At 44.2% G+C, this 144179-nt stretch overlaps 2 protein-coding genes across 2 annotated transcripts; both read left to right on the plus strand.

Moving 5' to 3' along the window:
* The first annotated feature begins 4594 nt into the window (after nt 1–4594).
* LONRF1 (LON peptidase N-terminal domain and ring finger 1) lies at nt 4595–31158 on the plus strand. The gene is made up of 12 exons (XM_073608350.1): nt 4595–5143; nt 10079–10197; nt 18325–18447; nt 19088–19243; nt 20317–20560; nt 21252–21342; nt 21490–21604; nt 21734–21855; nt 22370–22528; nt 23916–24078; nt 24617–24766; nt 27396–31158. The coding sequence occupies exons 1-12, from the start codon at nt 4711–4713 to the stop codon at nt 27552–27554; spliced, it is 2034 nt and encodes a 677-aa protein (XP_073464451.1). The 5' UTR covers nt 4595–4710; the 3' UTR covers nt 27555–31158.
* A 17192-nt stretch (nt 31159–48350) lies between these two features.
* PPAT (phosphoribosyl pyrophosphate amidotransferase) lies at nt 48351–108613 on the plus strand. The gene is made up of 11 exons (XM_073608360.1): nt 48351–48563; nt 54353–54419; nt 60433–60639; nt 77999–78111; nt 81707–81849; nt 90832–90904; nt 93329–93483; nt 94500–94627; nt 94713–94934; nt 103502–103622; nt 108151–108613. Exons 1-11 carry the CDS (start codon nt 48436–48438, stop codon nt 108324–108326), a joined length of 1533 nt encoding a protein of 510 aa, XP_073464461.1. The 5' UTR covers nt 48351–48435; the 3' UTR covers nt 108327–108613.
* The last annotated feature ends 35566 nt before the right edge of the window (nt 108614–144179 follow it).

The following is a 144179-nucleotide window of genomic DNA, read 5'->3' on the forward strand; positions in this document are numbered from 1 at the left end:
CATTCAGGAGAGGAGTTGAGAGCAGGGAACATACTCAACGTGCCTAAATATATGTAAACGTGCCTAAATGCTAGATGCGTTTAGACACATTTGAGCGATAATGCATTCCAATGGGCAAAATAAATATTCTGCCCAATGGAATCAATTGATGCTCAAACTCTTGACGTGCCTAAATGTACCAAAATGCCCCTGTTCACACCGGTGTGACTTGTCATGCGATTTAACAGTTCCAAATGACAAGTCGCACCCTTTTGTCGGCAATGAAAGTGTTCAAATCAGTGCGACTCCAGCTTTGAGGTGTCGCACTGATTTGAGGCTCGGACTTGCATCGACATCTGTGCAACTTCATGCAGGCAAGTCGCACCTGAAATCGCACTGACCTGCAGCTTTGAAATGGTGCTACTTCAAGTGAAGTAGCAAGATTTAAAAATCACATTCAGCATGAGCATGAACTGAAAGCTTGTGAAATTTACAGCTTTAGGAGCATTTTTTTCTGCAGCTTTTCTTCTGTCAGAAGCTCTGGCATTCAGAGGAGAAAAGCAAACGCTCGGTGCCCATGAGCCCATATTGTGAGACTATTGAAAACATTCTGGTGTGCATTCAGTCACAGAATGTTGCAAATAATTGACTTTCCTGAGCTGCAGAACATTTCCATATTGATACATTTTTTATTTACATTTTCTGGCCACTGCAGAGTCCTCCTCATTGTTATTTTGTACATTCCTAAAATATTGACTGCCTCCTAAGATAAATGTGTTTTTTTTTCTTGTGTGAATTGACTTTAAGGCTCCATTCACACTTGTGTGACTTGTCATGTGGCATTGAACAAATAAAGTCTCATGACAAGTTGCAGCCCATGTATTTCAATGGAAGCCTTTAAAATCCATGTGACTTAAACCACTTTCTGCGAGTAGGATGTCATATGATGTCATGGACTTTCTTTCAGTGGTTGTACCGGGATGATGTCTGCAGCTACAGGCATCATGCCGGTATCTTTTTTTTTTTCCAGCCAGTGAGTCCCTATCTGGGAAAAGCCATCCAGCGGCTGATTAGCCACTGGATGGCTTTTACAGGCCCCCATCGCCCACCGGCACCTCTCTGGACTCTCCTGTGCAATCAGGAGCCAGGTATCTAATCCGATGTTTCATCAGATTAGGCAACCCATCAGAATGTGTGATGGAAGTGACATTCCGTCGCCGCCATCTTGCTACACCCCACACTCCTCCATAATAAGGATACACTAAGAAGGGGGCAAGCAGACATCTTGTTACACCCATCGGAGTTTTGCATTTTACACTTATTTTTAAAAGTAAACTGAGTTTATGTACTAAAATACAGTACTTAGAACTCCGTCTGACTGTTTAGATGTTGAACTTTAAAAGCAGCAGCAAGCCTGCTCCTCTCATAGGTTTGCTAATCTGACAGAACACTGCTGCTTTTAAAATTCAACATCTAAACCTTTACACGGAGTACTAACTACTGTATTTCACTATATAAACTCTGTTTACTGTTAAAAAAAGTGTAAAATGCAAAACTCCGGTGGGTGTAAAAGAGATGTCCGCTTGCCCCCTTCCCAGTGTATCCTTATTGTGGAGGAGTGCGGGGTGTAGCAAGACGGCGGCGACACATTCTGACAGGTCACCTAATCTGATGGAACACCGACAGGGCCACCGGGTTACCATAGAGCTGGCTGTGGACCACCATCTCTATGGTCCTGGGAGGCTGGAAGCGACGTCATGGTTCTGGAAGATGTAAACGCTGCCATTTTATTTCTCCTGAAAAGCAGAGATCAATGTTTTGTTTAGTTTTTTTGTATCTCATGATCTCCTGCTTTCCAGGGTAGAGGAGAGGTCTGGGTTCTTCTAGACCCCAAATGTCTCCATAAAGAGGACCTGTCATGCCTTATTTCTATCGCTGCATAAATACCGTTTGACATAAAAAAATTGCGACACTCACCAATTTATTCTCTAGGACCTCTGCTTAAAAAATATATAATGTTTGGGGGTTCTGAGTAATTTTCAGGTAAAAAAAAATATGATTTTTACATGTAGGAGAGAAATGTCAGAATTGGCCTAGGTGAGAAGTACTTAAAGTATAACTAAAGGCAAAACTTTTGTGGAGATGGATCAGAATACCTGTCAGTTTTAATTACTGTCTGTGCCCCTGTTAGACCCCTTTTACACTGGGGCCGTGGCCGCGTTAGCATTTTAGCGGCGCTCAACAGCTGTTTATGCGGCGCATTTGCGATGCTTTTTGGTCGTTAGCGGGGTGCTTTTAATAAAGGGGTTAAAAACTCCTGTTTAGTGGCGCTTTCAAAGCGCTGCCTATTAATTCCAATGGGCAGTGCTCCCAACCCACCCCAAAGATTCTGCTTGCGGGTCTTTTTTTCCTGTCCCATAAGAGCACCGCCCCAGTGTGAAAAGGCACACTGGAATGAATGAGAGGCAGATTTCAGGCGCTTAGCAGAGGCTATTTCTAGCTCTAAAGCACCTGAAAACCACCCCAGTGTGAAAGGGGTCTTAAGAAGATTCCACCTCTCTATTTGTTCTGTTTACCATTATCATTAAAAGTGAAAATAAAAGAAAAACCCAAAGTTCATCAATATGACAGTTGTCTAACATCCAAGTTGCACCCATCCAAAGTCCCAATGTAAAGTCGGAGTGAAAATCGCATGTGTGAATGGTGCCTAAAGTGGAAGTCTCGGCTTTTCTTAACTAAGCTTGGGCTTGGTTCACACTCCTGCGACTTAAGATCCGACTTGTGAGACCCAAAGTCGCAGGACATGTGAAATGGCATTGATCTCTATGGGAGCTGTTTCAATTGACATTACTGGAGTCGCTCCGACCTCAGAAAAGGTTCCTGCACTACTGTGATGTGACTTTGATACGGCTTCAGTGCCAGAGAGTGTGAAAGTTGTATCAAAGTCACATCGAAGTCGGACTGAAAGTCACGTGACTTTGGAGCCGGCTAGTGGGAACCGAGCCTTCAAGTGCTAGTAAACCCCCTTTTTCATCTTTTACCTACTGGTAAGCCTATAATAAGGCTTACCTGTAGGTCCTGTGAATATCTCTTAAACTTGCACTGTTTAGGAGATATTCAGAGTGAATGCAATCGGTGACATCACTGGTGCATGCGTTCTGAAGGTCCGGTATACTGTGCGGGCTCAAGGGGCAGCTGCTTCGGGTCACACAACAATGACTGGGCCCGGGGCAGCTGCCCCTTTTGCCCTGTGTTAAAGAAGGCCCTGCCCATTGGAAGATTTCCCCTCTATTAAGCCCCGTACACACGAGCAGAATGTCAGGGACAAAAAAAAAAAAAACAGCCGACATTTGGCCCATGTGTATGTCGGTCTGTCAGATGTGCATGGTGGAAAACCAGCAGCCGACTGCCTCCTGATCAGCACTCGCAACCAATGGCAGAGAGCGCTGATCAGAGTGTTCTGTCGCGGGGCCGCCCCACCTGTCACAACACAACAGGAGGAGATCGCTGGACTAACCTTGCATGGTTAGTACAGCGGCTCTGGGTTGCACGAAAAAAAAACTGTAGTGTGTATTTGGCTTTACTTTTCTGGGGACAACCCAAAATTTGGGCTTTTCTTTTACTGTCACTTTCGATGATAATAATAAACAGGACAAATAGAGCGGGTGAATCTCCCTAACAGGGGCACAGACAGCAATAAAAACTGACAGGGGTTCTGATCCATCTCCACTCTATCCAAAACTAAAAAAAAAAGTTTTGCCTTCAGTTATACTTTAAACCACCCTTCTAACACCCTGAAGAAGGTAGATGCCTATACTCACCTATTATGGGAGTGCTCCAATCCCGCCACATCATCTCCCCAGCAACGGCTTCAGGGGAGAGGAGAGATCACCAACAACGGATGGAATGCCTTCCAATTCATTTAGACTTTAGGTTTAGATCATTTTCAATCAAACTGAGTCAGCCAGCCAGAACAGAGAATTATGGATTGTTTGCATCAATCAACAGCACTGAGCGAACTGAGCCATGAATTTATCATATTTCCACCAGTCAGATTATGAGGTTGCATGGTCGTAACTTCTGTTGATTGAATTCCACTTCCCTGTTTGTGGTACTATCAGTTGATTTCATTGTTGACTATAAATCAGTTATTGATGAGAAAAGAATTTGATCATTTATTAAAGTGTGTGTGATTACTGTTCCCATTGATGGTGCGGTGATCAGAACAGGAACACAGAGGGATACCTTCCAATAGGGACACTAGTTTTGATGACAACCAGGGATCCATCCCCCACTTCCTGTTTTGGCTATGGGACAGGAAGTGAAAGGAAATCTCCCCAGTGGGACACAGATGGTAACAAAACGTGACAGGGGTTAGAAGTTTATCCAACATGAAAGAGAAAGGTTCGCTCTGTGCCAGGCTATTCTTGTGTTATATGAGGGTGTGAGTGACACTGTGACAGAGGCCGTTCTATAAGTAGTGAGTGTTGTCACCGGGCGGGGCGGGGAGGTGTAGACAGACAGACTGTTATATGAGTGACGTGAACTCCTGTGTTATGAAAGCGGTTGGCAGCCGCGCTCTGTTTTATAACCTTCTGTGCGCCGCAGCCAATGAGAAGTGTCGGGGCGGGTCACATGACGCGGCGGCCGTGTTGGTCTTTATGTAAGGAGTGTGTGGAGGAAGGAGACAAGGGAGTTCCGGGCTGGTATGAGCGGAGGGTATAGATAGTCATGTCCTCTCCGGATGGAGCTGTGTGCGGGGTGACCCCCGCTGTGAAGGAGGCCCGGGACATGGCGCGCCCATTACAGCTGGACGGACTGTTGGAGTGCTTGTTGCGGCAGTACCGGGGCGGTGTGGACGGGGGCGGCGGCGGCGGGACCAGGCTGCTGTGTCCGGGCTGTGACGGCTTCCTGAGGGAACCGGTGACCGTGCAGTGCGGACACACCTATTGCTGGCACTGCCTGAAGGGGGAGCACCGGAGACGTTGCCGCCTGTGTCACGGAGAGCTCGGCCGCCCGCCCCACCGGAGCTGTGTGCTCCTCCGACAGATAACCGACAAGTATTACCCGGGGGGGAGCCGGCTACACCGAGACATCACCCGGAGGATGGAGGAAGGAGACCACCGGGGGGCGCTACACACACTCCGCCTGGCCATCCACTCAGGTATGGGGAGGAGGGGGGGTGTCATGTCTGTCCTCGTGTATGGGGGGGAGGGGGTGTCATATCTGTCCTCGTGTATGGGGGGGAGGGGGTGTCATATCTGTCCTCGTATATGGGGGGAGGGGGGGTGTCATGTCTGTCCTCGTATATGGGGAGGAGGGGGGGTGTCATATCTGTCCTCGTATATGGGGGGTGTCATGTCTGTCCTCGTATATGGGGAGGAGGGGGGGGTGTCATGTCTGTCCTCGTATATGGGGAGGAGGGGGGGGTGTCATGTCTGTCCTCGTATATGGGGAGGAGGGGGGGGGTGTCATATCTGTCCTCGTGTATGGGGAGGGGGGGGTGTCATATCTGTCCTCGTGTATGGGGAGGGGGGGGTGTCATATCTGTCCTCGTATATGGGGAGGGGGGGGTGTCATATCTGTCCTCGTATATGGGGAGGGGGGGGTGTCATATCTGTCCTCGTATATGGGGAGGAGGGGGGGGGTGTCATGTCTGTCCTCGTATATGGGGGGAGGGGGGGTGTCATGTCTGTCCTCGTATATGGGGGGGGGTGTCATGTCTGTCCTCGTATATGGGGGGAGGGGGTGTCATGTCTGTCCTCGTATATGGGGGGAGGGGGTGTCATGTCTGTCCTCGTATATGGGGGGAGGGGGTGTCATGTCTGTCCTCGTATATGGGGGGAGGGGGTGTCATGTCTGTCCTCGTATATGGGGGGAGGGGGTGTCATGTCTGTCCTCGTGTATGGGGGGGAGGGGGTGTCATATCTGTCCTCGTGTATGGGGGGGAGGGGGTGTCATATCTGTCCTCGTGTATGGGGGGGAGGGGGTGTCATATCTGTCCTCGTGTATGGGGGGGAGGGGGTGTCATATCTGTCCTCGTGTATGGGGGGGAGGGGGTGTCATATCTGTCCTCGTGTATGGGGGGGAGGGGGTGTCATATCTGTCCTCGTGTATGGGGGGGAGGGGGTGTCATATCTGTCCTCGTGTATGGGGGGGAGGGGGTGTCATATCTGTCCTCGTGTATGGGGGGGAGGGGGTGTCATATCTGTCCTCGTGTATGGGGGGGAGGGGGTGTCATATCTGTCCTCGTGTATGGGGGGGGAGGGGGTGTCATGGCTGTCCTCGTATGTGGGGAGGAGGGGGGGTGTCATGGCTGTCCTCGTGTGTGGGGAGGAGGGGGGGTGTCATGGCTGTCCTCGTGTGTGGGGAGGAGGGGGGGTGTCATGGCTGTCCTCGTGTGTGGGGAGGAGGGGGGGTGTCATGGCTGTCCTCGTGTGTGGGGAGGAGGGGGGGTGTCATGGCTGTCCTCGTGTGTGTGTGTGTGGGGGGGGGGCGGCGCGTCATGGCTGTCCTCGTGTGTGAGGGGGAGGGGCTGTCATGTCTGTCATCTCGGCTTCTGATTGGTCTATGGCAGTGTTAGTATTGGGGTATGATGGGGGCACAGGTTGGGTATGTAGTGATTACAGGAGGCCAGTTGGTTATGTCACCTCTGATGTCATTGGAGTTATTTCTCCCAGTCTGAAGTTCTACCTTTCTTTGTGTATCCTGGTCACATGTCTGCACGTCCCCATTAGGGATGAATGGATGATGTAAGGGGGGGTAGGTCTTATAAAATCGATGATTTAAAGGGGGGGTACATCTTGTATAATGATGTAAGGGGGGGCATGTCTTATATCTATCGGGGTTGGGTGGATGGTAATTGAGGGAACATCCCACTACACTACAAACTAGGCTTCTGCTGTGAGAGGAATACAGAAATACCTCAGCTTCTGAAATTGCTAGTTCCCTGGCAATGTGGGGTAGAAAAGTGTTTTTTTTTTTTTTTTTTTTTTTGTTTTTTTTGTTTATGGTGCGGTGTGCTGACTTCATTCCAGAAGTATTGCTGCCAGATAGTGATTATTTCCGGAAAGTATTTCTCTGTGGTTAAAGTGGACCTTCACCCGTGGAGTGAGCTTCCTATCCTCCCTCCTATTCCTTCTTGCACATCTGTAAACCTTGTTTTGGTGTTAAATCCCTTTATTCTGTGCAGCCCAAGACTTCTGATTGCCTAGGCAAGGATGACGTAGCGGTTGGCCACCTGCTGCCTCCTGGAATGTTTGTCAACTCCCCCAGGAGGCAGTGCTTCAAAGGGCATGAAGCATCACGCAGTTCCCATGCATGTGTAGACCCACCGTGTGTGTCTGCACATACATGGGACCAAAACCAGGCTAGAACAGGACTTTCAACCTATCAGTGCAAGGAAGACAACACTGGACTCCATGGGCTAGTATGTATGTTTTGTATAGACGGATCAAAATGTGTCTGGTCCACCTATGTGTGGCCAGCCCTGTTCAACAGAAGCTGGAAAACTTGTTGATCTGCAGTCGCTGATCAGTGTTTTCTGGCAGTAGAGTCCCCTTCTGTTAGAATACAATATCCTGGGGGGGAATCCTCCACTCCATCCTCCTCGCTTGTGTTGATGGTGGAATGTGTTTGGTGGTGGTGGTGGTTTTTTTTTTTTTTTTTTTTTTTTTTTTTTTTTTCTTCCCCATTCAGCCCGCCTCACTGAGATAGGGCAGCCATGACATCAATGACAGTTGGGTCAGAAGAAGCTGCTAGGTGTGTTTGAATGTTTGACAGTTGAGGCAAATTTTAAAGCGGAGTTCCACCCAAATTTTGAACAATATCTGTATGTATTCTCTTCCTTGCCTAGATGCTGACATGCCGTTTAAAAAAATTTAAATCGCCGTAATTACCTTTTATTTTTCTATTCTTCTTTGCACTTCCTGGTTCTCCTCCCGTGGGAGTAGGCGTGTTTCTAGCCTCTCCCAGACTCCTGGGAGCTAGTCTCAGGCTTCCCAGGATGCCACTGAGCATGTGCGGGAACGAGCGGTGAATGCTGGGAGCACAGCATTCACCACATCCAGGAAATAAATGCTTGTGGGCTTCAAATGCCCACAATGAAGATGGAAACCGCCTGCAGTGAATAATATAAGTCATTCTTTCCAACGAAATCTGACACAGGCGGACATATTACACACAATATGTGAGTATGTAATGCTGAGAAGAAAAGTTTGTGAATGAACTCAAAAAAAAAAAAAAAAAAAAAAAAATAGATAGGTGGACCCCCGCTTTAAGTCTTCCATATATGGTAATTTTGTATGGGGATGATCTGGTTGTTTTTGGAACAGGGTGGACTTGATTTAAATAATAATTTTTTTTAAAGAGTAACTGTCATGTCTGACCCGCTGTTGACTCATCAACAGTCCCCTTCACTTTAATGGGCCAGCGGGTAATGTGGTAGTGACACAGCAAGGTGAGGGAGTTGGCAGCAGGTGAGTGGATGCCCGCTAGCAGGTGCTGCCATGATGGATCTGTAATGACAGGAGCTCTTTAAATGTAAGGACTTAATCTTGCTGGTAGTTAGTCTTTTATATTTGCAAACAAAATTGTTTCCTATTTAGAATAATTAGTGGTCAGGTAAGTAAAACAGCGATATCGGAATCAATTCAATCATACAGTTTGTAGTGTACATAGATTTGCAAAACGATGGGGATAAAGGAATATTCCTGAACTTTGGCTTATCTCATGGTTACTGTGAGATTGTGTGAATGCATCAATGCAATGCATTTTATCTCAGCTTGTAGAGCTTGGATTAATTGAATGCGTTTACCAAAAATGTAAATATTGCAGAATATAAAGCCTCGTGCTACATAACTAAACTCCATGTTATGCTGAAAAAAACAAATTATTAATGTATCTTAAATAGAAAACTATAGGTAGATTTTTACTCAAAGCATTTTATTAAAATTTAATAAAGATGAAAAAAACGATTTAAATCAAAAATCCTTTTGGGGTGTTTTTTTTTTTTTCTTCCCCCTCCATAGATCTTGTCCACTTCCTGCTTAGGCCAATGATGTCAAACATCTGCTCATGTTGACTCCTGGGATATTTTAATCAGAAATCCCAGGTTTCTTCAGTTGTGTGTGTGTGTGTTGGGGTTTTATTTTTTTGTCTTGGTGACACCTGTAATCTAAACGGGAAGCGAGTGGAAATCTTCCCACAGGTTAAATAGCAGTAATACACTTTCAATGAGGTTTCAATGTTTGCTACTGCATCAAAAATGAAAGGAAAATTTGATGGACTTCAACTTGACATTTGCTAGCCTCTGGAATGTGAGTACCTATCTTGTCACAGGTTTAATGTGCCAGATGAAAAGAATCCTTCATTTATTTCATTGCATTTTTTATGAGTTTTACAACTTCATAATGTTTCCAGTTTTGGTCAGATTTCCTTTAGTCTAGAAATAGAATATAATGGGGAATAGACAGATCAAATGCAAGCTTTCAGTGCAGTCATAGTAGCTTGTTCATTCACTTTCCTGCGTGTCTGTTTAGCTTTGTTTCCCTGGTTTGTGAATCGGAATGCTCTGTTTGCAGTGATAAGGAATCAGATAAAGTGATTGAAAAACATTCTCATTATTCTGCAATTGAAAGGCTACGCCCCTTTATGGTCACATGACTTGTGGTTATGAAACGAGCCACTTCTGATGTCATGAGTTACACAACGAGCATGCATACCTAACTGTTATGGAACGGGTAGAGGGGGAGGGAGCAGCCTACACTGCTGTGTGTTTGTCATGGGTGGTAAAAATGTTCTTGGTAGGAAACAAATCTATATATGTGCCCTCTGCTGAAATTTGCAGATCTCTTAAGGATAATGCAGTGTTAGAACTGTAATCTGAGGTCACATACAGGCAGAGAAAAATCTTAAAGCTGTCGCCTACTGTTTTCCTTTTTCTTTTTACACCAGGGTAATACAGTGTGTTTGTGTGGTGTGGTTTTTTTTTTTTTTTTTTTTTTTTTTGTCTATTTTGAATGAGAACTGACCACTAAAGCAAATACATGGCAAATGTCTGAATAATTTTATTGAAGTTTATACATGTTTCACCTTGCAGATCCTAATGATTTGATACTGCGTGTTTACAGAGCGGAGTCCTTGGCTGCACTGTTCGAATTTGGGAAAGCTCTTGAGGAACTGGACTCTGTCCTTTCAAAACAGCACAACTGGCCGGAGGTGACTATCCTATTTGTTCTGTTTTTATCAGTACTAATGTCATCCAAAAGTGAGCCTTAACTTGCAATTCCAGGCTCTTAACTAAGCCTAAAAGGACTCACACCCACCTTCTAACTCCTGTACGAACTACCCTGTAGAAGGAAGATGCTTATACTTATTCTCAGGGCGCTCTGGTCTGCTTATGTGATCGTCTCTCAGTGGCGGTTTTAGGGGAGAGAAGAGATGTTACTCTCCTCTCCCCAGAAGCCAACCGTTGGAGAAATCACATGACCAGATTGGAGTGCACTGAGAATAGGTAAGTATAAGCATCTTCCTTCTGGGAGCAGTGACTGTTAGTGACTGCTCTCCACTCTGCCCCTCCAGCATTTACTGGCGTGCCAGGCTGAAAGAGTGGGTGGAGCTGGATGTGGCTGAGAGCCAGAGTCAGCTGTGCCTGCCCCCTCTCCAGCCCTCTAACAGTTGGAGCCAACTGTCAAACTGGCAGCAGAGTGGACAATATGGTCAGGATCCTTCCAGAGCCTGCAGCAGCTCTGTGACGTCAACTGACAGTGGGGTTTAGCTTATTCATTTAGGGCCAGTTCACACCATAGAAACGCAGTCTGGATGCTTTTCTGCATGCTTGTTTTTGGTGCGGGTTTTTATGCATTCCTGTGCATTTATATATAATTATATTTTTTTAAAAATGTTTTTTTTTTTTTTTTTATTAAAGTGGATGTAAACACGATTCATGAAATTTGAACTTGGCACATATATCTTTTAGTGTTTTATCGCTCTTCAAAGCACTATGTCCCGTAGCTGTCTCCTGCTTCATTCTTCTGTTATCAGCCTGATAACTTCTCACAAGTTCTCCGTCAGATATGATAAAAGCAGCCAGAGTTTTTTTGTGTTGGGGAGGATGCTATAAATTAGCAGAGCCCTGAACCATTCAACAATCAGAGCTGAAAGCCTCTACCCATGAGAAGGGGCGGTGTGTGCCTTTCCTCCAATCAGCTGTCTTGGCTGCATGCTCAGGCTTCACTGCAGTGTTGAGCAGGAAGAGAATCTCCTAACGCAATGTGCACTTTCTAAACCGTATAAAAAGATGAATGCAACAGATATACATGTAAAACATATGTAGGGAGATTTGTTTCATCCCTGTGTATCATCTGAGGCTGATCACTTCACTGGGTATATGTTAGGGTTTAAATCCATTTTATACTTTAATAAGAACGTGTGTTTTTGGTCTTTTTTTTTTTTTTTTTTTTCTCTGGAACGCACTGAAACTGCAAGCACCAGTGTGAATTATGCGATTGAAAACCATATCGACTACTTTTCATGCATTTTTGATGCAGAGAAAGAAACACACTGGACTGCATGTGGTGTGAACTGGCCCTTAAATTTAACTTTTTTTTTGTAGGTGTTGCAAAGTACAGTTAGCCCCGGTTCACACAGGGGCGGCACGACTTGCAGGTCGCCTCACCGAGGCGACCTGCACACGACTGTCACGGCGACTTGCAAAACGACTTCTGCATAGAAGTCTATGCAAGTCGCCCCCAAAGTAGTACAGGAACCTTTTTCTAAGTCGGAGCGACTTGCGTCGCTCTTATTAGAACGGTTCCATTGTACAGAACGGGAGGCGACTTGTCAGGCGGCTAGGTCGCCTGGCAAGTTGCCCCTGTGTGAACCGGCACTTATAGATCATGCCAGTATATTATCTGAGCTCCCAGGATGTCTGACAGTCTTAATTACTATTTTTTACTTTTTTTTTTTTTTTTTTTGTAGGGAACATACTATTTTTCAGCCTCTTGTTTTAAGAGGATGAGGTACCAGTAAAACCTTAGAACAAGTTGATACTCATTTGCTGACATCTCCTTCCCACTTTTCTTCTTTCATATAAAGCAAAATACATTTTTTAGATTTCAATAGAACAGTGAAGGATAAGAACCCCTGACAGGTGTGAACTGCAATCTGTTATTGTTAGGAGGATTTACTTCCTAATTGTCCTGATCACCACTGTCACCAGAAGTAAAAGTGAGGGTAAATTTAAATGGAGCTGCCAACTGAACAAGAATAATGAAAATCCTTCTCCAACTGGGTATCTTCTTCCTGTGACCTCCAGTGTGCCAAGATTTCACCGGTCGAAATAGATGGATTGGTGTCTTTATTGAACCTTAAACTGAGATGTGATCAGTATATATCTCTGAACTCCAGGCAAACCAATAAAAACTTAGTTTATATACTGTAAACTTGTACTCCACCCCCCCCCCCTTACCACAAAAGCTTTATTTAAGTTTAGCATATCTAAAAAGTACTCAAGCAGATGTGTTGACAGCAAGGTGACAAACGTATTCCAGCATATATACACTCCACTCAGGATGCATTGAGATAAGAATGCAAAACCAAGTATTAACAATCAACTGTGTAAGGTTCAGCAGTGAGAATAGTGTTGCCAAAACAAGTCGCCCCAATGGGACGAGGAAGAGCAATAATTGTCGGGTTCCATGAATTATCAGCTAATTGCAAGGATTGGGCCAGGGCTAACCCTTCAAAGTGTTAAGCAGGCCACTGTTGAGTAGGTCAGGTTGTAAGGAGGTCCTTCACAGCCTGCAGGTCAGAAGAACAAGTGCTCGGCTAGAGGAAGGGTGGGGGAAGAGGTGCAAAAGGAGAAGAGAGAAGGGGGGTGCAGAGTTAAAAGATCCCAGCAAGAAGGCATACTGCCATAACACTTGAGGTATGTGTCATAAACATTGCTTCAAATGAGGCTGTTCACATCTGCATTGTAAAAACTAAAACCTGTCGTCCGTGGTGTGTGTGGGTTTTTTTTTTTTTTTGTTTGTTTTTTAATCCTATGCTCTGATTCCCAATAGAATAAGAGAAAATCACATATAACGCATCTTTAAAAAATAAAAAAAAAATGCTAGTGGATGCAGACAGGTGTGAGTTAAGCCTAAAGGTGAACTAACTCCAAATATCCTGGACACCCCTCCTGATCCCATTGAACTTAGTGCTGGTTTACACTTGTGAGACCTCAAGTTGCCCCAAGTCGCTGGACATAAGAAATTCCATTGAAGTGAATGAGAGCCATCTTAATGTACGCTACTGAAGTTGCTCTGACTTCAGAAAAGGTTCCTGTATTACTTCAAGGTGACTTCTCAGCAACTTGTACCCATAGATTTCAATGGCAGTTGTCTCCAAGTTGGATCTCAAACTATATTGAAGCGACTTTACAGGAAAAAGAAAATAATTTACCCAGGTACTTCCCACGTTTACCCAGGCAACCCGTTCTCTCCCACAGAGCTGATCATTCTGTGATTTGGCCACAGCCAAAGTCGCCTGTCCTGGAGGCAACTTTAAGTTGCGCAAAGTCACGCTAAAGTCTCCTCCAAATCGCCTTGCAAAGTTGCGCTGTAAGTCGGGTTGCCCCTGTATGAACCAAGCCTTAGCAGCCGCGATGCCCTGTTCTGCTGGTGTAGTGGTTTGTATGCTGCAATACATGCCGCAATGGCAGGCAGTCACTGGTCAGCGCAGCCATGTGACTGCACTGACCAATAAGTTGGAAGGCTGGCTGCAGGCTAGCCTGAATTTGTAGGAGTCTGAGGGAGAGATAGATTCCCCCCCTCCATCAGATCCTTCGTCTGCTCATTTCTGGGTCCTTGCTGAGCGATGATCGTCTGCAACAGTGGTTGCGGTTCCTCTCTCGGTGCTCACGCCTGGGAGATCGCCCACCCACCTTATCACCCCAGGGTATATCCGGCATCACGAAGATGCCCTGTGCAGATCCGGCTTCATGAGGGGGTGATCCGCCTACTTCTCCCGGGGAGGGGAAATGCCTGCCCGCTTCTCCTGGTGCCATGGAGGACCGCCTGCCCACGTTTACATGCTCTATCCAGCATCTTCGAGGGGACACCCGCCTGCCTTCCCCGGTGCTCATGTCGGGGGGGGGCCTTCCGTTCTGCCTAGTCATGCCAGCCTTAACTGAACTCGACATGCCATGTACATATTTTTCAATGCAGTATTTTTTTTTTTTTAAATGTGATATGTACAGTGGTAGACCTCATGGTAGACTATAGGGGCTGAGTTTCTGAGAGCAACAAACCATTTACCTAATTATTATACTCCACTTGGAAAGTTTCTTAGTAGTTGATGGGTAGACGCATCTATTTATTATAGGCTTTGTTTTATTGCCCCCAGGTTTGGATACAACAATATACCCAATTTAATCAGATTTTTTTTTTTTTTTTAAATACATCAACGTGTAATATATCAGAATTATGCAGGACGTGTATGTAATGGCAACAAGTGTGTGCGCCCCCCTCCCCTTTTTCAAGTTGCGGGGGGGGGGGGTCACTACCAGGATAGGGGGGCTGGTTGGTGGGTTGGCTCCACTGCCATGGTCGGTTCATAGGATTCCTTGCCCGTGTGCCTGTCTTGGCGTGTTCTGTCAGTGTTTTTGTCAGCAGGTCTGCCTTAGCAGGTGGTCATAACGGTCAGCGGTTCTATCGCACAGTTCCACCTCAGCAGGTCCTGTCACAGCATTTTCAGTCAGCTTTCAGTCTTAGTGGTTCTGTCACAGTATTTTCAGTCATAGCATTTTTACTCATAGGGGTGAAACTGCGTTTTCAGTAGGGGTGCAACGGATCAAAAAACTCAGGGTTCGGATCGTACCTCGGATCAGAGTCACGGATCTGATCATTTTTCGGATCAGCCAAAAAAAAAGACAAAAACATAACCCCCACTGTAATAGCTACGATCTCTCCCTCCCCCCACTGTAATATCTACAATCTCACCGCCGCCGGGTGTACCAAGATGGCCGCTGCTCCAGAGCTAGGCCAAAGTCACAGCCTTTCCTAAGGCCGAGGCAGCGGAGCGCTCCGCGGAGCGCGTGTGTTCCGAACAGGGTGACCCGTTCGGATCACGGATCGGTGACGATCCATTGCACCCCTAGTTTTCAGTCATAGTGGTTCTGTTACAGTGTGTTCGGTTTCAGCATTTTCAAGTCTTGGCGGTTATGTCTAGCGTTTTTCAGTCACAGCGTTTTCAGTCATATTGTTTTTGGTTTAGCTTTTCAGTCACAGCATTTCGGTCATAGGGGGTTCAGTCGTAGCGTTTCCAGTCACAGCGAGTGCTGTCATGTGTTCAGTCCTAGCTTCCTGTCATAGCGGGGCTGTCAGTGTGTCACTATCATAGCGGGTGCTGTCACACTTGTTCAGTCATGACGTTCCAGTCTAGCGGGTGCGTCCTAGAGCGGTCAGTCAGCGCATCTAGCCTCAGCGTCTTGATCAAAACGCGTCCAGTCATAGCGTTCCTGTCCAGCAGGTTCTGTCTGAGGGGGGCTGTCATAGCGTGTCACAGCGGGTACTGTCGTTCAGGTGCTGTCATAGTGTTCTTGTCTGTCATGTCTACGACTCCATACGGGCTGAGGTTTCATTTTTAATTGATTGTCGTCCCACAATCTTCTCGCCCGTATACCATATGTCATACTAGCACATTCACCATTACACCTTTACTACTACCAACCACGGTCTGTGGGTACCTCAGCCCTGAGTGTTCATTTTTAATTACCTGTCTTGGCGCTGCAGGTTGTTCGGACTCGCTTACTGCATACACTAGGGTGGTATTGTCACATTCACGCGCTGTTGGCTTGTCATTTCTGCACCTACATCCTCATACTTATCAGGTACCATGGGGTGGTGTTTTTCATGGGTTGGTTCTTCTCTCCACCGCCGCATGGGGGTTCAGTGCATGGTAGCACCCCATCATTAAGGGGTGGGACCATAGCAAACTCATAGTTGAGTTTTATCGCTGGTGTACCCCTTTCCTGGCCTCAGCTTGGAGTGGGCAGTACTTTTTAGGTTGTTATTCCCAACCTCTTCCATCCACCAGCGCAGAACATGTTTCTATGCATGATTCTTCAACCCAGATTCATGCGGTACTTAATGCGCTCTTGTGTCCATGCTACAATTGTTAAAAAGGATGGAGGCTAGAGCGGAGGTATCAACTGCGACCCCGGCTCCTGCTCTTCTCAGTACGCCTGCAGGTGATGTTGGAATTTCTTTACAGTGGCATGTAGAACTGGGGGCAAGCTTGGTCACAGGTGATTGATCTGGCCAATGGCTCTTTATCCAGAGTATTCTGAGGGCTTCTACCAAGGGTGGGAAGGTTTCATAGGTTTGTGTCTCCAGCTTTCGCTGCATATTTGGCCTCATCTGCCAACACTATGTATCTATCAGGTGACCAGCATTTCAGGCCCCTACAAACTACTGTCAGTCTGTCCGTTTTTTGCAGCTCACCCTCTCTAAGCCATCATAAGGGTATTCAGAGAAGTCAGGGATGTTCTCTTTGGCACGGCTACCAGTTACCGGCCAGATTTTCGTGGTGTTTCAGACTTCCTGTCTCCTACCCTTGGCGCAGATCCCAGTTAGTGCTCTAGGCAGTTCTTTTACTACGCTTACAACTTCCCCATCATTAGAATAGATGGATAAGCCAGGGGTTTGTGGTTATTTTACTGTACCACAGTAACCGTGTTGGATTAGTATTTGTCCTTCTCTGCAATATTCCTTGGGTCTGCTCGTTCTCCCTCTCCCCATGCATCCTCTCACTACAAACAGTTCATTCTCACTTCCAAGTTTACTTGCCAAACTAGGCTCGAATCCTAAAACCCTTTTCTGGATATTAGTCTGGATCGGAGGCAACTTTCGTAGGTCCCGCAAAGGGGGTCCCTTCTTTATCATCACGTACATGGGGCGCTGGAGATCTTATGTTTTAGCAGCTACATACGTAAACCCCTTTTCTGTAGTCATCCGGGCATATTTTCTGGACTGATGGTTGTTGCTGGCCCTTCATTGAAGCTTTCACATCACACCTACTTCATGTCTATCTTCCCTCTTTTAGGCATACTGACCAGCTGGGCCAAGGCACACCTCAGGTCTTGGTAGTTAGGATTATCGCATTTCCAAGTGAAGACTATGACTACAAGTTGGCAGGCTAGCCTGAATTTGTAGGAGGAGTCTGAAGGCTATATATCCCTCCTCCTCCATCAGATCCTTTTGACTCATTTCCGGGTTCCCACCCCCCCCCCCCCCCCCCTTATTTTCATAATTTCATTTACTTTTCATATATATTCATTCAGGGTATGCCCTCTTTTAGGCATACTGACCAGCTAGACCAAGGCACACCTCAGATCTTGGTAGTTAAGATTATCGCATTTCCAAGTGAAGACACTGACTACAAGTGATTCTTTTTTCTGAAGCACCTTACTGAGGGGGGAGCATCAAACGCACCTCTTAGTCGTCACCCCAGACACGTGGCTGTTCTGGTCAATGGGCACTTGCCATTGTGAACATTATGGTGGCTACTCACTCCAGGGCTGTGTATTGCAGTGCGCGGCCCGCTACACTGGAAAAGCGTGCCTCACGGATGCAGGGCCGGGAGGGGTGGCCAGGATATTTGAGGTTAGTTAGTTAGACTTTTTGTTTGTGTGTGGTGTTTGTTTTTTGTTTTGTTTTTTTTCATCTAAAAGGTGAATTTCCCCTTTTTAAAACAGAGTATGCTGTATGTCCTTAAACTGCATTTTGTGCAATCTAAAAACCCCATTCCCAGGAGCGCAGTCTGAGTGAGCCTTAAGGCTTTGGTGTTGATTGTTTTAATAGCGGTACGTGAATGAGACAGTACTTGGTACTCAAATTCAACTTGGTGCTATGAATACAGTGCATTTGGGTTTAAAGGGTGCACTAAGTCAGTGGTCATCAACCCTGTCCTCAGGGCCCACTAACAGGCCAGGTTTTATGTATTACCTTGGGGAGATGCAGACTAGAATACTGCAATCACTGAGCAGCAAATGAGATCACCTGTCATGTATTTCAGTTATCTTGCAAACCTGGCCTGTTAGTGGTCCCTGAGGACAGGGTTGATGACCACTGCGCAGTGGTTTGGAGATTTTCTTTATTAGCAAGATGATCTGCCAGCTCCAAAAGGGCCATGTTTTTTTCCTTTTTCGGCAACCCTTTGCTTAACACATTCACAGTGCAAAGCATACATTTTGTTATTTGGAAATGTTGGAAAGTGAAGACCTCTGTTGTCAAATATGCTTTAAAGGGTTTTTATATATTATATTTTATAATAATTTTATTTTTATTTATTTTTTTTTAGGTGCACTACAGAAAAGCCAAAATACTACAAGACACGGGAAATCTATATGAGTCTTTAAGATGTTATCTTCAGTGCTTGGGACTAGATGAGGAGTTTCTATCTGCTAGAACAGAGATCGAAAAGGTACTGTTCCTGACTGAGTCTATTCCATTTATAGGTAAACTCCTGCAGACTTTCATGTAGTGGTTTCCTGAGTACAAATTTGATCTCAGTTTAAATTTTAAACTGTGTCTTTATACCTGTGGAGGGGGTGGATAGATTAGGACAGTCTTCCCACTCATGTGACCACTGATTGGCTGTCACAATTGGTCATGCTTTCGGGAGTCAGTTCTGCTGGCTCCTATTAATGACTAGGGGCAGAGAGCTGCCTATGACAGCTCAGTCAGTGCTGGGAGTGTGTAGTGAGCACACTTTAAGCTCAGAAACCACGTCTGTCCGTGTGCTGCCATTAAAGCCCACCCTCTTTTGCCGCACATATGCTTTACGTGGACCGCACAAGGATCATGTAGATGAATTGTGGGTCAATAGTAGGAGTCCTGTGAATGGTGCCGAAGGGGGTGGGGGTACATACCATTACACACAACTGTTTGGTGCTCTATCCCAAGAACAAAGTTCAGCTTTGTGTTTAAAAAAATAATAAAAATAAATACATAGTGAGAATTGTAAATATTAAAAAAAATCATCTTTAGTGTATATGTACTATTGTAGATGCTTTAAAAAAACTGAGGTGGGCCTTTATCTTTGTATATTATTCACTATGCAGATTCTATGTGACTTCCTCTCACCTGGACAAGAGACAGTTGAAGGTATACTAAAGGATCTTGAAATGACAACTTTGCCAAATTTACCATTGAAACCTTTTGTGTTGGGATCAGACAAGAGTGAAACTACATATCATATACAGCCAAGTCTGGAGCAGGTATTATGAGAATTCTTTTTACAAATATTCCCCTTTAGCAATTGTAGTTTGGCATCCCCTTTAAGTGTCTCTGTCTCTGTCTCTGTCTGCTTTTTCTCTTTCTGCTTTTTCTCTGTCTGCTTTTTCTCTGTCTGCTTTTTCTCTGTCTGCTTTTTCTCTGTCTGCTTTTTCTCTGTCTGCTTTTTCTCTGTCTGCTTTTTCTCTGTCTGCTTTTTCTCTGTCTGCTTTTTCTCTGTCTGCTTTTTCTCTTTCTCTGTCTGCTTTTTCTCTTTCTCTTTCTGCTTTTTCTCTTTCTCTTTCTGCTTTTTCTCTTTCTCTTTCTGCTTTTTCTCTTTCTCTTTCTGCTTTTTCTCTTTCTCTTTCTGCTTTTTCTCTTTCTCTTTCTGCTTTTTCTCTTTTTCTTTCTCTTTCTGCTTTTTTCTCTTTTTCTTTCTTTCTTTTTCTTAAAAGCCCTTAAAATATTAAACCTAAATCTAAAAAAAAAAAAAAAATGTGCACTAGACCTCAGCTTACACCTTGTTTGAGGTGTGTGGCTCCCCCCCTCAACTTATTGCAAGTCCTGCAACCACGCTGTCGGGTTTTCCTTGCTCGGTTAGCTCCGCAGGCTATAGCCAGCACAATGTATCCACATAGTGTGGATGGGTGAATCAAGACAGTGTTTGGGGTTGTGGTTTTTTATTTATTTTTTTTTTTTTCTTTGTTTTAGGCCATTGGTTGAGCTAAAAGAAACTGACTCGTGTGTGGAATGCTTTAAGTCCACAGAAGCTTATAGCACCAATGGCTCTCACCAGCTGCTGATTAACAATGGCTGGATCCTGTGCCTCCCTGCTGTACTCTGCCTATGGAGGGCACAGGGAGCAGCACGCACCACTACCCTGAACTTCAGGTTGGAGGGGAGTGACACTGAAAACCTAGAGCTGGCAGGTGTGGGTGGATGCATTGTTTTTGCACAGATATTAAGAAAAAATGTACTGGGTGATGTTGCACTGATTGATATTACTCAGTTCATCAAAAGAAAAAATTGGGTTTAATGCTGCTTTTTAGGTCAAGGACTTAATCTATTTTCTTTTCAGAATGAAGGCACAGAAAGATCAGTGAAATGCACCAGCACATCCAGTAGAAATTTACACCGTGCACAATCTGTGCACATCCTGCACTTTCATGAAACTGCCAGCGAAGATGGCTTAAAAAGGGTGTCTTCAGAGCCTTTCCTATCCAGCAAGGAGAATGGCATATTACTTAAAAGAAAGTTCTCTCTTTCTGAGCAAGACACAAACGTGTGTGAAGATGGTCCAAAGAAATGCATAAAGCAAGGAGGTAAGAACCTGGATGACCGACCAAGACCATTAATGCAGATCAGAAAAGTGGGTGTAAGGGCTCTTTCACACTGAATTTTTAAAGTTTTTCATAAAAAATGCATCCCTTTAAATCCTGTGGAACTCTTCACACCGGTCAGTTGCATTTTTTTTAAAAGTCCTGCTTACGTAATTTTTGGTGCGCTTTTTTTAAAACCAATTCTCATTAATGAATTGAACTCGTCAAAAAAACGCACTGTGATCATGTTTTTGGCACGTTTGAGCCACATGTGCATGCTGGAAGTCGTGCAACCAGTACAATGAGGTCATCAGTCTCGCCTTCTATTAGTGTTGGTTACAGCACTGTGCAGTACAAGAGAGCCCAGAGTGGCTTTCTCTGCTGGCCCTTACTCTACTTGGACCTGCTGTTAGGCGATTTACAGAAAACTGAAATCAGAGCGTGTGTTTTCCTGGAATTCGCCTTTAAAGGGTAAGTTCACCTTTTTGTAGCATGTTGCACCCATATTCAGTGTGTACCATGTTACAAATGTACCGTCCCCCTTTTATTCAACTTCTGCTTTTAAAGAGCACCTCTTATTAAAATCAAGTGACCTAACTGTACAGTGAACTGTATTAAAAAAAAAAAAAAATCTATCATCCATTTTAATGTTAGTTTAGAGGGGAAAAAAACTTTTTTATTTTTCTCCCTCTAGAAATGTCCGATCCAGCCATTTCATTAGCCGACAACACTATCCTAAATGCCTTGATTGATGGAAGTGATTTTGAATGCTCCCTTTGTATGAGGTTAGTAACATACAGATTTATTTATCTTACACAAGGAATACAGGGACATTATGTTGGACAATCTCTATTATGTCTCTGCACCAGTTGATTATTGCGCGTGTGTATGTATTGACATAGTTCTCTTTTTTTTTTACAATATGCTTTCAGGTTGTTTTATGAACCTGTTACTACGCCTTGTGGACATTCCTTCTGTAAAAAGTGTTTGGAGCGCTGTCTGGATCACACACCTCAGTGTCCCTTATGTAAACAGAGCTTGACAGAGGTGAGATTCAATGAGACGGTATGTTTCATTTCAGTAAATATAGTACGGTCTTGTAATGGTGTAAGTAATGTAGTCTTGTTAAGTGGTGTGAAGAGAAAATATACTTATATATTCATTTATTTTATTTAGTATCTAGCATGTAGAAGCTACAATGTGACCTACTTGCTGGAAGAATTAATCAAGCAGTATCTTCCGGAACAGCTGTCAGAGAGAAAAAGAATGCATGAAGAAGAAACACTTGAACTATCAAAGTAAATATCATGTGCTGTTTATTTGATTTTCAAGCTGTCAATATGTCTAATTGAGACATGAGGGCAATCAGATTTCCCCCTTTAACGTATGGCTTTCATAAAAATGAATACTAGGCTCTGTCATGATTGCACTGGTGTCTAGACTGATGAGGGAAGACAAAACTAGGATAAAGCAAGACACCATAACCATACACTGAAATTTTGTAGGAGTTAATAGCTGTTGTTGGAACATGTTTTCTGACTGGTTTCGTTTTCCCCACAGAACAGCTAGTAGAGGTTTGCATGTCCCATAAGCAAGACGTTTGGTTGTTAGTTTCAAGTGTTTTTAACAGTTAAAATTTATTTTTATATCTTGTCACACCTTTTCTTAGACCTGTTCATTTTGGTTACCAACAGTTGGTTTATGGATTCATGCTGGGGTGTGTTTTTTTTTTTTTTTTTTATTTATATTTTGACCTGTTATTTAACATTTGTTAATGGTGCATTAAATTTCATTTTCTCTTTCTTCATTTAGTTTAACTCAAAATGTGCCTGTGTTTGTATGCACAATGGCATATCCTACTGTGCCTTGCCCACTGCATGTTTTTGAACCTCGGTATCGGCTGATGATTCGAAGGTGTATGGAAACTGGTACAAGGCAGTTTGGAATGTGCATCAGTGATCCAGAAAAAGGGTATGTGGCTTTAGTTAGAAATGTTAGTGTTTTACATAAAATATGATCTTTAAGCTTGTATGAAGGCAGAAAATACATTCAACACTTTGTGCTAAATTGTGATTTATGTTCTACAAATGTTTATTAGTTAAATCCAGTGTCTGGACCTAAACTGAGTTGAAAAGTGACAGGTTGGCTTTATAGAGGGCACCATAGGCAGGCTGTATGCTCAATACCCACGTTCCCCTGCTGTCCTGAGCTGTTGGGGCTCTGAGATATAGTTTGCTCTTCTGGTTGTGAGAGAACACATGTGCTCTCTACCACCTCTGGTATAATCCAGTGCTGCATGTCTGAATAGCCAGGCCTAAGCACTGTTATGCATGGGCAGAGGTGCTAGCTAGGGCTTTTGTCTGTAGTAAAGCCTGGCTATGGAGCTTATTTTAAAACACAAATACAGACAAATGGTAAGTAAACATTTGAGGGGTAATTTATTTTTTGTGTGCAGATGTAGTTTCTCTCTTTGGTAATTGCTCCATTATCCTCATCGCGCCACCTATAGGTGAATGGACACGGACAGAAAAGATACAGGATGCTCCTCCGAGTTTTTTCACCTATGTCTGAAGGCTCTGGTCATTGAGTGCAGCTCTCTGCATGGTAGTACCAAGTTCTCAATTGATTTCAGGAGACATCAGGAGATTGGTCATCTGCATCCATTCCTGCAGCTGTGATGCTAAGATGGATAGTACCTGGGCCCCGCTACCATTGGATTGGCCATTTTAAGCCGGGATTGCCTAAATCGTGGCCAGATGGCACTGGACCCTGCGGATGCAAACTTTGTGCAGTTATTACTGACCAAAGTGTTTTTAGGTACGGTGCTGTACAGTCCCAGGGCAGTGAAACCCAGGAAGGATAGTGTCCCTTAGGGTGCAAAGGGGCATAGCCCACCATGATGGGTGAAGTTTGGGTCCTAGGTCTGTTGACCAGATCCTGCTGCAAGATTGCTGAGTGTCCCTGCAGTAGTAAGGCTCTTTTAAGAGTGGGTTGCTGTTAGGCTGCCATGGGTGTCATCCCGGTGTTCTCCATTTAAGGAGCAGTGGTGTACATTGTTACAGGTCTTGTAATGCTGCAGCCTGTGTAACTAACACCTGGGGCGCGTATGTTATATATTTTTACAATTGCCTTAAATCCAGGAAAAATATCCTGCCTCAAGTTGCACTATATTTTTACCTGATAAGACTCCTCCTAAACCCTCTTTTGTGGTCTCCAAGTTGAGCTCTACACTTCAAATGTGTGTTTTGTTTTTTTAAGGATTTGTTAATGTTCAAGAGCTGTATTAAATCACTAGTTGTTCATCTTTGAAAAAAAATTCTCCTGGAATAAATTTTTGTCTTTTTTTTTCACTATTTAGTTTTGCAGACTATGGTTGCATGCTGCAGATCCGTAATGTCCATTTCTTGCCTGATGGACGTTCTGTAGTTGACACTATTGGTGGAAAAAGATTTCGTGTTTTAAAAAGAGGAATGCGAGATGGTTATTGCACTGCGGACATTGAATATCTAATCGACATTCAGGTACTTTTTTTAAACAGCTGTTTTCACCATAATCTCAGTGATAACGGTTAGTCAGATTTAATGTCTGGAAACCCCAGACAAATTGGGAGAGCTGCTAGTCTTCTAGTAAAACAGCCCTGCTTTTCAAAGACTATGCTTTGGAGGATTTTGATTGCTGTGCAGCAGAGTGCCAGTGTTCAACTCACTCATTAAAGCTGAACTCCAGGTATGGTCTTAATGGCATACTTGCTTTGACCAATGAAAGTGTGCATATTTCATACCCAAGGGACTGCTGTGGAAGCTGGCAGCACATGGCTGCTCCATTGCATGCTGACTGTTGCTGCCATTCACAGAAAGCCATGTGTGTGGGGTGGGGTGTTTTTTTTTTTTGTTTTTTTTTTGTGTGTGGGTGTATACAGGGCATTTCTATGATTTGTCATGGTAGAAAGAACTATAGTAGTAATGGGCTTGACAGTAATCAGTTAGTTTGGAAATCTGATGTATTGTATAATGCGGTCCACTGTATTGTATTAATGTGTTGTATTTATTTATAATTCAGGTTGGTATGGAGGAAATCCAGCAGCTCCAGGAGCTCCATAATGCAGTCTACACTCAGGCCTGTCACTGGTTCCAGAATCTGAGATACAGGTTCCGGAGCCAGATCCTGCATCATTTTGGCTCCATGCCGGAGAGGGAGGACAACATACAGGTTTGTCTTTGACTTGAATGTCCCACACTATAGTCTTAGCTGCCTCCTTTAGAGCTGATAGCCCTTTCATTTGGACCAGGTAGACCGAGTTGCATTAAAAAGATGTTGTAAAGGTGACTTTTTTTAATGACTGTACAGGCTGCTTCATACAAGGAAAAGTCATTGCAATAGATAAAAAGCTTGCTCTACCAGAGAACCTTGAGAGTACAAATAAGATATTTCTTTGTGTCAGCCATGCAACATCATACGTGTGTGTGTGTGGTTTTTTTTTTTTTTTTTTTTTTTTTCTTTATACTGCAGCTCCACTATTACATTAACCACTTCAATACCAGGCACTTAGACACCTTCCCGCCCAGGCCAATTTTCAGCTTTCAGCGCTGTCGCAATTTGAATGACAATTGCGCGGTCATGCTACACTGTACCCAAACAAATTTTTTTATCATTTTGTTCCCACAAATAGAGCTTTCTTTTGGTGGTATTTGATCACCTCGGCGGTTTTTATTTTTTGCGCAACAAATAAAAAAAGACCGAAAATTTTGAAAAAAAACAAGTTTTTCTTTGTTTCTGTTAAAACTTTTTGTAAATAAGTACGTTTTCTTCTTCAATGACGGGCACTGATAGGGTGGCACTGATGACACTGGTTGTTTGCAGTGATGCCCCTAAGGGTGGCATTGCTGGGCATCACTGCAACATAATGGTGCCAATCAGTGCCTATATGTGGGCACTGATTGGGCACATGTGGATGGCCATGGGGTACATACCTGGCCATCTGCATGTTGCCCCTTCCCTGGTGGTCCAGTGTGGTGATCTGCGGGGGGGCTGCGCTGATAAACAATCAGCGCAGACCCCCCCTGCCAGGAGAGCCGCCGATCGGCTCTCCTCTACTCGTGTCTGTCATACGCGAGTGAGGAAGAGCCGATCAACGGCTCTTCCTATTGACAGCGTGATCAGCCACGGCTGATCATGTGGTAAAAAGCCTGCGCCGCAGGCTCTTTACCAAGATCGGTGGATCGGTGTGTCAGACTGACACACCGATCCACCGATCGCCGCGATGCGTGCCCCCGTGGGCGCGCGGTGGCATGTTGTCCTGCTGGACGTCATATGACGCCCAGTCAGGATAACTGAACCACTTCCCGGATGTCAATTCGCTATAGGGCGGGCGGGAAGTGGTTAAAATTGGTGTATGTCCAGACCGAGGGATTTTTGCCTACTCTCAGCTTGTGATTTATCCTCACTTGTCTGGTAACACCATTATTGGCAGATCAGGCAGTGAAGGAAAATCTCTAGAGTGTCCCAGATAGCAATAATCCTCAACAATGTGTTCTATCCCTTTTTCACTCTATAGAGAGTAGAGCTGCACGATTCTGGCTAAAATGAGAATCACGTTTTTTTGCTTAGAATAAAAGATACGATTCTTGCGGCGTAAAATCTTTCACGTTATACAAAAAAAAAAATTGGGCTAACTTTTACTGTTAGTGTGTGGGTTTTTTTTTTTTTTTTTTTCCCCTTTCTTTTAATGGCTGTCTTAGCAGAGCAGAGAGAATTCTCTACATAGAATCGGGAAATACTTTTTTCAAGATCTCTATAACAATTATTAATGGTTAATCGTGCAGCTCTAATAGAGAGAGAAATATTAGGAGCTTGGTTTTGGACAGGTTGAGTTTGAAGAAGTGGTGTGGCATCCAGACTGATATGTCTGTTAGTAAATTAGTGATGTGTGAGGAGACTGAAGTGAGCTGAGGGGTAAAGAGTGCATCCCATGGCTTTCGATATAATTTCTACTCTGACAACACCCAAATCTATCAGCTGACTCAAGGAGGAGGTGTAGATTGAGAATAGAAGTCCAAGAACAGAACATTCAGCAGCGCACTGGGTTTCAGAAAATAACCATCCATTTATGTGCAGTAAATGGACTCCAGTATGCATGCTGCAGGGTGGCACTCGGGGACAGAAGGCGTACCCAAGGATGCAGGCTGCCAACATTTACAACAGATTATCTTTGCACTTTACCCCTTTTAGGGAAAGTGTCATGTGCTTCTTTCTGCTTTGCTCTTTTTTGATTCATAGAACATATTTGTATAAGACGTGATGTTCAGACTGCAAAGATTGTGGTGGAAATGCAGAATATAGCGAAATTTGGGGGGAAAAAATGTTTACCAGCCATTAAAGCTGCATTCTGGGCTAAATAAATTTCTAAATACAAGAGGCATATGTATACAGACATGTGCAGTAATCCAGTGTGAACTGTTGCCTCTGTACAGAATCCCAATGAAGAACATTTACTGCTTCTCTCCCTCTTTGCAGAGTAACTGCTCTTTTATCTGTCCCTCTTGTAGTTTCTGCAGGCAGCCTGTAGTGGGCAGAGGCTGCTGGGTCCCTCCCAGGACCCTGCTCTCTGCATAAGCTTAGAACAGCACAGTGATGTCACTACTACTTTTTTAGAAGATATTATATTTAGCAAAGATATTTGATTTTTTTTTTTCTCCTCATTGAGAAATGGTTTCTGTGCTCAGTTGAGATTTAAATAAATGATGCAATTTAAATTATAAGTATACAAATACCATTATCTAATATCAAAGCTTGTAATGCAGTTATATATATTTTTTTTTTTTCTCTATTATATTTGCAGGTAGCCCCAAATGGACCAGCCTGGTGCTGGTGGCTTCTAGCTGTATTGCCTGTGGATCCCCGGTATCAGCTCTCAGTTCTGTCCATGAGCTCGCTACAGGATCGTCTCCTGAAAATCCAGCATATATTGACTTATTTTTCCAGAGACCAATCCAAATGACTAACCGCCTGGAGCTTCCTGAAAACTTACCCAGCCCTGACTGTGATCACAGCTGCATTTTTTGCTGTCTTTGCACATTTGACATTTGCTTGAGCAAATTGGACTATTGTGGATCTCCACCAGCTGGAACTACACCTTGTAAATAAGAAAAGTGTGAAAAAACTTAAGGCTTTTTTTTTTTTTTGAGTTACAAAACTTGTTTTGCACTATGTATAAAGGTTTTTTAATATGTAAATTAACTTTATTTTGAATTGATACTTCCAAGTGTCGTCTTTGCTGCTTTCAGTCCATGATTTTTGTGAATGGAGAAATTTCCCTACATGGCTGTGTTTTCTGATTTTATCTATGCAGTATTTGTGTCTTAGCTGTTGGTTGTTAACATCTCTTAAAGGATATTGCACATATTTGATTTTACATTTGTGTGGCAATTTAAAAAAAAAAAAAGTATTAGAAACTTAAAGTAGAGTTCCACCTATTTTGACATGTTTGTTCGCAGGGCCTACCCGCACTGCAGTTCTTTTTTTTTTAAATGTATGTAGGCGGCACTTCCAGTCCCGGCTACCTAGGTGATTCCCAAGGACTTGATTGGGTTATCCATGTCATGTATCCCAGGAGTTTTTGTAAATCAAAATTTTAGTTATTGGACTTCCCAGGTTGCCACAACAACTGGCTGGGAACTTCTGCTGATGGTGCCATTACTATGGCAACCTATAATCAACAAAGTGTGTGGCACAGTGTCTTTGCTGCACAGGTTTGGTATATGCTCCATATCCTGGAAATGGGAGTAGGCTGCTGCTGCCTGCTGGGATCATGCAAGTAAATTAAGATTTAGAACTACAGCACATGAAGGCACTTATTACAATATCCAAATTATACAGTAGGAATAAGAATCGAGGGGTTGCTTTTATTTAAAAAAAAAAAAAAAATTTGCATAGACCGGAGTGCTGCTTTAATGGGTATGTACATGTTCACAATTTAAGTAGACCCCATTTGTTGGTTTACACAAAGTTGCAATTAATTGTGTGGTAAAAAGGAATCGTGTTATTTACACACAAATTAATATAACTGGGTTGATTTCTACTTCTCAGGTTGAATTGCACTAAGTGATTTGTTTATCAGGTCTGAGCCTGTATTACAAATTTTGTCTCTTTTTTTTTTTTTTTTTTTTTTTATGGTCACTAGCAATATGACTGACTTAAATTTAAGCCTATTTACTCTGCAATGTCTCCTCTGAATTGCTAAATAATCAGAATAAAGATCCCTCTTACATGCCTCCTGCTATGTGTTGCATTAGGCAAATACATTCACTTTGAATGTACAGCAGTGATTTTTGGGATTGCGGCAGACAGACTTTTTTTTTAATTTTTTTTTTTTTTTTTTTTTTGTGACCATTGACATTCATACAGTGATCAGTGCTATAAAAATGCACTGATTACTGTGTAAATGTCACTGGCAGGGAAGGAGTTAAATTTAGGGGGCGATCAAGGGGTTAAATGTATTCCCTTGTGTGTTTCTGACTGGAGGAGGAGACCTCCTGCGCTGATTGTTTATCAGTGAAGCACCCCCCCCCCGCTCAGATGACCACACTGGACCACCAGGGAAGGGGGCAACATGTGGATGGCCAGGTATGTACCCCATGGCCATCCACATGTTCAAATGAATGCCCAATCTGTGCCCACAAATGGGCACTGATTGGTACCAGTATGTACTAACACATCAGTGATGCACAGCAGTGCCACCTCATTGGTGCCCATCAGTGCAGCCATATCAGTGCCCATCATTGAAGGAGAAAACTTACTTTACAAAAATTTTTAACAGAAACAAAGAAAAACTTTTCTTTTTTTCTCAAAATTTTCGTTTTTTTTTTTTTTGCGCAAGAAATAAAAAAAAAAAACCACAGAGGTGATCAAATACCACCAAAAGAAAGCTCTATTTGTGGGAACAAAATGATAAAAAAAAATTTTGGGTACAGTGTTGTATGACCGCGCAATTGTCATTCAAATTGCGACAGCGCTGAAAGGTGAAAATTAGCTTGGGCAGGAAGTTGTCTTAAGTGCCTGGTATTGACGTGGTTAAAGGGTACCAGTATGACAATTCACAGGAACGAGCCAACCTGCTGCAGTATAATGATAGTGGCTGGTCGGCAAGTGGTTAAACCAATTGTCCCTACATTAATACCTGGTGATCCTTCCATGATTCTTGTTCAGGTACTTCTTTGTATGGGCATCAACTTATTCCAAATTTGTGTTTTTACATCACACATCCTCCAGTGATTACATGTGGCCATTCTGTCATGCATAGTACAGGCATGGTCCACCATTGTTGCTTTCAGAAAACCTGTCCCAGTGCTGAAGCAAGTGAATGGGGACAGGAAGTGGCTGAAAGATCCTACAGGAAATTGGTGGCAAGGAAAAAAGGTCATCAATCTGAAAGATGTGCTGTTAAGGTTTAGATCTAATTTCAACTAGACATGTGGGGAGCTACAAAACTGACCTGTTTGTGAAGGTGTATGTTTTGGGACTCCCAGCGTTATCCTTTCTTCCCTACCTGGTGAGTCAGTGACTGATAATTAGTTGTATCTTCTTGATTTGCATATATCACTAAATACGAAGCCAGGATAATGATAAACCTGGAACATTCACCTTTAGACTAGGTTTCCACTATTGTGGCCCCAAAGTCATGTGACTTTGCAATGGTGATTTTTGATGCGATGTCATGTGACTGGTGAACCATGGGAGAACAAGTTGCACCAAAGTCGGAAAAAAGTAGTACAAAAACCTTTTCTGGAGTGCTGCGACTTGAGTTGCACCAATTATAACGGGGACCATTGAAATACATGGATTTTGACTTGTCATGCGGCTTCACATGTCAAGTCGCACAACAAATTGTGGAAACAGCCATAAAAATGGTCAACAATAGTAGCTGCAATATTTTAAACCTGACCGGTTCCATTTTAATGGTGATTTTTGCATGATCATAATCTCATGCTAACGTAGCACTTCTGTGAGGATCACACCATTATTTTGGCTTCTGTAGACGTTGATGATAAGTACTTCTAATAGGAGAGGAGCGCTTTGATGCACAGATTTTTAACAAGCTGGAAAATTTGTGTACCAGGGAGCTAATCATTTCCTTTGCTGTGGAGGAAAGAAAAAGGTTATGTGCAACAATTCTGTATGTTAAAAGGTAAGCTTGTGCTGGGCTCACACGGGTCATCTGCAATCAAGACAAATGTTTTTATACCCTAATTTTTTTTCTTTATATGTTCAGGGAATAAAATCAGATTTATTCAAAGGGACATGCACTTGTTAGGTATAGTTATACACCTGAATTCAAGAGGCTCATGCAGTTAGAGAAACCACTGTGCACTTTTTTTTTTTCTACAACTTCAACATGTTGTGAATGTTTATTTAGTACAGGTCCTAGTTCATTTTTAAATTCAGGGTTTTATTTGTAATCCTGTAATTCAGAAAGCAGCCGTCTCAGTTATTTGTAAAGACTCTTAACAATTTATCCATACAGTATGGGTAGTGTGGAATTCTGTATTTCAAATTAAAGCGAAGCACAGTTTTGATTGTTTTCCATTAATAAAGTGTTAACAGTACCTACTGGTTGCTTTTTTTTTTTTTTTTTTTTTTTTTTTTTTTTTTTTTCTTTTCCCCCCTATTTTTGTTTTGATATTTCGTTCTGCCAGTGTTATGAGCACTAAAATCATAATTTGTAACTGGCACAGTCCAGTACTATGCACAAAAGAAATAGTAAAGATGGTTGGTAATGTCTTCTGGCATCCTCTTAGGCTTTTCTCTCCACTTCTCTACCGAGACAGGATTTGTTGAAGTTGATGCACACTCAGGACCTTACAAAGAAACAGTTTATTGTATGTCTGATATTTCAGTGGGCTTCAGCCCACCTTTATCAAGGCTGCGCCACCAAAACGGGCACGCAATAAAGTGCGTCTTTGCAAGTTGTACTCTTCTGGTTAAGTCCCAATTCTACCTCAGCTCCAACAAATCTTGTCTACACATCCGACCCAGCCAGTCGTTTGTAGATGTGTGCAGTGCCCACCAATTTTTTTTTTTTCTTTTTCTTTTTCTGTATTTTTTAATTATATATAAGGCTCAGCATAAATGAGTACCCCCCCAACAGATTTGTCAGAAAACCTTTACTTTCCTTTCAGAATCAACATTTTCTATGGGACACTATACTCCCACAAATGTGGGCCATTGATTGCAACCAAGATTTGTTAATTTGCACACAGTTATTTCTTTTCATACATCAGGTGACACAGAGCCATAGTAATTACTATATGGGTTATAGGCCACCTTTAGGTAATGGACACTGGCACACCCTAAATTAAAAAGTACACTCCCCATAGAACCCCTCCCACTGGTGGGAGTACCTCAGTTTTTTCGCCAGTGTCTAAAGTGTTGGTCATGAGTAAAGATGTGCTGTGCTGAGCTCCACTGGAGCAATCCTTGCTGGGGCTAGCCATGCTGACTGGATCCATTCAAAGTGTCTTTTTTTGGGGGGCAAATTGAATGGTTCCCAGGCCTCGTATCCAAAGAAACGAGGTTTTGCCTGTGAATGCTTCTCTTTTTAGAGAGCTGGACCCTGGGATTCAGTACTTTTGGTAGTAAGGCCATAAGTAAGTTTTACTGGCAGGGTGCTTTTGCAGGTCCAGAATAGCGGGTTCCCTCTAGGGTCCCCAGCTCCTGAAGGTTTAACGGAACCCACCGTGAAGGGTGAAGTTTGAAGTTTGGGTCTGTTGGTTTACCACAAAAAACCCTGTGGCGGGGAAAGGTAAGTGCAGTTTTCTAAGAAATCCCTTTGAATTTTCTTATGAATGTCTCCTTTAAGAAAAAAAAAAAAAAAATTGGGCAATCAGCATGCCGCTAGGCGGCTTACAAGACCCCCCTGCGCCATGCTGCTTCATACTGTGGGACTGTGGGTCCCAGGGACCGGGAGCACACCGCTCGCGCGGGAAATGCTTCTTTTTGAAAAAAAAAATAGTGGGAAAGCCATGGCTAACGCGGTGGGGGGTTGGGGGGCGGGGCTAGGCGGTTTTGGCATCCTCAGACGTGCAAACACGAGGAGGCATGGTGTAAAGCAGGAATCTTCAAACTACGGCCCTCCAGCTGTTGCAGAACTACACATCCCATGAGGCATTGTAAAACTCTGACATTCACAGACATGACTAGGCATGATGGGAATTGTAGTTCCTGAACAACTGGAGGGCCATAGTTTGAGGACCCATGGTGTAAAGGCACCATATCTATTGTTGCCGCTGTGGAGGGACACAGGAGCAAAGTGGCATTAGAGGTTGGTGACACAGGCATTCCTTTGACACATTTACTATTGCATCAGGCTGGGCATTGATAAACAGCAGCAGAGCTGGACTATCACTCAAGCAGTGCATGCCATTTCTTCTGGTGGTACCTCTGCTGTGTGGCTATGGTCAGAAAGGGGGGGGGGGGGGTGTAAAACACCCCCAGAAATAGCGCTAAAGGAGTCCCCCTCTAGCTCTGGTAAGCCTACTCATCTCTACAGATGGCATCCTCCCCTGAGAGGGAGTGACTGGTTAGAGTGAGCATCAGGGGCATGAAATATTTACAATTGTTTTCAACACTGCAGCCCCTGTGTTTTTTACCAAAGGTTCTTTTTTCCCCTCAGCCATGATGATGGGTTTTAAAAAATAAAATAAAAGTTTAGCGACTTTAATCGCACAGATTCTCTTTCATTGCCCAGGACCCTCAAACAGGGGGAATAGGGGTGGGAGAAGACGAATCCCCTCAGGGGACCGTGGTGAGGCTGATGGCTCCTCTTCTGAGGTGTCTTGCTGAATGGTCCACTCCACATTTATGCTCCCTTAACTAAGTGTTTGGGTTCATTACAGCCTCCTCAGACTGTGCATGATTTTTTCCTGTCCTTTTTATTGTTTGAAAAGCCTTTTTTGTTTCTGAGAAGATTTCCCAGGTAAATGTTGTTATTTTCCTCCTAGTTAAGTTTTTACACTTTATCCTATGGTGGAGGAAATTCACTAAGTGCAGCATACCAGCAATTAACGCAGTATATCCTCTGTGAATAAGAACTGTTATTTGGCAGACAATATTCATATGCTTAGGCATCCGACGAATAAAGTTGGAATTACTGTTAAAAAAAAAAAAAAAAAACTTTTTTTCAGATTCAGATTTTTTGGCAGATTGAGCAGCCTGGCTGACAGTAATTGCTTAATCCTTGTGAGTAGGGATGAGTTTCGTGTTCGATCTGGGCCGTTCGCGCCAAATTCGAGTAGCACGTCACGGCCCATATTTCACTGCGGCATCGCAGTGCATTGCTGGCTGATGATTGACCAAGCATGCACTATGACCCGCATGCTTGGCCAATCACAGTGCCGTCTGTACAGAGAGCTGTAATTGGCCAAAGCCAGGGTGGCTTTGGCCAGTTATGGCTCAGGGGGTTTAGTACACGCCCCACACTATATAAGGCCGCCTGCACGTCGGCCCTGTGTAGTGTGTTTCGGCGTTCAGAGACAGAGAGACAGTGTCATTTGATTTAAGTTAGATAGATTAGGCAGGACAGTCAGTCAGTTAGCTGCACTTACAGTGTATTGTGTATATATATGCATCCCAGGTGTGTGTGTGTGTGTGTGTGTGTATATATATATATATATATATATATATATATATATATATATATATATATATATACACACTGTATTCAGTTTAGCTAGATCCGTTCCTGTTGTTATCTTCCTACTGACAGGCAGGTGTTGTTACAGTATTTGAAGAAAATTGCTGGTGTTCTTCTGATCCTAGTAGTCCTATTAGCTACAGTATTTACAGCTAGTGTAGAGCGACCTCTGCACAGTGTGCACCTAAAGCTACCTGTAGAAGATTGGTGGTGTTTTTCTGATCCTATCACTACCGCAGGCAGCTACATTATTTTTTAGTGTAGTGCGACCTCTGCACAGTGTTCAGCTAAAGCTCCAAGTTAGTGTAGTGCGACCTCTGCACAGTGTTCAGCTAAAGCTACCTGTAGAAGATTGGTGGTGTACTAATAACACTACAGGCAGGCAGTTGATTTTGCTAGCTGCAGTATCCAATAAATAAATAAATATATATATATATATATATATATATATATATATATATATATATATATATATATATATATATATATATATATATATATATATATATATATATCCCAGCTTAGTGCAGCTACATCTCACTGCAGGCCATTAGTATGTATGGAAGGCCAGCAAGGAGAGGCAGACAGTCACAAGCCAATAAAAGAGGGCAAGCAGGCTCTGTGTCTAGAGGCAACAGTGCTGGTCGTGGACACGGTGCATCCTCATCAGCATGTGGCCGTGGGACACACTTGGCCTTTTTTTCGGCAGCTGGCCGTGTTGAGCCGCAACATGCAGAAGACTTGGTCGAGTGGATGACCAAGCCGTCATCCTCCTCCTCATCTTCTCTCACCCATGCTCAGGGTACTTTGGCAAAGCAGCTACCAACGCGGCCTTTTCCCTCGGCTCAATGGCATCAGTGACTCCTTCCCTAGCACCACCATGTCCTCCTGAGGATTCCCGCAAACTGTTTGACCACAGTGTTGGGTACGTGCTCCAGGAGGATGCCCAGCGTTTAGAAGACTCTGATGATGATGATACTGAGCTAGATGAAGGCAGTAACATGAGCACGGACAGAGGGGGTGCCCAAGAAGGACAGCAATCTGGCAGTCATGTTCCCCCTGCTGCAGCATACTGCCAGGTTTGCTCCAGTGATGAGGAGGGAGGGGATGATGAGGTCACTGACTCAATGTGGGTGCCTGATAGGAGAGAGGAGGAGGAGGAGGAGGCACATCACAGACGAGGCAGGATGCCCCCCAGGGGCCAGCCTAAGGGCAGCACACTGACTGCATCACACCTCAGAGCTCCGCATGTGCAGGGCGCTGCTGTCTCTGCACGTTATTCCAAAAGTTCTTTGGTGTGGGCCTTTTTTGAGACGAGTGCATCAGATGGCACCGCTGCTATTTGCAACATATGTCTCCAGCGTATCTCGAGTGGCCAAAACATCTCCCACTTGGGCACCACATGCTTGACCAGACATATGTTGACCTGCCATGCAGTTCGTTGGCAAGCGTACATAAAAGACCCACACCAAAAAACAAGGAGGACCTCTCCTTACTCCTCATCAGCTGGGATCTCCAACCCCACTATGCCTTCAGTCCTCTCTGAGACCTGCACTGAGAGGAATGAAGGTATAGAATTAGGTGTGTCACAGCCAAGTACTTGCGGGCAATCTTCTATCGGTACACCGACGTCAGATTGTACCAGGCACATTCCTCTGCCCCAGCTGCTGCACCACAAAAAGAAGTTCACTCCCAGCCATCCACATGCCCAGCGGTTGAATGCTAGCTTGGCAAAATTGTTAGCACTTCAACTGCTACCTTTTCAGTTGGCAGACTCTGCCCCCTTCCGTGCGTTTGTGGAATGTGCGATTCCTCAGTGGCAGGTTCCCAAACGCCACTTTTTCTCACGGAAGGCGATTCCTGCTCTCTACCGGCATGTGGAAGGCAATGTCTTGGCCTCGTTGGACAGGGGGGTCAGTGGTAAGGTGCATATTACCGCTGACTCATGGTCCAGCAGGCATGGACAGGGACGTTACCTAAGTTTCACGGCGCATTGGGTGACACTTCTGGCAGCTGGGAAGGATGCAGGACAAGGGGCAGTAGTGTTGGAGGTTGTTCCGCCACCACGCCTCCAAAATGCCACTACTAGTGATTCTGACACACCTCTATCCTCCACCCCCTCCTCTTCTTCTTCCTCCATGACCTCTTCCTGTGCTTTGTCCTCTGAACCAGCGGTGCTCCGTAGGCGTTCAAGGGGCTACGCAAGTACGCAGGCCAAAAGATGCCATGCGGTGCTTGAGCTGGTGTGCTTGGGGGACAGGAGCCACACTGGGGCAGAGGTTCTGTCAGCTCTGCAGGGGCATGTTTAGAGGTGGTTGACGCCACGCCAACTTAAGACAGGAATGGTGGTTTGCGACAATGGCACCAACCTCCTCTACGCCCTCCGACAGGGACAAATGACCCATGTGCCCTGTTTGGCTCACGTCCTTAACTTGGTGGTGCAGCGGTTCTTGGGCAGGTACCCAGACTTACAGGATGTCCTGAGGCAGGCCAGGAAAGTCTGTGTGCATTTCCATCAGTCATATAATGCCAGTGCTTGGCTGGCAGACCTCCAAAAGGAATTTAACCTGCCCAAGAACCGCCTAATCTGTGACATGCCCACCAGGTGGAACTCAACATTTGCCATGCTGCAGCGGCTGCACACGCAGCAGAGGGCCATCAATGAGTACCTGTGCGACTATGGCACCAGGACAGGGTTAGGGGAGCTTGTTTTTTTTTCCCCACGCCAGTGGGCCATGATCAGGGATGCATGCACTGTCCTGTCACTATTTGAGGAGGCCACGAGGATGGTGAGCAGTGACAGTGTATGCATCAGTGAAACTGTCCCCCTTGTCCACCTGTTGAAGCACACTCTGCGTGGAATAATGGACAGGGCACTTCGCTTGGCAGAACATATTAACAACATTAAAAAGGGCCTGAAAACTCACAATGTATCCCGCCATTTCAAACAGTTTCATCAACAAAACCCTAAGACCCCTTTCACACTGGGGCACTTTGCAGGCGCTACAGCGCTAAAAATATCGCCTGCAAAGCACCCTGAAAGAGCCGCTGCTGTGTCTCCAGTGTGAAAGTCCCGAGGGCTTTCACACTGGATCGGTGTGTTGGCAGGACGGTAAAAAAAGTCCTGCTTTGTATAGACCGCTCCTTCACCGCTCCTGCCCATTGAAATCAATGAGGCAGTGTGGCTATACCGCCGGCATATTTGCGTTGGTTTCAACCCTTTCTCGGCTGCTAGCAGGAGAGTAAAATCGCCCCGCTAGCGGGCGAGTACCGCTGCTAAAACGGCACTAAAGCGGTGCTAAAAATAGCACCGTTTTACCGCCGATGCCGCCCCCGCCCCAGTGTGAAAGGGGCCTAAGGGTCTTAAATTTTGGGGGATAGAAAGAGTAACCAAACATTGGAGGGGTGGTAATTTTATTCGTCAGTTGAGTCATAGGGAATCCTACTGGATATATGAAACCAATGTATTAATTCCAGGAGGATTGAATGTTGATTTTGATATTAGTTGTTTTATCACAGATCGATGATTGTAATGTTTTTTTTTTTTTTTTTTTTTTAATTATTTATTTATAACAGGAAAGAGGCCCACATGGACCAACATAATACAGAGTAATACATAAAGCAAAATACAAAGTATCATCGTATAAACAGGATTCATGGTACAGTTGTATGTTGTAGTTTGACAATACTGCTGATATTCAATTTATATCATGGTAGGCACATTTGGTACATTGAGTCTAAGACTCTTCTCTCATTCGTCTTGTGTCGATCCTGTGGTTACCCCTGTGAGGAGTGTTTGGTGCTGTTATAGAGTCCTCCACTGTGGAGGGAATTAAATGTGCGCTTAAGGTGCGATGTGGTTAGGTTATGTTGTCCCACTGGCTCAGTCCCTTCTTTTTCCTTCTTCTAAATTAGCGTAGGAGAGTCCTACTGTAAGGAGGTGGGAAGTATAGTAGAAGAGGAGATAGCGAAGTAGATAGAAGATGATAGAGGGGTGGAAGGAGAGGACTGGGAGGTGGGGGGGGGGGGTTAAGGGGGGGGTTGTTCCCCCCGAGCATAGAGTGCTGCGGAGTTCTGATTTGAAGTACTTCTGTGAGTTTCTGTGTCTCTGCAATCAGAGATTGGGGGCGATGCATCATATTATGTGTGTTCATGTATCAGTTGTGGGCTCTCTCAGAGCCTGACCCTCAGCTGAATAAATGAACATATTCCACAGCTGCCAGGTTCTGGAGAACGTCTCTCGTCTGTTTTGCCCTATGAGGATCAGGTCTTCCATTTTTTTGATATCCTCCACTTTTTGGAGCCATAGGTCAATGGTTGGTGGGAGTGGGGATTTCCAGTGCAGCGGGATGCAGGCTTTTGCTGCATCTAGTAGGTGACGGATCACAGATTTCTTGTATATTCTCGTGGTAATGTTTGTCGCATGTAGAAGGAAGAATGCTGGGTCATCTGTAATGTTACGGTCTGTGAATCGTTGTACTGTTTCTCTGACTATTCGCCAGAAGTGTGTTAGTCTAGGGCATGACCAGAAGATATCTAAAGGTACCTTTATCTTCCCGGCATCGCCAACAAAGGTCAGACGTTGTCGGGAAGAATTTAGTAGTACTGGGGTTATGTACCATCTTGATAGAATTTTGTAGTTGGTCTGAGTTTTGGTGCATATGGAGGATTTGTGTGTAAGACTAATGATGTGTTGTCTCTTGGTGGTGTTAAATCTTCTGTCCAGGTCTTTTTCCCACTTAAGTAGGCCCGGGGGAATGTAGTCTGCTGGGGGCGTATTTAAGAGGTTGTAAGTCAGGGAGAGCGTGTGTGGCACAACTCTCGAGGTAGTACAGATGTCTTCTAAAGTGGTGAGTGGTTGGTTACTGTCCATGGGGGATTGGATGGAGTTAAGAAAATGGCTCAGCTGGAGCGATCTCATGAAGTCCAGGCGGAACGAGGCCGTGGGGTCAAAAAGTTCTGTGATTGTTTTCCAACACCCTCCTGAGCTAAAGTGGGAGGCTTGGTGTAGGCCCACGTTGTCTAGACCCTGAAAAAACCCATCCTGCACTCCTGGTGTAAACTGGGGGTTTCCCAGTATTGTGTACAATGGGGAGTTCTGGGAGGATAGGGATGCCTGGGAGATGAGCTTGGCACAGATTTGTGTCATGTTGCCAATGAGCGGATGGCGTTTGACTTCTGCTGGTAGGGCCGAGTGGCACCACGGAGCTCTACGAAGGGGTATAATACTTTGTGTCTGCTCCAGTTGAGTCCAGAGCTTTGTCTCTTTGTGACGACACCAATCTATAAGCCTCCCCAAATGTACTGCGTGGTGATTGTAATGTTTTTATCTGATGGCCGCGAGTGACGTCACGTTTATTTAATATATTTAGTTTTGATTTTTTTAATATGAGTAATTTTTACTGTTTGTAAATATTTTTATAATATTGTTATATATATTTTAATATTCACTTATATCATTGTGTACGTTGTATCCCCTCGTAATGTATTATGAGGTTATTGCACATATATATTTTTTATGCATAATATTTTATTATGAGGGATGTTTTTCAAGTGCCGGTGTGGCTGCATCCCTTTTTTTTGCTCCTAAATCGCCTACTAGACAATTCCGGGATTCGTCTTGGTTTCCCCCGTCTTGTGCTGTGTCATGAGATGCGGCACTGTGTCATGTGACTCAGCTCTGCGTTTTGTGATGCGGCACTGTGTTACGTGACGGGGCGTTCGTAACCATGGTGATTGCTTATACACTATTTAAAGCGGGTGCTCACGTCACTTCCATATCCGCTGACGAAGTCCCGCCTACAGGAATGTAACGTGTACGGACAGACGGAAGTCACATGACGTCACCCGCGGCTTTCGTTGATCTTGTACACATGCTGTTTTACCAGGCACTTGGTTTGAAGTGCCACCTTTGTTAGTTTTTTTTTTGTTTTTTTATCATTAAAATTCCATTTTCTGCGGAGAGCACTATGTATTGCATTTTACTTGCATGATTCATGCGGCTTTGGAGTGGAGATTGCTGATCTTAAATTCGATCCAAGAGGGGATCTTCCTGGATTGGCTTGCTGATACATCATTTTACACCCCGAGTGGGAAAGTGTGTTTGACCCTCCATAACCAAAGGGTCCACGCAGTGAAGTGAGCTGCCATTCTTACCACTGGTGGGGGTTCCGTTTTTCCACCGTTATCATTTGCACGATAAGAGGGACATACCTAAAAGGTTAATTTAAACATGCAAGAACTGACAAATTTCTACTTTTCCATCCCCCCCTAAAAAGAAACCTTCCAGAAAAGGTTTGAAGCATACTGCTTCATTTAGACCTGGAAAACATGTGGCTTTTAAATTATACTGTATATCCATCTTAATTCCAATTGTAGAAGGACTTTGTTCCAGTCCCCCCCCCCCCCTCTTGGATCAGGATGGATGCGATGCAAAATCAAAAATTTAGATTTTTGGAAATTTACCTCCATGTACTACCTTTGTATGCCCACCAAGTGGCAAATCTGGATTAGAAATTTGCATACTTCTGACATGTCTATACCCACGTCTCCAAAATTGTAATTTGGTTTTTCCCACATAAAAGCACCCGCATTCACAGGACAGGAGGTAAATCACCCCAAGGGTCTTCCAATTGGTGAAGTGCTTAGGGCGGAAAATTCTTCCATTGAGGAGAATTGGATCCTTCTGGGTAAGCATGTATTTACAGTAGTTGCACGCTCCGCGAATAAAGGTACCTTTGGATCCCTTTCACACTGGGGCGCTTTGCAGGCACTACAGCGCAAAAAATAGCGCCCGCAAAGTGCCCTGAAAGAGCCGCTGCTGTGTCTCCATTGTGAAAGCCCCGAGGGCTTTCACACTGGAGCGGTGCGCTGGCAGGACGCTAAAAAAAGTCCTGCTAGTAGCATCTTTGGAGCAGTGTATACACCGCTCCTAAACCGCTCCTGCCCATTGAAATCAACCGCAGCGCTTTGCTGTGGTTTTAACCCTTTCTCGGCCGCTAGCAGGGGGGGAAAAACGCCCTGCTAGCGGCCAAATACCGCCGCTAAAACGACGGTAAAGCGGTGCTATAAATAGCGCGTTTTACCGCCAACGCGGCGCGTTGTGATCACCCAGTCACTGAGACTCGGCTGATCACCGATCTGTGTAAGGGGCCGGTCCCGGCCCCTTACCATGTGATCAGCTGTCAGCCAATGACAGCTGATCACATGATGTAAACAAAAGATCGGTAATTGTTTTTTTTTTTTTTACTCACGCTGACAGCGCGAGTAGAAAAAAAAGCCGATCACCGGATCGGATGTGAGGGACATCGGTCCCCAAGTGGAAGAGGCACATCTGCCTCATCAGTGCCCAATAAAAGTGCCACCTAACAGTGCCCACAGTGCCACCTAACAGTGCCCACAATGCCACCTAACAGTGCCCACAAGTACCACCTATCAATGCCCACCTGTAGTGCCAATCAGTGCCACCTGCCAGTGCTGCCCATCACTGCCACCCATCAGTGCCCATCACTGCCGCCTATCAGTGCCCATCACTGCCACCCATCAGTGCCCATCACTGCCGCCTATCAGTGCCCATCACTGCCGCCTCATCAGCGTACATCAATGAAGGAGAAAAATTACCCGTTTAAAATTTTTTAAAACAAAATATAAAAAAAAACTTTTTTTTAAAAAAAAAATCAGTTTTTTACATTTTTTTAATAAAAAGTAAAAACCGCAGAGGTGATCAAATACCACCAAAAGAAAGCTCTATTTGTGGTGAAAAAATGATAAAAATTTCATTTGGGTACAGTGTTGTATGACCACGCAATTGTCATTCAAAGTGCGTCAGCGCCGAAAGCTGAAAATTGGTCTGGATAGGAGGGGGGTTTAAGTGCCCAGTAAGCAAGTGGTTAAATTTGCAGGGGTCATTGCCGAATTCGCCCTTAAACTCACTACAGACAAGTTGATCCTTAATAGATTGAGCTCATTCTATTAGGATCGACCTGCTGATCAACACGTCTGACATCGCTCAGCTGTGTTGATTCAGCAATTAGTAAACAGCTATAAAAACACAGCAGTCCCACAATGGCATCCACTCCATTGCAGATGGATGTTAGGATGCTGTTCGAGATAAATAATGTTATCAATATTGCTACCAATGCCACAATGTCTATAATCTTTTTCAAAAAAACTTCCTATACTTAGACTGAATCATTCTTTAAGGTAAAATTAATTTTAATTAACTGCCTCTATTATACAGATATTGGCCATCCTTGTGGCTTTGATGTTTTCCACTGGGGTTTAATACTATAATCAGGTATACATGCCTCTATATCTATATCTCCCATTATTAGGCTTAATATTTAATATATATTTGTACACAGATATTAATTATCATCATTTTTTACATCTAGGCTGACCCTTCATTCCTTGGCCTCAGTGCTCATGTTTGCCGTGTCCTGGGCGGCTCTCAATGTATGCGTGTGTGGGGGGAGAAAGGGCCCGCCATCTTTGACTGCCAGACACAAGTTCCATCCAGAGGCATTGTCCTCACTGGGGTGACTAGGATCGTTTCACGAAAGCACAATCCTTTCTTATGTTTTTATTTTGGAATGGTCGTTCTGTGACACCATTTCAGCCCATGTAAGTACATTGATTATATGAAAAAATCTCTATATATGACTATGGTCTTACTTGTATTCTATGTACTCCTATTGTATATTTAATAATATTATAGATGCACAGTTGTGAGTTCTTGAAGAACACCCCTGAGGAAAGAATGTAACTGAAACACGTCGGGTGAAGAACCACATTCAGTCATGTGCTGTAATTTTTTTGGGTTCTGTACTACAGATCTGTATACATCTTTTTCAAAAAAAATTTTTGTTATGTAGATATATATGCCTTTAAGCGCTTGCCGACCGGCTCACACCGATATACATTGGCAGAAGGGCACGTACAAGCAGATTAACGTACCTGTACGATGCCCTTTAAGAAGCGGTTTGCGCACGCCGCAAGCTCCGTGAGTGTGATCGCGGGTCCATGGGGATACCTGCAATCGTCTCACGGTGAGGAAGAACGGGGAAATGCTGATGTAAACAAGCATTTCCCCATTCTGCCTAATGACAGGACACTGATCACTGCTCCCTGTAATCGGGAGCGGTGATCAGTGTCACGTCACACATAGCCACGCCCCCCCACAGTTAGAATCACTCCCTAGGACACACTTAACCCCTTCACTGCCAGTCACATTTACACAGTAATCAATGCATTTTTAATTGCACTGATTGCTGTATAAATGTGAATGGTCCCAAAATCGCACCAAAAGTGTTCGATCTGTCCGCCATAATGTTGCAGTCATGATAAAAATTGCTGATCGCCACCATTACTAGTAAAAAAAAAGAAAAAGATTAATAAAAATGCCATAATACTATCCCCTATTTTGTAGATGCTATAACTTTAGCGCAAACCGATCAATAAACTCTTATTGCGCTATATATATATATATATATATATATATATATATAATCCTTTTTTTTCACCAAAAATATGTAGAAGAATACGTATCGGCCTAAACTGAGGAAAAAAAACTTTTTTTTTATACGTATTTTTTTGGGGGATATTTATTATAGCAAAAAGTAAAGTCTTTATCACTATCTAGACAACCTTCTCTCTCAAGAACTTCTTCTGAATCACAGGGGCCAGGTTCTTCAAACACTTCAAAAGTCTGGCATATAAATCAGGAAAAGTTCTACCTGAAGCATACGCAATCCCTGGTATATCTCTGAGCTCATTTTGACAGTTGACACAGTCCACAACACAATAGCATTCCCTCTGACACCAACAATGGGGTACTCATTCCTCCCACTGACATCAACAGTGAGGCTTAGACCCCTTTCACACTGGGGCGGTTTGCAGACGCTATTGCGCTAAAAATAGCGCCTGCAAACCGACCCGAAACAGCCACTGCTGTGTCTCCAGTGTGAAAGCCCGAGGGGCTTTCACACTAGAGCGGTGCGCTGGCAGGATGGGAAAAAAAGTCCTGCTAGCAGCATCTTCGGAGCAGTGTATACACCGCTCCTGCCCACTGAAATCAATGGGGCAGAACGGCTATACCACCGGCAAAGCGCCTCTGCATAGGCGCTTTGCGTTGACTTTTAACCCTTTCTCGGCTGCTAGCGGGGGGTAAAACCGCCCACTAGTGGCTGAATACTGCCGCTAAAACAATGGTAAAATGCTGCTAATAATAGCGGTGCTTTGCCGCCGATGCACCTCCTGCCTCAGTGTGAAAGGGGCCTTAAAGTGTTTGTTGCCTCAGCATTTCAAATGTGCCTGCTGTACCATGTACTTGTATGAGAAAGTCTCCTGTTCTCTTTGTATTGCTTTCTTTATGTGAAATCCCTGGTGTTCCTATCAGTCCCTCTGCTTTCCTAGTAAAAACTGACTACACTAAGCAGGAGAACACACTATGGTCAGTTCTCTAACTATACTGGGAATTCAGTGTGCTCTCCAATAATTAAACTTGTCCTGACACGCCCCTGCTGCACAACCATTCACTGGGAAGCTCAGTGTGCTGCTGCTGCTGCTTCTCCTCTCTGCAGCTCTTATGCAGCTGAGAACAGAAGGAATGTGATTACTTATAAAAAAAGGTATTTATAATGTATTTTTTTATATCTATACAAAAATGTTTTGCCTTTCACTGACACCAATGATGGGGCACTATTCCTCCCACTGACACCATTAATGGGGCACTATTCCTCCCACTAAAATCAATGATGAGGCATTATTCCTCCCACTGACATCAAAGATAAGGCACTATTCCACCCACTGACACCAACGATGGGGCCCTATTCCTGCCACTGATACCAACGATGGTGCACTATTCCTCCCGCTGATCCCAATTATTGGACACTATTACTCCCACCGATAACAATGATGGAGCACTAGTCCTCCCACTGACACCAACAAAGGGGCAGTGTTCTATTAAGGGATTCCCCATTATTGGACACTATTCCTGCCACTGACACCAAGGATGGGGCACTATTCCTGCCACTGACACCAAGGATGGGGCACTATTCCTGCCACTGACACCAAGGATGGGGCACTATTCCTGCCACTGACACCAAGGATGGGGCACTATTCCTGCCACTGACACCAAGGATGGGACACTATTCCTCCCACTGATAACAATGATGGGGCACTATTCCTCCCTCTGACACCAACTATTGTTCATTATTCCTCCCACTGATATCAATGATGGGGCACTATTCCTGCCTCTGACACCAAGGATGGGGCACTATTCCTGCCACTGACACCAAGGATGGGGCACTATTCCTGCCACTGACACCAAGGATGGGGCACTATTCCTGCCACTGACACCAAGGATGGGGCACTATTCCTGCCACTGACACCAAGGATGGGACACTATTCCTCCCACTGATAACAATGATGGGGCACTATTCCTCCCTCTGACACCAACTATTGTTCATTATTCCTCCCACTGATATCAATGATGGGGCACTATTCCTGCCTCTGACACCAAGGATGGGGCACTATCCCATTCAAGTATGGCAATTATGGGACACTATTCCTCCTACTGACCACAGGCTATATGTAATATAGTTACTCCCACTGACCATCAAGCCTGAGACATTTTCTAAAGTATGGCTCCACCAAATTTTGAAAGACAATAAACCGACTCTTGCTTTAAAAAGTTTGGAGAGACCCCTGATGTAAAGTAAGGTGAACTCCAAGATACAAGAATCGTATGTATTCTTCCTTGTGTCTTGGTGTGCTTTGTGTCATTCTTCCAGGTGTGTGCAGTAATCCAGTGTGTAGGAACTTCCTGTAAATAAAGACCAGTCATGGCTGCTCTCTCTCCTCATGCAGGATGACTGGTCTCGTCTCCGCCCCTTCCTGCAGACAGTAGTGGGTGGAGCTTATGGGGCACCTCCCACAGCTCAGTCCTCGGCATTGGCTTTGTACAGCATAGGGATGATGTCACAGTGGGTTTTATAGAGTCGTATCTGGTTTTGTAAAGGTGTTTGGTGCACACAGAGTAGATTTCTATGGGGGAATCTATGTAGATTATTATTATTCAGGATTTATACAGCGCCAACAGTTTACGCAGCGCTTTACAATATAAAAGGGTGACAATACAGTTATAATACAATAAAATACAAGAGGATTAAGAGGGCCCTGCTCAGAAGAGCTTACAATCTAATAGGGTGGGGCAGGTGGTACAAAAGGTTGTAACTGTGGGGAATGAGCTGGTGGAAGTGGTAGGAGATTAGTTGGAGACGTGATAGGCTTTCCTGAAGAGATGAGTTTTCAGGTATTGCCTGAAGGTAGCAAGAGTAGGGGATAGCCGGATAGATGGAGGTAGTGAGTTCCAGAGGATGGGAGAGGCTCTGGAGAAATCCTGGAGACGAGCATGGGAGGAGGAGATGAGAGAGCTTGAAAGCAGGAGGTCTTGAGAGGAGCGAAGAGGTCGATTTGGGTGATATTTGGAGACAAGATTAGTGATGTAGCTCGGGGCAGAGTTGTGAATGGCTTTGTATGTTGTGGTTAGTATTTTGAATTTAATTCGCTGGGTGATTGGGAGCCAGTGTAGGGATTGGAGGAGAGGGTTGTCAGACACTGAGCGGTTGGTAAGGTGGATAAGTCTGGCAGCAGCATTCATGATAGACTGAAGAGGGGATAGCCTATGAAGAAGTAAGCCAATGAGAAGGGAGTTGCAATAGTCAAGGCGAGAGATAACAAGTGAGTGAATGAGGAGCTTGGAGGTTTCATTTGGTAAAAATGGGTGAATTTTAGAGATGTTACGGAGGTGAATTCTACAAACTTTTGACAACGATTGGATTTGAGGCAGAAATGACAAGTCAGAGTCTAGGATTACACCGAGTACCCTGGCGTGAGGGGAGAGACTGATGGTTGCATTGTTGATTTTGATGGAAAAGTCATGGAGGGGGGCACGGGCGGGGGGGAATATTAATAGCTCAGTTTTAGAGAGATTTAGTTTAAGGAAGTGGAGCGACACCCATACTGATATGTCAGTTAGTAAGTTAGTAATGCGAGAGGAGACTGAAGGAGTGAGGTGAGGAGCAGACAGATAGATTTGGGTGTCATCAGCGTATAAGTGGTATTGGAAGCCGTGGGCAGTTATTAAGTGACCAAGGGAGGAGGTGTAGATAGAGAAGAGAAGGGGTCCAAGAACCGAGCCTTGGGGGACCCCCACAGAAAGGGGCAATGGAGAGGAGGAGACAGAGTTGTAGGTGACACTGAAGGAGCGCTGTAATAAATAGGCAGAGAACCAGGATAGAGCAGAATCTGGGAGGCCAAGGGAATATAGTTTGAGAAGGAGCGGGTGGTCAACAGTATCAAAGGCCGCAGAGAGGTCAAGTAGTAGGAGTATGGAGTACTGGCTGCTGGTTTTAGCAGTTAGTAAATCGTTAGTGAGTTTTAGTAAAGCAGTTTCCGTGGAGTGCTGCGAGCGAAAGCCAGACTGTAAGACCCCATTCACACAGGGGCAACACGACTTGCAGGTCGCCTCAGCGAGGCGACCTGCAAACGACTGCCCCGGCGACTTGCAAAACGACTTCTGTATAGAAGTCTATGCAAGTCGCCCCCGAAGTCGTACAGGAACCTTTTTCTAAGTCGGAGCGACTTGCATCGCTCCTATTAGAACGGTTCCATAGCACAGAACGGGAGGCGACTTGTCAGGCGACTAGGTAGCCTGACAAGTCGTCCCTGTGTGAATGGGCTCTTAAGGGTCAAGAAGGTTATTTTCATTGAGGTAGGAGCTAAGATGGTTGTAGACTAAGCGTTCTAGAAGTTTAGAGGTGAATGGGAGCAATGAGATGGGTCTTAAGTTGTTCAGGTCGGTGGGGTCCAGTGAGGGCTTTTTAAGAATGGGAGTTATCTGCGCATGTTTTAAGATGATAGTCGCCCGCCCCCCTCTTCTATATGGGGGTTCACCGCTCCTATCACTGTGCGGATCTGATGTTTATTAATAGTCAGCATTGTGGGAGTTTTGCTCCTCCCTGTACTCCGATCCCCCCTCCTTCCCTCCAGGGAGGAGCCTCCCCCTCTCCTCTCCTCTCCTCTCCTCCCCTCCCCTCCCCTCCCCTCCCCTCCACATTTAAATATCCCGGCTCGGGCCCCCGCCGCTGCCCAGGAAGTATTTGTGTGCTGAGAACCACGTGTGTTTGGCATGGAGTTGGAGGAGCTCGGGATCGGTGAGGAGTGCGGGGTGTTCGGCTGTATCGCCTCCGATTCATGGCCCACCCAGCTGGATGTACCCCATATCATCACCCTGGGGCTGGTGGGGCTGCAGCACAGGTAACCGATCACCGTACACTTGTGTGTGATGGGGGGCGGGGAGCATGTGGATCTGTGATCTATATAGGGAGCTGCTGCAGAACCTCATTGCCTGGCTTGTGCATTGGCTGCTTGCTGGATGTGAACTCTGATCATCCTGTACATGTACTGCTGAACCTCACTGAGACTCTGGAGGGCTCCGGCTTGTCATAGGCTCGTCTTCAGATGTACACACAACTCTACATGTTGTATGGGGGGCCTGGTCACTATGCATAGACCTTAGAGAGGATCTATAATGTGAACTGTGCATGTGTGTGACTTCTTATGGCATGCATAGGATTGTTTAGAATGATCACTGATGAAGTGCTTGGATCTTTCAAAAACTGATTGCAACTGAAAGTGAGAATAAACAATAATAATCTCATGGAAAAAATCTATTACTTTTTATATAATACAATTTATATAATAAAAATTGGACCCTTGGTTCACACATTCTAAATACTTTTTGAACCTGTGGTCAATAACACCATTTGATGCCATTATCAGCTGTTCGCTACCTTTCAATGATATTAGATTTGGTGCTGGTCAACCTCAACGATATGTCTAATGCTTAATGTAACACATTGTGGTGTGTGTTTGTTTTTTTTTTTTTGTTTTTTTTTCCAAGCTAAAAAAAATTGTGGTTGTAAGCCCACAAAACAAAGAAAATTGCAAGACAAAGCATACTAGCTCATTCTGAAATGATCACCTTAGATCGAAGTCCCCGTACACCGCTCCGGCCGGTGACATTGCTCCCAGAGTTACTTCTGGGTATCGCAGGCTCTAGCGCTATGATGTTGCTCCCATGCATGCATGCGGGAGCCTTCAGTAATGGCACGAATGTGCCATTGCTTCAGTGCACATGTGCGGTACATGCTGATACAGGGGATATCTCCTAAATCCTGCAGGTTTAGGAGATGGCTGGGATAGCTACAGGTAAGCCTTATTATAGGCTTACCTGTAGTAAAAAGTGGTCTATAAGGGTTTACAACCACTTTAATGTATGATACTCTACTGTTTGTACCACCATTTTGTACCAGATCAAAGTTTGTAAACAAAATAAAGGTGACTGATATGACCAATAGGATGATACAGCCCTTGTAGCTCATCCATAATGCTAATATGCATGTACTGGGGTTATTTTTAATATGAAATTCTGCATCCATAGGTTTCATGCATTTGGCAATTCGGTATAGTGGTCACTTGGATGAAGTGGTTGTACTGAAAAGGTGGTGCACTCAGAGGATACAGCCGTATAGCTGATCTATAATGCTAGCCATACATTGTTGGCATTTTTTTTAATTAAAATATATCATGCATGCCTAGGATTGCTCAGTATAATCACTTTGATGAAGTGGTTGGCTCTTTAAAACATGAATTGAATTAGAAAGGTGATATGATCAGTAAGATACAGCCCTTATAGCTCATTCATAATACTAGCATGCATTAGGGTTATTTATTAATCTAGATTGTGCATGCATAGTTTTTCAGTATAGTGATCGCTTTGAAGTGGTTGTATCTTTCAAAAATTGATTGCACTGAAAAGCTATGATCAAAAGGATGGTACAGCCCTTATAGCTGATCTGTAATGCTAGCAAGCATGCACTGGGGCTTTTCTAAATATTGTGTAATGCGTGTATAGGATTATTCAGTATATAGCTATCGCTTGATGAAGTTGTTGTAGCTTTCCAAAATTGCACTGAAAAGGTGATATGATCAATACGATACGACCCTTATACTATTCCATAATGCTAGCATGTATGTGTGTGTGTGTATATATATTTATTTGATGAAGTACAGTAGTTGTATCTTTCAAAATTAGATTGTTTTGAAAAAGGTGATGTGATCAATGGCACCCCTTTCACACTGGGGTGGTTTGCAGGTGCTATTGCGCTAAAAATAGCGCCTGCAACCCGACCCGAAACAGCCGCTGCTGTCTCTCCTCTTTCACACTGGAACGGTGCGCTAGCAGGATGGGGAAAAGAGTCCTAGCAGCATCTTCGGAGCGCTGTATAACACCGCTCCTTCACATTGAAATCAATGGGGCAGCGCGGCAATACCACCAAAGCGCCTCTGCAGAGGCGCTTTGCGGTGGTCTTTAACCCTTTCTCGGCTGCTAGCTGGGGGTAAAACCGCCCTGCTAGCAGCCGAATACCGCTGCTAAATGTGGCGCTTTACCGCCAACGCACCTCCCACCCCAGCCCCTGGCTATGCATGTATTCTTCTTTTTGAAGTTGTTGCATTTTTCAATTGACTCCACTGGAAAACTGATACAGTCAATCCAATTTTGCTGAAAATGTAACTATTGCTCCTGGTCAAGTCAATCTGGACCATATTAAATGGGTTGGTTCTGTTGTGGTGTCAAACAATTGGGAATGTTTGTAGACATATCTCCGATGGCCCACTTGATGTGTACAATGCTGTTGGCTGTTTCCTCTGTTATTTCTCCTAAGGCAAAGTTTGTTTTTTTTTTTTGTTTCTACTAGTTCTACCAGTTCTACCTGATTTGGTGCACTGTACTGACCACTGCTTTTGTTTGATGGTATTTTAGCAGGACAGGAAAGCTCCTCACACAACAGCCCTACTGTCCTTTTCAATGACTTGTCATCCAGTACTGGCCGATGGCTGAATTACCATTACAATCACCCTGTTACCAAAAACAGGAGCAAAGTATGCCTGTATACTTCTGAAGGCTTGGGTTTAACCCAGGGTGTTTCCATCCCGTCCATTGATTTAGAAATATCTCCATGACTGTGTGTGTATATATACAGTGGATCAGGTTGCTAGCATAGACACTTCATGATCTTTGCTGACAACCTTCTGTGACAAACAAAATGGTGCTGACTATGAAAACCACATGACCTTCCCAAGATAGACTGCTATCTTGATACTGGTCAGAGGTCAGCTCCGAGTCCTAGGCCTGTGAAGAGGTCCTGAAAGTGGCTCACCCATCAAATATGGCTGGGCTAGTGGTGGTAAAAGGAGAGATTCATCCAGCTTGCTCCAATATCAGTATGCGTGTGCCATACTATTCAGAGAATGCCTTGCACTTTCTCAATGCACATCGTTCTCTGGATGAGTTGCAGAAAAAAGGTGGTGATGTCACAATCACCAGCTCGTCAGAAAATGCTTTGGGTTCATTTGAGAAAAAAAGTAAGGTGTCTTTGGTGTTAACACCTGGTGTTCAGTATGCCGCAGGATAGCTGCTGGACACAGGACTAAGAGCGCGAGTATCACTGTACCCAAAATTTAGATTTAACCTACCAGCATGTCTTGGGGGTGTGGGAGGAAAGAACATGGAAACACTACGCAGATAGGGTCTTGGATTGGATTTGAATAGAGGACCCTAGTGCAAGAACTTTGCCTAGCCCCACTGGAACTTGAATTGAAATGCAGGTCCATGAGATTGTATGCCGAAGATCATTAGGCTTATTAAATGAGCAGGAGGCACTCAAATGATGTCAATGTCCACCTTGGTGCATTTCTCAAGTCACTTACTATCTCGCAGACTACCGTCCTGATTCATATATGTAAATCTGATAGGTTGTTTGTTAAAATGGTTTACAAATATTGTTTTAGGGTTTTTATGAATGTGATTGTGGGCAGCCATATTTGCTTATTACACAGATTGTGTTTTCTGCCTCCGTGGTGGCCCTTTACTCACAATGCAAATCTATGGGTCAGTGGACTCATTACACTCCTGCGTCATTGATTTATCTTAAAATGTGTTTAGAAGAAAGGCAGGGTGATAAATCTAAGCTGCCTTCTCTAGTCACTGATCTACATACGGTAGTTCTACATTTAATGCAACAATAAAAATATGGAATAGCAAGAATATTACAATGTAAAAGGAAATTGTAAACACTTAGGCCCATAAAAAATGTAAAGGCCTACCCAGATGGGGTGCCGGGGATTGGAGATGGCGCCTACACTCATCAAACTACAACCTAAAGATTATGTATTCGCTACATATATTTGTTACAGAATGACATTAGTTACCGCACTGTATACTAATCTATGTAACCCTGCTAATACATCAACCGTCTGTACTGATACCCTGTGAAAAATTCAATAAACATATGGATAAAAAAAAAAATGTAAAGGCCATTAAAGTTGACATTAAAGACAATAACTCAAACATTTTTTCTTTATTCCTTTCCATTTGTTTTTATATTATGTGCTGTAATAGGGTATCTTAAATAAAATGCTTAGCTTAAAGGAGAAGTTCTCCTTTTTAGAAATGCTAATTTTTTTGCATGTAAAAAAAAATGAATTTTTTTCTGTAATGGATCTGTAAAGCATTTCACCCATGATCAGTAGATCATGGGTGTAATGCCACAGTCCTTCAGACTGTCTGTGTAGCTGTCTGGCCATACCTCCTGATACAGCCAGGCAGTTGCACTCTGACAGGAAGCATGAATGAACTACCACATTGAGAACTACAAGCCGACTGCTGCAAAGGCTGCAACACTGTGCATTGAACATTGTGAATGGCTGACACGGCCTTGTCTATTGCAGGTTGTTACAGCTAGCAAGGGGGGGGGGGTCGTTGTCTCCTGCTAGCTATCGAAGCGGGTAACCGGGGGGCCGGTACATCTGTAACATGTTGCACTCTGAATATGGGTGTAACATTTTACAAAAGGTGAGCTTATCCTGTTAAACTGAACTTGGGGAAAACAAAGTCCTTCCTTGCAGTGGGACTGCACCCTTGCTGCTAAGGCTAACTACTTGTTTTATGCCTAGGAGACCATGAAAAGAGGTTTTGCTTCTACAGGGTCCTTCACATTGCTAGATCAGGCCCTGCAGCGTCTCCTTCCCTGCACTCTCCTATGGAAGGGTCCTTTGATGTCAAGACTGATGCAGCCCCTATAGCCCTGCATTAGACCTGAGGACACCAAAGGACAGCCCACTGCTGGGTGGAAACACTGTTTGCCCCGGGAGCAGAGATTGGGTTTGTAAAAAATGTTCTTAGAATCCTATAGATTAAACGGGCAGTTCACTTTTGCAGTGTGGGCACAGCCCCACTGCAAAGGAGGATTTCAGTTTTCCAGTAACAAACAAATGGCCCCTGCCCCCACCTACAACTGGCCTTCACAGCAAGGAGCAGATGGAAGGGCAAACGCATAAAAGACAAACGGAACATTCCATAGTTCAACTCACCAACCAGTTTGCTGACAAACCGAATTAACCTGTCCAACAGTCTGCGTTAAAAAAAGGGGTTTAGTTAGCACGCATTTGCAAACGCATGCGTAAGCTGCAAGGCCTCCTCACGGCACCCTGTGTATGCTTGCAGTCCTAACACTACTGAATTTATGAGCATCTCCACAGTGGGAGCACATGCATTCAGTGGATAGATGAGGGACCAAGTGGGCCTGGAGGCAGCCCAATCCCCCTTAAAGGAACAGGAGCACACTGGACATCCAGCATGTAACACAGTGGCAGCAAAGGTGTTTTCCAGCATTCAGCTTTAAAGAACTGTAGGCTGATAAAGCATGGAAATACCTATTAAAATCTTGTAAAAAAAAAATCTGAGTGCATCAAGGCTCATATCTATGTTTATGATAAAATGGGGGGGAGAGGCAGCAGTCCAATTTTGAGTTTCCCTAAAATTTGCATCTGTTTGACATCCTGTCACCTTTTTTATCTGATACATTTTTGTGTATTATCAGAAAACTGATCATGTACAAGTGTGCAAGGACATGAAATGCAGAGAATTATACAAATATTTAAATATCTAATTTGTTAATGCTTGTTTAATTTAATCTTCACAGGGGACAGGAAAGTGCTGGCATTGTGACAAGTGATGGAGGTGCTGCTCCAACATACAGAATGCACAAGGTAAAATTGATCATCTTTATGCTTTTGAAGAATAGACAAGTCCTAGAAGCCGTGTCTGCGAGGCCTATGAGACCTCCCAAAGTCTAAAAGCCAACCCCAAAAACTTAACCTGCTGTAATGTCTGTGGTTTGACTTGGGCAGTCCCAATTTAATTCTCCCTAGATTCTCCCTAGAAGCCATAGGTTTACATTGACTGTCTCATTAGCATTGCGTACCTGGGTTTCCCACTGACACCCATGATTGCCAAGGAACTTTCTAAAATGATCTCTTCATTCAGTGAAGCAAAGTGATGTACCTGATACATTTAGGTATTTTAAGAGCATGTGATTTGCTCCCTGCCTTCCACATGACAGTGCAGGCAATTGGCTGACCTGGTACCCAGTCATTTCCCATGGGGTTTCAGCATTGTGTTGCACCAAATCCCAAGGGTTTCTGTAGACCAGGGATCCTCAAACTACGGCCCTCCAGCTGTTATGGAACTACACATCCCATGAGGCATTGTAAAACTCTGACATTCACACACATGACTAGGCATGATGGGAATTGTAGTTCCTGAACAACTGGAGGGCCATAGTTTGAAGACCCCTGCTGTAGACCATACTGGCACATGATTTCTATATGCCTGTAAATGTCTTTTGCACCGAAGAGTCAATTTTTATACTAAATTACACATAAAGGTGGTCCCTATGAAATTCTGGAAGTACATACAGAAGTTTGACAAGTATTTTGAGAAGATTGAAAGCTGCATTGTCGCAAAGAAAATTCAGCCTGCTGGAGATGTTGCCAAAAGCGAGTTGTGTTTTGCCCATGCAGAGCAAAGTTATGCATTCATTTCAATGAGCTGCTTATACCTGCCTGTTCTTTACTCCCCTTGCATCCTGTTCACACATGGAAGTGAATGCTTCTATAGTTTTTGAGACTAGACAATTTTTGCTTTAATTTTCCCTAAGGCAAACCTGCACCCCTTTTGGCACTTTTGTGGCCCTCTGGGCCCCTGCAGACAGTCTGTTTACCCTACGTGGGTGCTTACTCGGACCACTAAAGAAAAATGTCTGTAGACCTAGGTTTCAGTAGCTAAAGGGTTTGCTTTATTTCATACTATATTTTTTTTTTTTTTTTTTATTGAAAAGCATGCAAGGCAAACATAGGCAAATGTACATTTGCAAAATGGAATGTCAATCATACAGAAGATGCAGACAAAGGTTAGCGCATAATACATATGGGCACCACAGGACTTGTATCCCAGTAAAGTAATAGAGGACAAACGGGACATGACCCAAAAGAGCATCTCAAATACATTATTAAATTTTGATAAAGTGCAAGGTGAAGAGAAGAAAAAATGGGGGAAACAGAACTCTGAACAGTGCAGGAACTTGCCTGAATGTATAAACCTCTACTTGGACAATATAGTGTATACACTTTCATTCACCCAGCGACTTGTACAGATCTAGGAAATAATGTGGTGGCCATGGAGCTCTTTGTGCTCAGAAATATCAAGGTCCTGTAATCATCCCTTCGCTAAATGGGGTCTGAAATTGGACAGCATAGAATCGCTAGTATCCTGAGTGTCGAACCATGGACCCCATACCTTATAAAACGTTTGAGGACATCCTCTTGCCTAATATGTTAATTTATAGAGTGGCAGGGCCTGATTAATTAACTTTTTTTTCATGACCCAAGGCGCAGGACCTTTTGTATGGGTCCAGCCTAGAAAAATTGTTTTCCTGGCAAAGAAAATGTTTGTAAAAAAAGAGACCTTGCGCCAAGATATATATATACCTTTGTGTACAAAGCTGCTCCCCCAAAAACAGTGAACCTATCACTGTGCAAGTAAAACCAAATTAAGTGATAGGGGGCGCCAAGTGATTGTATTGTTGCTTATATGTCATATAACATAAATTAACGTGAGCGTGTGCATAAAGTGCAATATTTCCTTATATCAAACAAGAAGGAATTCCATATATAGATATATTTCTCTATCTCTCTCCACCGAATGTGCTCTAAATTGAAAGTGGTTTACCAGATGGATGTGACCTCTACTTATTTAAAAAGGTCTAATGCGCTTTTGGGAGATCCTAGGTTACCAGATGAATCCTCTGTAATATGACCTCCTCTTCACCAAAATATCCCATATGGAAGCAACAAAGGGACACTACATAGCGTAATACTGTTGGTTTATTTAAAATCGTACATGAAGGTTGTCTGCTTACATTTAGGTGTGCCATAGCCTGCAGAAATTGTATTATGGAACCGCTTGCTGCTGGGCTCACGTCCAGAGCCGTTGTGCGGTCCACACGTGCATGGACGTACGTTTCGTAAATAATACGTCATCAGGAAGCGTACAGATCACTGAGCATGCTCAACTTCAATGGCTAGGAAGTTGCGATTGGAGCATCAAATCTCCACCCCCACAATGTATCTTGCATGGCTATCCATGCAAAACAACCCACTCTGCATTGCCTACTCATGCCAGTAAACAAATATTGCCTCTTGGAAAACCACAATATTATAATGCATAATAAATAAAAGGTTAATTAAATTAAAATGGTCAATCACTATAGCATGAACTCTGATAGATATTATAAACTGTAGCACATTACCATGATCATATTAAGAGAATGAAATTGTAAGCAAACCTAAATTGTTAAATGGAACGGTCTTCATTCGTTGGTCAGAAAGCAGTTAAGGTCCATATTGGATATTTTGGTGGAGAGGTCATATTAGAGGATTAATCTGGTAACCTAGGGTATCCAATCCAGGATCTCCCAAAAGCGCATTAGACCTTTTTAAATAGAGAAACAAAATATTTTGGGGGGCAAACCCTAAAAGATGCATTAAAGATGGTGTAGCCATAAGACCATACAGCAGAACAAAAATATTACAGCGCACATATGCAAAAAAGATTTACCTCCAGCAAGGCTAGTTTAAAACGCTTAAACATTTTCAAAAAACATTATCAAAAATATGGGGATTTGGTCACACCATATTGCTATATGGTGCCAAGCCCACTTAACTGCAAAGTACCCCATGATTGGTGGGTCCCACACTATCCATAGATTGGGAGATCCTGCTTCTCTGAACCATGAGAGCAATACACTCTTCTATATGGGAGAACTTTGAGGTCTCCACCCATGACACAAGTGGACACTAATGAGAGGTACTTAATGAGGGAGTGGGGAGCTCCTCCTAACAAACATAACAAGACAATACTTGTTTGGTTGCTGAACATGGACTGTTTGTGGAAAACACAAGTAATACTCTGGACAATTCCACCCCATACCCCCCCCCCCCCCCCCCCCACCTTTGCATTCCGGGCAGGGTAGATTGTCCAATCAGCAGTGAGAGCTGTTGGAGGAATTTGCCCCCACCAATCTCACAGCTAATCTACATGCACATATTATAATATCCAAGGCAGACACACAATAGAACATTGAAATACAGCCACACCCCAAACGACCCAGCAAAGAGTACACAACAAAATGAGACAATATACCAACCACCCCAAGGTGGCAGAGACCATCATGGCCTCCTTAATAACGTCCTTTTGCATTATATAACAGAATATCTTCCTAAATTCTTGTAGCTCCCTCAAATGCCAGGGCCCATAGTCGGTAGGCAAGAGGCTAGCATTCAGTCCCTCCAAAGCCTCTGTCCTGGGTGAGTCTGTCAGTTTGGTTACAGCGGAGGCTTCCAGCTGCTCAGATATACCAAGAAGGCACCACTTAGGGCAGAAGATGTTGGAGAGCAAATGTATCTGCGATATGCTGTAACCCGTGGCCAGTTCAGTCTCCCTGCTCAGTCACATTTATGACCTGTTGGGGTGGGTTTCTTGCACATATGAAACAGATGTGTTGGTGTATAGTATAATCTTTGCAAATAGCGTAGCTGGATAAGTCTGGCCCTGGCCGAGAACTGTATTAGAGTGTGTGTAAAATTCCTGCCAATTTTCTAAAGTAAGATTCGGGATGTCCCCCCAACCATCTATTTTGCATATTAAGTATTGATATTGACTGCTGATCCTTAAGGAAGTTGTAATAGGAGGAGATAAGGCCTGTGTGATCAGAGTGTAGGAGGGAGCGTTCAAGCCTTGTATTGCTGAGGCATACATCGTGCAGCCCAAATTAAGCCTCCGTGGCGTGTCGAAGCTGCGTATAATAGAATGACCGTGTGTGTGTGTGTGTATATAGATATATAGATATCTTTCATACCAAGAGACTATTGCAGCCCCCATATCAGTAGTGGCCTTAAAGGATAAGTTCACTTAGAGAAAAAGAATAAGTGCACTTTTTACCTGGGGAAAAAAAGAAAAGTGCATTTTTTGGGAGCCTGTAAAGCATTATACCAGTGATCAGCAAATTGCTGGTGCCATGCTGGTCTCCAGCAGATCTGCCAGTGTATTTGTGTGCCCATACATTCCATATGGCAAGCAGATACAATCTGACAGGGAGAATCCATGAACTACCATGGCGTGCCACAGCGCTGTGGTAGTTCATTGAGAACTACAAGCAAACATCTGCAAAGTATGTAGTTCATTCACACACGAGCGGTGTGAATGTTGCCGTGTGGGTGGAGTCCTGCACGGCTTTGCGGTTTTCAAAAAGTGACCGCTAGTACAGGTGAACTTCTGCCTGTACTGCTGTCACAGGGAGTGCAGGGATCATGTTACACCCTAAAACCGAGTGGAACGTGTAACATGATTCCAAAGGTGAACTTATTCTTTAAGTCAGTGTTTCTCAACTCCAGTCCTCAAGGCGCCCCAACAGGACAGGTTTTCAGGCTTACCATTATTTTGCACAAGTGATTTGATCAGTTTCACTGCCTTAGTAATTACCACAGCTGTTTCATCTGAGGGAAATACTGAAAACACGACCTGTTGGTGCGCCTTGAGGACTGGAGTTGAGAAACACTGCTTTAAGTTGTGGAAACATCCACCAATGTACATAAATGATTTAGGCTGCATAGTAATACATGAGGAGATTGGGAAGTGCCAAACCTCCTCAATTAGTAGGCAATTGAAAGGTAGCTAACGACTCCCAGGAAGACTTGGGGTGCCTCAAATTTGTAACAATTGAGTCAATCGCACAAAAAATTCACTCTGCTGTTTAACACTGTATATATAAAAATTTGGGAAGAAAAAGACCATTTCAATAGGTTCACTCGTCTCATCAAAGAGGCAGTTTAACCCGTTGAGCAACCTTGGTGCGAAAGGAGGGAAATGCAAGAGGTCAAACTATTATCCTAAAACCGCGATAGTTGACTATCAATACCCAGATTTTTAAATTTAGATCTGATTTGCAGTGGGCAATCAGGTGGTAAAGAGGGGTTCTCCATTTTTAAAAAAGTGATTTTGATCAATAACCTTGAATTCTGAATATTGATCAAAACCCTGAATTAGGTGGAGGACCTGTGGCAGGGTTATGTGTGGCTTTTTCATACTATCTTACTTTTTTCTGTGCTATGGTTCCTTTTTTTTTTTTTTTTTTTTTCTCTGATCTTTAATAGATCTTGCTGTGTCACAAGTGGGTTTTAGGGAACACAGATGTGGAAGCATGGCTTTAAGGGGCTGGAATAGATGTAGTCTCCAGCAGTCTTGTTATGTTTCTCCAGGCTATAACTGTCTCCCAAAGCATGTCCAAATCTCCACCTCATAAAGCATTTCTGCAGTCTGACCATCTTTTGGGGTATGTCTGGCTTTTGGGAGAATTACATTCACACTATGGGTGGCCTTTTGGTGATAAGGTTGCACTTGGAGCCCCTTATATCAAGAAACTTGATCACCACTGCTGAATGGAATGAACTATAATTTGTTTCTTCCCCTTCCGGGGAATAACTTTGGGACTGTAGCGTACAAATACTGTAGGCTTTCGTACAGTCTTCAGTGCTATGCTCGGACTGCAATCTGTCCGCCATACAGGGACTAGCTTTTGGGCTGTTGGTGTAGTAGAACTACTCTATGGCTTGGATGGCCATCAAGTCTTCCAGTGCTATGCTAATGCTTTTATCTCTCCTACAGGGAATGGGTTTGGTCAATCACGTGTTCTGTGAGGAAAGTTTGAAGAAACTGAACATGAGCAACTTGGGAATTGGGCACACAAGGTATTCGACATCAGGAAATTCTGCATTGGAGAATTGTCAGCCGTTTGTCGTTGAAACGCTCCATGGAAAGATTGCTGTGGCACATAATGGAGAACTAATAAATGCAGCTCGACTTAGGCGAAAGGTAATCTGATAAAGTGCACATTAAATCCACTTAAATGCAGTTTGTATGTTCACCTGAATTTTTTTTAGATTAATGCCCGGAACAGAAGTGGTCTTCTGCATTCTAGGCATTTGTCTCTGAATGCATAGGGCCAGTCCTGCCCAGCCACAGATTGGTATAGCCTGTCAGTGGTGCTGAATGCTGCATCTGTCCCTCCGCGGTGCACTAAAAATGCCGGGGGGTGTTAGAGTGCACAATAGATGATCCTTGTGCAATTGAATGGACTCTTCTTGAATTTGTCCATCTGGGCTATACAGCGTGATGCGTGTTTTTTTTTTTTTTCAAGGTTCAATTCCTCCTTGTGCTGTCTCTTCTCTGGCGACTGACAGAAAACCATGGGAAGCAGCTCCTTAAATAGGCCAAAAAGGCCTTCTAGAAGGTTCTGAAAGGTCATCTGACCTCAACTGACCAATCCCTACCTTGGTCACATAACCCTAACCAATTAGAATGAGCCCCATTAAAAACCCCTATATTAATGTCTAAAATTCTGACGTTGCGATCCCATGAAGCACAGGGGCATAAAAAAGGCTTCCCCCATTAAAACGGGGGTCCACCTATCTATCGTTTTTTTTTTTTGAGTTCATTCACAAACTTTTCTTCTCAGCATTACATACTCACATATTGTGTGTAATATGTCCGCCTGTGTCAGATTTCGTCGGAAAGAATAACTTATATTATTCACTGCAGGCGGTTTCCATCTTCATTGTGGGCATTTGAAGCCCACAAGCATTTATTTCCTGGATGTGGTGAATGTTGTGCTCCCAGCATTCACCGCTCGTTCCCGCACATGCTCAGTGGCATCCTGGGAAGCCTGAGACTAGCTCCCAGGAGTCTGGAAGAGGCTAGAAACATGCCTACTCCCACGGGAGGAGAACCAGGAAGTGCAAAGAAGAATAGAAAAATAAAAGGTAATTACGGCGATTTAAATTTTTTTAAACAGCATGTCAGCATCTAGGCAAGGAAGAGAATACATACAGATATTATTCAAAATTTGGGTGGAACCCCGCTTTAATTATAACACATCGACACCACTTTGTGATGAACCTAAGTAAGCTTTAATGAAAACAATTTATAGTGGTGTAAGTTTTCATTATAATGGGGCAGGCAGCCGCAGCCCTTCAGCTCTAGTAACATTACAAATTCCACCATGCTTCTGGGAACCATGCCTGTGGCTGTCAGTCTTGCAGTGCCTCATGGGACTTGTAGTTTCATCACGGTTGGAGTGGCATAGGTTGTCCACCCACTGCTACAATTAAAACTTGCACAACTATAAATGGCTTTAAATAGGAACTTTTTTTTTTTTTTCAATTTTGGGAAACGCAAAAGGGTTAGAACATCTGATTGTTTTGGGGTTTTTTTATCTCTCCTCTTTGAGATTTCCCTTCACTTCTCCTTTCATAGCCAAAACAGGAAGTGTGAGGGAAACCCTATTTGTCACCCAACAGGGTTATCAGGAACAGTATGTCCATTGGAAGATTTTTTTTTTTTCTTTTCTCCTGGTTTTGGTGCCAACCCAAAATTTTGAATGGGCTTTCATTCTGCCGCCCGACTCTGTCAGTTTTTACTGCTGCCTCTGTGTTAACAGTAAATCAGACAGGTGTTCTAATACCTCTCCACTCTATCTAAAACTAAAAAAGTGTTATCTTTAATTCTAATTCAGTCTTGCTATGTTTTATTCTTTACTGATACAGATGTTTGTGTTTCAGTCCCCTTTTTATGAGTGACATTGCACTGGTGGTCTATATTATGTTCTTACACCTCAGAGCTAAACTTCACACATCATGGTCAGGATGTCTTTAGAGAACATTGTGCTCCTCAGCTGTTTCCTGATCTCATGACTTTTAGTGGTTGCTGATAGCTTTTCCTTTATAAATGAATCTGCTTTGTACATGTTTAATTTTGTAGTTCGGCCTTTTAATCTCACTCTATGTAGAGAGAGCTTTTGCAGACCTTGAAAATTGAGTTTTTCCTCCCTGCCTTAGCATTTTATTATCTATTTGATAAGGGTTGTAAAGTTGCGATTTGTTCCCTGAAATCAGACTGTAGTAGGACTGCGGTTGGTGAGTGTGAGGTGAATGCAGAACAAGGACTTATGGTAAAGGGGCCTATGCAGCCCATGTACTAATGGACAAGAACTCGTACACGCTAAGAAAATCGGGGGAACATTTTCGTCCAAAGCATTTTCGTACGGTGTGTACACCACTTTAGACAGCCGAAGGGACAAAATTCAAAATTGTCTTACAAGAGAAATCAGACTGCGCATGATCAGAAACCATAAACAGCAAAAAAGCCTTAGTACAAGAATTTTCGTACAAATTTTATTTAATCGGTTCTGATTTGCTGTGAAACATCGAGAAAAATCAGACTGCCTGATTTTCTTAGTGTGTACCCCACTTTAGATTAGAAATGTACATTTTGGGGGGGCGTGTCCAAGATGGCGAGGTGAGCAGTCGCCTGTTCTGGAGCTCCGCCGAGGCCTACTCTAAAATCCGCAGCCATCGGCACCAAATCGGCAAACAAACTGAACCCTGAGGCCAGTGGACACCCTAATCCTACTCCCCTCCTGCCTCGGACGCCGCCGGTCTGACATCCGCCGGACCGGAGATCCCCTTGCTGTGGACGCGGGGCCTACGACTCCACTAGGCCCCGGGTGAATCCGCGGTCTCGATTAGAGGAGCGGCCTGAACTATCGGCGGAGGTAGCGGGCGCTGACGGACTCTCCTCTCCCTTCCGTCGCGGCCGCCGGCTGGCCGCCGTCCCCCGGACTTGGGCCTCCCTTGTTGTGGACGTGGAGGCCTACTTCCACTAGGCCCCAAGTGAAGCCGCGGTCTCGCCTAGAAGGGCGGCCGGAGCCGCCGGAGGAGGAGCCGGAGCTGATTCCAGGACCCAGGGAGCCCTCTCTCATCCTGCCCCAGCACCATCAGGGTCACTCCGTTTGGACCTGATTGGAACTCCAGACGCAGGGGACCCCAGCGGATCCTGAATGAGGTGACGCCAGTCGGGCGCAGCGGCCGGTAAGGGGAAAAATTATAAATTCCCTTCCTCCCCAGAGATGCACCCTCACAAGCACCCAGACCCACACGCAGTGTACACAGGGCCTTGCAGACTGCACTAATGGAGGCTGCTGAGGCCAGACCCCCCTGGCTGGCAGAGGTCATGGCAGCTATAGCCACATGCCAATCCACGCTTACTGCAAAAATAGACGCAGTACAAATGGATGTGGGCCTCTTACGACAGGATATGGACAAGCTCCGTTCCAGGGTGACAGAAACAGAACAGAGGGTCAGTGACGCAGAGGACACAGTCGCTCAACACAGTGCAGCACTTCATACTCTCCAAACTAAGGTTAAGGCCCTGGAGTACAGGGCAGAGGACGCGGAGAACAGGAACAGGTGCAACAACCTGCGCATTGTGGGATTGGCGGAGGGGGCTGAGGGCAACAACCCCACATGCTTTGTGGAGGACATGCTACGCAGCCTTCTACCGGAAGCTTGTTTATCCCCCCAATATGCAGTGGAAAGGGCGCATAGAATTCCACCAAAACCTGGCCCTCCAGGGGCCCCTCCTCGTACTTTTATTCTTCGACTTCTCAACTTTCGAGATAGGGACGAGATCCTGCGAGCTTCTAGGAATGTGGGTGACCTACGGTTTCAAAACAACAAATTGATGATCTTTCCTGACTACTTGATAGAAACACAAACTCAGGAAGTCATTTGACCATGTGAAAGCGGCATTGCGGACGCGCAACATCCGCTACAGTGTCCTATTTCCAGCGCGTTTGAGGGTCCAGGATGGCGAATCAGTCCGCTTTTTTACCTCCCCCAGGGAGGCATCCGCCTGGCTTGACACACTACCCCAGGACCGACAACCGAGAGCTTGATATGGAATCACCACCTGTTCACGTTTGAATATACTGGGCCCTGAGTATTAATATGAGGCAGTTCAGTTCCACCTGCTTACTTGATCCTAAATGTGACAGCCTCCATGAGGGACCCACAACTAATAAGCCAGTGCCCCTGGTGGCGTACACCAGGAGAACTTCTAAGTGGAAGTAGTAATGTTCCTCTCCTACAGGGACCTCAGGGAACCGGTTCACTACACACATTCAGATGGCGGCATTACCCCTCTTCTTCTTCATTTTTTTCTAAAAAAAATCTGTTTCACCATTTTTGCCTTTTCCCCCCTTTTTTTTTTCCTTTTATTTTTTATTATATATATGCAGGGTCGGGCCCAGCCCAATGTTTCATTGACTTGTTTCGGTTACCCTCCGTATTGCGGGTCCCCCCCGAAAGATTTGGTGGTGCCCCGGCGGGGCCCCAGGTTAGAGGACAGCGACTCGGCTCACCTGAGACCCCCAGGGACTCTTGGGGGGTTGAACCGCCTTTTGCACAGGACCCCCTCTGCAGCCGGCGTGCTGATTTTTGTTGGGATGGAAGCCTGCCTCAGTTTCAAGGGGTTGGGTGGGGTGGGGGGAGGGGTTAGTGGCCCCATAAGGGCAGATTTACTGTTTTGGGTTAAACGTTTGTTTTTGAAAAGTTTGGTTTTGCAAAAATGGGTTATAAATGCATTGCAAATGTCAGTAATGTATGGCTTTATGTGTTGTATTCGTCGGGTTGGCAGCCTCGAGGGAAGAGTACCCTTGTAATTTGCGCATCCCCAATATACCGTACAAATATGGCACCCCTTAGTATTTTGTCCTGGAACACCAGGGGTCTGAACTCTGAGGTTAAGGGATCACTGGTGTTCCAATTCATCAAAGCTCACAGCCCACATGTCTGTATACTACAGGAAACCCACCTAGTGGGTAGGAAAACTATGGCCCTAAAGAAACCCTGGATTGGATATCATTATCACTCCACATACTCTAACTTTGCGAGGGGCGTAAGTGTCCTAGTCCATAAATCTCTCCCCTTTAGGCTGCTGAACCTGGTACTCGACCCGGAGGGTAGATATGTGGTGATTCACGCTCAGATACATTCTATGAGATGGGTGATAGTGGGGGTGTACCTACCCCCCCCCCCGGCATCGATACCTCTTCTGCACCAGGTAGCCGCTAAGATAGCGGACTTTCAAAGTGACAATATAGCTATTTTGGGTGATTTTAATATGGCCCCCGATCCGGAGGTGGACAGGATGTCCAGTATTGGGCACCCCCACCCCGGCTCCGCAGACTGGGCGGAGCTATACGGTCTGACGGATGTGTGGCGATGGAGGAATCCTCACCATAGGGCCTACACCTGCCACTCAGCCTCACATAGATCCTTTTCCAGGATCGACTTGGCCTATGTGGACCGTACCGCCCTGTCTAGAGTTAGAGACATCATAATCCTTCCCAGGGGCGTGTCCGATCATGCACCACTCCTCCTGACACTGGAACTATCTCACACTCCAGGATTATCCCTGTGGAGACTGTCCAGATTCTGGGTGTCGGACGAGACGGTGGATGGGCACTTCGGATGGGCTATGAGGGAGTACTGGGATACCAACCCTGGCTCGGCCAGTGCATTGACGGTTTGGGATGCTTTCAAAGCATACACCAGAGGGAGATACCAGACTATTATAGCCAGGGTTCGTAGGGAGAGGCGAGCGGACTTATCTGACGCAGAGAGGAAGGCAGACCTGTTAGAGGCACAGTTCCTTAGGACGAAGGACCCTGGTGACTATGACACGCTTCAACTTTTGACCGGGGAGGTTGTCCAGATTTGCACTTCCCTCACTCGAAAAAGCCTTCTCGCCCAGACACAACGTATATTCGAACAGGGGGAGAGGTCAGGGAAGTTATTAGCTTGGTTGTCTAGGGAACAACAGGGGGGGATGTGCATACCACACATTCAAGGACCTGACGGACGTCTCACATACGACTCAGAAGAGATAAACGATAGCTTTGCCTCCTTTTATAGGAAGCTCTATGGCACTAGGGTCACATACACTAGAGACGAACTGACCGATTACCTAGAGCCCATTGACTTCCCGGTCCTGACGGTAAAATATCGTGACAACCTTGATGCCCCCATCACCACAGACGAATTACTTAAAGCCCTTAAGTCACTCCAGTCGGGCAAATCTCCGGGTCCGGACGGGATACCCGTTGAGTTCTATAAACAGTATGCTGAGGAGCTGACAGGGAAATTACAGGCTATGCTAAAGGAGGCGCAACGACTGGAGACACTTCCAAAATCATTAAGTGAGGCAGTGATTGTCGTGATCCCCAAGCCAGGGAAAGACTTGTCTCTATGCTCATCTTATCGCCCCATCTCCCTAATAAATGTTGATGCTAAGCTCCTGGCCAAGGTGTTGGCCATGAGACTTAACACAGTAATAACAGCCCTAATACATCCGGACCAAACGGGGTTCATGCCGGGGAGGGGAACGGACATCAACATCAGGAGGCTTTTTACCCATATGGATAGGGCGCAGGCGGAGTCAGCGGGAGTGGTGGTCTCCCTTGACGCCGAGAAGGCCTTTGACTCCGTAGAATGGGTCTTTTTATGGGAGGTCCTCTCGAGATTTGGATTCGGGACGAATTTCCTAAAATGGTTACGGATGCTATACGCCAACCCCACAGCTAGGATTCGCACTAACGGAACCCTCTCTGATTCTTTCCCCCTGGGTAGGGGCACACGTCAGGGTTGCCCTTTGTCGCCGGGGCTTTTCGCCTTGGCGATAGAGCCCCTTGCCATCACTTTGAGGGCGGAAGCAAGGGTGAAGGGAATAACGGTAGGCACAATTGAAGAGAAAGTGTCCCTGTACGCGGACGACACATTACTTTATCTTGCTGATCCCAATCAATCATTGCAGGAAGCTTTAAACCTATTTGAAAACTTCGCCCGATTTTCAGGTGTCCGCATAAATTGGGACAAGTCGGTCTTGTTTCCACTTCATCCCATGCTTCCCAGAGTGGACACTGCCACCCCACTACAGTGGGTGGACGAGTTCACGTATCTGGGTGTGAAAATCAGAAACGCTACCCACGAGTTTTTGGAAAAAAAATCTGCAGCCCCTTATCTCCCAACTCACAGTAAAATGCACGGCCTGGCGTTCCTTACCGCTCACCCCCGTAGGCAGAATTAATTTGCTTAAAATGGTATTTCTCCCGAAATTTCTGTATTTCTTCCGTAACACACCATCCCACATACCCAAGTCCTTTTTTAGACGGCTAGAGGGGATTTTGACCGCTTTCATCTGGGCTGGGAGACCCCCCAGAGTGGCAAAGAGAGGGTGCTTTACCTTCCTCTATCAGGAGGGGGACTTGCCCTGCCAAATTTTTTGATATACTATTGGGCCGCTGTACTGGTTACGGTGCGCTGGTGGTTCTCTCAGCCCAGACAAAACCCTGCAGTTAGACTCGAGGCTGCCATCTTGGGCTCCTACGCGGCCCTGTCAAACCTAGTGTACAGGGGTTCCAAGGCACCCTACCCTCTGACGACCCCAATGAAAACTACCATTAGAGTGTGGAGGGAGGCCAGGGCAATATATGCTGAGCCAAATCGCGTATCTCCTCACACTCCGCTTTGGGGTAATCCTACCCTATCCCATCTCTATGATATTCCAGATCCCTCCCAGTGGGCTACACGGGGAATAACCACTCTAAAACATGTTATAACCAATGGTAGGCTAACGTCCTTCAACGACCTTAAACGACAGTACTCTCTCCCACGAACTTTTGAGTTCAGATACTGGCAATTGAGACACGCGATGAGGGCGCAATTTCCGGATAAACTGACTCTGGAACCGGACTCAGTTGAGCGACTTTTGACCTCAAGTGCAATGGGGAAGCCCCTATCCACATTGTACATGTACCTGACGGTAGCACATGACATTAAGCCCACCCGTACGTTTGACAAATGGAAGGAGGATATTCAAGCACTGGGGGAGGAGGAATGGGAGGACTGTGTCTCAACCTACATCCCAACTGTGATGGCAGCTAAGGACAGGTTCATGCAGTTGAAGTTTCTTCATAGGGCCTACTTCACTCCGCATAGGATGGCAAAAATTTATCCCCATGTCGATCCATCATGCCCTCGGTGCAGGAGCGGAGAGGGGACATTTTGGCACATGGTGTGGGCATGCTCGAAGCTCGGACCATACTGGGAAGGGGTTACAGGGGTGTTAAATGACATATGTGGAACTGAGTTATCACCTGATCCCATGCTGCTTCTGTTGAGCTACTTGGGTGATGTTGAAGGGGACAGATACACTAAACTCTCTAACACTTATGCTGTTCTATGCAAGGAGGGAGATAATGCTACATTGGAAGTCAGCTGAGCCCCCCACCCTCGGGTCCTGGAAGAAGGCAGTAGACTCAGTGCTACCACTGTACAAACTTACATATGAAAGCAGACAGTGTCCTGCTAAATTTAATAAGGTCTGGTCGGCCTGGATGGCTACGCGTGGTTGAGGGACCGGGAGCTGGGGACCGAGTGACGGATTCCCCAGTCTTGGCTTGGGGCTTGCCCTGCCCTCGGACACGGGGGGTCGTCGGACCGTGACAGACGACGATTGTATTTAATCGGAGGAACTGTTCACACACATACTGGCTCTGGGGGGGTGGTGAACACGCAACCTGCTGATACTCAGAGCTGGCTCCAAATAGGAATATCCTACGATCTCATTGGGGAGGGAGATGGGGAATAGGCGGATGAAGACTGAAGGGGAATTACTAATAAGGCTGCCCAATACTTGGATGTAAGTTGGAAATAGGATAGAACGGGTTATATGTAAAAAGCGCAATATTGTTGTTCCATTCTCTCTATATGTTACAAGATATACAGGAAGCTAGTAAATATGCATATGTGAGATCCGGCACTGTTTCCTTAAAGGGATGCTTTACCATAATGATGTAATGACTGAATACTAACTGTCGCACACTGATGATTTTGTAATGCTGATTTGTTAAATAAAAACCTTTACTGTTAAAAAAAGAAATGTACATTTTACAATTGCTATGGGGGACAGTCTGCTGAGTAGAACAAACTTATTTTTTTCTTTTTTTTTTTTTTAACGAGAGTATTGGCTTGCTGAAGACCTGTGGCTCAGTACACTGTCAGGCAGCATGCTAAATTCAGACTGTCTGAGCAGAGCTTAAATCACGCGCAAACCCTCAGACTTGTGCTGTCCTCGTCTCGCCCAAAAAACAGGACCACTATCACAAGATGGTTAAAATGTGCTTTTGTAGGAAATGTCTGCCAAGGAGGAAATGCTCCAAATAGAGTAGTACATTTCAGACCCATTTTAATTTGAACCTCATGAGGGGGTGAAATGTGATTTAAAAAACAGCAACAAGGCATCTGGCCATGCTCCTATGTCTTATGAATGAAAATGTCCCTCTAAGGCACTATTCTCTGTAGTTTTTTTGACTTACCACTTTACTTAGAGCTCACATAAGATGAGAAACCATTCTACTGTGCACTTGCTGTAGATCTGAAAGGGACATGCAAAGAAAATAAAAAACAGCATTTTTGCTTGTATCAGGCGGTCCCTGACTTACAAACGACTCCTACTTACAAACTGAGGGAGACAACAGGAGGTGAGAGGAAATCTACTCCTAGGAAGGAAAATTAATTCCTGTAAGAGTTATTGTAGGAAAAGGTGTCTCCACTGAAGCTTTATCACCGATCCTTGTGTCAATGACCACCCAAAATTCAAAATCAAATTGTCAAAGTGAGGTGAAATCTTCTGAACATGAGCACAGACAGCAAAACAAATGTTAATGGTGTGTTAACCCTTTTCTATGCTATCCAAAAAAACGTATTTTTGGGGGGGGTTGGCTGGAACTTCTCCTCCCAGTTCATCCTTGCTGTCTAAAAATTCTCCTCCCAAGCACATTCCATTGACACCCTGCTTGGCAGAAACCGAGATCCCACTTGCATCTGACATGGGTCATCCATAGGGCAGCCCATTCACTTGAGTGGGCTGCCCTATGTGCAAAAAAGCCCCAAAGTAGCTCAAGAACCTTTTTGCTTGTGGCGTGTTGGACTCTTTTCAGTGCGTGTTTTTTGTAGCTCATTTATCATCTGCTAACCACAATTGAGTTGTCAACAATTGGGCTGCTTCCAAAAGCGCACCAAACCAGATCTGCATCACGCTTGCAGTGCCATAATGGCAACACAAGTGCGATGTGCGTTTGCAGTGAGTTTCCACAACACGCAGCAAATCAGGTGTTTTCTGTGCATTTGAAAACACGTCGCTGTAAATGCAGCCTAATTGGTAATGATGCCCCACTTGCGATTAGCATGCCATTATGGCGATGTGAGTCTCAAATGTGGCAAAGCATGGAGTTTGTGTGGGTTGTCACTTAAAAACACATGTGAATTCATGGCAATGCAAGCTCAATGAACATTTGCAGCGCATCGGAAGTCGCACTAGTGTCAACCGTAGCTTAGTGTTTGTAAAAGCAGAAGGTTTTTTATTTTCTATGCATGGGACATCTCTCCCCCTGATTCCCCCCCAATTGTCTAAGATCTCAGCGCAGCATCATTGGCAACCGCTACTATCAAAGTCAGTCAGCCAGTAAGAATAGGAAGGGGGCTGGGCTGCAGCTCCATGTCTGAATGGACACAAGGAGCTGAGGGGGCCAGGAGCACCAAAGAGGGACCCGAAAAAAGGCTGTTCTATGGAAATGCACTGCAACAGGGCAGGTAAGTATAACATGTTGTGTTTTTAATTTAAAAAAATGAGAATTTACAATCCCTTTTAAAGAGCCTAGTTCTTGTACGGCTACTTTTTAAAATGCAAGTAAAGCAGCTAAGTTAAATGTAGAACTACAGACACAAATAGTGCCCTTAGCTATTAGATGACTGTATTGGGTAACAATTTCATGTTTGCACCTGCAGACCCCAAATTCTTAGACCAGTCATGTAATAACTGTTCATGTTAGAGGAGCACTGCTTGGCTCACATGCCTTACATTCTTTAATCTGGATTGTTTTATATATTTACTATGGCTTTCTTTATAAATTATGATCAGCACGCTACATTCCAGAATCTGAAATTCTTGCTTTGGTAATTGTCGCCTTTGGGCAAAAATGTGACTTGCATAAGACTAGATGAATTGGACATGGCTGGATACATGCATGTTAATAATCTATACCACTTCTGTTCCTGCTCTTGCACCCCCTGTGATGAGGTTGTTTTTAGTATATGAACTGTTCAGTACAAAAGTACATTTCACTGACTTTCTAAATGAATGTTAAACCACCTTTGAACACAAACGAGACCGACTTCAGCATATTTTAATGCACAGTTTACATGAGATTGTACATGCCAACAGAACATTAAAGAATATATACAGCACTGAATTGTGGGAAAACCTTAGGTCATGGCCCCTTTATTGGATTTATATAGATTATAAAATTGTATTACAGCAATCTATTGCAGCTTAACAACTTGGATGTGGTGGCTGCATTAGTCTTTTTTAGGCTTGCCTGTTTGTTTTTCCAACAGAAAAAGCTCTCCTGTACAGTAAATGTAGTAGTTTAGAGTGTTGAGACCAACCATTTACCACTGACTGGGATGATTGAATGATGGTCAGTTTTTATTTACTCATATAACACATATATTCCAAAGGGGGGGGGGGGGGGGGACTTGCTGTAACTGCTTGTGCAACTACAGTGTGAGCTGGAGGTTCACCTCAATTTTGTTACACACGCACACGCATACGCACACACACGCACACACGCTGTCCAAAAGTCCCTCCTGTGCTCCTTCAACCAGAGTGGAGGCACTCTAATAAGCTTTAGTTTAGATATTGCGGCTGCATTCGTTTTTTTTTCAGGCGAAGAACATTTTTAGAAAGTTCATAAAACATCGATCTTGTCAGAAAAGTTATGTAATTGTCACTATTGGAAGTAGGGATGCACGATACCATTTTTTCCTTAATATCTTTCAGGACAGAACCTTGAGTGGCTCCACCCACTTGTTAGGAAACGCCCCTCCACCAAACTTGTTTAAAAGGAGTCTCCTTCCCACTTATCACCAGTTTTCGTGTTTCCTCTGGAGGGAACACATGGGGGAGTTAGGAGCTCTCAAAGTGCTGTCCTGAAAGGCCAGGCTCCCTACTCCACTATGTTTTAATTTTTTTTTTTTTTACTTGCCTCAGAGCTGGTTCCTCCCATCTCCACAGGCTGATGTAGTGCCTGGTGGATGGGCGGCTCCTCCCTTGTCAGTGCTCGGCAAGAGCCGGGATTGCTCCAGGGACGCTGCTCCCAGGCGGTGGCAGACGGCATGCAGACGTTCTGGTCCGATTGTTTGTTTTTTTTCCGGACGTCGCCGCCATCTTGGGAAGGGCAGTCAGAGGTACTGCTTCCACCAGAAGTAAGGTAACCGGAAGGGGGCGGCATCCTACGAGCAGGCACAGGGTGTCACTTCCGCTGGAAAGCGCAGGGGGGGGAGGGAAGAATAGGTCTAATGCCTATATTAAATTTTTAAACAAAATTTCAGGAAATATGATACAGCGCTGCGCTAAACAAACTAAGTAAGCAGCCAACACACCCGTAGACTCAGGGAAAACAAAGCAACTAAAAAATGCACAGTGTGGCGCTATTAAGTGAATACAATATAAAAAAAGTAAGCATAAATATTTAAATCAAAAACATCTCATGTGAGCATTTGTGACAGTGACTAGTGAAAAAGTAACACATATGTGTATATAGATGAATTACGCATCAAAGGCAAAATCAAATATAGAGTCCATAACACCAAAGGGAAAAGTCCGTGATAGCAGTGTGTAAATGGTATACAGGTATACTTCTTGTATATGCAGGAAGATCAATTAGACCCGGTAGCCTGGTAGATGAATGGACCTTAAACGACCAGAGGTGCACAGAAATTTAAAAACGGTGCCAGGACCATCACCAGAAGATATGGAGGCTTACCAGAAGTAGTGGCCTGAAATAGGATATGCTAGAACAGGTCAAGTAGGCTTGGTGACCAACTGGTCTGGATGTATTGTCTGGATAGATGTCATCACCACACCAACGGAGGGAAGGGGGGGAAGCAATCAGCACGATTTCCTCGAAAATAATCACACCACCAAGCCAAGCGAAAGATTCATGTACCATATGAGAGATGAAGACACTCACATAGTGTAATAACGTATTAACTTGGATTTATTAAAAATAGCAATAAAAAACAAACTCACATTTTGTGCAGATCAAACAGGCATGTAAATCGTATAGCGGTAGTTGTGAGGGGTCCACCCGACATGTTTCAACTAAAAAAGTCGTCTTCTGGGGGACGACTTTTTTAGTTGAAACATGTCGGGTGGACCCCTCACAACTACCGCTATACGATTTACATGCCTGTTTGATCTGCACAAAATGTGAGTTTGTTTTTTATTGCTATTTTTAATAAATCCAAGTTAATACGTTATTACACTATGTGAGTGTCTTCATCTCTCATATGGTACATGAATCTTTCGCTTGGCTTGGTGGTGTGATTATTTTCGAGGAAATCGTGCTGATTGCTTCCCCCCCTTCCCTCCGTTGGTGTGGTGATGACATCTATCCAGACAATACATCCAGACCAGTTGGTCACCAAGCCTACTTGACCTGTTCTAGCATATGCTATTTCAGGCCACTACTTCTGGTAAGCCTCCATATCTTCTGGTGATGGTCCTGGCACCGTTTTTAAATTTCTGTGTACCTCTGGTCGTTTAAGGTCCATTCATCTACCAGGCTACCGGGTCTAATTGATCTTCCTGCATATACAAGAAGTATACCTGTATACCATTTACACACTGCTATCACGGACTTTTCCCTTTGGTGTTATGGACTCTATATTTGATTTTGCCTTTGATGCGTAATTCATCTATATACACATATGTGTTACTTTTTCACTAGTCACTGTCACAAATGCTCACATGAGATGTTTTTGATTTAAATATTTATGCTTACTTTTTTTTATACTATATTAAATTTTTGCCACAAGCATCGCTCTGCTGCCTTAGCATGGACTCAGGAACCGCAGCAAGTGGGACAGGCACCAGCAAGGCCCAGGTAAGAAGCAGACTGGATGTTCTGCTCTATTTTACTGTGGGGTCTCTCTAGCTCTCTTCTCCCTAGTTCTTAGTGGGGTTTGAGTTTTTTTCCCCCTTGGTGGCGGGGGCCTGCCTGGACACATGCCTGGACACATGAGTCTGGTGTTTTCTCTTACTGTGCACCTGTGGTGAGCATCTTGAATGGTTTCAGGCTGACTCAAAAGGATGGTTTCTTTTTCCTTTTTTTTTTTTTTTTTTTTCCCCCCTTATAGCAGGCCAAGAGCTCTGACTCAGGGATTAAAAAGAAATGTCTTTCATGCAAAACTAAGTTACCTGAAGGCTGGAAAAAGACTTTGTCAAGCATGCATTGGCTCTTTGGTGAAGGAAGATGCTTCTTCCGCATGCAGCGATCTGATCGCATCTGTCAAAGGAATTGGATGCTACCATTCAATCCTTTAGATCTTCACTTACAAATCCATCCTCCAGTCAGCCTACTACCTCACAATTCTCTCAAGGCTCACTGTTAGTCCCGGCAGTGGAGGCAGAAATGGGTCCCCTGAACCAGGAATGGCTTTCTCCCCTCACGTATTAATGAAGATGAGGGCTGGAGAATATGCCTTCCAAATAAAAGTTGTCTTTGGACCAAGTAGAAGGCCGCTTGAGGGTAATTTATGCTACTTTGGGCCTAGAGGAAGAGCGTAAAGAATTCTTTGCATGACAGAATGTATGCAGAACTCGGCGAGCTTTCTGAGACAATCAAGAGAATGGACTGAGCCTGAAAGAAAACCTTTTCTTAAGGGCTCATAAGAGAAGGAGCCCAGCGACACTCAAAAATAAGGTTCCAAAACTCGATGCAGCCTTTTCTCAAGTGTCAAGATCAACTGATCTAACATATGAGGATATGGGGATTTTAAAAGACCCCTTGGATAAAAAGATGGATCAACAGAAGAGGGCTTGGCAATCCATCATGGGCAACCTCAAGCCAGCAATGGCAACTACTTGTGTCTCCAGATATATGGAGTATTGGGTGAATCGGCTTAAAGCTCACATAGTAGCTGATGCTCCTAAATGAAAAATCCTTGATTCCTTTTCAACCCTGTCAGCAGCTGTAGCCTATCAGGATGACAGCCAAAGCCACAGCCCTTACTAATTCAGTCAGGAGGGCTCTGTGGTTAACCTGGCGACGCGGCATCTAAAAACAAAGTATGCGGGGTCCCGTTCTTGGTGGGATTTGTTTGGCCCTGATTTTTGGATTCAGTTCTTGACAGAACTGCGGTTAAAAAATCTTTTCCTGTCAAGAAGAAACAGCTAGGCAAACTATTTTGTCCTCAAAGGGCTCAGGAACAAAACAAGCCTCTTTTCCATCCTCCTGTGTCAACAAGCAAGACACAATGACAGCTGGTTACAAGTGGGGGGAAGACTTAAAAGTTTTCTCCCCTGTTGGGGAAGCATAACAAAACCAGTACATTCTGTGCATGCTGGCCCAAGGTTACAGAATAGAATTTTAATATCTCCCCTCGGAAAGGTACTTTATAACAAACCTACCAAGAGATGCAACAAAAGCTCTAGCCATGAAGAACCTATTAAAGGATCTGATAAAGCAGGGGGTTGTGACTCAGGTTCCACAGGGGGAGCATTATCAGGGATTCTGTTCCCATATATTCCTGATAAAGAAGCCGTCCGGAAGTTTTCACTTAATCCTCAGCCAGCCACAAATAGACCTGTTTGCGTCAGAAGAAAATACACAACTTATGGTTTTCTTCTCCATTCACAGAAACTACAGTTCCCAGGGGTTAGATGCGTTATTCCAGCCTTGGAATTTTCATCTGGGTTACGCTTTTCCCCTGTTTTAACTAATCCTGTTAGTATTAAGGAAAATACAGGGGGAGAAAGTGCCAGTGATTCTATTTACTCCATTTTGGGCAAATGGGCATAGTTTACCACCGTTCTGCAGATGGCAGTCAAACCATCTTGGCAGCTGCCTCTCTGGCAAGACTTGCTTCTCCAAGGTCCAATACATCATCTGGAAGTGACCAGTCTAAGCCTCATTGCCTGGTATCTGAGGAGCAGTTGTTAAACAAAGGTCTGTCGCAACCTTTGGTAACTACCTTACTTTTCAGTAGAAAAGAGGTGTTGCAAAAGTTTTAATTGTTTATCGTTTATACAATAGATGTGAACAAAAAAGCAGGAAAATTAATAAATGGAGAATAGGGAGTAAATTAGGGGGTTAAACAGAAGATTTGTTCATCCCTTTGATCTGCAGATAAAGAAACAAATGTACAAAAAAAGTTTTTTTATTTTGGTGTTTCAGGGCTGAGCAATGTTAATAAACATTGCCGAGAGAGATTATAATTTTTTTTTTTTTTTTGACAGCTCCAATTACCCGACGACTTTAACGCTGGGGGTGCCCACTGACAGCTCAAAGAGCCGAGCCTGAAAGTATCGGTTTCAGGTATCGGTGCATTTGCACATGTACCGGTACTTGTGCTAATACGCGGTATTGATATTAGTATCAGTGTAACCCTAATTGGAATCTGCAATATTTTCTTAAAAGGGCCAATAATTACCAAATTAATCACAAACCGCGTGGTTTGTAATTCAATATTTTCTTTTCTTCAATATTTTCTTCTAAAAAAAAAAACTACCAGCATCATCATTCCACCATGTAATGGTGCTGAATGCAGTGGCTCCATCCTTAGATGACCCAAAATGACAATTTAGGTGATGCTCAGTTAGAGAGGTAAGTCCAGCTAGACCGCTGTGAGTGCAGGCAGGGACGGGGAGCTTGTCCTAGCTCTAAGCTGCAGCAATGTCAAAGGAAAAAGATCCATAAGCTGCATATGACGCAGACCCATGTGCATGAAGTGAGATGAATGGCAGCCTCAGCCTGGACTCCAGCCAAGGCCACACCCCTGACATGTTTTGCTCCACCCCTATCCATCAATAGATGGTGTATGTGTGAGTGTAGCCACCCTGAGACCAGCAAGTGTGCGATTTGCAGACTTGCCAGATGAAAATATTGGAGAGTAGCCTGAAAAAAAAAAATTCAGCCACTACATCTGGTCTTGGGTAGGAATAAGACTGTAGGTGGCTACGGTAATGTGTTAGGCTGTAAATTGTCAGGGTGCTAGCAGGGTGTCTGTTGCCAGCCGTCCATGGCACACTGTACTGGGCCACTCACCCACAGGCCTGTCAAATTTGGGACAAGTGGCTTTGTGCGTGCAGCACCTGGTGGCTCTATATACATAAACGGCTCGTTCAGGGTGTACAGGCCCCGGTTATATTTAGTTGTGTGGAGCACCTGTTATAACAATCACACTTTTTTTTTTTTTTTTTTTTTTTTAAGTTGATGCGACATGGAATTGGCCTGTCTACAAGTTCCGATAGTGAACTCATCACTCAGCTTCTGGCCTTTACACCTCCTGAGGAAGAAGATCACACACCTGATTGGATAGCACGGTGAGTTTTCACTTCTGTTTTTAGCTGAAGTTTTTCCAGGAACTGGAAGGCTCCCTCCTGTTCTATCTCAAGAGGCTCTAGAACTCTTCAAATGAGCTGCAGGAGTCCTTGCAACACATTATGAAGTGGCCTGTTAGTAGGGTGGTGGTTTAGTGCATGGTCATGTAACCCCGAGTGTGGTCATGGGGCTCAATTACACTTTGCCATTTGAAGAATTATCCACAGTAGAACATTCTTCAGAGGGTGTTTGACAGGCATTGAGGTGGATGGTTGCACATCGGAAGGGATAATTTTTTGCTGCATTGCATTGTGCCTACAGCTTAAAGGAGAGTGTTTAGAGGGCAGTAAAAACACATCTCAACTGCATGTTTTAAAAAAGGGTGCCCAGGACAACCAAGCACATATGGTGAGTAGGCCCTGATGGCATTGTACATTAAGGCTTCGTTCACAAAATGGTGCAGAGATTTAACTTTTTCTGCAAGGGCACAAAAAAAATCATTGTTCAGTGTGCCCTGTTCACACCAACACTGGTATCGCGTGCGGCTTTTTCTCTGTGCAGGAATCTCCAACACATATAAAACTTACTGAAACATGAAGGTAAACTCATGTCTCTGCAAGTGAAATCTGCACATAAGTCTCCATCAGTTTTTCTGAAGTTAGTGTGAAATGAGGCTTTGTCTAAAATCTCTTACACTGCAATGATTTATGATATTGCAACATTGTTTGGCTTCTGTTATGTGGATATATTGCCATCTTTCCGAGAGAGAATTCAATCTGCTGTCAGCACAGCGACTAAAGGTCAGTTACAACTACAAGTTTAATGGCGGTTCATCCAGAAATATAACTCCAGGTTAGCTATAGTATTAACTGAAGCAATCAGCTGTGATGGGTTTTTAGTCGCCCCCACCACTCCATCCAATTAAGCACTTGACCTCTCGAAGATTTTACCCCCTTCTGGAAGGTTCTACCCCCTTCAGTCTTTCCAATTCAGCACTGTGCTACTTTAACTGGCAATTACGCGGTCATGCAACACTGTATGCAAATTAAATGTACAGTGAAGTCCATATATATATATTTAGACACTAGCACGATTTTCATACTTTTGGCTCTGTATGCCACCAGAATAAAATTAAAACAAAACAATGCAAATGATTTTGAAGTGCAGACTTTCAGCTTTTAATTCAAGGGTTTGAACATAAATGTCAAGTACAAATTTTAGGAACCGCAACCATTTTTATACAAAGTCTCCCCCCCCCCCCCCCCCCCATTTTTACTATTTTGTTGAGAATCCTTTGACCTCCTGAAGTCTGGAACCCATGGACATTACTAAAGACTGGGTTTCCTCCTTTTTGATGCTTTGCCAGGCTCTAACTGCAGCGGTCTTTAGTTCTTTGTGGGCCTTTCTGCCTTTAGCTTTGCCTTCAAAAAGTGAAATGCATGCTCAATTGGGTTGAGATCAGGTGATTGACTCGGCCATTGCAGAATATTCCACTTTTCCTTCAAAAGCTCCTGGGTTGCTTTTGCAGCGTGGTGCTTGTTTTTTTGTTTTTCATTGTCCATCTGTACTGTGATGCGACATCCAATCAACTTTGCTGCTTTTGGTTGAATCTGGGCTGACAGTATATCTCTAAACACTGCAGAATTCATCTGTCACATCAAACACCAATGACCCAGTGCCACTGGAAGCATTGCATGCCCATGCCATCATACTGCCTCCACCATGTGACGACAGGTGACATTGTGTGCTTTGGAACATGAGCTGTTCCAAGCCTTCTCCATGCTTTTTTTTCTTCCCATCGTTCTGGTATGGATTAATATTGGTTCCATCCAAAGAATGCTTTTCCAGAACTGATCTGGCTTTTTTTAAATTTTTTTTGGCAAAGTCTCTAATATGGCTTTTCTATTTAGGCTTATTGAATGGTTTGCACCTTGTGGGGAACCCTCTGTATTTGGTCTTGTGAAGTCTTCTCTTGATTGTAGACTTTGACAATGATACACCCACCTCCTGGAGTGTGTCCTTCATTTGTCTTGCTGTTGTAAATGGGTTTTTCTTTACCATAGAGAGAATCCTGCGATCATCCACAATTGTTGTCTTCTGTGTAAAACATCCAGGCCTTATGTTGCTGAGCTCACCACTGCGTTCTTCTTTCCACAGAATGTACCAAACTGTTGATTTGGCCACTCCTAATGTTGCTGCTATCTCTGATGGATTTGCTTGTTTTTTGAAGCCTTACAATGGCCTAAATCACTTGCATAGACCGATCCTTTGAATGCATGATGTAGGTTCACAGCAATAGATTCCAAATGCAAATACCACACTCAGAATCAATTCCAGACCTACCGAAGGAGTAGTCCACACCTGGAAACAGCCTTTGATTCATTTGTTCAATTACTTTTGGTCACTTGAAAAAGGGAGGGGGATGGCTATTAAGAGCAGTCATTCCTGAACCCTGCCTCTGATTTGGATGTACATACCCTCAAATTAAACTTGAGTGTGCACTTTCAGCCCATATCCATTATAGAACTATAGCTTGAATATGTTTTTGGTAAATAACTGAAAAAAAAAATAAAATTACGCATGTGTCCAAATGTATATGGACCTAACTGTAATATAGTTTTTGTGTAACCAAAAGAATTTTTTTATTTGATCACAGTTTATTTTTAATCATTATAAATAAAAATCTAAAATTTGAATAATTTTCTCCTTTGTTTTATAAAGCCTAGCCAATCAAATTTCTTTATAAATGGTATCTACATGGAATATATACTGGAATGTATGCACCTAATAGACACTTTACTTCAATGGTGGTGATCGGAGACTGATGGAGTGGCAGGCAATCTGGCGCTAATGGGCACTGGCTGAGAGGGTTACTGCCACTGCTGGTGACTAATGCAATGATCAGTGATAACACTACGCTGACTGTACTGATGACACTGGCTGGGAAGGAGTTAACGTCTATGGGCCAATCCAGGGTTTAACAATGTGTAATGCGTGCTGCTTTTACTTATCTGGCTGATTTTTCTCCCTGCTTTTCAGGCAGAAGAAACGGCCAGATCACTGTTCACTGTACAGTTGGATTGAACACAACTGATCAGCGGGTTTCAGCTGAAATCTATCAAACTCGTGCTGTGTCCAACACAGCACAGGTCAGCAGGGGGCACGCACGTGTGCCCCAAACCCAGAAACAAGATGGCAATGTACATTGGCAATCCTGCACTCAGTATCTTTACAGTGAGCAGTTGGCAGGGGGTTAAAGTGCGTCCATGATAACCCCCTTTTAAGAGAAGAGGCAGCAAGAAAAGTTTTATCTTTTTCAAGATGCTTGCTCAATATAGTTTTCGATGGCCGTCTCATGTTTTGCTGACTGCTACCAAATGAACCAGCTGCTTTAGCAAGCTGGGCAAACTTTTCCAAAAATGCACCTGCATAGATTTGAATAGGCCTTAAAGCAGACATTGGAGGAAATTATCACCATCACCCCTAATTCACTCCTAATTAAATTTGTTACAAGCAATCTTCTGCCCAAGCAAAATGTTGGTCATTCATAGATTTGTGTGTGGTGTGAGTTGTTACATTCAATGATTTTTATTTCAGAATTAGGAACTTGATGAATGAGACTCCAACATCCTACTCACTGCTCATTATGCACAGTGATTTCATCTATGCGGTACGTGACCCCTATGGCAACAGACCTCTGTGCATTGGAAGGCTTATCCCAGTGAACTATGAAATAAAAGGTAATTTTACGTACAAATGTCCTCACAATAAGGATTGCCTAAAGCCTAGTACACACAGGCTGAATGTCTGATGACATCGACCGGTTCAATAGTAACCGGCCCACCTTTGGCCCATGTCCGACAGACTGGTGTTTAATGGGGCATACCCAAAAAAGGTCTGCCGAAAGGCTCCCGACCAACACTCTCAGCCAGTGGCCAGAGTGTTCCTGGGGGGGGGGGGGGGGGGGGGGGGGGGGGGTGGTAAGAGATAATCGGGTTGTCCCAGTCAGAACACGATAGAACAGCAAGGGAGATGGATGTACTAACATTGCATAGTTAGTACAGCTGCTCCTCCTGAGCTGTCAGTTTTGGTATATTTTTTTCTTCAGCCTTGCTGGTTTGAACAAAATACTAGTATACCATGCTTTACTCTTCCTGTATGTAAGAAGGTGGCCTGGTCTAAATCAGGAACTTGTTGAGGTGTTGGCCTTCAATTTCTCCAGATCTCAATCCAATTGAATATCTGTGGGATGCGCTGGAAAAAAGTCTTGTCCTTGGAGGCCCCACCTTGCAACATATAGGACTTGGTGCCAGATACTATACCTTCAGAGATCTAGTAGAGTTCCATGCCTCAAAGGGTTATAGTGGGTGGTCATAATGTTATGACTGTTTGATTATGCGTTTTATACATACATTTTTTAAAGTATTTGTGTAGTGTAGAACTATACAGGCATGGTTTGGAAGTATTGGGATACTGCATACAATGTATCAATCTACAATACTGAATTGATTATCCTTGCAGTGATTTGTCTAATCGCCTACCATAAAGGGAAAATCAGCTTATATACTTCAGTTGTAACAGTGCTGTTAAAAAAAAAAAAAGCATTTCATGACAAACTAGTTGCATGGCTGTCTCTGGCTTTAAAATTTTGTGATAACAGGAATAAAGTATGCAGCAAGTAAAGTGTGAACTCCTATTGTGGTTTGCTGATTGGAAAATCTTTTTACAGACAGAGGAGAGACTGCCGCTGCTTCCTGTGTGCTCTCACTCCTGTAGTGAGCTGACAATGCTGCACTGAAATCTCAGTTGGTGTTATCAGTCCTGCTCATTTCACCTCCGAGTTACAGCACACCTCCCCCATATTGTATAGATGAGAAGGTGATCCCAACATCCTTCTGCAGTAGGGTGACAACGCTGCTCCTCTATTGAAGTATGGAAAGCGTGTGCTGTCACCCTAGGATAAGTGTATTACTGGCAGGATCAGCAGGCGAAAAAAGCCTGAAAATGTCATCTTAATGCAGCCATGACCTGGTTCTGGGTGGATTTGATTTAAATCATGTCTATTTAAATCGCTAGTAAAAAGGCTTGCTTTAAATCAACTCTATTTTAAATCATCATTTTTTAAAGAGCAACTTAGTTACATAGTAGGTGAGGTTGAAAAAAGACACAAGTCCATCAAGTCCAACCTATGTGTGTGATTATGTGTCAGTATTACATTACATATCCCTGTATATTGCAGTCATTCAGGTGATTATCTAATAGTTTCTTGAAGCTATCAATGCTCCCCGCTGAGACCACCGCCTGTGGAAGGGAATTCCACATCCTTGCCGCTCTTACAGTAAAGAACCCTCTACGTAGTTTAAGGTTAAACCTCTTTTCTTCTAATTGTAATGAGTGGCCACGAGTCTTATTAAACTCTCTTCTGCGAAAAAGTTTTATCCCTATTGTGGGGTCACCAGTACAGTATTTGTAAATTGAAATCATATCCCCTCTCAAGCGTCTCTTCTCCAGAGAGAATAAGTTCAGTGCTCGCAACCTTTCCTCATAACTAAGATCCTCCAGACCCTTTATTAGCTTTGTTGCCCTTCTTTGTACTCGCTCCATTTCCAGTACGTCCCTCCTGAGGACTGGTGCCCAGAACTGGACAGCATACTCCAGGTGCGGGCGGACCAGAGTCTTGTAGAGCGGGAGAATTATCGTTTTATCTCTGCAGTTGATCCCCCTTTTAATGCATGCCAATATTCTGTTTGCTTTATTAGCAGCAGCTTGGCATTGCCTGCCATTGCTGAGCCTATCATCCCACTAGGACCCCCAGGTCCTTTTCCATCCTAGAGTCCCCCAGAGGTTCTCCCCCCAGTGTATAGATTGCATTCATATTTTTGCCACCCAAATGCATTATTTTACATTTTTCTACATTGAACCTCATTTGCCATGTAGTCGCCCACCCCATTAATTTGTTCAGGTCTTTTTGCAAGATTTCCACATCCTGCGGAGAAGTTATTGCCCTGCTTAGCTTAGTATCGTCTGCAAATACAGAGATTGAACTGTTTATCCCATCCTCCAGGTCGTTTATGAACAAATTAAATAGGATTGGTCCCAGCACAGAACCCTGGGGAACCCCACTACCCACCCCTGACCATTCTGAGTACTCCCCATTTATCACCACCCTCTGAACACGCCCCTGTAGCCAGTTTTCAATTCATGTACTCACCCTATGGTCCATGCCAACGCACCTTATTTTGTACAGTAAACGTTTATGGGGAACTGTGTCAAATGCTTTTGCAAAATCCAGATACACCACGTCTACGGGCCTTCCTTTATCTAGATGGCAACTCACCTCCTCATAGAAGGTTAATAGATTGGTTTGGCAAGAACGATTCTTCATGAATCCATGCTGATTACTGCTAATGATATCATTCTTATTACTAAAATCTTGTATATAGTCCCTTATCATCCCCTCCAAGAGTTTACATACTATTGATGTTAGGCTAACTGGTCTGTAATTCCCAGGGATGTTTTTTGGGCCCTTTTTAAATATTGGTGCTACATTGGCTTTTCTCCAATCAGCTGGTACCATTCCAGTCAATAGACTGTCTGTAAAAATTAGGAACAACGGTCTGGCAATCACCTGACTGAGTTCCCTAAGTACCCTCGGATGCAAGCCATCTGGTCCCGGTGATTTATTAATGTTAAGTTTCTCAAGTCTAATTTTAATTCCGTCCTCTGTTAACCATGTAGGTGCTTCCTGTGTTGTGTCATGAGGATAAACACTGCAGTTTTGGTTACTGAAGCCCCCCGATTCACTCGTGAAGACTGAGGAGAAGAATAAATTCAATACCTTTGCCATCTCCCCATCCTTTGTAACCAGATGTCCTTCCTCATTCTTTATGGGGCCAATATGGTCTGTCCTCCCTTTTTTACTGTTTACATACTTAAAGAATTTCTTGGGATTTTTTTGCTCTCCTCCGCTATGTGTCTTTCATGTTCTATCTTAGCCATCCTAATTGCACCCTTACATTTCTTATTGCATTCTTTATAAATTCTGAATGCTGTGGATGATCCCTCAACCTTGTATTTTTTGAAGGCCTTCTCCTTTGCTTTTATATGCATTTTTACATTGGAGTTAAGCCATCCAGGATGTTTGTTCGCTCTTTTAAATTTATTACCCAATGGGATACATTGGCTAATGCCCTTATTTAATATGCTCTTAAAGCAAACCCATCTCTCCTCCGTATTCTTTGTTCCTAATATTTTATCCCAATTTATGCCTTTTAGCAAGGTTTGTAGTTTAGGGAAGTTGGCTCTTTTGAAATTCAGTGTCTTTGTGTTCCCTTCATGTCTCCTATTTGTGTGATTTATACTGAAACTAATTGACCTGTGATCGCTGTTACCTAAATTGCCCCGTATTTCCACATCTGTTATCAGGTCTGTATTGTTGGTAATCAGTAGATCTAGTAATGTTTTATTTCTAGTTGGTGCGTCTACCATCTGACCCATAAAATTGTCCTGCAAGACACTAAGGAACTGGCGAGCCTTAAATGAATGCGCGGTTCCCTCCGCCCAGTCTATGTCTGGATAATTAAAATCCCCCATTATGATAACACTTCCCATCCTTGCTGCTAATCCAATTTGTGATAGGAGATCCGTCTCCACTTCCTCCCTCAGGTTAGGGGGCCTATAGCATACTCCCAGTATTATTTTCCCCTTAGCTTCATCCCTTTGGAGCTCTACCCATAAAGATTCCACCTCCTCCCTAGCCCCCTCAGTGATGTCATCTCTCACATTCACTTGTACATTATTCTTGATATATAGGCATACCCCTCCCCCTTTTTTACCCTCTCTGTCCTTGCGGTATGGGGTATACCCTTGAATGTTTGCCAGCCAATCTTGAGAGCTGTTGAACCATGTCTCTGAAATTCCCACAAAATCCAAATCCTCCTTGTACAACAGTATCTCTAGTTCACCCATCTTGTCCGCCAGGCTCCTGGCATTGGTGAACACGCCACATAGTTTAGACCGGTCGCATATTGTCCTCGTATTGGGTGTTTCAAGATTGCAACTTGGACTTGCTACTATACTCACCTTGTGTTTTTGTGCTTTGGTTAACCTACCACTAATGCCCCCAATACTACCCTCTGGAATATCTTCCGCGCTGGCTATCACTGTCTCTGGACCCTCCCCCCCCCCATCGCCTAGTTTAAAAACCCCTCTAACTTTTTGGCCATCTTCATTCCCAGCATATCTGCACCCTCCTCATTTAGGTGCAGTCCGTCCCTTCTATAGTACCGGCTACCGACTGAGAAGTCGGCCCAGTCCTCCAGGAACCCAAACCCCTCCTTACTACACCAGCTCTTCAGCCACTTGTTTACTTCCCTAATCTCCCTCTGCCTCTCTGGTGTGGCTCGATGTACCGGTAGTATTCCTGAGAACACTACCTTGGAGGTCCTTTTCCTCAATTTAGCTCCTAAGTCCCTAAAATCGTTCTTTAGGACACTCCATCTGCCTCTGACTTTGTCATTGGTGCCAACGTGCACCATGACAGCCGGGTCTTCCCCAGCCCCTCCCAGTAATCTGTCCACAAGATCCGTGATGTGCCGAACCCGAGCGCCCGGTAGACAACATACTGTTCGGCGCTTCAGGTCTTGGTTACAGATTGCCCTCTCTGTCCTTCTAAGAATTGAGTCCCCTACCACCAGAATCTGTCTTTCCTTTCCCTTTGCTGCCCCCCCACTCTCACTGGAGGAGTTCTTCCCCTGGCAGCTAGGAGAGTCCCTCATCTCCAGCAGTGCTGGTCCCTGACTGGTTTCACCAATGTCACTCAATGGAGCGTACTTATTGGGATGCTCCAGTCCTGGATCGGCCTCCCTGGCACTTCCCCCTCTACCCCTCCTGACTGTCACCCATCTACTCTTTGCTAGTGCCTGCACCTCTTTGTCTCCACCCGCCTCTGTGCTGGCCCCTGCCGGCACCTGCCGTGTACGTTCCTGGCTCACCTTTAGTATGGAGGGACTTCTCAGTGCTGACAGTTGCTTCCCCAGATTCAGAACCTGGGCTTCCAGGGAAACAATGTGCTTACATTTTGCACAGCATTATTCGCCCTCGATCGGATGATCAAGGAACGCATACATGCGGCAAGATGTACAAAGAGTCGCCTCTCCACACCCGCCGGGCATCGTACCTATTAAATTTGGTGAGGATTTGGGGATTTTACCCTGTCCAAATTACCTAACAACTAGCTTCCTGGCACTAATACTCAAGACAATACACAGGTACACGACAAGACAATACACAGGTACAGAATACACAAGTACTAACGATCCACACACACTACTCAGACAACACTCAGATACTCACACTACACAGGTACTATGACCCCTGTTATAACCTCCTGTTTTAAACTCTTGTTTTTAACTCCCACTTAATCCAGCTCCACTTACACCAAGCTCCAAAGCTTCAAACTGAGCACGCTCAGACTGAGTCCTACAACAAGTTAAATAGGCACCTGTGAGCAATTAACCACGCCCCTTAATTGATAGACTGATGAAACAAGAAAAAAAAAAAGCTATTTAAAAAATGACAGCAAAAGGCAAATTAAAAACTAAAAGGAAAAGTCCCCAAAATGCAACCCAGCAAACACCAACAGACAGCGACACACACCCACAGACAGCGACACACACCCACAGACAGCGACACACACCCACAGACAGCGACACACACCCACAGACAGCGACACACACCCACTCTAACACTTGTTTTTAACTCCCACTTAATCCAGCTCCACTTACACCAAGCTCCACAGCTTCAAACTGAGCACGCTCAGACTGAGTCCTACAACAAGTTAAATAGGCACCTGTGAGCAATTAACCACACCCCTTAATTGATAGACTGATCTGTCTCACAGCGGCTCCTCTTCTGACCTGTTGTTGACTCGCTGACAGTCCCATTCACTTTAAAGGGACAGCTGGTGATGTGGCAGTGACACAAGGTGAGGGACGTGGTGGCAGCAGGTGAGTGGATGCCCCTAACAGGCGCTGCCATGATGGATCTGAAATGACAAGTGCTCTTTAAATGTAAGGACTTATTCTTGCTGGTAGTTAGAATTGTTAATAGTGGCAAACAAAATGAAGGTTTCCCATTTTAGAATAAGCTGTCAGATTAGTAAAACGGTGATATTGGAACCAATTCAATCATACAGTTTGTAGTGTACATAGATTTGCAAAACAAAGGGATAAGGGAATATTCCTGAACTTTGTTTTATCTCGTGGTTACTGTGAAATTGTGTGCATCAACGCTTCCAGAGCTTGGATTCATTGAACGAGTTTACCAAAAATGTAAATATTGCAGAATATACAGCTACATAACTAAGCTCCATTTCATGCTGAATAAACTAAATTATTAATGTATACTAAATAGAAAACTATCATTAGATTTTTTACTCAAAGCATTTTATTTAAAAAAAAAAAAATTGATAATCAATTGAAATAAAAAAAATTTTTTTTTTTTTTTTTTTTTTTTTTTCATTGATTTATATCCATCCTGGCCTGGATAGATACAGTACATTTTTATTGTTTTATACTTTCTTGAGACCATCCTGATCTGTCTTGCTTTTTGGAGCCCTTAAAATGTCACCATTTGCCCATTTGTGTTTTTAGACAGTTAGCATAATTGGAAGGACGCCAAGGCACAGTGTTGGTGATATTTGGTGACCTTCATGGTGTTGGGTTGTTTTACTTCCCTCTAATCTTATCTCCTGTATTTGCCTCACAAATTGTTCAGCATTTCAGTAGAACAAACTTCAGTTTACCAATAGCAAGCAACTGTGCTGTAAGCCCTGGGACAACAATGTAGTTGTGACCATGAGATGGCTCTTCTCTGATCTGTGCTTATCCTCTTTAGCGTGTTTGTAGAATGGTTTGTCCTTTACCCACTTTAGCTACAGAAGGTTTTACCCCCTTCATGACCAGGCCATTTTTTGTGATACGGCACTGCGTTGATTTAACTGACAATTGTGTGGGAGCGCCACACTGTACCCAAATACAGATGATTTCCTTTTTCTTTCTCACAAATGGCTTTCTTTTGGTGGCATTTTATTAAGTGGACAAATCACATGCCCAAGTGACACTTTTTGACGTTTTTTGGGATCCAGCGGCACTAATAGTGATCAGTGCTAAAAAAAAATGCATGGTCATTTTACTACTGACACTGGCAGGGAAGGGGTTAACGGGCGATCCAAGGGTTAAATGTGTTCTTGGGCGTGCTTTCTTCCTGTGCGGGATGGTTTAACTGAAGAAAGACAGAGCCGTGTTCCTTGGCTGAAACACAAGATCTCAGGTCTTCCTACCCTGTTTCCCCAAAAATAAGACCTAGCGTGATTGCCGGTGATGGCTGCAATATAAGCCCTACCCCCCAAATAAGCCCTAGTAGGGCTTATTTTCAGGGTAGGGCTTCGTTTCGGGGAAACAGGGTAGGGCTTATTTGGGGGGTAGGGCTTATATTGCAGCCATCACGCTAGGTCTTATTTTCGGGGAAACAGGGTAGCAAAACGGTGATCTGCCTTGTTAACATAGGCAGACCGCCGTTCTGCCTCTCGAACGATTGCCAGGTTTCCTGAATGGCTCCCACTGTTTCCAATCACGGTAGGAGCGGGGCTCCGGTGGTGCGCGTGCAAGCCCCAGAGCTAGAAAAAACAATCTCACACGTGGATAGAATAAATGAACATTCTGGCCAATAGTGTGACCAAACGCTAAAAGTGCGAAACTTGGCTTTAGGCTGGACAGCATTTTAAATCTTTTGCTTGAGTGATTTTACATGGTTTGGCTTTAAGTGACTATCAAACCTCATATGCATAGATTAGATATTCTCTGTTGTGGGGTTTGTCTTTCTGCATTTAAGATGTCAGATCTTTCAGCTAAAGTATTCAGTACATTAGGTTTACATAAACCCATGAATGAAGTAAATCTGACATTAGGTCAGTTCCCCCCTATCCACCTAAGCCCCAATGTTCATCTTGACAAATTTTGATTTAGTTTTAGTCATTCTAATGACGGAAATGTCATTTTAGTCGACTAAAATTTCCAGTACGTTATAATGCACCCTGCCCTGTGCACTCCCTCGCTTCAGTTTACTTCCCACCCCCACCTGCAGCCTGGCATTACAGCCAATAGTTTAGTTTGGTGGGGTTTTTGTTTTTTAAAATTGCACTTCTGTTTTGTCAAACAATATTTTTGTTCATTTATTTGTTGGTTTTATTTATAAAGACTCTTTATATCAACGACTAAATCTGTAGCTGTAGTGCATGTTCAAACCTTCATATCATAAATGTGTTTTTTTTTTTTTTTTTTTTTTTACTCCAGGAGTAAGTAATGAGTTTGGAACAAACTCAAAAAATGCATTACAATTTAAGCCCATTTGATTTTAGTCGACAAAAATGTCCTGGAGATTTTAGTTGACTATGAAATGAAAATTGGAATTGATTTTCGTCAGTTTGACAATTGAATTATTCTAATTATTTGTTGCGTTTTTGACACTGAAAATATGCAGCAGACAAACTGACAAATATTTTCGTCCATTACTTCCCCCCAGTGCATTAGAAGGTGCACTATTGGGACAATACATTTGGAAATCTATGAAATGTCCTTCCTATAGACACTATGCTGTACTGCATTTCCAGATTATTTTACTGATTTTAAAGATTTATTTATTTTTTTTATTTTTTTTCTTAGCAAAAAATCCATCAGAGACAGAAGGCTGGGTGGTCTCCTCTGAATCCTGTAGCTTTTTGTCTATTGGTGCAGAGTAAGTATTAGTATAGAATTGTACACATGAAACAAACTGAGAATGTAAATGTCATATTGAGCACACCTGAATTTCTGAAACCGCTTCACAAACCTCCATAACTCTGCAGAACACTAATTGTGTTTTGTAGCAATTTGGTGTGGTCAGACTTTATATAATTAAGATGGCTTTGGGTCATTCTGATCAGGTCTTAAGTTGAAACAAATTCTGCTTTCATACATTTTGTCCAACTAAACAAGCTATTTTTGTTAATATTTAGAGATTAGTGTCATGCAAGATCCCTCATGATACAGGGACTGGAGTGGTTATGGATGGAATCCAACGACCGTGATTTTGTAACCTTGTGTTACACGAGACATATTGGAGCCAGCATATGCCAATTTGTACACAGGGGAGCATGTGATATTGAATGGATGTGTTCACACTGCCTCTGCATTTAGTACTAGGTGTAGAAAATCATAGCACTTAACCTCACGCTAACATTAAAGTAAACAAGACCATTGCTTAAGCACTAAATCACCTTAAAACCATATTCAACCCAAAAACTGTTTAAATTGAAGCTTACCAATCAGATGTGACTGCTGTCTTTTTAGGCTTTATTTCTATTTTATCTGGTGATCCAGACTGACAATGAATGCTGTGCTGCCCTATGTGCCTCCTGTGCTGATTCCTCCAGAGTTGTCCTAATACAGGAGGTGTTACTGGCTGGATCCCTAGGTGAAGATGGAGGGGGAAGCAGCCAATGCAAAGAATAGGCGGTCCCCTAGTTACAAACATCCAACTTGCAAACGACTCCTACTTACAAATGCAAGGAGACAACAGGAAGTGAGAGGAAATCTACCCCTAGGAAGGGAAATTAACTCCTGTAAGAGCGATTATGGGAAAAATGTGTCTCCACTGAAGCTTTATCACCAAGGCTTGTTTCCACAACTCAAAATTTTCAAAATCAAAAGGTCATTGGGACAGAAAGTGAGATGAGATCTTCTGAACAGGGGCACAGACAGCAAAACAAATGTTACAGGGGTGTTAACCCTTCCCTATGCTATCCAAAAAGCTTAATTGTTTTTTTGGCTGGAGCTACACTAAAAAAAAAGTACCTGTTCCAACTTAGATTCAACTTAAAGTGGTGTTCCAGCCGAAATTATACTTTTTAAATAAAAATACCCCTATAATACACAAGCTTAATGTATTCTAGTAAAGTTAGTCTGTAAACTAAGGTCTGTTTTGTTAGTTTGTAGCAGTAGTTTATTTTATAAACTTGCAGCAGGCCGTGGCCATCTTAAGTGTGGGCATCTGAAGCCAGACTGTATTTCATCCTTGCAGATCTCACACATGCTCAGTGCAGCACAAGCAGTGTAATAGGTTTCAGGTCAGGTTTCCATAGCAACGCCAGTGTCAGAGGAAGTTGCCGCCCCTTCCCTGAAGGCATTGCAAACAGGAAATGATGCGATGAGCCACGGCTAGGGAGGAGGAAGTGGAAAAATGAATACAGCAGATATACAGTAGGTGCTGAGAATTTTTTTTTAAATATCCAATTCGTTTACAGTGCACAGTTTAGTGAGGGATGCTGAAGAGTTGTAAAAGTGGGTGGAACTCCACTTTAAGAACAAACCTACAGACCCACTGGGGTTGATTTACTAAAGGCAAATCCACTTTGCACTAAAAGTGCACTTAAGTACAGTCACTGTAGATCTGAGGGGATCATGTGCAAGCTAAAATGCTGTGTTTTATTTATCTTGCATGTCCCCCCTCAGATCTCCAGCTACTGTACTTTCGAGTGTATTTGCAGTGCACTTTTAGTGCAAAGTGGCTTTGCCTTTAGTAAATAAACCCCTATATCTTGTTTGTAACCCAAGGACTGCCTGTAAACTGTAGTGGCCCACCACACCTGATTGGTAAGCTGCAATATACTGTATAACCTTTTTTGGGTTTAATACTGCTTTAAAGCTAAAATGCAAACAAATGCAAATTGCCAATGAATACATTTACTGTATATGTTCAATAAAAAATGTGTTTTTTTTAAATACAACTAAAGTGTGCAATTTTTGGCTTAATATCAGCTTGTTGTGACTACTTGTACAAAAACTGTACCAGGATTTAGTGTTCTGATACAATTGGGTGCACTGCATCCATAGGTTGTGACAAGGCAATGCTAACTGGAGGGGAGAGCAGAGGGAATAATGGGACCAGCAGCAATCCAATGAGCTCCCTCCCTGCTGAATCCTAGGCTGGTAGTGGGCAGTTGGGTCCCCAAATTGGAAAGCCTCACAAATGCATGGGCAGAAATACAAATCTCTTCGCACATATAGTAATTGGCACCTAATAAGCTGTAATGAATGCTCATTCCTGCACAAAGAGCAACATGTGCCATCTGGTTGACTAGAATGCCTAATAAATTTTATCTTTATCTCTGTACGTTTTTAGATATTACAGAGAAGTCTTGCCTGGAGAAATAGTGAAGATTTCTAAGGCTGGGGTACAAACGCTGGATATTGTCCCCAGACATAAAGAGAAGGACCCATCTGCATTCTGTATATTTGAATATGTTTACTTTGCACGACCAGACTCTATTTTTGAAGGTAGGCATGAATAATGAGCGTTTTCCTGTGGGGTAATAAGTAAAATATTCACAGGGCTTGTTAATCGTGTTGGGTCAGTTGTTGGGTAAAAGGGGTTTGTGTGTGTCAAATATTTAAACAGAAAACTATACATTCCCCCTTCAAGCTGGGGCATAGATGTCCTTTTGAGAAGTGTAATAACCAAGTGCAGATGTCCAAATACGGCTGATAATTTCAGGATTAATTTTGGGCTTGTTGCATTTATGGAGGAACAATAGTTCTTTAGTGGTTTTCCAACCCACTGTTGGATACCAAATAACAGAATGAGAAATTAAAGCGGGGTTCCACTCAAATTTTTAACTTAATCTTACCCCCTTCAGTTGCATAGATGTTCAAATGCTGCACGAAAATTTTTTTTATCGTTGTAATTACCTTTATATTGTACTTTATTGTGGCACTTCCTGTCTCTCCTCCCATGGGAGGAGGCGTGTTTATTGCCTTTCCCCGGCGCCGCACTGTCTCCTGGGAGCTTAGTGTCAGACTTCCCAAAATTCAGTGCGGGAACAATGATCATGCGTGTGAACAAGCTGTCAATGAATAGCATTCACAGCATCAAGGAAATCAATGCTTGTGGGCTTCACATGCCCACAAGCAAGATGGAAACAGCCAGCATCACATTTTTAAAGTTATTCTTCAGTACGAAAACAGAGGCGGAAATATTACATCCAAACTGAGTATTATTTTGGGATTAGCAAAGTGTCTCAATGACCTAAAAAAAAAGATTGGTCGCCGGACTCCCACTTTAAGATGGGTAGCAAACGAATTACGATTTGACAATAAGCATCCTTTGCTTAACCTTATCCCAATGGATCATGAAGCCAGGCTAAGGTGTTGTTTTTCCTTCAAAAGTGAATTCATAGGAAATGGATGCATACAATGCAACGTGGTGATTAGATAGGATATTGTACTCCTGTATTGTTTAGCTGGTAGAACCTACAGAGAAAATCAGATTTTAATTTATTTAAATTGTGTTCTAGGACAGATGGTGTATTCAGTTAGAAGGCGGTGCGGTCAGCAGTTGGCTATTGAAGCTCCAGTTGAAGCTGACCTAGTCAGCACTGTGCCAGAGTCAGCAACTCCTGCAGCTTTGGGCTATGCTGAGAAGGTAATCATTTGGTCTTTAAATTTCTTTCCCCTCCCCGATCTTAATCAGAATATATGTGCTAATTTTTCCCTGTACAACTTTTCAGTGTGGCATTCAGTATGTTGAAGTACTGTGCAAAAATCGCTATGTTGGACGTACCTTCATTCAGCCAAACATGAGATTACGACAGCTTGGGGTTGCGAAAAAGTTTGGAGTCCTGTCCGATAACTTTGTTGGGAAAAGAATAGTGCTGGTTGATGATTCCATTGTGAGAGGGAACACCATCTCTCCGATCATTAAGCTGCTGAAGGATTCTGGCGCAAAAGAGGCAAGTGTGGGAGAAGAGGGTACATTTCATGAAGTGAGACTGTTGCATGCAGCAATCTGGTGGTTTCATCTAATCTTTCGTACCTAGAATGCTGTCAGAAGCTTTTTACCTGGCTGCAATGCAGTAGTATATTTAATGAATTGAGTCATCCCAGCATAGAGGCACTGTGCTGCAATGTGCAGCTCAATGTATGTTCTATAGATAAGGGGATGGTGAACCCGCGCAGTGGACATAAAGACTTAATTGGTAAAGTTTGGAACTGCTGCCTCCCAACAGGCAGTCACCCTAAAATGGGGACAGCTGAGATATATTAGAAATGATAGAAGGGTTTGGCGCTGTTCCTATTTAGTTTCCTACCTCCATATAGGTTACTAGATTAAAATAAATTCTTAGGTGCACCGTGCATATATCAAATATTAAATACAAATTAACAATATGAATTCCCAAGTATACCGTGCATGTGTCAATTAAATATTCTGTTGCAATATTGTGCAATCATAGGTGATACATAGACATAACTTAAATGCTTACATATGTAATATTGCTAGGGAGGGAAGAAAAGGGGGGGGGGGGGGGAAGGAGGAAAGGGGGGGGGGGAGGGAGAAGGGAGTGAGATAGGAAGGTGGGGAGGGGTGTAGGAAATCTGTTCCTAAGGAAAATTACAATAACAAGATAAAGTGCAAATGTGTTGGTGCAATCCAAAAGGCAACAGTGACAAGATAAAAGTGCAAACGTGCTTCAAAATTCTTTAGTAAGTCTCTTGTGTCATATTCTTGTGCTGTGGTGATAATCCTTCATTTATAATATCTCTTTGCTCTGAAAGTGCAGCCACTCACCAGATCACTTCACCCCTGCGGGGGTAGTAGGCAGTTACAGTTTTATCGCCACTGTACAGCGATCGCTGGCGGGCTCAGGATCGTGGTATATCATATATAAAAAGAGAGGGAGTGCCCATAGCGTAAAATTGCTTTAAAAAAAGTTTTATTACACAAAATGAAAGGGTACTCACACTTTTGCAGTAAAAATCAAGCGAAATGGTAAAAACGTCAAAACCGTCATTAATATCCTTCAGCGCTGATACAGGAGGTGATGTTTGGGAAGCACAGATTAGGCCACGCCCTACGCGTTTCGTCGTTAGGACGTCTACGGGAGCGTGACCTGTGTTGTGTCTTCCCATCCTTATATAGTGTGTGTGGTGTCCCCTTGTTAAATTTTCAATTGGCATCCATTTTCCCACGGACCGGAAGTTCGTCCGCGGCCATTTTGTTTGTATTTTGCAGACAGAAGTCCGACTTCCTGTGTTAATAGCAGTGGGACTACTAGTGGCCATTTTGCCTGAGCTATTTTTAGACAGTAGTTCAAGTTACCTGTCTCTGTGTATTTGTATTGCATAGTCCGGCGGCCATTTTGCCTGTGTTTTTGTGGACAGTGGAGACCGGCGGCCATTTTGCCTATGTTTTTGTGGACAATGGAGACCGTAAACAATTCTCCCCATTGTTTGTATTGCATAGTCCGGCGGCCATTTTGCCTGTGTTTTTGTGGACAATGGAGACCGTAAATAGATCTCCCTATTGATGAGACCGGCGGCCATTTTGCCTATGTTTTTGTGGACAATGGAGACCGTAAACAATTCTCCCCATTGTTTGTATTGCATAGTCCGGCGGCCATTTTGCCTGTGTTTTTGTGGACAATGGAGACCGTAAATAGATCTCCCTATTGATGTCAACTGCAGATATATGGTGTTAAATCTATCACACACTATAAAAGGTTTATTGTACATTAATCGGCTTGCTTTATATGACGCTAAAAATCATACTAAATTCAAAATGATTTAAAACCCATAAGAAATACATAAAAAAACATAAAGAATACATAAAAATCAATGCAAGTAAAAATTAAAATTAAAATTAAAATCATGAGGAGCACATAGAGGATCATGAGGAATACTTAAATGGGAGCTTACTAAATACATATCGTTCTTAAATTAAAATAAATAAAATAAATTGGAAAAAATTGGAAAAAATTAATTAAATAAATAAAACTTAACTTCATATATTATATGGCATTTTTTGTGTATCTGAAGAGAGGGGGAACATATTTTTATTTTTAAGGGGGCTTGTTGTATATATTAATCTTTTAGGGTGTCCACATTTATACATTATATATCCTTATTTTTAAGAGTAATTACTTCTATAGTGCGTACGTAAGAAAGGAATCTTAGATTTTTTTATATTTAGCATTTCGTTCTGGATATTATGTCCCATACATGGACTATATGAAGAAGATATATGTAAAAAATTATAAAAATATTATAAAAGACAGTATAAAAATATATATATACTAGTATAAAATGGCTTAAGGAAGACAGGAAGAATAAAACGGGAGGAGAAGGGTTAATTTCGAAATCTGTATTATACTATTCGTGCGTGTATATATATATACTAGAGAGTGTACTGGGTCTGTTGGTTATTTTTCATGTTTATATCCTATTGCGGTACTTTCTGCTCATTTATAGGGAAGAAGGAAAAAGGGGGTAATTAGATGTCAGAGTGTTTATGTGTCGAGAGTATAGGTGCTCTATGTCTCCCATATTTGATATGAATATTAATAATTTGTTAGGAAGCAGTTGAGGTCGAGGTCAATGTTCATGCCCATAGGCTGCAGGGTATCTAATAAGAATATCCACTTGGTTTCGTTTTGTGAGACCTTAATTTTTTTATTTTCGCCTCTCCAGTGACCCTTGATTTTATCTATTGCGTAAAAGGTCATCTGTGCCGGGTCTCTATTGTGGTAATCTCTGAAATGCCTGGACACGCTGTGTTTGTTAAAACCTTTCTTGATGTTTTTAATGTGTTCTCTGACCCTGACATGCAGCTCTCTCGTTGTCCTTCCTACATATTGCTTCCGACATGGGCACTCTAACACGTAAGTGACGTGGGTACTGTGGCAGGTAATGAGCTCTCGAATATTGAACTCTTTTCCATTAGCAGTAGACCTAAATTTCGTTGTTTTCTTGCTGGTTCTTTTACTGGTTCTGCAAGGTAAACATTTGCCACATTTAAAAAACCCTTTTAAACCTTTTCCTATTTTTATCTCCCTAGGTGGATCTATTGCATTGTGTACCAGTTTGTTCCTCAGAGTTGGTGCTTTTTTGTAGATGAAAACTGGTTTCCTAGGCAATATAGAGTTAAGGGTCCTATCAGATTGTAAAATGGGCCAATGTTTTTTAATTATAGTCTCCACATGTTTGTATTGTCTATTGTACCCCGTTAGAAAAGCTACTTCCGGTTTTTCATTTTTTGTTCTTCTATGTTGTATTCCTGTTTCGTCTAACATTTTGTTTCTGTCCATTTTCCCGACGGTGTGTTTCATTGCCACTAGGTCCTTTCTTTTATATCCCTTTTCCACGAACTTGTTTATTAGAGTGTCCGTTTGTCTCTCATAATCGTGTTTGTTGGAGCAATTCCTATATAACCGCATGAACTGACCCTTAGGTATATTTCCTAGCCAACGGGGGTGATGGCAACTGCTAGTTGGGATATACCCATTTCTGTCCGTAGTTTTGAAATATGTTCTTGTTTTCAGCTGTCCATCCTCTTTATATATTTGTAGGTCCAGATAATCCACAGTCTCTTTATTCCAGTTTCCTGAGAAGGTCAGTCCATAGGCATTGCCATTGATCTCGTTGAAGAAATTCTGTAATTGCTCTATCGTACCCCTCCATACCATGACAATGTCGTCAATGTACCTCCTGTATAATTTCAGATTTCTTCTTTCCTTACTATAAATTTGTTCCTCCTCCCATTTATTGAGTAGTAAATTGGCTACGCTGGGGGCATACTTAGCCCCCATGGCTACTCCTTTTATTTGGGAGTAGAAGTCACCCTTGTGCCAAAAATAGTTATGGCTCATGGCCAATTTTAGTCCCTCCAAGATATAATTGATTTGTGTTACCCTTAGATCCGTTAGCGTGTGTAAAGCCCATTCGACACCACTAATGCCATCTTTCTGTACGATGTTGGTGTACAGAGAATTTATATCAACGGTTACTAGTATGTCGTTATCATTTATTTCAAAGTTGTTTAATTCCCCAATTAGCTGTTTACTGTCTCTCAGAAACGATCTCCCTTTTTTAACTAGGGGCTGTAAGTAGCCGTCCAGGTATGCTCCCAACCGGGAGAACAGTGAATCAATGCCACTGATTATCGGTCTGCCGGGTGGGTTCTTTTGGTCTTTATGGATCTTTGGTACGTAATATATAATTGGAGTTTTGGCTATTTCAGGGGTTAGATATTTGGCTTCTTTTTTTGTTAGAATCCCCATTTCTTCTCCTTTTTTGACATAGGTCTTCAGTTTTTTCTTATATTCTGTTCTTGGGTTGCCCCTCAGTTTCTTGTATGTGTTGGGTGCCTCCAGTAGCTTCTTCATTTCTGACTCATAGTCTTTTTTGTTTAAAATGACCAGGCCTCCTCCCTTATCGGCCGGTCGGATGACTATATTTTTCTTCTTCTCTATTTCTTTAATAATGTTCCATATGTTTGTTTTTATTTTCTTCGGTTTCATCTTCCTAAGATCTTGTTCGACCATTTTTTTAAAAGTCATCAGGCTCTCATTTTGTTGAATATTCGGATTGAATGTTGAATTGTTTCTTAGTCCTGAATGTTGGAATAAAGGGGGGTCATCATCTGTTCGTACGTTCCTATTAATATCTCCTTTCATTAAGTAAAATTTTTTTATGTTAAGTTTTCTTACGAATTTTTGGAGGTCTATATATACTTCGAAGGGGTCAAGATTCTTATCAGGGGCATATTTTAAGCCTAAATCCAACACTCTCAATTCTTCCTCATTAAAATTGGCTTCGCTTAGGTTAAAAATTCCTGTACCTAATACTCTCTTCTTCTTTTTCTTCTTGATTCCTCCTCTCTTACCGCGTGCTCTTCTCCTCTTTCCCATCTCTGTGGTCTGTATGTATGCTCTGTTCTTTCTTCTCGTTGGGTTTCTTCTTGCATTCTGTTCCTCGGGCCCATGTATGTGTTCCTGGTGGTCCTCATGTTCCAGCTCCGTCGAGGGTCTCCGTTGTTTCGGTTCCTGGTGGGAAACCTGAAGGGTTGCCCTCCCCTTTGTCTGTCTTGAGGCCCATATGTATCCCTGTAGGGAGACCGTCTGTTTCTGAAGACTGGGGGTCTCCCTCTGTATTCCCTGGGAAAAAAAACCCCGCCTATGTGATGGTTCTTCATAGGGGGTGTAATGTTGTTCGTTCCTCAGAGGGGAGTATCTATTATTATATCTTGGTGTCCTCAAAATACTTGAGGGGTTGTTCCATTGTTGTGGTCTATTCTCATCTCCAGCTTGATCCCTGTAGTACCGACGTTCCGGGCTAGTTCCCTCTCTTCTCATTCTTATATTTGGTAGTTCTTCTGGTCTTGTTCTTGGTGTCCTAATTTCTGTGGGTCTTATCTCTTGCCATGGTGTAGTATCTTCTATTACTGAACTTTCCCTTGATTCGTCTATCATAGAGATGTTGTGGTTATCTTCCATGTAATTCTCATCTATTTGCCATTTATATACCTGCTGGTTTTTGTAGTCCAGCACATCTCTTCTAAACTTTTTTTGTTTCTTCAGCTGTATTTCTTTATCATATTTAGTCATGGCTTCTTGTAGTTTGTTCTCTTTTTCTTTATATTCTCTGGATTCCAAGAAAGGTACGAGTTGGTCTCTTATTTGTAGTATTTCTGTTTCTATGTTCTTTAATTTATGTCGTCTTCGTATTACTATTTTCCCGAGCAGTGCATTTTCGCTATCATTGAAGAATTTATACCAATCTTCCATCAATCCTTTATCATTAACTGCATCGTTGGGTGAGATATCCCACCTCAAACGTCTTGGGGTGATTTTCTCTGTAATGTACATTTCAATAGTTGCTATATCCCACCAAACTCTTATTTGTTTTTCGATATTGTGTTTCAGATGTTTAAATAGACTGTCTATATCCTGCCGTATGGCTACTTGTTCTTGATTAAAGACTTCGGTGAGGTTGATGTTTCTGTTGTTTAGGTATCTAAAGATATCCATTGCTGCAGGTTTCTGTTTAGTTTTAAATTAAACAGTGACTAGTAAAGGGATGGTGAACCCGCGCAGTGGACATAAAGACTTAATTGGTAAAGTTTGGAACTGCTGCCTCCCAACAGGCAGTCACCCTAAAATGGGGACAGCTGAGATATATTAGAAATGATAGAAGGGTTTGGCGCTGTTCCTATTTAGTTTCCTACCTCCATATAGGTTACTAGATTAAAATAAATTCTTAGGTGCACCGTGCATATATCAAATATTAAATACAAATTAACAATATGAATTCCCAAGTATACCGTGCATGTGTCAATTAAATATTCTGTTGCAATATTGTGCAATCATAGGTGATACATAGACATAACTTAAATGCTTACATATGTAATATTGCTAGGGAGGGAAGAAAAGGGGGGGGGGGGCGGACGAACTTCCGGTCCGTGGGAAAATGGATGCCAATTGAAAATTTAACAAGGGGACACCACACACACTATATAAGGATGGGAAGACACAACACAGGTCACGCTCCCGTAGACGTCCTAACGACGAAACGCGTAGGGCGTGGCCTAATCTGTGCTTCCCAAACATCACCTCCTGTATCAGCGCTGAAGGATATTAATGACGGTTTTGACGTTTTTACCATTTCGCTTGATTTTTACTGCAAAAGTGTGAGTACCCTTTCATTTTGTGTAATAAAACTTTTTTTAAAGCAATTTTACGCTATGGGCACTCCCTCTCTTTTTATATATGATATACCACGATCCTGAGCCCGCCAGCGATCGCTGTACAGTGGCGATAAAACTGTAACTGCCTACTACCCCCGCAGGGGTGAAGTGATCTGGTGAGTGGCTGCACTTTCAGAGCAAAGAGATATTATAAATGAAGGATTATCACCACAGCACAAGAATATGACACAAGAGACTTACTAAAGAATTTTGAAGCACGTTTGCACTTTTATCTTGTCACTGTTGCCTTTTGGATTGCACCAACACATTTGCACTTTATCTTGTTATTGTAATTTTCCTTAGGAACAGATTTCCTACACCCCTCCCCACCTTCCTATCTCACTCCCTTCTCCCTCCCCCCCCCCCTTTCCTCCTTCCCCCCCCCCCCCCCCCCTTTTCTTCCCTCCCTAGCAATATTACATATGTAAGCATTTAAGTTATGTCTATGTATCACCTATGATTGCACAATATTGCAACAGAATATTTAATTGACACATGCACGGTATACTTGGGAATTCATATTGTTAATTTGTATTTAATATTTGATATATGCACGGTGCACCTAAGAATTTATTTTAATCTAGTAACCTATATGGAGGTAGGAAACTAAATAGGAACAGCGCCAAACCCTTCTATCATTTCTAATATATGTTCTATAGATGACTACATGCAGGTTTATTATATTGCAGAAGAGGCCTTGCATGTTTCTTCTGAAATAACCTTCCTGCTCACCATTTATTTAATAAAGACTTTAGTTTTCATTTAAAGGATTAGTTCACATTTTGGAAACATGTTACATGTTCCACCCTAAAATCAGGCAGAACATGTAACATTTTTCCCAGTGCTGCAGCTGCCTTTCGGGGAGAAGTCCGCGGTACCAGCTGTCAATGTTTGAAAGCAGCGCAGCCTTGTGGGGCTCCTCCCACACGACCATGTCATTAATACTCAGCTCTGTGTGTGAATGAACTACAAGCCCCAACATGATTAACAGCTGTTGGCTTGTAGTTCATGGAGTCTTCCTGTGAGAGTATCAGCTTACCTGTACGGGTAAGCAGATACACTGACAGTGTGCCGGAGACCTGCATGGCATCAGCAATCTGGTGATCGATGGTGTAATGCTTTACAGCAGGGGTAGGCAACCTTGGCCCTCCAGCTGTGGTGAAACTACAAATCCAATCATGCCTCTGCCTCTAGGATGCCTGTGATTGTCAGGGTCTTGCAATGTCTCATGGGACTTGTAGTTTCACCACAGCTGGACGGCTGAGGTTGCCTACCCCTGCTTTACAGGATCCTACTATAAAAAAATATATAAATGCGCATTTTTGTTTACCTACAAAAGTGCGTTTATTTTTTTTTTTCTTTTTAAAATTGTACTTATACTTTCCTTTCGGTGCCTAGCATATGTACCTTATGCATCCTAGAGTCCTTTCTCACTGGGCACAAAACCATGTTTGTAGCTGCAGGGAGCTACTGACAGTTAATTGGCAGAAGTCCTGATCTGTGTAGCAGTGTTGGCAACTAATAATATTGTGCATATATAGATGTTGCAGTGGTTATAGCAAGCTTGCTAAAATTTAAACCGAATACATCATAGTTGGCTTAGCATTTCTTTTTTACCTGGATGTTGCTGACGACAAGTTTGTTTTTTTTTTTGTTTTTTTTTTTGTTTTTTTTTTTGTTTTGTTTTTTGTTTTTTTTTTTTGTTTTTTTTTTTGTTTTTTTTTCCCCGTCTTTGCTGGCTTTAATATTAAATGTTTGATTACATTGTATTCTGTCCAGGTGCATATTCGTGTGGCTTCCCCACCTATCCGATATCCCTGCTACATGGGCATTAACATTCCTACCAAAGAGGAGCTGATTGCAAATCGTCCAGAATTCGATGACTTGGCTGGCTACATTGGTAAGCAAACCTTGAACTTTTTGCAGGCAGGTGGATAATCAGTGGTAACTTCATTCTGGAATTTGTTTGCTATAAAGTGCACCCTTCATTCGTTGCAGAATAAACCACTTGAAGCTTTCATCTTCTGTGTATGTACTTGTGCGTACACAGTGCCAGTTAATTAATATGTACATGAAATGTGTCCTGGATTTGATGGCACAACAAGCACCTAACCATGTAGTAATGCATCTTTCATAAAGATTAAACTTTGTAGATTTAGATATGTCGATGAAATCTGTGATGGCAGGGCTAGTGCCTTTAGTTCTTTGTCAAAGTAACTTCCATATAAACAAGGGGTACTGGAGCCACTGACACTTTCGGTTCCTGTAGCAAGTTTCCTAACTGTGATTGGTCACCCATCTAACAAGGCCATAAATTGGGTATCCCTTCATTGCAAATGGACCTGGTTATCTGTTTAAAGTGGTTGTATAGTCATTTTTTTTTTAACTTTTTATCTACAGGTAAGCCTATAATAAGGCTTAACTGTAGGTAAAAAGAATGTCTCCTAAACCTATACGGTTTAGGAGATATTCCCCTTGCAATGAGCTGCTGACTTCAGTGGCGCATTCGCTCCGGGGATTCTTGTCTGAAAGTCCGGCAGACTCCTGACCTTGCTGGAAGGAAGTCTTCCGCGAGCATGCGCGGGAGTGACGTCATCACAGCTCCGGCCACTCACAGCGCCGGAGCCGCAAGACACGCCGAGGCAAAATGCCAGCTCCCTCGGCGTGGACCGGGTGAGATACAGACGTTTCGTTCTAAGGTAAGTCATAATGAGCTAGCTTATGCCTTTTGCCTTACAGGTGTAGAAGAGAAAGTCAACAGGTTTACTACCGCTTTAATAAAAATGTATCACTTGGTGGGAGGTCCGGTGGAGAGACTGCTGAGGCACACAGACTAATTGCATATCTCCATGGCAGCAATGAATGCTTCTCAGCACTTTTAAAAAAAAGGTTGGCCTTTTTTTGAAAACCTGGGATCCCTGGATTAAAGTGATATTAAAGGCTTAATTAATTAATTATCTCAAAAAAAGAAAAAAAAACCTGCTATACTTAACCACTTCCATACCAGGCCTATTCTGGTACTCCTACATGTAAAAAATCATCATTTTTTGGCTAGAAAATTACTCAGAGCCCCCAAACAAAACATTATTATGTTTTTTAGCGGACTTCCTAGGGCATAAAATGGCAGTTGTTGCAACTTTTTGTGTCGCACAGTATTTGCGCAGCAATTTTTCAAACGCATTTTTGTTGTTGGGGGGGGTGGGTGTTGGATAACAAAACAGTAAAGTTCAATTTTTTTGTATGTGGAAGATGCTACCCAACATGTCACGCTTTAAAATTGCGCACACTCGGAATGGCGCCAAATTTCAGTACTTAAAAATCTCCTGAGGCGATGCTTTAAACATTTTTACAGGTTACCAGTTTAGAGTTAGAGGAGGTCCAGTGCTAGAATTGTTGCTCTTGCTCTAACGCATGCAGCGATACCTCACATGTGTGATTTGAACGGTGTTTTCATATGTGGGTGGGACTTGCTTGTGCATGCGCTTCTGTACGTGAGCACACGGGGTTGCTTTAAATTAAATTTTTTTTGTTTTACTTTTTTTATTCTTACACTTTTGAGAATTTTTTTTTTTTTTGATCAATGTAAACACCCCTTGTAATGGGAAGTGTGTGACTGGAAAGCATTAGATCAAAAAAGAACTATCCCATGCTTTCCAATCACTACCGCGGCTTTGTTTACAACCGCTGCCAGGATGTGGCATAATGTCGCGCCCTGGCCTCCATGGTCATAGAGATGACTATCTGGTCACCAGAAATCTCTATGCTCGTCATCCGGCGGCTGATTCTTTCTCTGGGTCCCCAATGGCATCGGGGGCGGGGGGGTTGGGGTTCCCTCCCGTTGCCTGTAACAATGATCAAGCGGCGGAACTGCCATAGTGGATAGCTGCAGGCATCATTCAGATATCCCCACTGAAAGTCAGACGTCATGGCGTCCTTGGGCTAGAAGTGGTTAACCTGCTCTGCTGAGTGGTTTTGCACTACACAGCCCTGATTCTCCACTTATCAGGTCACTTGTCAGCGCTCCTGCTCTGTGCCCCCACAGCAAACCATTTGCTGTGAGGACCTTCTGCTCTGTGTCCATTCACACATGAAGTGTGGCTTGGCCCCGCCCCTGCTCTCTCCTCATTGGCTCACTGACTGATTTAAAATAGCAGGAGCCAGTGAAAATCCCCTACATCATGTAGAAGGTAAAAAAAAACCCTGACCCTTTACTACTTTTAACCACCTCCAGTCCAGGCCTTTTCTGCCACTTTTTGTTCACATGTAACAATCAGTATTTTTTGCTAGAAAATTGGTTATAATCCCAATTTAGATACTCTATCTGTATATAACACGCACCCCAAGTTTAGGAGGGAATTTTAAGAAAAAAAACTTACATTTAAATGCCTATCAATGCAGCCTTGTCCATCATTGCAGGATGATCAGTGTCATTGCAGCCTGATCGTTTAAAATTACCGCTGCTGAGATACAGAGCCAGATGTCCTGTGTACTCCTCTCGCAGTCCCGGGTCCTATGATGGACATATCACAGGTCCAATGGCAGGACTGGGTGTGACTGCAAGCTGATCCTAGCCGAGTACACAGTCAGTACACTCGGCTGTGTGTATATTGGCGGAGCTCACTCCTCCAGACAGCGGGGATCAGCGTATAACACGCACCCACGTTTTTTCCCCTGATTTTAAGGGGAAAGTGTGTGTTATAGGCCGATAAATACGGTATATAGATATTATTTTGCCGATGCCCTAGAGAATAAATTGGTGGATTTTGCGCAGTTGTTTTTTTAACGCAATTTTTTTTGGGTAAAAACACTTTCTTGAATTATAATGGTAACACAAAACAGAACAATTTTTGTAAATCATAAAAAATGTTCCAAGTAAATGGATACCAAACATGTCACGCTTTAAAACTGCACACACCCATGCATCGGTGACAAATAACGTACGTTTTACTATCCTTAGGCGACGCATTAAAAACCTTTACAGGTTGCCACTTTAGATTTAAAGAGGTCTGGTGCTAGAATTGCTGCTTATGGTCTGACTGTGTTGATTTTGACACCATTTTTAATTTGTATCCCTTTTATTGCTGTCACAAGGAATGTAAACATCCTTGAGACTGCAATAGGCATGTGATGGGTAATATTCATAGAGATTTTTGGTGTCTATAAAACCCCAAATCCCTCCTGCACTTAAAAGCATTCAAAACACCAAGATCAGTGTTAATGATTTGGATTGGTAAACCAGTGATGTCTGTTGCTTCCGGTAAACCATTTTGAACAGCTGATCCCAGCCAAGCAGGTGGTTGTGCTGGCTGCTTGAGTCTCCCGGTGGGGACAGGAGATCCTGAGCAAGCCGTGGAGGGTGGTGGACGTCCCCTCATGCTGCTTGTAATGGCAATCAAGTGGCTAGTCAGCCACTCCAATTTCTATTACAAGGGTTGCCCGTTGGCTCTAAAAAAAATTTTAAAAAATACTGTGGTGATGCCTGGTACAGGAAGTGGTTAAGTATCTTTCAAGCCCCCTTTGAGAGGGTGTTGACTGTCTATATACTGGCAGGATAGGGTGCAGTCTTCCTTTCCGCTCAAACCTCAGTTGCCTTACGGGTTTTTATTTGCTTTTTTTTTTTTTGTTTGTTTTTTTGCTACACGATCAGAAGGCTGATAACTATGGTTTAATGTATAGTTGGTTTGGAACATCGGCTTAAACACAGTGGGAGTGAAGTCAACCCACTGTAGTCTAAGGCTCTATCATACTGTTACTAATAAATGAACTATTAAGAGCCGGTTCACACAGGGGCGACTTGTCAGGCAACCTAGCCGCCTGACAAGTCGCCTCCCGTTCTGTACAATGGAACCGTTCTAATAGGAGCGATGCAAGTCGCTCAGACTTAGAAAAAGGTTCCTGTACTACTTTGGGGGCGACTTGCATAGACTTCTATACAGAAGTCGTTTTGCAAGTCGCCGTGGAAGTCGTGTGCAGGTCGCCTCGGTAAGGCGACCTGCAAGTCGTGCCGCCCCTGTGTGAACCGGGGCTTAGTATAGGAGAAGATATTTTGGTTATAATGTCAATTCTACTCTACCCCTCCACTCGTGACTATTTCAGAGGGATGGAACGGATTTATGCTGGTGTTCTAATCATCCAATTGCTTCATAATACGGTCTTATGCACATGTTTGTGGTTCTATATTACTGTGTTCTTGTATGCGATTTAATTGCCATATTCATCTGTTTGCTTTTGTCATTTTTTTTACACAAATTATATTAAAAAGATCTCGTAAAGTCCTTGTGACAGTTCAGCAAGGATCCTAAGTGTACTGTTGAATATCCAGGTAGCCACTAGAGGAGCGCCTTAGTTGGTGTATGAAATGCAATCATGACCAAATGAACAGCAAACATGTCAATGTCAGTTAAATTCGTTTGTTCTCTAATTTCCAGGTGCAAACAGCGTGGTTTACTTGTCTGTAGAAGGATTAACTTCTGCGGTACGCGAGGGCATTAAATCCTTTAAAGACCAACAAAACGGATTGAATGGCACAACGTCTCATCCATCTTCAGGCGGCCACTGTACAGCTTGTCTCACAGGAGAATATCCAGTGGAACTCGAATGGTGAATTTCATCTTCGTTATGTGACGTGTGACCTGTCACCTACTTTTACCACTGGGCGGTTTATTTATTTTATCTGATGGACAGCTGTCTCAAAAAGCATCAATGCCAACAAAACAACATTATTTTTTTATTTTTTATTTTTTTCCCATGCTGAAAGACGCACAGAAAATAAACTGGGCCTTTATGTATGTTCTGAAGTTGACCACTTTACCTGTACAGTATGAAGTCTGCTGCTCCTTCCTTTGTCCTCTAACATCTGGAAGGCTGGCAATAAAACTTTTTTTTACTTTTTATTGTGGTTGGCTAGATTATTTTCTCTAGATTTCCAGATTGCCTGCATATCTAAGTTGAAATACAAAATTGTGAAATGCCACAAAGTTTGTGGCACACAACCAAATATTATTCCTGCTATTTTATTCAGCAGTGATAAAACTTTTAACAGTATTTGTTTTGGTGGGATATGGGGCACTCTTGCCAAGCTGGAAAAAGATAGATAGAGATATATATATATATATATATATATATATATATATATATATATATATATTCTCAGCCCTACCTTGCTTATTCAAATGATTCTGAATTTAATTTGGATAATGTAACAAGCACTGCAGAGGGCTGTTGTAATTTACCCCCCCCCCCAATCCTCCGTGCAGGTTCTTGTCTTCTGATTGTACCCCTCTATAACCCAATATGTGGGCTGGCTGATGGAGGATTTCATTCTCCCCTTTCCATAGTGGTGGTACAGTGGAGGATTTCTTTCCTGCTGTGCTGGTGCCTCTATTTTTCACTTGCATGCAGTGTCATTGGGCATTTCCCAATTTTAAAACTGGGTGTAATCAGCCCTGTGCTTGCAGAGTCTATAGAGGAGCACTGCGTCATTTTAAGACTCTCTCTAACTGGCTGCTGCACAATTACAGCACTATGGGCAGTGGGGGTTCATTGCAGGAGTTGTGTATGTAAGATTTTACTTTTTTTTTTTTTTTTTTTCTTTATTTTTTTTCTTTGTAGCTCTGAAATTCTGCAAAGAATTTGCTGATCTTTCAACAAGCTTCAAAGTACCATTCCTCTCCAGTTTGGTAGTCTAACACAGATCTTAGAGGGGTTGCTTTCAATTTAACTAATTTAATTGCTAGCAGAATCTAAGTTTCAGCACTATGTGAATTGTATTCAAAGCCAGCTAGCTGCTTGTTTAGAGTCTGCATTTCTATCACAATGCATTTTAAAATTTCCAATTGAAGAATTGGACTTCAACAAAGCTGCTAGACACTTTCCAGGAGCTTCAGAAATGCTATACAAAGCTTGCCAAAGTCTCTAGCCTTCTGTACATTGTGCTCCTTATGCATTTTGAAGATAATCCATACGTGGAATTAGGAAAGCTGTCCTTGCTCACCCATCTTGAGAAGGGCTCTGATCAGGAGCTGCCTGGAACTAACATAGAAAAATAAACTTAAGGCCCCTTTCACACGTGTGGACTGTTAGTTTTTCTTTTTTTTTTTTTTTTTTTTCAGGCGTATCTGAACAGTCGCTCCATACACCTCTATGGAGCAACGGATGACAGCGGTGCCATGTCCGCTGACATCCGCTCCACAAAATCCAGACGGATGGATGTCCAATTTTCCATCTGATTGGATGAAAATGGACAGGCGGTCCATAATCTTATTTCCCCCCACCCCCTTTAGAGGAGAGCGATCTGACAGGTCTGTCCCGGAGCGATCCCCGCTGAGCAAGCGGATGCCTAAATACAGATCCACATGTCTGAAAGGGGTCTTGCACGTTGCTTCCAGGCAACAGGCAAATTCACACAACAATACATACATTTAAAAATCAGAAATATTTATTTACAAGAGGTAAAATTCATATAGTTCTTCCTTTTGGAAAATGATAAACTTAAACACCACCAAGGGTCAATAAGTTTTACAGATGCACTCCTCACCAAGCAAACCCCTGCTGCTTCAGCACTGAAGAGAGAATTAGTCCTGTCAGGTAATGATTGAGTTTCAACAGTCTACAAAATGCACAATAACTTTAGACCTCATGCACACTGGACGTTCTAAAAACACAGTAGCTGTAGAAGGCTGCGTTAAAAATGTCAGTTTTGCCATGTTTTTGCATTAGCATTTTTTCAGTTTTGTTTGATATGTGTTTGAATTTAGATTGGGAATAGTGCATTCTGATGTGACCTTGGGGATTTCTGGGATAGGAGGTTTTATCTTAATGGTTACCATCTTATTTTTCTCTCCTTTCCTTGGTCTCCTTCCTTTCCATTATTTTTTCGTTCTGGTGTGGGTGGGTGTGTTTCCTTTTTTTTTTTTGTGTGGACATTTTTCATGCTTTGTGCATTGAGTGGTGGTGGATGTGCCCTTATGTCCTTGCCTTCTGGAGGGTGTCAGTCCTGTGTCTGATTCCACCCCTTGTGCATGATGTCCTCTATGTGGATATCTTATCCTGCCATTGCTGTTTATCTTGAAAAGTGTGCTGCTTGTTTGCGGCGCATGTGCTTGGAGGCCTCCAGTGCATTCCACCTTGGCGTACAGCATACTGTTTGGTGAAAAGTTAGTATGAGCAGGTGGGCTATTTTACATGTGTCAATTTTGTACCCCAGATCCTCCTTGTGGGCCTTGTTCAACCCCCTCTGGCACCGATCTTGAGGTCATCCCCTGTGTGAAAATTGCCTCCTTTTTTGGTTGTCTTGTGCTATCTAGTTTTTGGGCTTTAATATCTGGACCTAGTAGCCCCTTTCGAGGGGTAGGGAGATCCCCAAGGTAACGACATAGATATCACTGAGCATCTGTTATGTTGAGAGAAATTGTGTTTGTCATATCAGTAAGTAACCACTTTTTGGTGCATATTTTAACCTGTAGATGTGAAATATACTTAAAATGTATTTATCTTGTATCTGCAAAATGTGACCCTTTTGGATGCATGTGAACACTAAAAACAATATTCAAAGTGGTGTTTTTATGTTTATAATTTTCCGAAAGAAGAAATCTCATGCAATCAATAAATATTTCTGACTTGATGTGTATGGTATGAGTTGTCTGGAAGCACACAGTACATTTTTCTATGTTTAGTTACTACTTTTTTGATGGTGCTTCCTAGATGCACTTTAAAATCTTGCACGTGGCATGCATGTTCATTGATGGACACAGCACTTCTTCTATCTCCACCTACAGGAGTAGAACACTAGGCAGAAGAACACTGCACCACCTATGAACAGTCCTAGCTGGTATATACCACCTCTGCTATAGACAAGCCAGTGTGTGTTTTTTTTTTTTTGTTTAAATATGATTGCCTTTTAGCAAATGGGTTTCTCCATTTTAGCCCATCTCAAAAATGTATAGTATGCATAATCTTTTTCACATACTGAGACAATTCCCCAAAGAATCCCAGAAGACCATTTTTGGGATGTAAAATATTAGTAAAGCCCAGCGTGAAAGAAATAAAGGAACCTACTTCCTCCCAAAATCCCTGGACCACTGGGCAAGACCAGAAACTATGTAGGAAATCGGCAACCTGACCACAACTTCTGAAACAATCCGCTGAGGGCACAAACCCATCTTATGTAATCAAGCAGGCGTAAGGTGAGTGATGAAAAACTTTAAGCTGAATAATTTCTTTGGAAGGAATAACAGACTTGCTGTAGGGGACACTAAATTCAGACCAATCCGCATCTGTAAATGGTATATCCTATGAAGTCCATTTTGCCTGAGCAGTGATGAACCTAGAATTGGAATCAGGCAAGTGCAGAATAGTAAGCAGAAATAATCTTAGTAGGATCGGGTCATCACAAAAAAATTCTATGGGGTTGTCCAGAGACCCTAATTGTACATGTACTGTGTGGTGGTGCTGATAATAAAATAGTTGGGTAAATTAAAGTCCTCCTGTAACTGTTGAAAGGACTTAAAGCCTTGTACACTAAAAAGATGGCATAGGTATTTAACCTTGGGAGGACCACTGTTTGGGGGTCAGGTAAGGCATATAGCTCATCTAGAGTAGGATTAAACCACAAAGCTTTATTGGGAGATGTCATCCAAGATGACTTAGACTTATGGGTGAATAGTTTGCAAAACAATGAAAGGGTGTGTTTAACATTGAAGTACCTGGATGAGTAGGTACCTGACGCTAGCAGATATTATGAAGGGTTTCCAGCAAGAAAACAATTGCCTCTTCCAGTGGTGGTACAGGTGCTAGCTGAGGTGGGATGCAGCCAATCATGAGTGTGCACCAATTGAGATGCCAAATAGTACAAGTAAAAAGTTAGGGAAGGCAAGCCCTGCCAAATGAGTTGGCAATCTCGTGCTATTCTAGGAGGGTAACGTTTAAAAACTGATTTGGGTATCTTACAAGGGGAATTGGCCAGAACATACAGTTTAGGAAGATAAATTATTTTAAGAATATTGACCCTCCTTTTTAGATCCAACGGTAGGTCATCCACTGCCTGGTATGAAGTTGCAACTGGGATTTCAAAGGACACACATTACTGTAGAGCAGTGGTCATCAACCCTGTCCTCAGGGCCCACTAATGGGCCATGTATGTATTAACTTGGGGAGATGTAGACTAGAATAATGCAATCACTGAGCAGCAAATTAGATCACCTGATATATTTCAGTTATCTTGCAAACCTGGCCTGTTCGTGGGCCCTGAGGACAGGGTTAATGACCACTGCTGTAGAGAATATATAAAGGTAATTGAACCTTGACACCCAAGTACCTAAATAAGGTTACAGCCTTCTATCTGGATTCCAAGTGAATCATAGACCTAGCCACCTGGTCCAAGGGGAATAAGCTAGATTTGTCCCAGTTTACCCGAAAGCCAGAATCGCCAAATGTAGTCATTTCTTGTAGAAAATATAAGGAGTCATGGGATCAGCTAAGGAAACCAAGGTATTGTCTGCATAGAGAGAAATGTGCTCCTCTATCATACCAATGGGAAGTCCTCTAAGTGTGGAGGAGTAATGGATACGAATGGCAAGAGGCCATTTGTATGAGGGACAGAGGGCACCCCTGCCGAGTGCCATGACGTAGCGGGAAGACATTATTAATAGGGATGTGCTGAAACTGAAAATATTCCTTGATCCTGAAACCAGATACCGACAGTGACTGTTTTTAAGAATATTTTTATACAGGAGATGGTCAGAGACTGGGGACATGGTACAGGAGATGGTCAGAGACTGGGGACATGGTACAGGAGATGGTCAGAGACTGGGGACATGGTACAGGAGATGGTCAGAGACTGGGGACATGGTACAGGAGATGGTCAGAGACTGGGGACATGGTACAGGAGATGGTCAGAGACTGGGGACATGGTACAGGAGATGGTCAGAGACTGGGGACATGGTACAGGAGATGGTCAGAGACTGGGGACTTGGTACAGGAGATGGTCAGAGACTGGGGACATGGTACAGGAGATAGATGCAGCGTAGCCAGTGTCCCCAGTAGTGCAGCCAGCGTCCCCATTGTAGCCAGTGAAGGGAGAGGAGAGCCACCGCCTGTTTGATTACAGTGCCAGGAACATCACAGTTTTCATTTCAATAGCTGTGTGTTCCCCGCTGCGTGCTGTCACACACTGCCCCTCCCCATTGTCTGGGGAACTTTGAAAGACATATCACTCGTCCCAGGATTGGACAGGTGATCTGTCGATCAAAGTGCCCAAACAAGGGGGAGGGGCTGTATGTGACGGCGTGCAGCAGGGAAAAACAGCTATTGAAATGAAAGCTGTGATGTTCCTGGCACTGTAATCAAACAGGTGGCGGCTCTCCCCCTTTCAACGATATAGGAAGCCCCCCTGATAGGTGGCACCGGGGGTGGAGCCCCACCCAATTTTCAGTGCCAGTATCAGCAAAAATTCTCTTTGGCTTTTTGCTGAAAGGGCCATTTTCGGCCGATAGTTTTTGGTGCATCCCTATTTAATATGGGAGTTTACTCTTAATTCTTGCTACATGGTTAGTATAAGGCCCCATGTACACTGCTGCTAAATGCATGTTCAGAGGCAGTTGGACGCTTTTTTCAACTGCCCCTGAACTCATTCAATGTTATCTTATGTGACCATGTTTAACAGCCTTTCTTTGAAGGCAAAAAAAGAGTTCAGATGCCGAAGATTTCCACGTTTCAGATGCCAAATGCGGCTAAATGTGGTACTGGCGTTTAGCTGTGTGTTTGTTTTTATAGGTACCCAATATTTTGGACATTAAAACACTAAAAAATGATGGGAAAACAAAAAAAGTTTAAACTGGTAATTACTTGCAATGATTCATAGACCATATCTAGCCCTTGCTCCAATACACAACTAGCAATGTTTTACAAATTATAATTGTAATTTGACCCAGATGTTAGATATGAAAAAGATGATCCCACCACTGAGCTTGACCACCAATGTGATCAAACATAGTTTCATGAAATTTCATGGTCACCAACAGATGTTCCTCTGGTGGCACACTCTTGCTCGTGTCCAAGCGTGTCACACTGGGCCAAACTTTTTCTAGTAGAACGTCAAATGAGACATGCTTGTAAAATTAAAAAAAAATGATCGGGGTGGGTACGCAGCTGTACGTACATGTTGCTAAAATATCCTACTGACATGCGCTGGGTCCAGTAGTGACAAACGCTGGTCCTTGCACACATTTTCTGCGTCGTTCTAGCCACTCATGGGATCCATTGTAAAAAAAAAAAAAGCACAGAAATGGGTACAAATACAAGGATGCTGCTGCTACTTACTCTGGTCTCACAAAATGGCTGAAATAGTTAACTTTTTGAGCTTGGGGGGAGGGTCTTATGATATTATCCTTGCTAAACGCTTCTAGACGCAAACGTGCCTAAATGGGTGTTTCTAAATGCCAGTTTCAAGCTTTCAAAAAAAAACAAAAAAAACGTTGAGGACTTTGCTTCAGCGTCCTCTGTACATGGAGCCTAAGAGATGTATCCAAGCTATCCTACAGAGGGGCAAAGCCATAAAGTTGCAGTACACAAAAAAAGCTAGGGCCATTCAACACTACCGAAGGCCTTACAGGTGTTTAAAGAAACAATAACACACGTAGGATGGCAATAATGGGGGGTATTGCAAGTTTTGAAATCTGTGAATGTTCATGCTAGTGGAGCGACCAGGTATGAAACTACCTTGGTCCCCTTTCACCAACTGTGCAACCACCTTACTCAACCAATTTGCCAATACTTTTGCTAGACTTTGTCTAGGTTAATTAGAGAAATTGGTCTAGAAGAGTCACATTTTAAGAGTATCTTTGTGAGGTTTCAAAAGAACAATCAACGCTGCCTGCATAGATGGAGGGAGAACACTTACGTTCTGTACATTCCAGTGAATGTACAGAAAAGAAAGGGACTCCGTAACTGTTTACAATGAGCATACCATTCAGCTGGGAAGCCATCAAGGCCTGGAGCTTCATCAGCAGGTAGTTGCGAATGTCTCCTCAGTGGAGATGGGTGCGTTCCACTTCTACAAGAAGGGAGGGATGCCTAGGCCAAATGATTGTTTATCAGAGTATTGAATCGTAGAAGCATAAAGGTTAATATAAAAGGACAGGAAAGCATCCAGAACCTCATGAGAAGCAGTGCCACCCAGACTGGTAGATAACTGAATACAGGGAATAGAAGTGGGGACTGAATCAGGTCTAGCTAAATAGGTGAGCAAACGACCAGCTTTGTTACCATGTTCAAAAAATTTTTGGGTAGTATAAAGCATCATCTTTTTAGTAAGGTCTAATAGCCGGAGCTCATATTCTGCGTTTTATGCAGCTATGCCTCTCGAGTGTGCGGGTTGGAGTTGGCAACATAATCACTTTCTGCTTGCAGCATAGCAGTTTCTAATTCCTCAGGACCCAGTTGAGAATTTTTACATAGTATACCAATAACAGACAAATTAGTTCCCCGGATGGTGGTCATAAAAGTCTCCCACTCCATGGAAGGGCAAAACGTGTTTAAATTCATGTTCCAATAATCTGCAATACCCTTTTTGTATTCCCCCCCCCCCCCCCCCCCGTGCCATAGAATGAAACCCACACGTGGAAGAAGGTGAAGATCCAAGGAGAGGGGCACATGATCAGGGATACCTCTAGGGAGGTACAAAACAGCAGAGATCAGGGGAAGCGTTGTGGCAGAGGCAAAAGCCAAATCTATACGAGACATGGTATGAAAGGAATCGGAATGGCAGGAGTGGTGTCGGGTATCTGGATTCTTCCACTGCAACACTTCAGTAAGATGTCTGATATAGTTTACCACTGCCCCTAGGCAGTTAATAGCCGAATCCATCACTACGTTAAAGTCTCCAACATAAAGTAATGGGCCACTAGGCAGGATCGTAAGGGACAATTTAATAAGCAAGTCTGGTGAAAAAGGTGGGGGGGAGCATAAATAGTCATCAGCCTGAACATGATTGATGCAACTTGTAGTGTAAGTATATTAAAGTGGTTGTAAACCCTTACAGACCACTTTTACCTAAAGGTGAGCCTAGATTAAGGCTTACCTGTAGGTGCAAGAAATATCTCCTAAACCTACACGGTTTAGGAATATATGCAAAAGACAGGCACCGATGTCAACGGCGCACTGAGTGTGCCGTTTCTAACGGCGATCGTGCCGTTAGTGGTGGCTTCCGGAGGTACCCGGAAGAAAGATGGAAGCTTCGTGGAAGAGGGGACAGCGGTGACATCGCAGGCTCCTGTGTCAGGTAAGTGACACATAATGGGCTACTCTGCGATGCAGAGTAGCCCATTATGCTTTACCTTTGCAGGGAAACAGAGGAAGTAAAACCCATCAGGGTTTACTTCCTCTTTAAACGTATACATATAGATAGCTGCGCCAACACAATATACATATACAAATATACCAACACCACTGTGTACTATTTCCAAATATTTTGAACATAAATCCTAAAACATTAACATAAAAAGGTCATCCATGCAAGATAGTGAGTGTAATCACTCTCCTTTATATATTATCCAGTTCTGTGCTGTGCATGCTGTCCACCACAAATATTGTGTTTAATCCTTCACCATCCAGAATTCTCACTCGCCAGATAACCATCAAGTGCAATCATCCAATCCACCAGGGATCCTGTGTCCATTATTATGATCTCCCCTCTCACTCAGTCTGAGCTTTTCTAGTTTAATACAGCGCCTTGAGCGGTAGTCCCCATCTAGAAAGATGACCAAGTCATCAAATGGTAGCAGCACTGCCAACAGGAGTCATAATGAATATATTAGGAGGGTGTAGACGTGGCACTATTCTTCTTTACATATAGAATAAAAATAAATGTGAATACAACATAGATATAAAAGTGGGAGTCAAATGATGATATTAATTCGTTAGAGATCTACCCTGCAGATAAGGTTAGATTAACGTGAAACCTTTGTTTAATCAGTGAGACAGGCCCTGTTGTCAAATAGAAAGGCGGGGTTTATTGTGCTACACCTACTGCCTATAGTAATCAGAGGGTCAGGGGGGGTGTAAACAGTAAAGTGAACCTTAATGATAAGTATTAGTGAAATTAATTAGTGTGCAATTGATGTGTTACACACTCTGGGGTATGCAAACTTGTGGTTGCAGGATGTGCTGACATACAATGTGAAAGACCAATGTGGAAAAACATTTCCCACAAATAAAATAGGAATATATAAATAAGAAACTGATATAAATACCAATAAAATACAATCACTGTGAAAAATATATATATACTATCAATATCAAAAAACTCAAATCCAAAATGTATATAAAAAAATACTTCAAACAGTTATATTTTGCAATAAGTCCATTAAATAAAGTGACTAGTGACAAGTTTGCATACTCCAGAGTGTGTAACACATCAATTGCACATCCCAGAGGGTGTAACACATCAGTTGGATATATTTATTTATTTGGTTGTTTTTTTGCACCTTTGCGTTTTGCATTTCTAATTTTTTAGGACTCAATCCTGTAAATCATCCTTTATTAGACAGAGGGTGTAACAGATTCACAAAGTATTTAGGTTCATTGTTTAAACACACAAGGTACACCTTTTTTTTCGCTAATACTTATTATCATTAAGGTTCACTTTACTGTTTACACCCCCCCTGACCCTCTGATTACTATAGGCAGTAAGTGTAGCACAATAAACCCCGCTTTTTATTTGACAACAGGGCCTGTCTCACTGATTAAACAAAGGTTTCACATTAATCTAACCTTATCTGCAGGGTAGATCTCTAACAAATTAATACCATCATTTGACTCCCACTTTTATATCTATGTTGTATTCACATTTATTTTGATTCTATATGTAAAGAAGAATAGCACCACGTCTACACCCTCCTAATATATTCCTTTGCTCCATTTAGGTGGTAGCAATTTGTAGAGGCAGCAATTTTTCTTTTCTTTTTTGGAGTACTATCTATATTTCCTTTCCTCTATATTGTGTTTGATTCCGTGGCGCAGTATCACATAACGTTTCTCAGGAGTCCTAATGAGACAACAGCCCTAAAATTCATCATAGTGGAGGGTGAGTTTAGACACTTTCAAGCACATTTCTCCCTTTGAATACCTTCAGAAATGATTCCTAATAGTATAGCTCTAAGGCGCGGTATTAAACCAGAAAAGCTCTGACTGAATGAGAGCGGAGATCATAATAGTGGACACAGGATCCCTGGTGGATTGGATGATCGCGCTTATAATTGATGGTTATTTAGTGAGTGAGAATTCTGGATGGTGGAGGATTAAACTAAATATTTGCAATGAAAATAATGCACAGAACTGGATAATCATATATAAAGGAGAGTGATTACACACTAGCAATCACTACCTTGCATTGGTGGACATTTTATGTTAATATTTAAAAATTTATGTTCAAATATTTGGGCACAGTGGTGTTGGTATAGTTGTATAAGTAAATTGATATATATATTGTGTTGGTGCTGCTATCTATACGTTTACATTTATTAGCACACCACACTATAGTGGAGTGACTTTAGCTGCAGCTGACAACACAGGAACCAATTTTAATTTTTAAATCCTTTATGTGCACCGGTGTCACATTTATCATAAGTATATTGAACTGCTCATCCAGATTCATTTTTACTTGTATAATATCAGCAGGGAGAGATTTAGCTAGCAATATTGGTTGGGACCCCTCTGGAATATGAGGTATGAACGGCATGGAAGGATTTAGCAATCCAGTGGTGTTTAAGGGCTAGCAGCTCTGAGACAGTTAGATGGGTCTCTTGGAGACAAATACTGTGGGGTCTGTATTTTTAAGGAAGGAAAATACCAGGGACCGCTTTTGGGGTGAATTAAACGCTCTAGTATTCCAGGATATATTGTCCTCACCTCTAAAACCTAAGAAACTGATAAACGTATAAAGATACACAGATTTGTTAATTATTTATGTTTTATTAATGATTTTTAATTTATTTTATAACAGTAGCTATGGGGTGACATTATCCTTGTTCAACCACGTTGTGTCCATACTAATAGACTTTGGCTCCAACTAATTAATTTTTAGATTATATTGCACTGTCACTTTAATATAGGGCACTTTATGCTCCACTGGAGGATGTTTGATTAATGTGCGTATTGGCACATTCAGACACCCCATTGGAAAAGAACATTCATATTCTATGGATGGATTTATCGATCTTTAGTGTACTTATGATGTTTTCAGTATAGGTTACGGACACAATTCGTTGTAAAAAGTTAATAACCATACTGTTGCGAGTTTAGATTAACTAATGTGTCTAAGTGAGTTGTGGATACATATCTATTCATTTATTTTTCATATGTATGATCTACAAGGGACTGACAGAAGTAGTTTTAAATTGAAGGGGAGATAATGATTGGGCTGCATTTAGCACCTACCAGTGGTTGCTTTAAAGGATGCCTAAGCAATTTTTATACCCCAGGTTATATACCCTTATGTAATAATGTTCAGGTATGGGTGTTCTTTATGATGTAAAATGCTCGAATGTAACTTTACAATATAAATTCGTGCATTATAGATTGTCAGTCTATGGAGTCAGTGAGAGAGATTTTAATGATTAGGCAGGTTCCAGCCATCCATATACATATAGATTATTAATGTTAAAATATATAGAATATATATTTTTAATCATTGGTGTTTGATTAATTGTTTTAACTAGAGGTTTTTAAATAATTTTAAAGTAATTTCTAATGGTTTTTATTTATTGTCAGGAGAATGAATGACATATATCCAATGTGAAGGTTGAAATAAATACACATGGATATATGATTAAGTTCAATATCGAAAGTGTTTTTAAATGCAGTCTGCTTATAATGTAGGTTGCAGAGTTGTGCCTGCATCCTGGAATTTGTGGATGATATATACTGTATTACATGTGATTAAACATATGCCATCTCTCAGTGAAGGGGGTAATGTGATCGCGGGGACACGAGATGCACGCAGGCGTGCTAGTTGATTCTCTATCAGCTGATGGTAGGAGGGTATATAAGGGATGAGTGTCATCCCGTACAGCCAATCCCATGAATAAGTCACTGTGTCAGGGGTGGCTGTACGACGGTGTTCACCAATGATGAGTGACGCTTTCTAGCTGTACCAGGAAGTGGTGATGTCAGAGCTGCTAGCCATCGAGGAGTAGGTGAGAGAAGCGATCTGACGCCTGCATACTTCGGGTCCGCCGTGACCGCAAACCCTTCACTGTGGTATCCAACTGTTTGCTGTGCTTTGGAGTTCATTTTGCTGTGGAAGTTTTACTCTGCTATTTTGAATTTGGAAAGTGTGAGTTTAAACATTGAAGAGTGTGAGTTTTTCAATAAACTGGTTATACGATTTACACTATTGGAGCACTATTTTCATTTACATGTGGAACGATTCCTGCACACAATTTTGGATGTTTGGTTTGCTGCTGTGACCCTTCCTGTTTGGGTATAAAAGCACTTAAGCCTTACACGAGAGTGTAGGCAATTGGAGTCAGTGAGTGAATTTCTTTAGGGAGTGGGCTCACTCAGTACTCGGGTGTGGTGAAAGCTGCTAAGAAGACATCAGTATTTAAAGGACTTTTTATTTAGGACCTTTTCATGTATCTAGTTGCAATGTAATTATTCATTGTGAAATTTTTGTATATTTTAATCACTCGTCACTTGGTGTTTATAGTGTGTATTTGAATTTTCATTTATTTACAGTATCACTCTAAGGGTGAATAATTATTTTTTTTGGGATAGCGCCACTGTTTTTTTCATTATTGTTCACTTCTAGGTTAGTTGCATGTCACGGAAAAAAACACCATATATAAACAATATCAAAGCTTTACATAAAATTTACAGACATGTACCTTACTGTCCTCCATCCTTTTTTCCAAATGTATCTATTGCCTCTGTCTTACTTCCTTACAGACTTTAGGGCATGACACAGGAAGGAGTTGACAAGCTGACCTCATTAGCACACACCCTGCATCAATCACCCACCCATTCCCAGCTGCACGTTTTTTAAATTAAATCAGTGATCACCCTTCTCACTAAATGCATGGGGGGGTGTTTTGGAGCATTTTCACTCATCACACATAGGGCAGCCTAAAATTACTAGTTGCGTTCAGTGCCATTAATTGTTAATGGCACACCAAACACAGAAGCAAATACACATTTTGCCATGTGAAAAAACAAGTGGCAAATGCTACAAAAACGCACAGTAAAAAACACTCAACCCACAAAACGCCAAAATGTCCCATAAGCCACATATAGCATAGCCCATTGAAATCAATGGGCTGCTCTATGCGTGTCACAGGAAAAACAAGCCACAAAACATTCGTTCCCACTATGCTAGATGTGAATGGGTCCTGAAAGGTGAAATTGGTGCGTTAACACAAGAACAATGAGGCTCCATTCACATCTGTGTGTTTCCTTGCATTTCAGAAATGCGCGGCACCAAAAATCGCTGTAAAAAACGCACCAAGCTCAGCTCTAAAAAAAAAAAAAAGTTCTGAAGCTTCTTTGGGGAGATTGCTGTGTGTAGGGCAGCCCATTCAGGTTGATGCGCGATGAGTGAAAATGCTCCAAAACACCCCTCCCTTCCCCGCTAAAAAAAACAATGTGGGAATGCGAGTTCCCGCAGTGCAGAGATGTGAACGGGGCTTGGCAGCTGAGTGTTTCTGTCCACTCCCTTCTATGTACTTAAATAAACATACACTATGCAATCTGATTGTATATTATGCATTTAGTGAGAAGGGTGATCACTGATTGATTGTATTTCATTTAAAAAATGTGCAGCTGGGAATGGGTGGGTGGATGATGCAGGGTGTGTGCTAATCAGGTCAGCTTGTCAACTCCTTCCTGTGTCAAAACCTATATACTGTAAGGAAGTAAGACATAAGCAATAGATACGTTTGGAAACATGGATGGAGGACAGTAAGGTACGTGCCTGTAGATTTGCAAAAAAAGTACATCAATGCTATATTGGTACATATGGGGAGCTGGAATTTAGAAAAAAAAGGTGAACTTATCCTTTAACAGTTTTTAAGTTTTTAAAGTGGGTGGGGGGGGGGGGGTAGTGCGTCAGCCCCAAGTGTCTCCTCCAGCCAGGAATAAAGGAAGTGCCCTGGGTGCGGGAACAATTTTCCAAATCATCTAGTTTAGCTTTAAGGGCCTACATTTCGTCCGAGGCTGAACTGTGGCAGATAGTGGATGCAGTGTATCCTCTAAGGAGCTAAAATGTTCTTCATCCTCATCCATCCTCATTAGGGATGAGCTTCGAGTTCGAGTCGAACCCGTGTTCGACCGTTCGTCGAATTGCGAACGATATGGTCCGTTCGCTCCAAATTCGAGTGGCGTGTCACGGCCCATAATTCACTGCGGCATCGCAGTGCATTGCTGGATGATGATTGGCCAAGCATGCACTATGACCCGCATGCTTGGCCAATCACAGCGCATCTGTACAGAGAGCTGTAATTGGCCAAAGCCAGGGTGGCTTTGGCCAATTATGGTTCAGGGGGTTTAGTACACGCCCCACACTATATAAGGCCGCCTGCATGTCGGCCCTGTGTAGTTTGTTCCGGCGTTGTGAGAGAGAGACAGTGTCATTTGATTTAAGTTAGAGTAGGCAGGCGAGTCAGTTAGCTGCACTTACAGTGTATTGTGCACATACATATATATATATACACACACACACTGTATTAAGTTTAGCTAGATCCGTTCCTGTTCTCTTTCTACTGGCAGGCAGGTGTTTTTACAGTATTTACAGCTACCTGAAGAAAATTGCTGGTGTTCTTCTGATCCTATTAGTCCTATTAGCTACAGTATTTACAGTTAGTGTAGTGTGTCCTTTGCACAGTGTGCACCTAAAGCTACCTGAAGAAAATTGGTGGTGTTCTTCTGATCCTATTAGTACCACAGGCAGCTGCAGTATTTACAGTTGGTGTAGTGCGTCCTCTGCACAGTGTGCACCTAAAGCTACCTGAAGAAAATTGGCGGTGTTCTGATCCTATTAGTACCGCAGGTAGCTGCAGTATTTACAAGTTAGTGTAGTGCGTACTCTGCACAGTGTGCACCTAAAGCTACCTGAAGAAAATTGGTGGTGTTCTTCTGATCCTATTAGTACTGCAGGCACTTGCAGTATTTACAAGTTAGTGTAGTGCGTCCTCTGCACAGTGTGCACCTAAAGCTACCTGAAAAAAATTGGTGGTGGTGTTCTTCTGATCCTATTAATACCACAGGCAGCTGCAGTATTTACAAGTTAGTGTAGTGCGTCCTCTGCACAGTGTGCACCTAAAGCTACCTGAAGACAATTGCTGGTGTTCTTCTGATCCTATTAATACCACAGGCAGGCAGCTACAGTATTTACAGTTAGTGTACTGTGTCCTCTGCACAGTGTGCACCTAAAACTACCTGAATAAAATTGGTGTTCTTCTGATCCTATTAAGATCACAGGCAGGCAGCTACAGTATTTACAGTTAGTGTACCATGTCCTCTGCACAGTGTGCACCTAAAGCTACCTGAAGACAATTGCTGGTGTTCTCATACTAATAATACTACAGGCAGGCAGTTGATCCTGCTAGCTGCAGTATCAGTATATATATACACACACACACACACACATCCCAGCTTTGTGCAGCTACATCTCACTGCAGACCATTAGTATGTCTGGAAGGCCAACAAGGAGAGGCAGTCATAAGCCAATAAAAGAGGGCAAGCAGGATCTGTGTCTAGGGGCAACAGTGCTGGTCGTGGAGACTGTGCATCCTCATCAGCACGTGGCCGTGAGACACGCTTGTCCTTTTTTTCGGCAGCTGGCCGTGTTGAGCCGCAACATGTGGAAGACTTGGTAGAGTGGATGACCAAGCCGTCCTCATACTCTCTCACCCAGGCTCAGGGTACTTTGTCTGGCAAAGCAGCTGCCAACGTAGCCTCTTCCCTCGGCTCAATGGCATCAGTCACTCCTTTCCTAGCCCCACCATGTCCTCCTGAGCATCACTCGCTTGGGCACCACATGCTTGACCAGACATATGTCGACCTGCCATGCAGTTCGTTGGCAAGCGTACCTTAAAGACCCACACCAAAGAACAAAGAGGACCTCTCCTTGCTCCTCATCAGCTGGGATCTCCAACCCCACTATACTGTCAGTCCTCTCTGAGACCTGTACTGAGAGGAATGAAGGTGTAGAATTAGATGTGTCACAGCCAAGTACTTGTGGGCAATCTGCTATCGGTACAACGATGTCAGATTGTACCAGGCAAATTTCCACATGCCCAGCGGTTGAATGCTAGCTTGGCTAAATTGCTAGCACTTCAACTGCTCCCTTTTCAGTTGGTAGACTCTGCCCCCTTCAGTTAGTTTGTGGAATGTGTGGTTCCTTAGTGGCAGGTTCCCAAATGGCACTTTTTCTCACGGAAGGCGAGTCCGGCTCTCTACCGGCATGTGGAAGGCAATGTCTTGGCCAGGGCGGTCAGCGGTAAGGTGTATATTACCGCTGACTCATGGTCCAGCAGGCATGGACAGGGTTGTTACTTATCTTTTACCGCGCACTGGGTGACTCTTCTGGCAGCTGGGAAGGATGCAGGACAGGATGCAGTAGTGTTGGAGGTTGTTCCGCCACCACGCCTCCAAAATTCTACTAGTGGTGATTCTGCCGCACCTCTCTCCATGCCCTCCTCTTCTTCTTCCTCCATGGCCTCTTCCTGTGCTGATTTGTCCTTGGAACCAGCAGTGTTCCGTAGGCGTTCAAGGGGCTATGCAAGCACACAGGCAAAAAGATGCCATGCGGTGCTTGAGCTGGTGTGCTTGGGGGCCAGGAGCCACACTGGGGCAGAGATTCTGTCAGCTCTGCAGGGCCAGGTTCAGAGGTGGTTGACGCCACACCAGCTTAAGGCAGGTATGGTGGTTTGCAACAATGGCACCAACCTCCTCTCTGCCCCCCTACAGGGACAACTGACCCATGTGCCCTGTTTGGCTCAAGTCCTTAACTTGGTGGTGCAGCGGCTCTTGGGCAGGTACCCGGGCTTACAGGATGTCCTGAGGCAGGCCAGTAAAGTCTGCATTTCCGCAGGTCATATAAAGCCAATGCTCGGTTGGCTGACCTCCAAAAGGAATTTGACTTGCCCAAGAACCGCCTAATCTGACATGCCCACCAGGTGGAACTCAACGTTGGCCATGCTGCAGTGGCTGCACACGCAGCAGAGGGCCATCAATGAGTACCAATGTGACTATGGCACCAGGACAGGGTCAGGGGACCTTGGGAGGCCACGAGGATGGTGAGCAGTGACAGTGCATGCATCGGTGACACTGAACCTCTTGTCCACCTGTTGGAGCACATGCTGCGTGGAATAATGGACAGGGCACTTGAGGCAGAACAGAGGGAGGAAGAGGAGGACTTCCTTACCTCTCAAGGCCCCCTTTATCCAGACAGTATTCCCGCGTGCCCGCCAATCACACAGGAAGAGGACGAGGAGGATTGTCAGCATGGGGTTGGAGCCTGGCACTCAGCATCAGCAGCAGTCTTCAAGGGATCATTTACAGTCCCAAGACACCCATGGACTTGTACGTGGCTGGGAGGAGGTGGCTGCGAATCATGTCGTCCTTAGTGACCCAGAGGACTCTGGAATGAATGCCTCAGCAAACCTACGCTGCATGGCCTCCCTGATCCTGCAAAGCCTGCGGAAGGATCCTCGTATTCGTGGTATCAAGGAGAGGGATCAATACTGGCTGGCAACCCTCCTTGATCCACCTTACAAGGGTAAGGTTGCGGACCTTATCTTGTCGTTGCAGAGGATGAAACATCTTTGGGAGGCCTTGCAGAAAGGTCTGTGCAACGCGTTCCCAGAGACTGGGAGGTTACAAACTCCTGGTCCTGGACAACGTGCTACTGAGGCTTCCGTCAGTCAAAGAAGGAGCAGTGGAGAAGGTGGCCGTCTGACCGATGCGTTCGGACAATTTTTTCGTCTGCAGCCCCAAGGTATGATCAGTTCCAGCAACCATCGCCAGCGTCTGTTTTACATGGTGCAGGAATGCCTAGGGGCAAGATCTGACTTGGACACCTTTCCCACTGAAAATCCTCTGGGTTACTGGGTCTTGAGGATGAATCACTGGCCAGAGCTTGCACAGTATGCAATTGAGCTACTGGCCTGTCCTGCATCCAGCGTAACCGAATAATTTTTTTTGAAATGTCAGATCCCTTCAAGACTGCCTATGCTGATGCTGAGTGATTATCCTCTTCCTCCTGTATGATCATGCTGATAGCTTGTAAGAACATTTTTGGTTCTGGGCGCTGCCACCAGTGGCTAAGGCCCAATTTTTCAGCCCCTGTATAACAGGGGTGTGTAATTACAATTTTTGATGCAATACTTTGCAGCAGGGCTCATTCCTGCGCTCCAAATATAGCATCTGTGAGGGGTTGCAGTGTTGTTTTTTTTTTTTTTTGTTTAATTTTTATTGAGAGATTATGAAATACAAAACATTTACAAGAAAATAATCTTATCTGCCATTGGGCCCCTAAGGGTACCTTGAAGTAAGGTAATCGTAACCATATTAAATTCCAAAAATGGTGTCAGAAACCTGACACATGGTTGAGTACAATATGTAGCTTCTCCTCCTATTAGTCCGGCAGTGTAGACCACCGTGGATGTCAGCTAACCCAAATAACAAAATAGCCTCTATGTGGGCCTTCATTCAAATGCAACATATACATAATCTTCAGAATAATCAGAAGAAAGAAGAGAGAAAAAAAAGAGAAGAAAAAGAGATGGGGGGGGGGGGAGGTAGGGGTAAGTGTGTTGGGGAGGGGAAAGGGGGGGTACCCGCATCAGTCCAATCCTTGTAAGTTGCTACCAACACAGTGTGTCATATATCATATCTTTTACTTATTTTGAGACATAATTTCCATATATGCAGATGTATACAGTATTTAAAGGCGAACCAGCAGGACCATATTTTCTGGACTAGATCGGATTTATTTCTGAGGGAGTAGGTAAGATCTTCCATGTAGTATGTATGGTCTACTTCCGTTAGCCATTGGCGTAGGGACGGTATGTGCAATTGCTTCCAATAACGGGGTATGAGTGCCTTTGCAGCATTAAGCAAGTGGGGTGTAATAGATTTTTTGTATGTTCCTGCTGGTGAGCCTGTACAGTGCAGTAGTATAACCCACGGATCATTGGGTATCTCAGTACCTTGAATCTTTTACCCAGTGCAAAATAGACAACCAATATGGGTGGATCAGTGGACAATACCACCAAATATGTGCGTGTGTAGCACGTTTGCCACAACCTCTCCAGCATAATGGCGAGGATTCAGGGAACAGTCTGTGTAGCACTTCTGGGGTATAATGCCATCTTGTTAGCAGTTTATAGTTCAATTCCGCTGTTTTTGAAGCCATGGAAGAGGTGTGAGCCATTAGGAGAATGGTGAATGAATGAAGGATTTGTAGAGCGCTGCAAATGCGAACTAAATCGCCTCAAGGCGCTAGAATGCGTTCTCTGTTGCCAGATTCTTAGAAAAGGAAGGTCTTTAGTTTTTTCCTGAAGGCCTGATGGTTTTCTTCCATGCGGATGTGGGTCGGAAGAGCGTTCCATAGTCGAGGTCCTTGGACTGCGAATCTTCGTTCTCCCTTTGCTTTGTAGCGATATTTTGGATTGATGAGGAGGTTTTGGTTAGCTGATCGAAGGCTGCAATTGGATGTGTAGTGTTTTATTTTCTCCTGAGGATATAGCGGAGCATTTCCTTGTATGCATTTGTGGGTGGGGCAGAGGGTCTTGAATTTGATCCGATTCTTTACGGTTAGCCAGTGTAGGCACTTTAGGGATGGTGAAATGGATTCCCAGGGTTTTTTTTCCTGTTAACAGTCTTGCCGCTGTGTTTTGAATGAGTTGTAAGCGCGCAAGCTGATATTGGGGTAGTCCTATGTAAAGCGAATTTGCATAGTCGAGTCGGGAGTTGATGATTGTTCCCACAACTGCCGGTTTGTCTTCTTCAGGGATGAAGGGGATGAGTCTGCGTAGGAGGCGGAGGAGATGGTGGGATCCGCTCACCACTGATCCTATTTGAGCATCCATTGTCATTCCTGAGTCAAAGATGACTCCGAGACTCTTGGCTTTGAGGCTTGGAGTGATGGTCTGTCCGAGGATGGTGGGGGGTGTCCACGGGGTCTTCATTTTGGAATTTTTGTTGGCATGTAGGAGAAGAAGTTCTGTTTTTGAACCGTTAAGTTTGAGGGAGCTGATGGTCATCCAATCATCAATTGAACTGAGGCATTCTTCTAATTGTTGATGATGGTTTTTTTGTCCGGTGATGCGAAAGTAGAGTTGGGTGTCATCGGCATATGAGTGGAAACAGAGGTCCGTTTTCCTGATGATATTGAGAAGTGTGTGGATGTAGATGTTGAATAGCACTGGTGACAGGGGTGAGCCCTAGGGAACTCCGCAGGAGACTGCCCGGGTTTCTGAGGTGAATGTTCCTAGTTTCACTGTCTGAGAGCGATTCTCTAGGAAGGATGCAAGCCATTTTAGCGCCAGAGCTGTGGCTCCTGCCACTTCTGAGAGGCGGACAAGTAAAGTATTGTGGTTCACTGTATCAGTTGCTGCGCTGAGGTCCAACAGTACCAGGAGACTAGATTCTCCGTCATCTGCTGCTTCAAGGGCGTCGTCCCATATTTTGAGGAGTGCTGTTTCTGTGCCATGGCCCGGGCGGAAGCCTGATTGCAGTGGGTCCAGGAGTTGATGTGTGTCCAGGTGGTGTTGTAGTTGCAGTACTACTGCTTTCTCCATAATCTTGGAGATGGTGTTGAGGCTTGTTATCGGTCTGCGGCAGTTGGGGTCCTTAGGGTCAAGATTGGGTTTCTTCAGCAGAGGTTTGACGATGCCTTGCTCGAGGGAGGTTGGTACAGTCCCTTCTTTGAATGATTGATTTATGAGGTGTGTCAGAGTAGGGGCCAGGATGTCGGAACATTCTTTAAGAAGTTTTGTGGGGATGATGTCATTTGGGGATGTGCTGTCTCGAAGGCTTCTGATGATGTTTATAGTCGTGTCAGCGGTGATAGGGGACAAAGAAAATTTCGGTGGTTGCGTGATGTTTGTGTTAATATCTTCTTTTTGCTTTGGTTGAATGAGGTTGGTTGTTCTTTTCTGATGAATCGATTTCCGAATGTTGTCGATTTTGTCGATGAAGTAATCTGATAATTCATTGCAGAATTCTTGAGTATTGTTTTCGGGTGGCTCTAAGCAAGTCGGGTTCATTGACTGAGTGACTAGTTTGAAAAGTTCTCGCGGATGATTTAGGGCAGTTGAGATGGTAGACTTCTGAGTTTCTGACAACTCTTTATTAAGATCTTTCTCCCAATTGGTTAAGAATGTGGGATTGCCTGTGGAGTTTATCATCTGTAAAGCTTGGTAAAATAGGAGATGGGTCTCTCAACCGGCTGGTCTTCTGAGAAGGCGAATTCTATGGGTGTTAAATCTGTGGCGTCTCTGATAGGTTTCGGGAGAGAGCGAACAAATGCCGTCAATTGGCGATATCTCCAATGATCCATGGGTATCGCCGTAGGGGTAGATAGTAATGTGGAGATAGGGACAATGCCTGTTTGGGTGACCACTTGGTGAAGAAGAGGTGAATTTCCCAAATTCCATGTATGTGACCTAGGGTCGATGTTTCCAGGGAGAAAATAGTTATGACCCGTCAGTGACATAAGAGGAGAGTTGCATGACCATTTGTGAGCTTTACATAGTGAGTCCCACACCATTAGAGTCGAATGCGTGAGCGGTGAAGAGGTCAATGATAAAGATCTATATTTTTTAGAGATCCAAATTTGGGAGAAGAGATCTGAACCGCTGAGTGCTATTTCCAGGTTGACCTATAATTTGGAATTCTTACGATATTTCCAGTCTGAGATCCTATTTAAAACTATTGCCCAAAAGTACTGCTTAAGATTAGGTAAAGCCAGGCCTCCTTGCCTTTTAGATCTGACAAGAAGAGACCTAGCCAATCTGGGTCGCCTTCTGTTCCATACGTATCTGCCTATCAATCAGCTAACCAGCATAAAGAAACCAATAGGTATTCCATACGGTATCATTTGGAGCAAAAACAGTAACCTGGATAGTAGGTTCATCTTCACCACGCTGATCCTCCCTAACCACGAAAGCGACATTTGAGACCATTTTTGCAGGTCCGCCCTTATTGTGTTGAGAAGGGGCACAAAGTTGGGGCGAAATAGAGAAGCCAGGTCAGGGGTGAGTTAAATCCCTAGATACTTAATCTTATTTGTTTGCCAGCTAAAGGGGAGGGACTGTTTCAAGTGACCTACGGTTGCATTTGACACTGAGATATTTAGAATTTCGGATTTGGTCATGTTAATCTTAAAATTGGAGATATCGCTAAATTTCGAGAAAGCTGTCATAAGATTAGGTGGGGCAGTAGGATATCTGCAAAAGCTCTGTAATATGCAACAGTGAAGCCATCCGGCCCTGGTGCTTTACCATTAGCCATGGCCTTCAATGCAATGCGTAACTCTGGAATAGTGAATTCTCCCTCTAATGTAGTTAAGGTGTCGGCTGGAAGCCTGGGCAATTCAGCTTGTGCTAAATAATCCCTAATGCCGCGTACACACGGTCGGACTTTCCGGCATACTTGGTCCGGCGGACCAGAGTCTGCCGGACAATCCGACCGTGTGTAGGCTCCGGCGGACTTTTTCCCAAAAGCCCGCCGGACCTAGATTTGAAACAAGTTTTAAATCTTTCCGTCGGACTCAGTTTCTGGCGGAAAGTCCGCTCGTCTGTGTGCTGGTCCGACGTAAAGCCCGCTCGTCTGTATGCTGGTCCAACGGACCAGATACGACGCAAGGGCAGGGTATTGCATTTCGCGCTCGCTGCAATAGGAAAGACAAATTTTCCTATTGCGGCAAACGCGGGGCATACCAGGCCCTTAGGTCTGGTATGGATTTTTTTCGGCGTAGGGTCACCCCCTAAAATCCATACCAGACCCCGATCCGAGCACGCAGCACGGCTAGTCAGGAAAGGGGGTGGGGACGAGCGAGCACCCCCACTCCTGAACTGTACCAGGCCGCATGCCCTCAACATGGGGGGTGGGTGCTTTGGGGGAGGGGTCGCACTGCGGGGCCCCCCCCCACCCCAAAGCACCTTGTCCCCATGTTGATGAGGACAAGGGCCTCTTCCCGACAACCCTGGCCATTGGTTGTCGGGGTCTGCGGGCGGGGGGTTATCGGAATCCGGGAGCCCCCTATAATAAGAGGGCCCCCAGATCCCGGCCCCCCACCCTATGTGAATGAGTATGGGGTACATGGTACCTCTACCCATTCTGAAGTAAATAAAAAACACCGCGCTAACCAGTGAAATAAATAAAAGCTGCTGCATACAGTCTGACAAAAACAATAAATAGGTATATGGAAAAATGCAGCGCATGTACAAATGAGCATATGTGTTTATAATGGTAAAATAGTGCTAGAATGAATAATTAACCACAAGTGAGTTAAAACAAAAACGTCCATAAATGGATGTGGATGTCCAACTGCGCAGGAGGTATAGGTACTCCCAGAGGTGGTGGTGATCTGATGGTGGTCAGAAGTCACCTGGCATCTTATAACGACTTTCCAACAGGGTGGATCATTCAGACAAAATGCAAAAAGGCCTCTTACCAGATCTCGTGGATTCCCGTGTCAGCGACAGGGAATCGCATGCGCAGTTTGTCACCAATGACGTGGAATGGGAGCTGGAATCGCCAATCCCTTGGGTTGTGTTCTGTAAGGGTCTCCGACAGCGACCGGATGGGTCTTCTCACCAAACCGTCCCAGCGTGAATCCGGGAGTTTTCAAAAGGTCACCGAAAGGAAAACGGTTGGAGGTACTGGGCCTCATGCGGTGAATGTGAAAACAAAAAGAATATGCCTCCACATGGTGCAGATAAAAAGGGGTGTTTTTATTGACAAAAACAACCATAGACAGATAAAAAACGTGATCACGATGCATAAAAACAAATGGGCAACAAGGAGAGTGGTATATGTACCCGACGCGCTTCGACCTAGGGGTCTTCAACAGGGGCATAGACCACACACTCCAGGTTGCCATATATATATATAATAAAAATATCAAGAGAGGACCAATCACAATAAGTGAAAAAACAAGGCATTTCATTGGGTGGATACAATCACATGACTTGCTTGGATGATAAAACATAAAGATCATACATGGTCTTTGTAATTAAATAGATAACACTGAACTGAAACACAGAGTACTGTAGAAAGATCAACCAGCAGAGAGACCAACAACTGTAAGATCTATCTAATGGTGATAAGGCGCTTTGCATTAAGTCCTAGTGAGGAAATACTCCTCTGCTGACAGTCCAGCCGAATGTAACGCCCTGTCAGCCAGAGAAGCCAATCCCCGGTTGGTAAACAACAAATGTTAGAAGGAACAACCAATAGGCCGCTGTGTAAAAGCCGACCTTTGTCTCTGCACTTCCGCATGTCCGACCCGTGGAGGGAATGACGTCACGTCCGTGGGCGTGTCTAACGTCTCCCTCTCACGTGACTCGTTCGGCCAATCAGAGGGCAGGCGTCCGACCAAGCTGTGCTGTTCGACAATCTGTACACAGCAGAGGGATAGGACGTGACGCAGGCATACCAAGCGTCATTCGCCCTCTACCTTCTCAACTAACGGGTGCTCAATGTGGCCAAACGGCGTCACGGTTCCATGTACATAAAGAAGTGTGTGATGGGGGATATTGGATCCTGGTAACCCGGAAATGTGTGTAAAGGTTAAGTGGACAGGAAGTGTATACAGATAGGGGACACACATGGTGAAATGTGTTGTAATGAGAAACGTCTCAATGAAATAAAATAAAAACGTGTAAAAAGATGACCTGAATGGCACACATATTTCACTTGTGATCCATATGTATATTGCTGAAACTAACTATAAATTATGTAAAAAGAAAAAAGAAAAGAAAACGAGGACACACCTTATAAGATGTGTCAAAATGAAAAAATATCTGAAAGAAATATAGAAATATGTAAAAAGGTGACGTGCATAGCTCACAGGTATCATTGTGATCCATTGAGTGATGAAAATCATTCAAATATACCGAATAGGTAGATTCTCAATAGAACAATTTCTATTGGATGAATAGACCCTCTAGGTCCCTCCAATAACAAATGTGTAAAAAATGTGAATGTAATGAAAAATGTGAATATGATGAAAAAAGGGGAGGGGGCGTTACGATTGATTAATAAAGGAGTTGAGGTCCCACTCCACGTTAAAACCAAACGGGAAATAGGACCTCAACTCCCATATCCAATAGGTCTCGAGGCGTGAAACGCCTCGAAGCCGGGATTCTCCTCTTCAATGTGGGACAAATTTGTCGATCACCTGGAATAAAGTCCCCGTCGGGTCTTTATTGTGACATTCCAGATAATGGCGGGGTACTGTGTGTTTATCCTTGCCTTTCTTGATACCTGCCACATGTTCATTAACTCGTATAGAGAAAGTCCTGATGGTGCGACCAACATACTGTTTGTGGCAGGGGCAAGTGATCAAGTAAACAATGTATTGTGATGTACAAGTTGTAAAATGTTTCATCTGATAAACAAGAGAAGTAACTGTAGACTGGAAAGTGGTACTTTTTTTGTCTGCCTCGGATGTTGTGGAGGCAGACATTGCATCTACGGCAGGGGTAATAACCCTGACATTCCTGAAGAAAGGATACTTTTTTGGGGGGATCTATTATATTCGGAGCAATCTGTCCTTGAATGGACCGTGCTCCCCTGAATACAACAGCCGCCCGTTCCGGAAGAACTGACCCAAGAAGATTATCATTTAAAAGTACTTTCCAATGTTTCTTAATTATAGCTTTCACTTTTTTGGACTGAATGGAGTGAGTAGTGAAGAAAGACCATTTATACATAGGTTCAACTATGGATTTAGGGCGTTCTATCAGGGTGGATTCTCTATCTGTAAATAGTGCTCTATACAAGGCCCCGAACAGGGTCCTTATCGACCCCCTCGAGGCCCCCCTCCATTCCGTGGACCAAGGGGGAAAGACCCTGGGGGGAGAGGTCCACCCAGGGGACACCCCATAGATCCACAACAGAGGAACAATACTAGGGGTCCCCCCCCCACACTACGGCCCTCCTCAGAGTTACCGTGTACCACAGCATTCAAATCAGGAATATGGCTACCATACTCCTGTCCGGGTGAATAACCGTTTCACCCCCCTCCGAGAAAACACTCCTCATGAAGTACACCGAGATACATATAGTTACTCTGGGAGAGATGAGGATTACTATCATAGATCCCCATACAACTATAATCAAAATCAGCCCAGTCCTAGTTACTCTTAAGATTTTCAGAGAACCATGGACGGACATCCGGGACATACAGAAAGAAAAGAGGGTCCAGAGGGGGGAGGAGGATACAATCCCAAAAGAAAAAGAACATAAAAGGAAAAGGCATTTTTAATTTAAGTTCTGTCACTCTGACCGAGGCAGAGAAATCTGTCCTTGACGGAGGACTTAAATTCGTTCCGCCCAAACCCCTTAATAAATTCTCCACTTTCATTGATGTTCTTAAGTTTACACGAAAACTGAGCATACAAAGACACTTTCTCACTAAACCCCCTTTGCGATTCACCGGCCAGGGGATCTCATCCACAATAACCCCCTTGGCTCCCGTCAATACACATACAAGTTCTCAACCCGCAGACTTTACTTCTACCGATTTACAGGTTACACATTCAGGATTATCCAATCCATCTATATTTAACCCCCCAGGTTCTCTAGCTCCCTCCATACAGGTCTTTAAAAATCTTGTTTTGGGAGATTTGGACAAACTAAATAAACAGAAAAAACGGGTCTATGTTCAATCTGACATAAAAAATGGTCTTAGATCTCTTTGCGAGAAAAAGAACCTTATAATCCGCCCAGCAGATAAGGGGGGCGGGATTGTAGTTCTCGATAAGGTTGATTACCTTAAAGAGATGTATAGAATCCTGAACGATTCGAACACTTACAGTCCCATTCCCACTGACCCTACCACACCTTTTAAAAAAGCCCTGGTTGAACTTATTGAGGAAGGTTATGCGCTGGGGATTTTAAACAAAAAGGAAAAAAGCTTTCTAGTCCCACAAGTCCCACGCATTCCAGCTATATATTATCTTCCTAAAGTCCATAAGGACTCAGTCAATCCCCCTGGCAGACCAATTGTCAACGGGATTGACTCAGTCACGGCCCGTATTGGCAAGTATGTAGATTTTTATCTACAGCCTTTGGTTCGTTCCACTCAGTCATATCTTAAGGACACTAGGGACACCATAAAATTATTGGAACCAGTTTCTGTTTCCGAAGGGATGCTTTTAGTCACAGCCGATGTGGCGGCACTTTATACGTGCATCCCGCACCACTTGGGCTTTGAGGCGGTCGAGAAACACCTGTCTAGAGACAATAAGCTCCCGTCTCTTCAGCGTAATTTTATTATGGAATTACTCATATTCGCAACGGAACACAACTATTTCTGGTTCCAGAATCAATTCTTTTTGCAGAAGAGGGGCGTGGCTATGGGGGCCAAGTTTGCCCCCAGCCTTGCCAACCTCTTCATGGCCCAGTGGGGGGAGGATGTCGTCTATGCGGCCCGGAGATCCGAGCTGATCTTCTGGGCCAGATACATAGACGACATCCTCTTCCTATGGGATGGTGACCGCACATCGCTAGATATTTTCATGACCAGTCTCAATACCAATGATAGAGGAATATCTTTGAGCTATGAGGCCAGCTCTACCAGTGTACATTTTTTGGACTTAGAAATATTTGTGGTGGATAAGCATCTTGAGTTCCGCACGTATTTTAAAGCTACGGACCGGAACGGATTTATTCCGCTTGACAGTTGTCATCAGGAGCAGTGGCTCAAGTCTGTCCCCCGTAGCCAATTCTTGAGACTAAGGCGCAATTGCACCAATGCTACTGATTTCCAGTCACAAGCATTAATTCTGAGAGATCGATTTATTGAAAAAGGTTACGATCCCAGACATCTAGATGAGGAATTCAATAGAGCACTATTTACAGATAGAGAATCCACCCTGATAGAACGCCCTAAATTCATAGTTGAACCTATGTATAAATGGTCTTTCTTCACTACTCACTCCATTCAGTCCAAACAAGTGAAAGCTATAATTAAGAAACATTGGAAAGTACTTTTAAATGATAATCTTCTTGGGTCAGTTCTTCCGGAACGGGCGGCTGTTGTATTCAGGGGAGCACGGTCCATTCAAGGACAGATTGCTCCGAATATAATAGATCCCCCCAAAAAAGTATCCTTTTTTCAAGAATGTCAGGGTTATTACCCCTGCCGTAGATGCAATGTCTGCCTCCACATCATCCGAGGCAGACAAAAAAAGTACCACTTTCCAGTCTACAGTTACTTCTCTTGTTTATCAGATGAAACATTTTACAACTTGTACATCACAATACATTGTTTACTTGATCACTTGCCCCTGCCACAAACAGTATGTTGGTCGCACCATCAGGACTTTCTCTATACGAGTTAATGAACATGTGGCAGGTATCAAGAAAGGCAAGGATAAACACACAGTACCCCGCCATTATCTGGAATGTCACAATAAAGACCCGACGGGGACTTTATTCCAGGTGATCGACAAATTTGTCCCACATTGGAGAGGAGAATCCCGGCTTCGAGGCGTTTCACGCCTCGAGACCTATTGGATATGGGAGTTGAGGTCCTATTTCCCGTTTGGCTTGAACGTGGAGTGGGACCTCAACTCCTTTATTAATCAATCGTAACGCCCCCCCCCTCCCCTTTTTTCATCATATTCATATTTTTCATTACATTCACATTTTTTACACATTTGTTATTGGAGGGACCTAGAGGGTCTATTCATCCAATAGAAATTGTTCTATTGGGAATCTACCTATTCGGTATATTTGAATGATTTTCATCACTCAATGGATCACAATGATACCTGTGAGCTATGCACGTCACCTTTTTACATATTTCTATATTTCTTTCAGATATTTTTTCATTTTGACACATCTTATAAGGTGTGTCCTCGTTTTCTTTTCTTTTTACATAATTTATAGTTAGTTTCAGCAATATACATATGGATCACAAGTGAAATATGTGTGCCATTCAGGTCATCTTTTTACACGTTTTTATTTTATTTCATTGAGACGTTTCTCATTACAACACATTTCACCATGTGTGTCCCCTATCTGTATACACTTCCTGTCCACTTAACCTTTACACACATTTCCGGGTTACCAGGATCCAATATCCCCCATCACACACTTCTTTATGTACATGGAACCGTGACGCCGTTTGGCCACATTGAGCACCCGTTAGTTGAGAAGGTAGAGGGCGAATGACGCTTGGTATGCCTGTGTCACGTCCTATCCCTCTGCTGTGTACAGATTGTACGAACAGCACAGCTTGGTCGGACGCCTGCCCTCTGATTGGCCGAACGAGCCACGTGAGAGGGAGACGTTAGACACGCCCACGGACGTGACGTCATTCCCTCCACGGGCCGGACATGCGGAAGTGCAGGGACAAAGGTCGGCTTATACACAGCGGCCTATTGGTTGTTCCTTCTAACATTTGTTGTTTACCAACCGGGGATTGGCTCCTCTGGCTGACAGGGCGTTACATTCGGCTGGACTGTCAGCAGAGGAGTATTTCCTCACTAGGACTTAATGCAAAGCGCCTTATCACCATTAGATAGATCTTACAGTTGTTGGTCTCTCTGCTGGTTGATCTTTCTACAGTACTCTGTGTTTCAGTTCAGTGTTATCTATTTAATTACAAAGACCATGTATGATCTTTATGTTTTATCATCCAAGCAAGTCATGTGATTGTATCCACCCAATGAAATGCCTTGTTTTTTCACTTATTGTGATTGGTCCTCTCTTGATATTTTTATTATATATATATGGCAACCTGGAGTGGGTGGTCTATGCCCCTGTTGAGGACCCCTAGGTCGAAACGCGTCGGGTACATATACCACTCTCCTTGTTGCCCATTTGTTTTTATGCATCGTGATCACGTTTTTTATCTGTCTATGGTTGTTTTTGTCAATAAAAACACCCCTTTTTATCTGCACCATGTGGAGGCATATTCTTTTTGTTTTCACATTCACCGCATGAGGCCCAGTACCTCCAACCGTTTTCCTTTCGGTGACCTTTTGAAAACTCCCGGATTCACGCTGGGACGGTTTGGTGAGAAGACCCATCCGGTCGCTGTCGGAGACCCTTATAGACCACAACCCAAGGGATTGGCGATTCCAGCTCCCATTCCACGTCATTGGTGACAAACTGCGCATGCGATTCCCTGTCACTGACACGGGAATCCACGAGATCTGGTAAGAGGCCTTTTTGCATTTTGTCTGAATGATCCACCCTGTTGGAAAGTCGTTATAAGATGCCAGGTGACTTCTGACCACCATCAGATCACCACCACCTCTGGGAGTACCTATACCTCCTGCGCAGTTGGACATCCACATCCATTTATGGACGTTTTTGTTTTAACTCACTTGTGGTTAATTATTCATTCTAGCACTATTTTACCATTATAAACACATATGCTCATTTGTACATGCGCTGCATTTTTCCATATACCCCTACCCATTCACCTAGGGAAAAAGTGTCAATAATAAAACACACTACACAGGTTTTCAAAATAATTTATCAAACAGCTCCGGCTTTGGGGGTCCCTCCGGTTCCTCTTCTCCCCGCGTCCGGTTGGTTCTTCTCCGCTCTCTCCGTCCTCTTCTCCCGGTGTTCCAGTTCTTCGGCCGGCTCCTCCGCTGTCTTCAGGACGCTCTCTTGCCAGCAGAGGTCCGGACTTCTGGGCTTGTCTTCTTCCCTCTTCTCTTCTCCAGATGTTGACACAACGCTCTCTCCGGCTGGACTGCTCTCTGAGGGCTCCGTTGTGACTTATATAGGCGGAGACCCCGCCCCCTTATGATGTCACAGTCCCTGGGCATGCTGGGACTGTGACGTTTTAGGGAGCGTGGTCAACATCACCCGTTGACCACGCCCCCTAAAACTTCACAGTCCCAGCATGCCCAGGGACTGTGACATCATAAGGGGGCGGGGTCTCCGCCTATATAAGTCACAACGGAGCCCTCAGAGAGCAGTCCAGCCGGAGAGAGCGTTGTGTCAACATCTGGAGAAGAGAAGAGGGAAGAAGACAAGAAGCCCAGAAGTCCAGACCTCCGCTGGCAAGAGAGCGGCCTGAAGACAGCGGAGGAGCTGGCAGAAGAACTGGAACACCGGGAGAAGAGGCCTGAGAGCGGAGAAGAACCAACCGGACGTCAGGAGAAGAGGAACCGGAGGGACCCCCGAAGCCGGAAGAAGACTCCCCCGGAGCTGTTTAATAAATTATTTTAAAAACCTGTGTAGTGTGTTTTATTATTGACACTTTTTCCCTAGGTGAATGGGTAGGGGTACCATGTACCCCATACTCATTCACATAGGGTGAGGGGCCAGGATCTGGAGGCCCTCTTATTATAGGGGGCTCCTGGATTCCGATAAGCCCCCCGCCCGCAGACCCCGACAACCAACGGCCAGGGTTGTCGGGAAGAGGCCCTTGTCCTCATCAACATGGGGACAAGGTGCTTTGGGGAGGGGGGGCCCCTTGTCTTTTATCATGTCTGCAGTCTGAGGGGGGAGTCTGGAGAGGAATCAAGAGTGACAGCGCCGCCGGGATGGGGATTATGGGAGGAGTCAGACATGTGTGGACTGTGGAAAGGAGACTATAGGAAAAAACCAGAGCCACCAACCTGGAAGCGTCTAACTGAGCCCTGCATGGTGCACCCGAGAGAAGGTCAGTGAGAGCGGTGTCAGGTCAGTCTGGGGGGGGGTGTCACTGATGTAAGGGGGGAGTGAATACAATAATGTAAGGGGGCACTGATATAAAGGTTTCCCCTTATAGCAGTAACCCCCTCCCCCCTTACCTTAGTGTATTCACTCTGCAGAAGGTGGTCTCTAGTCACCAGAGTCTCCCCCCACATCACAGTTCTCGGCATTTCCCTTTACATCAGAGTCTGCAGGATTCCCCCTTGCAGTGGGGGGGAACTCAGAAGTAAAGGAAAATGCTGCAGAGCATGATTTAAGTAGGAACTCTGGTGTAATGGATGCTCTGGTCACCAGAGACCACCTTATATCAAAGTCCACTGCATTCCCATTTACATCAGAGTTCCCACTTACATCAGTGTTCCCCTTTACATCAGGTTTCGCAGGGTTCCCTTGCACTGTAAGATTAAAAGGGATGGAGGCCCAGAGACATGTCCAGGGAACACAGAAGATATATAGGTTAGATTAGAAGGGATAAAGGCCCAGAGACATGTCCAGGGTACACAGAGGATACATGGGTTAGATTAGAAAGGATGGATGTCCAGGGAACACAGAGGAGGCCTCCATCCCTTCTAATCTAACTCATGTGTCCCCTGTGTACCCTGGACCTGTCTCCGGGCCTCCACCCCTTCTAATCTAACCCATGTATCCTCTATGTACTCTGGAGCTTCATCTCTTCTAATTTAACCCATGTATTTTCTGTGTTCCCTGGACATGTCTCTGGGCCTCTATCCCTTTTAATCTTACAGTGCAAGGGGGAACTCTCAAACCCTGATGTAAAGGGCAATGCTGCAGTCTCTGATGTAAGTGGGAACTCTGACATTAATGAAAAGACAGTGGACTCCGATACAAGGTGGTCTCTGGTGACCAGAGCACCCCTACATCAGAGTTCCTATTTAGATCATGCTCTGCAGCCTTTTCCTTTACATCTGAGTTCCCTTGCACTGGAAGGGAGAATCCTGCAGACTCTGATGTAAAGGGAAATGCCGGAAACTCTGGTGTGGGGGCGGGTGAGAGACCCTGGTGGCCAGAGACCATCCGCAGAGTGAATACACTAAGGTAAGGGGGGGGTTAGTAATCTAAGGTGAAATCTTTATATCAGTACCCCCTTACATTATTGTATTCACTCCCCCCCTTACATCAGTGACAGACGCCCCACGCTCCCCCTCAGATTGGCCTGACGGCGCTGTCACTGACCTCCTCATAGGTACACCGTGCAGGGGTGGGGGGTCCCTGTCCTCGGGGGGGGGGGGGAGATGGGGGGTCCTCGGGGGGGGGGGAGATGGGGGGTCCCTGTCCTCGGGGGGGGGGAGATGGGGGGTCCCTGTCCTCGGGGGGGGGGGAGATGGGGGGTCCCTGTCCTGGGGGGGGGTCCCTGTCCTCGGGGGGGGGGAGATGGGGGGTCCTCGGGGGGGGGGGGGGAGATGGGGGGTCCCTGTCCTCGGGGGGGGGAGATGGGGGGTCCCTGTCCTCGGGGGGGGGGGAGATGGGGGGTCCCTGTCCTGGGGGGGGGGGGGGAGATGGGGGGTCCCTGTCCTCGGGGGGGGGGAGATGGGGGGTCCCTGTCCTGGGGGGGGGAGATGGGGGGTCCCTGTCCTCGGGGGGGGGGGGGAGATGGGGGGTCCCTGTCCTCGGGGGGGGGGGGGAGATGGGGGGTCCCTGTCCTCGGGGGGGGGGGGATGGGGGGTCCCTGTCCTCGGGGGGGGGGGGGGGAGATGGGGGGTCCCTGTCCTCGGGGGGGGGGGGGGAGATGGGGGGTCCCTGTCCTCGGGGGGGGGGGGGGAGATGGGGGGTCCCTGTCCTCGGGGGGGGGGGGGAGATGGGGGGTCCCTGTCCTCGGGGGGGGGGGGGGAGATGGGGGGTCCCTGTCCTCGGGGGGGGGGGGGGAGATGGGGGGTCCCTGTCCTCGGGGGGGGGGGGGGAGATGGGGGGTCCCTGTCCTCGGGGGGGGGGGGGAGATGGGGGGTCCCTGTCCTCGGGGGGGGGGGGGAGATGGGGGGTCCCTGTCCTCGGGGGGGGGGGGGAGATGGGGGGTCCCTGTCCTCGGGGGGGGGGGGGAGATGGGGGGTCCCTGTCCTCGGGGGGGGGGGGGAGATGGGGGGTCCCTGTCCTCGGGGGGGGGGGGGAGATGGGGGGTCCCTGTCCTCGGGGGGGGGGGGGGAGATGGGGGGTCCCTGTCCTCGGGGGGGGGGGGGGGAGATGGGGGGTCCCTGTCCTCGGGGGGGGGGGGGGGAGATGGGGGGTCCCTGTCCTCGGGGGGGGGGGGGGGAGATGGGGGGTCCCTGTCCTCGGGGGGGGGGGGGGGAGATGGGGGGTCCCTGTCCTCGGGGGGGGGGGGGGGAGATGGGGGGTCCCTGTCCTCGGGGGGGGGGGGGGGGAGATGGGGGGTCCCTGTCCTCGGGGGGGGGGGGGGGGAGATGGGGGGTCCCTGTCCTCGGGGGGGGGGGAGATGGGGGGTCCCTGTCCTCGGGGGGGGGGGGGAGATGGGGGGTCCCTGTCCTCGGGGGGGGGGGGGGGAGATGGGGGGTCCCTGTCCTCGGGGGGGGGGGGGAGATGGGGGGTCCCTGTCCTCGGGGGGGGGGGGGGGGAGATGGGGGGTCCCTGTCCTCGGGGGGGGGGGGGGGGGAGATGGGGGGTCCCTGTCCTCGGGGGGGGGGGGGGGGAGATGGGGGGTCCCTGTCCTCGGGGGGGGGGGGGAGATGGGGGGTCCCTGTCCTCGGGGGGGGGGGAGATGGGGGGTCCCTGTCCTCGGGGGGGGGGGGGGGGAGATGGGGGGTCCCTGTCCTCGGGGGGGGGGGGAGATGGGGGGTCCCTGTCCTCGGGGGGGGGGGGGGAGATGGGGGGTCCCTGTCCTCGGGGGGGGGGGGGGAGATGGGGGGTCCCTGTCCTCGGGGGGGGGGGGGGAGATGGGGGGTCCCTGTCCTCGGGGGGGGGGGGGAGATGGGGGGTCCCTGTCCTCGGGGGGGGGGGGGGGAGATGGGGGGTCCCTGTCCTCGGGGGGGGGGGGAGATGGGGGGTCCCTGTCCTCGGGGGGGGGGGGAGATGGGGGGTCCCTGTCCTCGGGGGGGGGGGGAGATGGGGGGTCCCTGTCCTCGGGGGGGGGGGGAGATGGGGGGTCCCTGTCCTCGGGGGGGGGGGGAGATGGGGGGTCCCTGTCCTCGGGGGGGGGGGAGATGGGGGGTCCCTGTCCTCGGGGGGGGGGGGAGATGGGGGGTCCCTGTCCTCGGGGGGGGGGGGGGAGATGGGGGGTCCCTGTCCTCGGGGGGGGGGGGGAGATGGGGGGTCCCTGTCCTCGGGGGGGGGGGGGAGATGGGGGGTCCCTGTCCTCGGGGGGGGGGGAGATGGGGGGTCCCTGTCCTCGGGGGGGGGAGATGGGGGGTCCCTGTCCTCGGGGGGGGGGGAGATGGGGGGTCCCTGTCCTCGGGGGGGGGGGGGAGATGGGGGGTCCCTGTCCTGGGGGGGGGGGGGAGATGGGGGGTCCCTGTCCTGGGGGGGGGGGGGGGAGATGGGGGGTCCCTGTCCTCGGGGGGGGGAGATGGGGGGTCCCTGTCCTCGGGGGGGGGAG

The sequence above is a fragment of the Aquarana catesbeiana genome, linkage group LG01, assembly GCF_042186555.1.
Source record: "Aquarana catesbeiana isolate 2022-GZ linkage group LG01, ASM4218655v1, whole genome shotgun sequence".
Taxonomy (NCBI): Eukaryota; Metazoa; Chordata; class Amphibia; order Anura; family Ranidae; genus Aquarana; species Aquarana catesbeiana.

Bases quoted from the DNA above. Each gene is read 5' to 3' on its own strand.
- LONRF1 (XM_073608350.1), top strand. From the start codon at position 4,711: ATGTCCTCTCCGGATGGAGCTGTGTGCGGGGTGACCCCCGCTGTGAAG. The intron at 21,343-21,489 runs GTTAGTAACATA...ATATGCTTTCAG, and splicing joins GAATGCTCCCTTTGTATGAG to GTTGTTTTATGAACCTGTTA. The intron at 24,079-24,616 runs GTACTTTTTTTA...TTTATAATTCAG, and splicing joins AATATCTAATCGACATTCAG to GTTGGTATGGAGGAAATCCA.
- PPAT (XM_073608360.1), top strand. From the start codon at position 48,436: ATGGAGTTGGAGGAGCTCGGGATCGGTGAGGAGTGCGGGGTGTTCGGC. The intron at 81,850-90,831 runs GTAATTTTACGT...TTTTTTTCTTAG, and splicing joins AGTGAACTATGAAATAAAAG to CAAAAAATCCATCAGAGACA. The intron at 94,628-94,712 runs GTAATCATTTGG...ACAACTTTTCAG, and splicing joins CTTTGGGCTATGCTGAGAAG to TGTGGCATTCAGTATGTTGA.